Raw genomic sequence first — 110,560 nt, 5'->3', positions numbered from 1 at the left:
TGGGTTTTTTTTCTTCCCCTTACACTTCAGGAAAAAGGTAAGTTGACTTGAACAACCTTCTTTTGCACTGGGAAAATGAACAGATGTTTGAAATGCTTTTAAAATATTTTTTTTAATTAAAAAACACTCTGGAAAGTATTAAATATCTGTAACTTATAAACACCAACTTTTGATGTAATAAGTGTACCCTAGTCTTATGTATGTTTAACTGGATTACATAGATTCTTATCTTTTGTTAAAATATGTATACTCAGTGGACCAATATAATATTAAAGTATGTATATATTATATAAATATAAATATATATCTTTATCTCCATGCTCACTTGTATAGGATGAATGTCTTAGAGTGGTTTGTGATTATATTTTACGTTGTTGACTCTGGCTCCAGAGCCTATGCTTGAAAAGAACAGCTAAGTATTCCTGAGAACCAAGTGACACTACTTCAAAGTTTTAACAATCTTCTACATACTTGTTTCGGTTTCTCTCTTTATAGAATTTTCTCTTTTATGTTTCGAACTTCTAAATTGTAGCTTGTAACTATGAGAATAATAAACTTGAAGTAATAATAAAACATGCTATCCATACATCCTATTTCAAATGGAGTTTTGCACAGTTTTGGACAATCCATGCTGTGTCCAAGCAGGGGTAACTACATAGTCAGCACAGATTAATATGTATAAAGTGCTTGAGACAGTACCTGGGGTAGGATACTTAATAAACGTGAACTGTCATTTTAGTTGTCAAGTCCTGTTGTTGTGAAAGAAAGATAGGAAATGTGTATGCATAGAGACAGTGCCTCAAACATAGGTGGCTTTGTATGTATTTATTGAGTGAGGATTTATGACACAGATTCTAGGAGGGCACGGTGACATAAAATTCATAACAATCCTGGGATTGAATTCCTGGTCTGCCATTTTTAAGAAAGATGACTTTGAGAAAGTTATTCAGCCTCCCTGAGCCTCATTTTCCTCATCTGATGAACATCATAATAACTAACTCACAGGATTGTTCTAAAGGATTTGACTTCGACAGCTTTTTAATAATACAAGGGACCCTCGTAATTTGAACCCATGTTCAAGGGCCAACTGTATTTTCAATCCTCAGTTGGGGATTCGCGTCTGTAGAGGACCACGTTATATGTGGCTATAACCCACCCTCCCCACATCGTTCAAGAGTCAACTGTATTTAATTTTAAAAACTTAGTTATGTTATTGTTAATAGTGAAAATAGCTATCGGTTATTGAATGCACATTATGTGTGAAGTACTATACTAAGCACTGTATGTGTGTTTTCTTGTTTAATCTTCACACGAGCCCTAAATAGTACTGTTATTATTCTCTATTTTAGAAATGGGGGCACAGGCTCAACAAAAGTTAAAATAATGTGCTTCATATCATACAGCTAATAAGCAGATGAGCCAGGAATTGGATTCTGGTCTCTCTGATTCTAAAACCTGATACTCTTTCCAATTTAACATGCTTTATCTTATTTTGTGTGTAGAAAAAAATTGCTTATAAGAGATACTAGGAATAGGAGATGTTAAATAACAACAAGCAATGTATATTAAGCTCCAGGCCGGAGCCTTAGTGCTTTACATATATTAATTCATTTAAACCTCACAACAACAGTAACCCTGTAGTGTAAAGATACTGTTATTGTCTCCGTTTTGCAGAAGAGGTGCCCTAAGGAAGCCACAGTTGGGCAGCTAGTAAGTGGCAGAGCTGGACTATGAACCCAGGATACTGGATCCAGAGTTTTAACCACCACTCTCTATTTCTATTAAAGGTGAGAAGCCAAAGGAGAAATCATAAATAGAATAATCCATGTAATCTCTACTCTTGAGGATTAATGAAATAACCTATTACATAGCATGGCATCTTCTAAAACATTTTCCCATTCATTCTCTTTAATCCTTACCAGGATTTAGAATAGTTTCAGACATGGAAGCATTCAGCCATTGCTAGTTAGTAATATCACCGTAAGTGATAAATAAGTTTGTAGGGGAGATGGCCAACCTTGCTTTTATTAAAGACATACAAATTTTAAAGTCATGAAGCTAGCAAAAATGAAAAATAATTTATCAGTGCTGACAAGGCTCTGGAAAGAATGCATAAAAAGTTAGGCAAAGCGTAGGTTTTGAAGGTCCTCACAGATGACGGGACGGCATTCTAGGCAGAGGCTGGGGTCGTGTACAGAGACGGGTAGGACAGGGTGTCGTGCTAGCAAGCAGTAAGGATTGAAGTAGTTCAGTGTGACTAGAGTTCAAGTTTGTGGGCAAAAGAGTAAAGTGTTCGTGTTTGTGTGTGAGTGATCTCATTGGTAGGAATTTGGAGGATTGCTTTAGGAGGAAACCAGGTATGGCAGGGAGAGCAGATGAGGGCTGTTGGAGTCATTCAGGTGAGATGATAAGGACCTAAAATGTGGCTATGGCTGAGGCCTGAGAGAAGGGACGATTTAGGAGAAGTGACAGGTCTTAGAGTGATTAGATGTAGGTGGTGAGGGGAAGGAGTCGTTCGCAAACTTTAGCAAGAATCAGGATCACCTTGAGAGCTTGATAAAATCCAGACTGTATTCCCCCAAGTTTCTGACTTCAGTAGGTATAGGATGGGACTGAAGAATGAATTTCTAACAAGTTCTAGATGATGCTAAACTTGCTAGCCCAGGGATCTCACTTTGAGAACCCCTGTAGTAGAGGCCAACTTCCAAGTCTATTCTCCTGCAAGTTTCTACTCATTTAGTTTGCAATGCTGTTGCACCTTGTCATTGTATACTTGACGTATGGATGCTGCTTCATAGTATAGAGCACCTGTAACCTTTCTTGTGGGTAAAGTTCTAAAAAATAATAATTGCAAGCTAACAGCACTTACTATGCGCCAGTACTGTTTGAAGCACTTTTATATACTGATTCATTTTAATCTTTATAACCGTCTTTTAAGTTAGTTTAGGTACTGTTATTATCAGTTTACAGATGAGAAAGCTGAGGTACAAAAAGGTTAAATAACTTGCCCAAGATCACAGAGCTAAAAAGTGCCAAAGCTAGGATTCAAATCCAGGCAGCCTGGCTCCAGAATCCACGCTCAATCACTCTGTTGAACAAAAATGACATTTAAATAATTGTAATGCATGGATCTATAGTTTATCTCTTACTCTCAGAAAGCTCTGTACTGAGTTTTGAAAATGTACAATAAGAAAATTGTCGTTATTCCCATTCACCTTTGCTGAGGTGTGTTGTGTTCTGGGTGCTGCGCGGGGCCAGGGGCAAGAGAAGGCCCGGAAGAGGGCCTTGCCATCAGCGGTATAGTAGGGGAGATGCACGTCTGCTTTGGTAATTTCACAACGTTGCATACTGAGGATTATGATAGGAATGCTGGAACACTCAGAGGAAGGAGAGGATAGTTCTAGCTGAGAAGACTGGGGAAGGTTTCCCAGAGGAGATGTTTCCAGGACACAGTATTCTCCTAGCGTTAGTAAAAGCATAGATGGTGACTGTCAAATCATAAAGGAGAGCACAGCTCTCACAAGGCCACACCGTTCGAGGTCAGCTGTTCGCTTGGAAAGAAAGACCGTCTCCCAAGAGGCCTCACTTAAGTGGCATTCATTACTTTAGTGAATTCAGCCTAGTCCGAGGACTTACCTTCAACTTAGAAACCTGATTTTCATCAGTAAAACAGAAATAGAGTTCCCATTAAGCAAGTTCACAGGGACGGATGTAGAGAGACCAGAATGTCAGTTTCCAGTAAAAGTCACCACAGGGCTTGGAGTACCCACAGTTGGTTGTACGAGACACCTCCCTTGCCGGTGCCTGGATGCCTCCTGCCTCTGAGGCCACTCGCTCTCTGCACCCAGGACTGCCTGGGTCCCTCTGATGGACACGTTTTTTAGATTAATGTGTTTAATCAGGTTACAGTCTGGTGTGGCTCGTTGGGTAGGTATAATGTCCCTTTGGGGTACCTTTACATATCTGCTTTCATCCCTTTGGGGTACCTTTGCATTTCTTTGCTTTCAGCCTTGTGGAGTCTATAGTTTAACTCCTCCTAAGGCAGACTTTCCCCCGTTTCTAAGTTCTTAGCAAAGCATCCGAGCTGCAGGGCTCTGATTCCACCCCTTCACTGATCATATTATGTACCGAGTGTATATGTACCAGGCCTTCTCCCTGATTCATCCTCCTCCAAACCAACATATCTTAACAATTCTGCCTTTTAAAATATCTTTCAAATTTGTCATCCCATCTCCAGTGCCACTGCCCCATTATCTCTCTCTCAGGCTTTTGCCAAAGCTTCCTAATCTTGCCACCAGTCTCTTTTTATCTCTGCTTCCAAACCATCTTCCATGATGCAGTCAGATTCTCCTAGAGTCGAAATCTGCCTTTATCACTCCTGCAATAAAACATGTTACTGATTCCCATCACACTCAGGTTAACTCCTTCGAACCCCTTGGAAGGCTTTTCCTTCAGAACCTTCATTTCTGATTGGTATTTAATCAGTAATGGCTTGAACATGCAAGCTGGTTTTCTCCCTTGAAACAAATCTTGAAAAAAATGCCACTTAAAGGAAATAAAGATTCCCCTAATCTGATTGTAAAGTATAAAATCCTTTTAAAATGTGCAAAATTTTACTTTCTAGCTTGACGTTTTTAAAACAACAGGTTGTAATACATTACTTGGGTCGTGAAATCAGTTTAGTGAATCAAGAAGCATGGAAAAAATGTGAACAGAGTAGTATAGCAGCATGAACTATGTACCCAATAATAAGCTTCAATAATTACCAATCCATATTCAGTGTCATTTTATCTATATTCCTACCCACTTCCCTCTCATGTTATTTTGAAGCAAATCTTAACACTTCATTTGTAAATTTTTCAGTATGTTAATGAGTAGCATTTCTATTTCAAAATCATGAAATAGAATTTTTGTTGAATATGTACTGAATCACAAGATAAAGTGTTTGAAAGCTGCTGACTTTTAAACACACCTTTTCAAGTAAGAAATGTAGGGCCTAGGGGATAGCCGTTTAGCTCAGTTGGTTAGAGCGTGGTGCTAACAACAAGGTTGCCGGTTCAATCCCTGCATGGGCCACCGTGAGCTGCACCCTCCTTAAAAAAAGGAAAAAAATGTAGGGCCTAATGTTATATATCCAGGTTAATAATATAAAAGATGATCTCATGGAGGGGAAGGTGTGTCTTTGCAGGAAGATTCCCCCCCATCTTTCTTTCCCACCTCAATAAGTGTATAGAATGTGTTCAGCTGCCCAAGACTTAAGGGCTTAGTTTCAGCCTCTTCTCTCTTTTTCCTCTGGAGTCAGAACTTGAGAGGACTGAGTTACAGTCATGCACCACTTAACAACAGGGATACATTCTAAGAAAGTCATCATTAGGCGAGTTCGTCATTGTGTGAACATCACAGAGAGCACTTGCACACCTAGCTGGTACAGCCTACTGCACAGCTGGGCTGTACGGCACAGCCTGTTGCTCCGAGGCTACAAGCCTGTACAGCACGTCACTACTGAATACTGTAGGCAACTGTAACACAACGGTAAATATGTGTGTATCTAAACATACCTAAACAGGAAAAGGAAAAGGTACAGTAAAAATACAGTATAAAAGATAAACAGTAATGCACCTGTACAGGGCACTTCCCATGAATGGAGGCTGCAGGCCCGGAAGTTGCTCTGGGTGAGTCAGTGAGTGTGCAAGCCAAGGACAGGACTGTCCACTGCTGTCCCCTTTATAAACAGTGTCCCACAAGCCCTCCCCCTGCTTCCTTCTGACAGGCTCAGAAGCAGATCATTGAAGAGGTGCATGCAGCTCCATGAACTGGGAGTGGGCTGGATTGATTGGAAATATGGAGGAGAAAGCGGCTGGGTCCGGCCTAGATCACCGTAACAGTGACTGTCAGGAGGGATTGGAATGGTGACCTGAGGATCAGTAGGAATAAGAAACCAAGATGGAGAGAGAAAGGAACATAGGGGGTTGTCATGGCAGTGTGGTTTTGGCCCCTGCATGTTGGAGCAGTGGTCAGATTAAGGAACTTTGTGGTGTTCATTAAAAAAAGGTATCTAAACATACCTAAACAGGAAAAGGAAAAGGTGGACTACATATATGATAGTGGTCCCCTAAGATTATAAAGGAGCTGAACTTCCTGTTAAAAATGGAGGGATATGTGGTTCAGGAGGAATATTTTTTTATCTGACAGGAGCAGTATCTGTGGAGCTTGGCAATATTCCCTCCCACTCACAGCACCTGTTTTGACTGCACAGATGACGACATCCCAATCAGCCACTGACCTGTCTCAGCACAGAGGAGCCTGACCCCCCAGCACTACATACTCAGAGGGCGCTACAGCTTGACGGTCTTCGGAGTACATTATTGTAAATTCTTTGTTGAGGATTTACAGATCCTGTACAAGGACACAAGTCCACAGGAGCTACCTTAACAAGTATAAAGTGCCACTGTCACTTTAGTAAAAGCTTTCTGCGGTAGTGTGCAGCCGGCCTGGTCCTACACTGGAAATATTTTCAGGTTGTAATAATGTAAAGCACTGATATGTTTTATTTTTTCCTTCAATGCAATGCCAGAGAAAGCCCTTTGTGCCAGATATGGTCAATGGAAACAAAAACAAATTTCCAAAATCAAAACACTGAATCCTCAGTTCTACACACAGCAACCCTGGGCCCGAAGCAAGAACTGATGTTCTCCAAGAAAACCCTGATTCATTGCAGCTTCCGGAGGAGGTTGCTTCCCCTGTAGAAAGAACCCAGACCTTGGAGTCTTATAAACACGGGTCTAAATTCTGGTCTTACCATTTGCTAGCTGTGTGACTTTGGGTAAATCAACTTCTCTGGTCCTACATGGGTTTGACAGTTACTTCACAGGGTTGTTGTGAGGATTAAAGATGATGGATATAAAATCTTCACTCCTGTTACGTGGCAGATATGCACTATGATGTCACATCTGTGTTTAAGACAGAAAAGGTAAAATACATTTTAGGAAAATGTCTTTCTATGATTAAATTAAAAGGAATAAAACCAGTTATCTTGAAAGTTCACTGATACAGAACATATCATCCTTCACTGATTCAGGATAAAACTCATAGTAGGAGGTGCATATATCACACAGGGTGTCCAGCACTACTCTATTTTGTTTGCATTAACTCAGTCCTTATAACAACCCTTTTCAGAGGTACTGTTATTCCCATTTTACAGATGAGAAAACTGAAGCACAGAGAGGTTAAATAACCTGCCTGAAATCACACTCAGCTATCAAGTGGTGAGGCCAAGATTCCAACCCAGGCTGTCTGGCTCCAGAGCAAGAGAAAGAATAAAACCTGCTTTACCTTGAGGTTATGAGATTCAAAATAAGATAAGCTTTGGGAAAGTGATTCATGAATGCTGTGTGCACTCTAAAAGCCTGTGTGGCAAGCAGACAGGCTGGGGTTAAGATACAGACTCGAGTCTGGCTGTTTGGGTTGAGTCCTAGCTCTGCAACTTAACTAGCCTATGACCTTAAGCAAATTACTTAATGCTCTGCCTCACTTCTCAGCTATAGAAATTGGGGTTGTAAAAGGACATAACTGATAGGATTGTTTTGAGGATGAAACATGAAGGGTTTAGAATAATACCTAACATAGTAGGAGGGCACAGCTCACAGTGGCCCATGCGGGGATCAAACCGGCAACCTTGGTGTTATCAGCACCACACTCTAAACAACTGAGCTAACTGGTCACCCCCCTAACACAGTTTTAAATAAATGATGGTGATGATGAAGATGAAGGTAAAAAGGGGGAAAAGAACAGAAAACAAGCTTTGAAGTTTGAGAACCCTGGGACTGAATCCCAGCTCCTAATCTGATCTCAGGAACATTTCTAAACTTCTGACTCATTCTCAAAACAGAATTGTTATCCATATTAGAAGTAGTGTATATAAAGGCCCTCAGCGTAGTGCCCGCCACTGATAGAAACTTGATAAATTTTAGTTCCTTCATTTACTCAACCCTGAGCACCTACTCTGTGCAACAATGGTGCTAGGCTCTGGAAGACACATATGAGACATTCTCTATCTTCAGATAGAAATCTGAAGAGTGAGACTAATATGGTCATTGATAACTAAGGATTAAAAAATATGTAGTGTTAAATGCTGCGAGAGATAATTAACCTCCAAAGAAGGAGTGATTCCTCTATTGGGGAAATACTGGAGGAAGTGGTTTTGGCTGTGGGCTCAGCAGCTGGGTGGGATTTTTATCCCACCTGGGATTAGACTGGGCTCTGGGGCTATAGGACACCAGGCTTCTGAGGCTCTCTGGTAGTCATGCTTGTGAGCCCAGGAGGAAGGTAGCTATCTGCAGTGCAAAGCTGGACAGGCTCTGTGGGCTGAGGGGTTTGGACCCCTGGGTGCACTGGAACTGGAATTTTCAGATCTGCAAGCTCTAGCTTTGTGATCAGATAGGCAGCATTCTTGGGCCCTTATTGACCTGCTAAGACCATGCCTGAGCGCTCACAGAATGGAGGAAAGGTCGTATCTCTGCTGCCTACCAAGGAAAAGTGAGAGAAACTGCTCAGATGATTCTTGAGGCTTCTGCCCTCTGCTTTGCCCCAGCCTCCCACTCCATGCCTAGCCCACCTCTGGGCCCAGGCAGGGTGGGAGGAAGCACCAGATGGGGTAACAGATCAGGGTGTAAGACCTGGCTCCACAGCTTCGTCTCAGGGAAGGCAGTTAACCCCTCTGATCCTCAGTTACATCAATTAAAAACGAGGGTAAGTGAAAATTTAATAAGATGACATTAAATAAGAATTTGTGTAAAACATATTAGAGAATGTCTCAGGCTTGTCAGAATTAGTCATCATTTATTAGACACGATTTGTGTTGCACGAGTACCTAGGATACAGACACAGCCCAAAAAGAGGCAGAAACGGTCCCTTAGCCACGCTGCCCCTACTCTGTATTCAACCCCCATCCTGTCTCACTGAGAAGTCTCCAGGGGCCACTGAATCCAACCTTCATGCTGGGCTGGGGTGATACTTCTCAAATACCTCCTCAAGGTGCTCTCCTGCTCCTTGTCCTCAGTTGCACCTCCCGTGGAAGCCTGCTGGACGCACTGCCAGGGGCGCACCTTGCTCCAGAGATGATTCTTCTACTTGTTAGTAGTTACTTAAAATAAAAATGCACATGACCTAAGATAAAATATGGGGTTTCGAAGACAGTTCATGCTGGAGACGGTTGTGGCCCATTCTCTGACCATCACCTCCCACAGGGGTGCTGGGAATCAGAAGTCTGTGAACAGGGCCATCCCAGGGCCTTGCCTGGACAGCAGCCTCCACTCTCCGGCTCAGGCAGCTGCTTCCACTGCTCTGCCCCTTTGCCTGTCTGTCATGCGGGGTGTCACGTGGGGACTCAGCTCCCGCTCCCCACACAAGAATGCAGGATGTGGCTAGGCCAAAAAGGAACACCCACGGAGCCATAGGTAGGGGAGTCATATCACTATAGTCTCACTGGAGGCTGGATTCACACGTCGTGCGACCTGCTGTCCACTTTTCTGCCAACCAACCGACTCTCTAACTGCAATCTGCGCTTGCTAGCTCAGTCACCATCTTCTTGTTAACCCCCCGTTTTCTGCTAGCGTAGCTACATCAGTTATATTAGTGGACAATGGCTCACTGGTTGCAGCTGACAGCCAACTAGCTGATGGCCATCCAATCACAGTTGATGGCCATTTACTACCTGAGCCAGCACCTTTCTATGTGAGGCCGAGAGCCTGGAAACTGCTCTTTGGGGCTCTGTCCCCACACTCCACCCCTACAGGGTCTCGCCTCACAATCTATGTGACAAGCATCTTCCGTGAGGGGGCCCTGTGCGAGGAGCCTGGAGGTGAATGCAATATCCTGGACACAGCCAGGCTCTCTGGGTATACAGCCAGGGCTCTCAGGGCACTGCCACTCTCTCTGGGCACAGCCCGACTTCCTGGACTCAGCCAGGGTTCTCAGGGCACTGCCACTCTCTCTGGGCCTCTCAGGGTACAGTGCTGGATCAACAGCGGCTCACAGTCAAGGTGCTTACATATTCTCGATGGCGGCTGGTTGGGACGCAAAAGCAAACATCCGCCAGTTCCACTACATGGTGGTATGTTCCCAAACAGTCAAGTGGTCCATTAAATTAGGAATAGAAGGCAATTCCCCATAGTCCATAGTCATTCGCCAGGGCTGTGCGTTAGCCTCACAAAGTGTGCCCTTTCCGCAGGGCGAAGGCTCCAAGTCCTCCCCAGCCTGGGGGTGAGGGCCTCAGCAAGCACTTCCCAGCCCACAGGGCCGCAACGACCTTCGCTTTCTCTGGCCTATGCTGGTTGGGGAACCGTCCATGTCTTCCCAACCCTCCACGGGGTCCAGCTCTCCGGCAGCTGCTCCTCCTGGTCTTCCTGAGACTGAGTGTTCATATGCACAAACTGCTCCATTACCTTCTGGAGAGTTTTGGCCGACACCACACCCTGCTCACTGCGCCATTTGTTGTATGGGGCGGCCTGCGGGGTCTCTGCTCCCGCTCCCCACATAAGAACGCAGGATATGGTGAGGCCAAAAAGGAACACCCACGGAGCCATAGGTAAGGGAGTCATACCACTATGGTCTCACTGGAGGCTGGGTTCACACGACTTGTGACCTGCTGTCCGCTTTGCTGCCAACCGACCTACTCTCCTCGACTCCCCAACATAGCCGTGGCAGTTATATTAGTGGCCAATGGCTCAATGGTTACAGCTGACAGCCATCTACTACCCGAGCCAGCACCCCTCCACGTGAGGCTGAGAGCCTGGAAACTGCTCTCTGGGGCTGTGTCCCCACACTGCCCCTGCCACTCCTGCTCTGTGCCCCACACCTGTGGCAGTCCCAAGCCCCTGACTTCATTCAGGTGCAGCCCTGCCAGGGAAGATTTGTATTTAGGTAGAAGGGAAAGGCCTGGGGTAGATGCTGGGGCTTCCAATGACCCTCTGTGTGACCTTGAGCAAATCTCTGGCCGTCCTGGGCCTCAGTTTCTCCTTGTGACTAGTGATGGGTCTTGACAGCTCTGGAATGGAGTGGTCTTGCCCTGGGACCGCAGGTCTGCTGGGGGAGGGGACACCGACGCCCTTGCAGGGCAGGGAAGCGCCATGTGGGGCCGGGGCGGAGCCTGCGGTCCCGCCCCGCCTGCCCCATCCAGGTGCTGCCCGGGAGCCGCCACCCCAGCCACCACCGCCACGAGGGGCCGCGCGAGCCCCCCTCGGAGTCCTGCTGGCGTCCATGGCCTTTCTGACTGCCTGGAAGGGAGCGGCCTCTGGGGAAAGCGACCGCAGGTACCAGGCGGGGCGGGGACTCGGCGAGTGGCGCGGAGGGGGCCGAGGGGTGGCTGGGGAACAGCCGACGACTGAAGGGACAGCTGAGGGGGCACAGCTGGAGACAGCGATGTGCCGGCTGCTGGGCGCGGGGTAAAAGTCAGAGGCCCCGGGAGGGGCAGCCCAGCGCCTCTCGCACCGCCATTTGCCCCTGCTCGCATTCCCAGCGGGGCTGTGGCCTCCCCATCCCTGTCGCACTCAAACTCCGCTTCCTGCTGCAACATGTGGGCCACCTGTGAGAGCAACTCATGTGAGCTGGACATCGTCGGGCGGCTGGGAGTCAGGTTTGAGCAGCCAGTGTTTCTCCACAGCTGTGCCGGTCACGCACCTGGTGCTCCCCAGGGCTGCATGGTTTGCTCCAACAGGTGAGAACAGGCACACTATTCCCCTGAGGGGTTGTCCACGGCTAGGGGCAGCAGTTGGGGGTGAAATCCTGGATCCCAGTGCTGGTGCATGGTGGAATTAGGTGTACCACAGATCCTCCAAGGTAAACCCTTCAGGGATGTGTCATTGCCTCCTGTGTGTCACCTCTGCCTCCCAGCTGTCCCCACCTCTTGGATGAGTTGGTGTCTTTAGATGTGTTCCAATGAGAGAGAAGAGAGGAGACAGCCCTGAACTCTCTAAAGAGCTATCTTGAACCCCAATTCCTTTCCTTTACGTAAAGTTCGCCCTGTTATCCCCGTGGAGGACAATACAACTGCCCTCCCAATGCCTCCATCTGACTGTCCTACAAGCACCTCAAACTCAGCAAGCCCCAAGTCAGACTTCACATCTTCACCCCCAAACCTGTTCCTCCTCCTGTGTCCCCATCGCAGAGAATGGCCCAGTCATCCACCCAGTTGCCCAAGCCCAAAACCTGGGAGTCATTCCTCTCTCCTCCCTTCCTCACCTCCATCCCAGTCTCCCAAGTTCTGCTGATTTTATCTCCTGGATGTCTCTCAACGCTGTTCATTCCCCTTGGACTGTTGCAACAGCCCCTAACTTTCCCAGTTCCTCCAGCCTCCTCCTTTCCCTGCATCCTTTAGACTAATCTCTTCTAAAGCACAAACCTTTCTATGGCTCTCTATCACCTAGAGGTTTAAAGTTCAAGGATTTTGAGGAGGCTGTGGTCTGCCCAGGCCATTTCCCATCACTCCCTGACCCTCACTGTGGTCCAGCAACACCACCTGGCTTTGTAGTGCTCTCACAGCTGTGGTGGGGTACTCGGGGTTGCCTCTGCCTGGAACGCCATGCTCCACTCCTAATATGCATCCTTGTAAGATGCAACTTTCGGTAATCTCTTTTAGAGCCTCACGGGCTTTCAGGGTTCCAGCATCTTTGCTTCCCTCTCATGGCTCTCATTCAGTCTCTCAACAAACATTGTTCCAGGCATTGTGCTAAGCGTTGCAGATATGGTGTTACTTCAGACATATAAGTCCCTGCTCCCAGGAAACTGTGTTCTGGTGGGAAAGACACACTAAACAAGTAGGCAAGTAAGTCAACACCAGAAATCGATGCAGTGTAAGACTTACTATAGGATGATGTGAGGGACAGGAAAATCGACCCTGTCCAGAACATTCCTGGCAGAAAGGACAGCTCATGTCAAAGCCTGAGGTGTGTCTGAGGAGCAGAAAAGCGGGTGGGTCAGCGCATGATGCGATTCTGGAGGCAGGTTGCCCAAGAGGGCAAGGAGTTTGGATTTCATTGTGCATTGGAAAGCCACTAGAGGGCGTTAGGAGGGATTTACATAGTTGACAATAACCCTGCTACTCCATAGAGAAAGGAGTTTGGACAGACCATTTCAACACTGGGTCACAGTCCCCCTTTTCCGTCTCCCCACTACACATGAAGAGGGGACAGGGCTCATCTGCCCCATGTCTCCGGAGCCCAGCACAGAATGGGGCTTGGAGTGTGCTTCATTTTTGATGAGGACATGGGGGAATGATTTCTGAGGAGGGTGGGATCCCTTGGCTGGGGTGGTGAGGAGTGGCTGTGTCCAGAAGGATTTCTTGCCCAGCGCCTGCCCTGCCTGTGAGAACCCAGTTGTGCTCTATCCTTTAGGCACCAGGGAGCCTTCTGAGTTTCAAATGTGTATATATTGCTGATGTCACAGTGTGGAGGGCAGCAGGGAGACTGGAGGGGAGGCTGGTATGACGATCCAGGACAGATGCTGGGCTGTGGATTAGGAGATGGAGGGAATCAGAGGAAAGAAGCTAAGAAGGAAGAACTGACAAATGGTGAATGGACAGGCTGGGAGGCGAGTTCCAGAATCACTAAGGATGGGAGGGAGGTGAGAGACAGTGAGGAGGAGGGAGAGAAGGGACGCTCTGGCCAAGCAGAGGTCTCCACATCCCTCCATGGGCCTGTGTAAGGGAGTACATGCGAGGGCCCGAACACATGTGCCTTTATACTTCAGGGACCTTGCTGGACACAAATACCCAGAGAATTATTTGCTCCCAGTTGCCCCCATCAGGTCTCACACCTGAGGCACAAACCCAGGTCTCCATTCTCCCAGCTCAGGACCTGCGACTTCTCCACCCTCACCCATCACTCACCATGCTGCCTTTTCTCCCACGACCAAATGGTGAAGAGGTTGGAAGAGTGCTCAGCCCCTGCTTTGCCATTACTGGCTCTGTGACCTTAATTCAGTTACTTGATCTATGTGAGCCTCAGTTTACTCAGTTGCAAAATCATAGCTACTCACTGAGCAGTGGGAAGACCTAGTGAAGTCACATTGGTAAAGGACTTAATAGGTAGCCATTGGGACACATTCGGTCAGTGTAGAGTAAATGTGAGTTCACTTCCTTCTTGCACTGATATATGCTAACCTTCCTTCAGAGGTATTTGCGTTGAACAGAGGGGGTTCTGAGAGGTTTGGGAGCCAAGTGTGGGATTCCAGGCAGCAGGATTAGGTAGCCAAGAACTGTTACACGAGGGCAATGATGCCCATGCATCTTACACAGTGGAGACCACTACCAACTCGGCCTACTAATAGGGCCCCTTCCCAGCCATATCAGTAGCCCCTTCTCATGGCTGCTCCTGTAGGAGATGGCACCAGGAACAAAGGCCAAAGTACGGGCAGGCAGATTGTTTTTGAGAGAGTAATTAAGTGGCGGAGCTGCTATGGGTGAGAGGGGCCTCCCCGAGAATGGAGGAGCCCAGCCAAGAGGCTGAGGACGGCCGGGGCTGCTGTCAACAGAATTCCTGCTCTCGGTTTGAGCCTGAACTCAAGGAGCTCTCAGATGCCTCCAGGTAGGATGTTCTAGTTTGGTGACTGGAATCCTCGGGCAGCTTTGGGTCCCTTCCTTGCGACTGGATCTGGACTTGAGGGCAGTGCTGAATTTTCACCTCTGTGATTCTCACATCCTGCAAGTTGAGGCATCTGTGATGATCAGACTTGTGATTTTAAATGCCAAGTTTCTACGATGTTGAAGCACTGATCCCGGGATTCTGATCTACCCACTATGGCCGAGAACAGCTGCAGAGGGTAGGAGAGGGCTGTGGTGTGGGAGGCACTTTGTGGCCTCTCAGATCCTCAGTCTGGTGAGGATACCATGGAAAACCTCCAAGTAACCGTTGTCCCTCTTTATCAATTATGGAGTGATTCTGACTTGGGACATTTTTGGTCCTTTCTAGAGGTCAATGGGAAATAGGTGGTTTAGGTTGTAGTTTCAGTTCTGCCAACATGCCACATTTCCATATCTTCAAATCTGTGATGTTAGTTGCTTTGTCCTTCCCCTGAAAATGTCTGCCTCAGTTTCTCTTCCTAGGGCTCACCTACTTCTGTACTCATTGCAAGGCATGGCTACCAGCACCTCCCAAGCTCAAGTCCAGGGACAGGAAGACAAAGCTGTGAAAAGTACTCTGGAGCCACACCGGCTAATTTTGAATGCTGACTCTGGGACTTCCTAGCAGTGTGACTTTGGACAGAGTCTTTAACTTCTCCGTGCCTCAGTTTCCTCATTTGTGAAATGAGGCTAATGCTAGAACTTACCTCAGAGTTGTGATGATTACGTGAATTAGTTCATGGAAAGCACTGGGAACAGTGTCTGACACACAGTTGGTGCTGGGAACATACCAAGGAGTGTTACTGGTCATTATGATTAGTCTCCCAAGCCAGGAGAAGGGGCTTCTCCACCAGCTCCAGTTTGAAAAGCTCAGGGAAATATTCCGATCAGCCCTTCCTTCAATCAATCACTGTGTCCTGAGAGGTGGCATCAAGCAATAGGATGTGCCTCCCATTTATCCAACGGAGCTGGAGAGAAGGGAAGGAGAAACTATTCTCTAAAAGCAGGTGGGGGTGGGGGGTGCTGTAGCATAGAGGTGACCATTAAGCGCGCTTTAAAATACAGCCATAGTTTCATGAAGTACCCATATTATGATTTACTTGGCGCACCCCTGCCTATCTCTCTGAGAGTCTCCCAGCTGTTGTTGACACGCTGGGAGCTGGGAACTATCCCTCATGGCATCCTCTGGGGACTGTCGAACAAAGTCTTTTGCTAAAAACAAATGATAAAGATTTGCGTAAGGATCTTCAGCATTGCAAACCGGAAACACAACTAAGCAATACTCAGAGTATTCTGAAGAAGAAAGAAACGCTAAGAGTGATCTTCTGGATTGTCCTGAGATAGTAATCCTCTAGCTGACTGGAAGTACCCACCCACCCATGTACTTGGTGGTCTGGATAAGGGTTGTCAGGTGGTCAGGATACGTGAACATTCTTTCCTTAGTCCTTCAAGGGGGAGCCAGAAGGTTATCTGGAGGTTTGATGTATATCCAGGCATTGATACAGAACTGGAAATTTCGAAAGTTTAAGTTCCCAGGCTAGCTAAAACAAGAATAGAATTGTTTTCTCAAACTCCCTGATTTTAGTAGCTTGACTAGAGTGACTCCATTTTATTGTTTAGTCCTCAGGGCCTGTGCCACCCACCACCCTCCTGAGACTGTGGCTTTCCCAGCCTTGGCCCCACCACCACCACTCTGGACTGGAGGGCATATGGGGGAGTCGTCCTTGGGACTCTGATTTATCACCTGATCCCAAGAGTGAGATAGACCCTTCCTCTAATTCCTTACCAGCTCGACTAAGACAAGGCTATAACTTTTCAGAGTACCTTAGGAGGCAGGAAAAAGTAACAAGATTTTTATGATTCAATGGCCCTTCTCCAAGTCCCCCAGACATCCCAGAAGGAACCTTCTTGCAGAACTTCTGTTTCTGGGAGGGCCCAATATGTGTCTTCCAGCTCCTTCCTTCTCAGGAGAGAGGAGGAACTTTCTCTCAACCCAAGACGCCCAAGCCTTCCTTTTCTTTCCCAAGACCTGCCCTTCTCAGGTGAATAGCAACGCAGATATCCATTGCTGTGGACAATCCTTCCTCTACCCTACTAAGTAACTGGTTTTGACCCATGTCCCCCAACAGTACAATTACATTAGAACTTACGACACTGGGTGGGACATCCGGCGCCCTGTCCAGGTAGACCTGGGCCAGATACTCCATTCCTTTGACTCGCTTTTTCCCCATGGAAAAAAGGTTTGTCGCTGCTTGGTTCCTCTCATGGACTCATGTTCCTCCTACCCGCTCACAGAGTTGGCTCTGGCACACACCCACCTCCCGTAAGAATTCATGTCCATCTAAGAAACACCCTCCTTCAGATAGAGCATCTGAGTCTCAGATTGAATGTGACTGCTGTCTTTCCAAGAAAATGGGTGGGTGGGTACTTCCTTTACACTAGGTGACTGAAGGGCACATCCAAGCACTGGCCCTGAGCACAGGACAGGCCAGTCAGAAGGGGATGAGATACATCTCCACAGGCTCAGTGCACAGCACTGCACTCAAAGGGCCACATTCTCCTCCTTCACTTGCCACTGATCCCTCCAGCCCCAGCTTCTCTCCCCTGGACAGCCTCTGAACTAGACCCCTGCCTCTAGAACACCCTCCTACCCTGCTACCCTGCTGCTTTAGTGATCTGTAAGAACTGTGAGACCTGCACTCAACTGTGCCCTGACTTGACGTGCATCATTCCCTTCAATCCACTGTAGTTCTTCTCTCCAATTCTAATGGATGAGGAAATTGAGGCCTCCTCGTGTTTTCTCAAATGCACAGACACTGGTGTTTTTGTTTGTTTGTTTTTAGTACTAATTTTGTATTCTGCTTTGAAAAAAACATTTTCCCATCTTCTAGAAAACTCATTCATGCAGTAGACATTTACTAAGCATCTACTATGTGCTGGGCACTGTTCTGAGCGCTGGAAATACATTAAAGACCAAAACTGAAAAGAAAAATCCCTGCCTTTGTGGAGTATAGAATTTAATGGGGAGAGACAGAGAATAAATGAATAAGCAAAATATACAGGATGTCAGATATCAAGTGCTAAGGAAAAAATAATGCAGGGAAAAGGAATTCAAAGTATGAGGGCATAGGTTCCATCTTAAATAGAATGGTCAGGGAAGCCCTGAGGGAGAAGGTGAAATTTGAGCTGAGCTCTGAAGGATGTGAGGGGATAATCCTGTGAGTATCTGGGAAGAGCATTCCAGGCAGAAGGAATAGCAAGTGCAAAGGGCCTGAGGTAGGAGTGTGCTGGCATATTTGGTAAAGAGCCAGGAGGCCAGTGTGGCTGAAAGAGAAGAAAGGAAGGTGATGCCAGAGAGATATATGGGGATGCAGGTTATGCAGGAACTCGTGGCCATGTGAAGGCTTTAGCTTTTGTACTGAGCAACATGGGGAGCCAGTGTGGGGCTCTGAACAGAAGAGGACACAATCTGGTCAATGGGTCTGGTGCTGTGTGGAGGAAAGACAATGAGGAGACAGGGGAGGAGCAAAGAAACTAGTTAGAAGACAATGCAATCATCCAGGCAAATAAATTCTCCATTAACACAATTTAAATATCTGCAGCATAGTTCCCCCTACAAATTCACTATAATTCATTGAACTAACTCCTTATGGATGAGCATTTAGGTTATTTCCAGCTGTGTCTTTGTTATAGAGAACACACTGACAAACATCTTTGTACCATAAATATTCATGTCTGTGATTCTTTCTTAAGACAGATTTGCTGCCTGGGTCTTACTGGGTCATCTTTCTAAGGCTTTCAATCTATAATTCCAACTGACCTTCAGAAAGAGGGTGCCACTTTCTACTCCCACCAGCAGTGCGTGAGGTAGAACATCTGCCCTGAAGGTATGCAGTAGATGTCCAATGGATGTCGCACTGTCCTTGTGGTCCTGGCCAGGTCAGGGTGCACATCTTAGGGGAAATCTCTCTTTTCTAGACAGCCTTGCATAATTCCAAATCTCTTTTGGGTCCATTTGCTTATTTAATAGTCACAACAATCCTGTTGTCCTTGCTTTATAGGTAAAGAAACTAAAGCTCAAAGAATAACGAGAAGGCCCTATTCCAAGTGGTTTATGCATAATATCTCATTTAATCCTTGCAACAACCCAGTGAGGTTGGTGACATCAACATCCCCTGAAATTTCAGAAATGAAGTCACCGGTCCAGGTGTCAGGACTGGGGTGCAAGCCCTGACTTGCAGACCCGCTCTCTGAACCACTCCCTGCCCTGCCTCAAGCTATAGGCTGCACAGCTAGAATGTGGTGGGGCCAGGAGTCCAGCCAGATCTTCCTGGCTCTGCAGCCCAAGTTCTAATGCCAATCAATGCCAGAAGCCCCTCATTAGAGCTCTGCCTCTTCTTTCCAATCACAACTGTTCTTGGTCCCTTGTACCTGACTGGGGCTTCTTTCTTAGACCCACCCTTGGCAGCTCCTGGAGACCAGACTTTGGTAGAACTCAGATCCCAGAACTGAGAACAACCAGAGGAGGGAGGCCCTTGAGCTCCTGGTCCAACCTTTTCTCCTCTTGATCTTGGGTGGGAAGGGGGAAACTAAGGACCAGAGTGGGCGATAACTTTCCCAAGGTTACACAGCTAGTGGGGATCAGAGTCCATGGAGTGGGAGAAGGCCACCCCAAGGAGCAGGCGTAGGTTCTCCCTAAGGGCCCCTCTCCAGGGAATACTTAAGAACCATTAGTGGTACAGTCCTCTTCGAGGGCCCTTTGTTGATGGGCCTGCTTACTTGTCAATTATTAACCAGCCCAAGCCTGTAACCTGCTGGGTGGGGCTCACTCAGTCAATGACAACCTGCTTTAGAGTCACCAGCTGTGGGGGGGGGACACCTCTGGAGTCTGAGGGAAGGGGGAGTTCTGGGCTGGTAGAGACAAGGAGGGGGCAAGGGTGCTTCATGCCAGGGGAGGGGCTGGAGGAAGGGCCTGAGAAGGGAGACAGGGACGAGAGATAACCCGAGTAATGCTCTGTAGCCTCAGAGCATCCCTAAGAGGTTGGGACTTTTATCCTGGGTGTACAGATGGGAAGACTGAGGTTCAGAGAGGGAGAGGCAGCACTGACTTCACAGCATAAGCTCTTTCTACAGCAATGGCATCACTTTTCACATGCTCATCTCTCCATTTCTTTGACCCCTATATCCACACACTTCCGCTACAGGATAAAGATCCAAGACCTGGGTTGATGCTATGGCTACACCTGAGTCCAAGTCACACTTGGTCCAAAACTTAGTTTTCGCTCCTGTAGGATGGGAGATAAAGCTACTATGGAGCTTTCTGGAGCATTTTGAGGCAGTTTCACTAAACAGATGTTTATTGAGGGCCTTCTTAAGCTGAGAGATGGTACAAGAGAAGGCAGTCCATGGAGGTTCTCAGGGCCATTGAAAAGTTCGGTGAGCCCAGTGATTTATTCTTGCAGGTTGGGCAGAATGTGAGGGAGAAAAGCAGGCCTGATATTTCCCAGACACAAAGCACCAGGAAACAGATCCTCTGGCAGGGGAAGCAGGGATCCAGACTCAGGGTGCTCTCCTGGTCCCCAGGGCTTGGCAGGTGACCTGAGCAGGTTTACCTGGGTTGGGAGGTGGAAATAATGGTGACTCACAGGCTTCAGGGTTGGGACTGGGCCAGAGCTCCTGGGGGATGGGAACTGCCCAGGTGGAGCCCTCCTGCGAGGTGAGCCACTCGGATGCTCTGACTCACCATGTGAGTGGCTCCAGCATCACTGCCACTGTTGTGTGGGGACTCCCAGCTCTGAAGACAGTCTGGCTGCTTATCTTGCTGAGCCTCAGTTGTCATCTGTAAAAGGGGGAGAGTAATAGCATCTACCTCACCACTACCACCGCAATCGTCAGGGCACCTACACAGCACTGTGCTACATTCCAGGCACTATTCTGCACATCTGACATACATGAATCTTGATCCTCACAAAGACCCTTTGTAGTAGGCAGTATTATTATTATCCCCATTTTACTGATGAGAAAACTGAGGCTCAGAGAGGTGGTTAAAAGTGAGCATTAAATAAGATAATCTTTGTCATACACTTAACATGTGTGGCACATAATAAGCCTTTGATGAACATCAGTCATTATTATAATCATTACCTTGGAGGAAAATGGTAAAATGCTGGGCCCAGTGTTAGTGTTTAGCGATTCGTCAGGCATTGACATGGAGCTGTGTGGCCAGGCCCCTGCCTCCAGAAGCTGTCAGGCTGATGACAGAGATAGTCACATAGAAACTTCTCTCCAGCACCACCACACACACATGTGCCCAGTGTGTGCCCAGGAAGCCTCTGACACAGCCAGAAAGGGAGAGCTTCCTGGAAGAGGCAGCTTCTGAACTGAAACCTGTAGGGCAAGTAGGAGTTTTGGCATATGGCAGGTTCTTAATAAATGTTGGTCAAATATAATAAAGACTTACCTTGAAGTTAATGTAGCATAAAGCTTCAGATCCCCTCACTCACCTGGTCCCTCCCAAGGGCCTGGGAGGACCTTGGCAATTTTACTTTGGTAAATTTGTATTCTTTTGTTTGTTTTAAGAAGTATTTCTATTGTAATCTGAATTGACTCATGGTTAAATGAATAAATAATAAGTGACAAAGGAGGAAGGTGTGTTCCAGGCATAGGGAAGAGCATGTGTAAAAGCCTGGAAATTTGAAAGCGCATGGCGTGTGATAGGGCACCCCAGCCTCATCACCCAGGCTCCTCTTTACACCAGCTTTGTAAACTCCAGCTGTCATCAGTGTGCTTTTGCCCACCTGCATGCTTTCATTTCTCCTATATGGTGCATGCTTTCCACGACTTCATTGTGTATAAATAATATAAACTTTAAGGCTCAACTCTGTGCTCACCTTTTCCACGAAGCCCCCCAGACCTCTCCAGTCTATGTAGCACTCTTCCTTAGCTGGATTTCTATAGCTGATGGTAGATGTCTTTCTAGCCTGCTCCTTGTAGTTAATTATCTTTTCTGTGCCTGTGTCTGAGAATCCCAGAGGTGGTGTGGGGACAGAGCCAGGAGTGCAGTTTCCAGGCTCTCGCCCTCACATGGAAAGGTGCTTACTCGGGTAGTAAATGGCCATCAACTGTGATTGGATGGCCATCAGCTGTGGCTAGTTGGCTGTCAGCTGTAACCAGTGAGCCATTGGCCACTAATATAACTGCCGTGGCTACCTTAGCAGCAAATGGGGGCTAGCAAGAAGATGGTGGCTGAGCTAGCAAGTGCGGATTGCAGTTAGCACGGTGGCTTGCACCTAGCAAGTGAGGTTGGTTGGCAGACAGAGAAGCGGATGGCAGGTTGCGGATCGTGTGGCTCCTGCTTCCTGTGTCTCCAACCCAGCCGCCAGCAAGAATATAGTGGTATGACTCCCGTATCTGTGGCTCCGTGGGTGTTCCTTTTTGGCCTCACCATGTCCTGCGTTCCTATGTAGGGAGCGGGACCAGAGACCCTGCATGACACCTTGCATGACAGGTGGGATGAGCATCTGGCTCTGCTCACATATGGGCAGGATAAGAACTCACTACCTTTCCAGGTAGCCTGTTTAGATTTAAGCAGTAAGCCCCTAAACCTCTCCTCTCTGCCACCAGGTCCAATCTGCCTGGCTAACCCGGGACCTAGTCCAAGCCCTCTTCTCCCTGTGGCTGCTTCTGCAAGCTCCTCTTATTTCCTCTTCTCATATCCTGGAGCTCAGGGCTGATCCATGGGCACTGGAGTCCCCCCTCCTTCTGTCCCCTGCCTTTGTGAAGGGGCAGCTCTAATGGCTGCCATGTGCTCTGATGAGTCATGGTAAAGAGCATCTGGGGCCTGGGGGTGGTGCCTGGTTAACTCCTCATGGGCCAGTGGTTCTTTCTGCCAGGAGACCAGGTTGGTTTCAACCCTGGCTCTAGACATGAACCTCAGGACTGGGCACACAGTGGGCATCTGGGGAGTGGTATGGGTGATCTCCGATGTAATCACTGGGTATTCAGGGGAGAGCGTCCCAAGGGGGGCAGGAGGCAAGAGTGTGAGCTTTGTAGTCAGGAGGGCTGGGTTCCAATCACAACTTGGTGAGTGGCCTTAAGCAAGTCACATGCACTCCATGCCTCAGTTTCCCCATCTGTAAAATGACAGTTATGGGGATTATTTGAGAAGGTAACTGTGACCTGCTGGCCAGCAGTGAGTGTTAAACTGCTTTATTTTCTGCTTTCTTGTCTCCTTAAACACAGTCACGCAGTGGCAAGTGGGTGGGATTAAAATCCAAGCCTGACTCTGTAGGCCCGGACTTTCTCTGCCTGAATGCCCCCCACCAATGAATGCAGTAGGATGACGAAGGGCTCAGGTGGGGGCCGCTGTGAGGCTGGAGTGTGGAGCAGAGGAGAGTGACAGGGAGATGGATCTCAGGTCTAGGAGAACTTTCTGACCCCAAAGAGGTGGGGCTGTGTGAGGAAGGAGCAAGCGCTTGGTCCCCGGGACTGCGCACAGAGGGTACGCGGGCATGGGCCGGGCAGGCCGTGGGTGCCCGGCGCTCTCACCTGTCCGAACCGAGGGTGGGGGCGCAATCCTCAGGAGGGCGGCAGCCTTGGCCCCACTGCGCTGGTGGGCAGCCCGAGGCCTGGCCCAGCCCCGCCGCCATCCCCGCCCTCGGCGCGCTCCTCCCCGGCAGCCGCGTCCGCGGCTCCGCTGCATAGCGACGGGCTCGGGTTCTGGCGGCAGCACCTGGGCCGCAGCTGGCGTCCGGCGGGGGCACGCTGCCCGCCCCCTTCCGCGATGACCACGGCCGGCGCCCCGGGCGCCCTGCCTGCCGGGTAAGTGCGCGGCTGGGATGGCCCAGGGGACGCGGGCTGGGTCCGGGAGGGCCTCCCCGGCGGCCCGCACTGCGGCTTTTAGCCCCCTGTTGGGGCGGCATAGCATCCCCACCCCCACCCGGTCTGCTCGCCTGTGGCTCCAGGAGAGTGGAGGCGCTGGCGACCCTGGGTGGTCACTCCCCTCTGGGTCCCAACTTTCTCATGAATCTGTAGTTAACTGGTCATCACTAGCTTCAGAGCCGCCTTCCTCCCCTCGTGGCGTTTACTTGTGAGTGGACTCTGTTATTATCACCTCCATTACAGATGAGGAAACTGAGGCATAGCTCTTATGTGACTTGTTTTAGGTCACCCAGGAGGTGAGAGGTGGGCCTGGGATTTGAACCCAGCTCTTCTTATATCAGAGCCTCCACTCGCAGGTCACACTGCCTCATCGTCAGGGATATTTGGAGGAGTTAAAAGGCTTAGAAATGAACCGGCAGGGCCCGTTGGGCACAGCGGGAACCGGGTAATAAAGGTGGGTGTTGTCACTTTCAACGTGGCTTTCCTGTCCACTCCCACCCTAACCCCACAGAGGAACCCGGTAGGACCTCTACACTGCCCCTGTAGCAGTGACAGCTGCTGGGAGAGGTGGATTAACTTTTTGCCTTTCCTAGGCCCCAGTGGGGAAGGGGTGGCTGCTGGGAGCCTGGACTGCTGGGACGTTGCAGGGTGGAGATCCTGCCCAGGTGAGCTGGGATGGGTGCCAGCCCTTCCTGGAGCCTCACCACCAGGGACAATATTTGCCAAGGGCCTCAGGGCTACCATATGAACAGGGAGGTGACAAGGCTGGTGCCAGGTGTCAGCTGGAGACCTCCACAAGGTCTGTGTGCATTCCAGGCTGAAGGCTTGGAAGTTGGGTGGCTGGGGGACACCCTGGCCTGCAAAAGGTTTGTCTGGTGAGTCTTGTCTTGACTATTTTTGTTGTATGACTTTGGCTAAGTCCTTTATCCTTCCTAGACTTCTGGTCCCTCCTTTGGAAAATATAGGGAGGCTGGCTGACTGTTCCCTTCCTACTCTTGGCTCGTCTTTGTAAATCTGGAGCCTGCTTAAGTCTCTTCTGCCCAGTAATGATTGAGTACCACACCTTCGGGCCCAGAAAAGTGGTTTCCAGATCAGAAGGCAGGCAGAGCAAGGTACCTATCAAAGAATCCTGAACTCCCAGGCTGGAAGCTACATTCGTCCCTCTTCCTTGCACACTCACATCCTAGCCTGAGTCCTCTCTGTGACTCCAGGCTCCTCTGGCGCTTCCAGGGCAGTGAGCTCACTCTTCTAGCACTGGTGGGTTTTCCTCATACTAAACCATACCTGCCCCCCAGCATGCCCTCCAGGTCCCACTTTTCTTTGAGGCTGCACGGGTCCACCTGCCTCTGCCCCTGCCCCTGGTCAGTGCCATCCTGTTGGGGTCTGAGCAGAGCAGGGGCAATGCAGTACCATCTTTCCCATAGACACTCATTCAGTCACTCAACAAACACACCTGAGGCTTGCTCTGGGCCCTGCCCTGTGTATGAGGGTCAGTGGTGAACAAACCAAGGTTTAAATCTCGACCACTTTGAAAATCATTAGATATTTCAAACCTTCAGAAAAATATAGCAAACAATAAAATGAACTCTATGCCCTTGCCATCCAGCTTTTTCAGATATTAACATTATGGCCCCTTTTTTTTCCATATTATTCTTTTTAAGAGACAAACCATGGCAGAGACTGTTGAATGGAGCCTCGGTGGACCCTCTCTCCACTTCCCTCTACAGAGATAATCATCATCCTGAATTTTGATTTTATCATTTTTCTAATTGTTTTTATTTTGCTGAGTGTGTGTAAGTCTAAAAAAATATGTAGTTTGTTCATACTTTAAAATTTTGATGCACATGGAATCATACAGCATTATTCATTCTGCAGCTTGCTTTTTCTCATTCAGCTTCAGGTTTCTGAGATTCAGCCTTCTAGATCCTTGCAGCTCTGGTCCCCACTTGCCCTGATGTGTATACTATGCTAACCGATATAGAGACCCCCATTTATTTATTTGTTTATCAAGCCTCTTGATGGACATTGAGGTGGTTGCCAGTGTCTTGCTATTCAGATAATGAATATTCTCATATGATTGTCCTTTGCACATATGTGAGTGTTCTTCTAAGTTGATTCATAAGAGTAGAATCGCTGGGTCATATGATATGGACAATCAATATTTTAAGGTTACTTAGTTTCATTATAAAAGCAATGCTGCTTGATAAAAGAGATGATGGAACTACATAATGTTAGGGAAAAAAACACAATCACTAACATTTCCTGAGTACTTCTTATTGTGCTTTACATTGTCTCAGTTGTTCTTCACAGCAACCCTGGGAGGTAGGGCTGTTCCCTACCTCCCATTTCATTGTAAGTCCCATTTCATTGATGAAGAAACTGAGGCTCAAAGAGGTTAAAGAACCTTCCTAGGTTTCTCTAGCAAGTAATTGCTGACCTGCAGCTTGAGTCCAGGGATATCTACTTTCAAAACTCTTGAAGGCCATGCTGTACTAGGTCATGCCACCTCACTCCATGCCACAGCCAAGGTGAATTTTTTGGAAATAGAGTCACAATCATATTTGCAATTAAGAAAAGTCACTTTGGAAGTGACAGGTCCTCATATGTACATTGCCTCACTCTCTGAGCCAAAGTTCCCACTGAATGGTGGAACAGAGAGTGAAAGCCAGCTCTGACTCCAGTCGCACCCTAAGTGACGTCCTTGCCCTGCATCCACTGTCCCCCACGCACCTCACCTGTCCCCCACACACTTCACCCTGACTAGGGTCAGCACAGCCTGGTTTTCTGTCCCCAGCGGGGAATGAGGGTCCCCCAGCTCCTCTCAGCCCTGCCCATCAGGCAAAAGGGTAGCAGCTTCCAGGCAGATTAAAACAGGGAGGAGAATTAAAGCACCAGGCTGCCCGACATTCCCTCTCAGCCTCCAGTTTCCTTTTCTTTTCTTTTCTTTTCTTTTCTTTTCTTTTCTTTTCTTTTCTTTTCTTTTCTTTTCTTTTCTTTTCTTTTCCTTTCTTTTCCTTTCCTTTCTTTTTTTTATTTTTATTTTATTTTATTAAATTTATTGGGGTGACAATTGTTAGTAAAATTACATAGATTTCAGGTGTACAATTCTGTATTACATCATCTATAAATCCCATTGTGTGTTCATCACCCAGAGTCAGTTCTCCTTCCATCACCATATATTCGATCCCCCTTACCCTCATCTCCCACCCCCCACCCCCCGCCCCCCTTACCCTCTGGCAACCACCAAACCATTGTCTGTGTCTATGAGTTTCTGTTTCTCATTTGTTTGTCTTGTTCTTTTGTTGCTTTTGGTTTATATACCACATATCAGCGAAATCACATGGTTCTCTGCTTTTTCTGTCTGACTTGTTTCGCTCAGCATTACTCTCTCAAGATCCATCCATGTTGTCACAAATGTTCCTATATCATCTTTTCTTACCGCCGCCTTTCCTTTCTTTTTCTTTCCTTTCCTTTCCTTTCCTTTCTTTTCTTTTCTTTTCTTTTTTTTTTTTTAAACTTTTATTTACTTTAAGTGTGGTTTTCCAGGACCCATTAGCTCCAAGTCAAGTAGTTGTTTCAATCTAGTTGTGGAGGGCGCAGCTCACACTGGCCCATGTGGGGCTCGAGTATCATGCTCTAACCAATGGAGCTAACCCAGCCACCCCTCCAGTTCCCTTTTCACTTTGGCCTCAAGGCACCCTTCCCAACTATGCCAAAGCTCCTGGCATTGGTTACCAGCCCTGCTTCATGCTCCATCCAGCTTAGTGCCCCCCTCCAATCCTTTGTTTTCCCAAGGCACAGTGGAGAGGCTCCCATCACCACTTGGGAGCTCAGGGATATATTGGCCTGGGCCAGGCAGGGTGTCCTGGAGCAGAAAGACCTTGAAAGCATGGGGACAATCTGTGCAGAAGTGGGGACCTCAGCTGTAGCCAGGAGAGGAAGGTTTGATGAGGTTGCTTTTGCAGAAATCATTTCTGTCTTCTAGGCTCCTGGGAGGAGCAGACTAGGTTCCTATCTTCACTTCCTTGTCTGTCAAATGCAGATAAGAGTGGCTGCCTCTCACGTCTGGTGGGATGATTGAGTGAAATAATTAGTCATCAATTTAGATAACTTGAAGTGGTATTTTCATGGTGATGAGGGGTTGGTTGTTAAGTCAAATGGGGCCCATGTCCCCAGCCTTCCTGAGCTCCCCAGCCAGCCACCAACCCCTCAGGACCCCTCCACTGAGCAGGCCTTGCAGAGCCTCTGCCATCCTGCTGTGCCCAATGGCTGTGCCTCCTCCTCACTGTGGAATCATGTTTTCAGCCCTTCGCTCACACTCTTTCCCCTGCTTAGACTTCTTTCTCCATCTTGTCCTCAAGTCAGTGCCATCTTTTCCAGAAAATTTCCTTGATTGCCCCACCCTCACTTCCGGGCCTCCTTAGCCCCCAGTGATTCATTCCTACGATGGTAGCCCTGATGGCCCTGGCTGTCTCTGCCTCTGGCTGCATCTGTTCCTCCTGTAGAGCGTGAGCTCCTCAGGGGCAGGCCCAGGTCTGGATCTACTCTGTGTCCCCACGCCTGGCTGGAGCTGGAGATTAGTGGTTTTTTGGTAGGGGTAGGGGTGGGGGTGGGGCAGGAGAGAAATCAGCCCTAGGGCCTCCCCAAAGTAGCTCCCAGGCTGGAGAGGTAACCTCAGACCCACCTCACTACAATTAAGCAGAAGAGGTGCTGGGGCTGCCAAGGAGGTAATATGTCGTCTGTCCATCTGTCTGTGCCTCTTTCTCTCCAGATAGTTCAAACATGCAGAAGCTCTTCCTTGGGGGGGGGTGAAGGTGGTGTTGGTGGTAGGGTGTGTGCAAAAATGGGAGGCAGGCTCTTGGCTCTAGAACTGTTTAGAGATGGATGTAAGCCAGGACAATGGACTTGACTCCCTGGGGCTAAGCTGGTGGGCACTGGCTCAAGCAGAAACTTGGGGTAGAACCAATGCTTGGGCCTGTGACCTTGGCCAAGTCACCTCTCCTCTATGCCTCAGTCTCCTCATCTGTGGTGACGGTAATAATCCCACTTCACAGGCCTTAGCAAGGTCTTAAGGAGAGAATGCCAGTCTAACACCCAGGCCCATATGTGCTCACCGCCTGTTCACTGATTTCACCAACTGAGATAGGTGGACTGACCAGTCCCTAGGCGAAGGCCTGGGCCCCAAGGAAGATACTGGCTGTGCCCCATGAAGAGAGTGAGGGGCTGCTGCTAGTAGGGCCTTTTTGGCTATGGAAAGGCACTGGGTCTTTATCCTATGAGTAATGAGAAGGCAGTGAAGAATTTCAAGCCCAAAAGTGTGACCTGGTCACTTTGGGGTTTAAAAAAGTTAAATTTGTCTGTTATGAAAGGGACAGATTAGAGAAAATAACATTCCCAACATTAAAAAAACTACCTAGAGGCTGAATGGGTTACAACAGACATCCTTTAAAATATATTCCCGAGTTCCCACAGAAGTAACAGAAATCTTCTCAAGCCAAGAATAAAGAGGGAGCTGAAATCAGGCTGGTAAAGGACATAAAGCCATAGCAACCTGGGTGTATTTACAAATTCCAGAACCCCAGAACCTTGAGTTTTAACAGCTACTCAAAGAATGGGAAATAGGGTCCAGGGCCAACCCAACCACAGTGTGAGGAGTTGGAACTTAGCCTCCCAACCCCTACCATATGAATCTCGGACCTTCAAAGGGTATCCTCAGCAAATAGGGGCATTGACCAGAAAAAAGTATCCACCCATCCACAAAGGGAGACAACAGTTCTGGTGGGGACAAAAAGGCTCCCTAGAAAATTATAAATATTGTCCTCACACAAATTTTGAGTTTGAATACACACTACCTGTGTGGTCCTGGAAATACTAAACTAAAAACATTGTGTAAGTAGTCTCAGGGTGGTAGTTGCTCAGGAAACCTGGCCAAAGTGAATGAAAATTCTCCCTGGAGGAATGTGTACTCACCCCAAAGGGATCTGTCAAATAGGAGCTTATGATCAAATTACAAAACACACAAGGAAGCAAGTCACTGTGAGCAATAGACACCAAAGCAAGAAATAGCAGAATTAGCTTCTCTGAGAGTCTTCGATGCTGGAATTATGATATATAGAATAAAAATAATTGTGTTTAAAGTGTGGAAAGAAATCAAAGGTGGACTTGAAACAATAAGCAGGGAAGAAAATACTGCCCCAAATGGCCAAGCAGATTTGAAAAAGAACCAAGTGGAATTTCTGGAGATGAAAAATGTAATCATTGAAATGAAAAATTCAGTCGACAGGATAAGTAACAGATCAGACACTCCTAAAGAGAATTAGTGAAATGAAAGATCTAAAGAATTTACTCAGACTCTAACAGACAGAGTCAAAGAAGTGGCAAAGAGACATGAAATACAGCATGAAATGGTCTAACAGAGAGAGAGAAGGAGAACAGGTAGGAGGAAGCGGGAGTGAAAGGGGTGGTCTTCCATCAGACCTGGAGAAAGATGATAGTGGCTATTCTGGAGGCCATAGAAGGAGGTGGGTTAAGAGACATTCAGGATGTAGAATTGATAGGGCTTAGTGATAAAGTAGATGAGGGAGGCCAGGGAGGGATGTGTCAAGGATGACGATCAGATTTCTGGCTTGAGATTTATTTAAGGTGGCAAAGGCTGGGGAAGAACAGATTTGGGACTATGAACAAGAGTTCAGTTTTGAAGTAGACACATTTCAGTTTGCTTGGGAAGATCTGCTGATACATCACAGAAGAGGGAACATTAGACCTGCGCCTTAAATTATGTGTATGAGTTTACTTAGTGGAGAAGGGACTTTCTCTTAACTTTTAGGGAAAAGGATCTCCTTTCAGCGAGATCATCAAGGCCTGTTTTGAACCTTGTCTTACTCAAAAGAGACCTCTTAAAAACAAGCATTCTCGAGATCATCAGAAAGGACTTTTGGGATCTCCTAGTTTCATCTCTTATTTTCAGATGGGGTAGCTGAGGCCCAAAAAGTTCAGAGATTTGCTCTCCTAGCCTTAGATCATTCATTCATTCATTACTCACTTAACAGATATTTTTTAAAAACTCACTTTTTACCAGATACTAGATGCTGGGGATACAGCACTAAATAAACCAAAGATTCCTGCCCTCAGGAAGCTTCTATATTAGTGGTAGGAGACAGACAACAAACACAAAAATGAGTAAAACATATATGTCAGAAGGTGATAAGAGCTAGAGAGAAATGTAAGGACTGGAGTATACTAGTGATGCCATTGGGAAGGTGACCCTTGAGTATAAAAGGCCCTGGGCAGCTCTTACAGGCCTGCTGCCCGCTACAGCCCATTGTGACAGTGTTTCTGGGGTTCTAGAGTGCAGGCCCGAGGAGGGCAGGGGAAGGCCTAGAGAAGGAGGAAGAAAAGGACTGAAGTGGGATTTAGTGGGTGGAAAGCCCAATGGGTCAGAAGGGCCACAAACACTCCCTTTACCTTTGTGAGGGGTAAGACAAATTTATTCCTGAGGCTCCCTTGCCCCCCTGTCCTTGGCCCCACCCCAATCTCCTCTACCAGATCTCAGATGATACCCCATTCTGCTCTCTTCCCACCTTTAGGAACACTTAAAGGTGGGTCCAAATTGTCCTTGTGTCCCAGTACAGTGTGGGCAGCCTGGAGGAGCTCATGACAGGCATCCAAGGCCCACCCGGGACGTCAAGTGTGCCGTGTGAGGCTCTGTTCCAGCCGGGAGTGGGGTTGAGGGCTCCCGCATCACACCCCATGTCTCTCTCATCAGGACTCCTGTGAGCAGCCTCCATGAGGCCCTGGACCAGTGTATGACCGCTCTGGACCTCTTCCTCACCAACCAGTTCTCAGAAGCACTCAGCTACCTCAAACCCAGGTGAGGCTTAAGCCCAGGTTGGGTTTGGGGTGCGTGTGTGTGTACACGCATGCACATGTGATTGTAGGAATGTGGGTGTTGGGTCGTGGAGAGCCAGAGGTCTTATGTGAGAGGATCCCCATGTAACTGAATGCCTTCAGCCTTCTGGGTCGCTATGACCCTCGAGAGTCCCATAAAAGGGCCTCCACATTCCACATCTGAGAACAGCCATGTCCTCCCCAAGGTCACTGTGACTTCCTTTCCCATAGGCTCTTGTGGCCTCTTCCACTTTGATTTCTTGTTTCCACTGAATCCACTGGGAGTATCTCCCCCATAAGCTGTCACATAGCCCCTTTTCTTTACTTTTCCCCAAAGCACTAACCACTTGAGTTACCTTTACTCAAACTTTTTAGGGTAATAATGATGGACATTTAGCCATTTCTTCTAGTGTTTACCACCTTATTTCTAAATATTAATGCTTATACCCTTCTTTCTTCACTTATCACTTTTTTCAGTTTTTCAAAAACAAATTAAATTGAGATAAAATTCAGATACCATCAAATTCACTCTTTTTTTAAAACTTTTTACTTTTAAACATCATCTATTGGTAGACAAGAATTTAGCTTTCTTATACCCCTACCTCATCTCCCTTCCCTCATCCTATTCTTATCATCGTATCACAATATTTGGCTAAATCAATAATGTCTATATTATTATAACTATGTAATTAATGCTCCTTGCAGAGGCAAGTAATACATTGTAAGGTTACGTTTCCTTTCTGGACTTAATAATTGTCTTTTTTTTCATTTGCCTAATTTGCTATATATTTATCCTGAACTCTTTGTAACCACTCCATCAGATCATGCTATTATGAGTTTTTCCCTAAATGCTCAGAAATAGCAGGTGAACGCTCAGTTCCTCCTTTTCCTGGAAACCAGTCCCAGGAGGACAGATGTGTCTACAGCCATCTCTCAGCTGTCTCCTGGAATTCCCTTTCCTTCTCTCCTCTTTGCTTGATCCTGACTTTTTCTCTCTTGTATTCTCCCTCATTTTACTAGAGCATGTCCTCTAAAAATTTCCTAAGAGAGTTGCATAAATATAATTTTCTCCCCTCAGAATTTTGAAGGCATGGTATTCTGTTTGCTAGCATCTGCTGTGACCTTGAGACCCCTCATTCTGCTATCTTTCCATGTGATCTTTATTTCCCCTCCACAAATGTTTAAAATCTTCTCTTATTCCTGTAAGTCTGAAATTTCACTATGATGTGCTGGACTGTAGATCTTTTTTATTTGGTCCATTTTATTTGAGACTCTGTCTTTCAGTTGTAGGAAATTCTCTCATATGATCCCTCCACGTTCTGTTTCCCTTTCCCGATTGTCTTTAAGTCAGATATTTGATCTGCCCTTGCCCACAATTTGCAATTTTTAATCTTTTTTTCCTTTGATTTTTGGAAGATCTCCTCAATTTCATCATTAAGTCCTTCTATTGACTTTTCTTTATTTCTGTAATCAAATGATTAATTTCGTAGTGTTCCTCATTGTTCTCTGAATGTTCTTTTCCCCCTAAAACATCTTATTCTTGGTTTATGGGCGCACTCTGTCCTTTATATCTCTATTTGGAATATGAGAGGGCCTGACATGTAGCAAGCACTCTAATAAGTACCTACTGTTGTTATTATTATCACAGAATATTATCTCTTTTAAAAATGTTTTATTCTTTTCCTGCGTAATCTCAGCTTTCTCTAGGTTCCCTATTTCTATTTAATGAAGGGAATCCTCTTCTTGTGTGTGTGTGGGGGGCTTTCCTGAATGCCTGCTGGTCTCTGGCTATCTGTATGGTCATATTTAGGAGCGAGTTCACGCAAAGGCCGACTGGAAAGTCTGGGCAAGTTGTCTTGTAGTGGTGTCATCCGCTTTGGGATGTCCTGCCTGAGAGCTGGCCCCAGATGTCAGCTTCTCCAGAGAAGACTCCTCCATTCTTTGGCCTGGACAGAGATCCCGTGGCTGCCTCCTGCATTCTGGGATTGGGGTGGGGGTGAGGTGCCAGGGGTCTAATTACGTCTACTGCCTGCTTACCCTTAATCCCCTCTTTTCAGCTCTCAGTTGTCCTCCGCCTATGTTGTTCCCCCACCCCCACCCCCCACCCAGGAGAAGCAAATTTTGAGGCAGGGGACCTCTTTCTCCAAGTCTCCAAGCCTGACCTGTTCAATTTCTCTAGACTTGACTGACCCATTGTTCTCCTGCCTGGGGATCAGTGGCCCAGCTTCGGGTGGGGTGGGGGTCCCAGGGTGTGGTGATCATGATGAGTCTTACAACAGCCTCTCAGGAAGGTGGACTGGGGATATAAGCCCCTAGAAGGTACTTTGGCTGGAGAGGAAGGCAGTGAGGTGGGGTCTAAGAGGACCAGGAAGTGGGGTTGGGGGGCTTCCGTAAGGAAGAAGAGGCTTGGAGGCAGGGGGACTGCCTCTGCCTTCTAGCCTAGAGCAGACTCACCCAGAGAGGTCTTCAGAAGTGGGCTCTTAGGCTGGGATTGGGAGGGGGGGCGGATCCCCCAGGAAGGATCGGTGGGGGTTGGGTCAGAGTCAGGGGGCCCAGATGGTGGGGACAAGGATGGCTGACAAGTAGCTGACAAGGACCTGCGCCTTGGCTGCTGGTAGAGGGGGGTAGGGCTGGAGGCCCCTGGGCTTAGCTGACCTCCACGTGGCCAAGGAGTCCCTGGTCCCAATACCAGCTCTTCTGAGGGTTCTTCCAGTGTCCCTCATCCCCCATCTTGACAGCCGGTCTGGGCCCACAAAGTGAGATCCCCATGGGCATCATGTTCCAGAGCTGAGTCTAGCTCAGAAGTGAGGGGACTGGATGCTGTATGTGCACACAAGAACTTTGTAGAGTGCAAACTAATCTTGGAGTGTCTGAGCTCAAAGGGGTTGTCATACCTCTGAACCCCAAATCCCAGTCCATAAAGAGCTTCCAGGTGGTGGGCTGGGAGGGGCCAGGATTCTCAGCCCTCAGGAGCATGTCGTGGCCTTGGGACTCAGACTAGAAATTCCACTTTGCCTGCCAGCTGCCCTGCGGAGGCTGTTCCTCATTCCCGGCCCAGGAACAGGCTGAGGGGGTGGGGCTGAGTCCGGGACTCAGGCCTGGGAGGCAGGGATTAGGGGAGAGAAGAAGAAAAAGGCAAGGGCTTGAGAGTTAGAGAGGCCTGGTGGGAGGTGATTATGTGGGGAGGCATGGATTTCTGTGCTACCAGAGAAACCTGTCCCCAAGGACAAAGCTTTTCTTGAGGGCAATGACCCTTGACCCTGGCAGGACATGGAGGGACTCACATTTATTGAGCATCAGTGATATGGCCCTAGATTATTTAAGCCACCCAAAGTTTTAGGAGAGAATGGTTATGGTATGCATTTTACAGAGAAAATTGAGGCTCAGAGAGACTACAAGACTTACTAGGATCACACAGCTGGTAACTAGCAAAGCCAAGATTCCAGTCTGTGTCTGAGAGAATCTGAAGCCTGAGTTCTGCCCCCACTGCAGGCTGTGGCCTCCTTCCCACAAGCCACTGCTCTCAGATTAAGCAATTCTAGCAAAGACCTGGGAGGTGTCCTGACATCTACCGTGGCTGGTGAAAGATGAACCAACCATTATTTTCCTTCAAAAACCTTTGACGAGCAAGGATAATATCACCTGAGGGTCACCCAGAAGTTAAAAAGCAACTTAATTTATAGAGGTGTTTCATGAATGAGAAAGGCAGGAAAATGGGTAAAGTCATGTGATTATACAATAGAACAGTCTATAAAGCTTAGTCATCTTTCTTTGCCCTCAAGTTGTCAGCATAAGCCTGGCACTGAGAAGATTCATAAATAATTAACGAGGGGGTGTAGGGAAGGGAATGAAACCACTGCAGCACCTACTGTGTGTCAGGCAAAAGTACTGCCGAGCTAGCTCCACGCAGATGTGGTCAGGCCAGCATTATTGTTCCCATTTTGCAAAAGCAGAAATCAAGGCCTAGATATGCTATGACTTCCCCAAGCACAGAGAAGGACTGGCATTGTTCCCATCCCTCCTTGCCTGCTGCTCTCTCCCTGTGTTAGACTAAATGTCCCCCAGCCCCAAAACGCCCTTTAGTTGATAGGTCTGGGACTGTGGAGAAGCAGGGCGGCTGGAGAAGAGGCAGGCTTGCTTGGTCCCATCACATTGGTGCTGAGGGCAGAGGTGAGTCCCACACAAGCTCTGTCCCTGAGGTGCCCACAGTCTGGGGAGAAGGCAGAGCCTCTGCGGTTATACATTCATTGTGAGCAGTTATAGACCCAGGCTCCCTGGGGAGAGAGCCCTGGATCCTCAGTGGCCCTTGAGGCATTTGAAGACCTTGACAGATGAGTCAGAAGATGAGGCGGTAAGGGAAGGGTATTTCAAGCTGAGGGAACAGCATGGGCAAAGACCTGCAGGAGGGAATGTATGGGATTTTCTTGAGGAGAGCATGTGTGGTTCAGTCTTGAATGTGACCAGATCACAGGGCAGAAACAGAGGGCTGAGCTGGAGAGGTGGGCAGGGCCTGTGTTGTGTGGAGCCCTGGACCCAAGCCTTACCTCACAGGATGTGGAAGCTACGGGAGGGGTTAACCAGAGAGTTTTAACCCAAGAGCAACATGATCAGCTGATGGAATGGGGAGAGGCAAGAGGTGAGAGGCCAGTAAGGAGGTCCAGGGAACAAGGATGGGAGGAGCCCAGTGGTGGGGCCTGAGGACAGAAGAAATCCCACAGACAGGACTTGGGCTCCACCTGTAGGAGGTGAGGCAGAAGATGAGAGACAGGCCCTGGCCTCAGGCCAACATTGCTAACCCCGTTTTTGAGTCTTCACAGCAGCCTTGCTGCTGCTAACTCTACAGAACAGAAAAGAAACTGAGGCTCACATTTGGAAAATCACTTAGGGCCAGTCAGCTGGCATCTGAGGTCTTTAGACCTTGAGCAAGTTTCTTACCCTCCGTGGACTTCCATTTCCCCCCCATGCAGAATGGGAGAGGGGATGGTGGGTGATTGACACGGCCAGTTACCTCTGGAGTTTTAAGAGTTGGCACTCTTATGTCCTCTCTGGCAGAACCAAGGAGAGCATGTACCACTCGCTGACGTATGCCACCATCCTGGAGATGCAGGCCATGATGACCTTTGACCCTCAGGACATCCTGCTTGCTGGCAACATGATGAAGGAGGCGCAGTTGCTGTGTCAGAGGTCAGGGCCACAGGGTGGGCAGGGATGAGGGGTCGTGAGGCCCAACGTTCTGTCACCCTGGCCTGCTCCAATGCCTAAAAACGCCATTAAGAGTGCTGCTCCTTTTGGCTACGAGGACATGTCCCCAAGTGCTAAGAGCTGTCCCTGTCAGCACTGCCTCAGGAACCTTGTTGTCTGAGCCACTCAATGAAAGGCTCCCAGGTGTGAGGCCTGATTGGGAGGAGATGAATACTGGCTCTGTCATTTAATAACTCATTGACCTTGGGCAAGTCCCTCTTGGGACTTGACTTTTCACATCTATAAAATGGATGTGGTTTTTGATAGGGTTATTGTTGGGGCTGAATGAAGGCACCAGTTACAAGACCTAGTGTGTAATTGGTGTTCAGTACATGCTAACTGCTTGAATCAATGAACCAGTAGACCCCAACTATGTACAGGTGGCCATCATTCGTTGGGCACACACGTGCTTGGCCAAGGCTAGGCCCTATGCTGGATACTGGCCACCCAGGGGATCATCAGATCTGGCCCCTCTGATGCCTGCACTGCCTGGTTGGAGACACAGGCACAGATAGTGACATCCCAGCGTGATTCAGGGAAGCTCAAAGGGTCATGGGGGTCCAGCTGGAGGAGCTGGAAAGGCTTCCTGGAGGAAGTGATGCCAGAGCTGGGTCCTGAAGGATGACTAGGAGCAGAGGGAGGAGGGGAGAGGGCTCCAAGCAGAGGCAACAGCAGGGGCAAAGGTGTGAGAAAGCCCTGGATTTGGGGGAGTTGCCAGGAGCTCATTGTGTGTGGAGTCCTGTGGGAGGGGCAGAAGATGTCAGAGCCCACCTGGGCCCCTCACTCACCTTCATTGCATGATCCAAGGCCTCTTTGTCCTCTTTAGGCACCGGAAGAAGTCCTCTGTAACAGATTCCTTCAGTAATCTGGTGCACCGCCCCACGATGGACCAATTCACGGAAGGTGCGGCCCCCCAGGATGTCCTCTCAACTCTGCTGGCCCCAGGCAGCCCTGGTCCAGGCCCAGGGTGGGATGGGAAGGGCAAGTTGTCCTCCACCTCGTCGTCACCGAGGGGGCTGAGCCCTGGCCTGGATGCCAGGACACATGGGTCAAACCTGGGGCCTTTTGAGGAGTGGCTCTCACATGAAGGGGGAGACTCACTTACCGGATGGCTCTACCTGCTAAGAACCTGGAAGTCCAGGAAAGAAAATTCTGTCACAAGGTCTGTGTGCTTTGTTGCTCAGGCATTGTGCAGTTAAGTCTACTGGTTTAATTATCATAGAGATCTCGTGTGCCCCAGAGGGAATGTGGTTTTAGAAGCTGACACACTGGGATGAGACAGCTAAAAGCAGTGGAAGAGATGGTCTGGGCTGCCAGAGCCTATGTGGCATTTTTGTGCCATGACCACATGTGGTTGTCCTGGCGATAGCAGCAGCCAACCATGAGCAATTTCAGGCTCTTCAGTGCAGGGGCAAATGGCCTTCCCCACCTTGAGAGCCCTGGAAGTTTCCAGTAAGAAACAGTGCATATGAAGCTGTCACTCCCTTCTTCATACCCTCCATGACCCCCTGCTGCTCATAGGACCAAATCTGTAACCTCCCACCAGTGTTGAAGGCTCTCTGCCTCCCGTCATCGTTCCCTCCCCCCTCAATCTCTCCCCACCTTATTCTATTTTAACCACGTGTGGCTCAGGGGTCCCCAAACCTCTGAGTTGTTTGGTTTTCCTGGGCCTCTGCCTAGGAAGCTATTCCTGTCTCATCCTGTCATTCCTTTTTCAATTCAAATGTCCTTTCTTCTAGAAGTCTTCCCTGACTCCAGGCCGATTAGGTCCCCTTCCCTTACTCCCACAGCTTCCCGAGATCAGGATTTTCTTCACTCATCAGTTCGACCCAGTGCCTGCTCCTTGCTCGGCAATGTAGGGGCATTGGTGTGCAGCCACCAGAGTGGTGCTTGGGGAAAAAGAGAGCAGGCTGAGGGCCCTGTGCTGCCACTCTGAGTGGTGGGGTGGGCATGGGGGAACAAGCGGGAGAAACGTAGACTAATTTGGGACAGTGGTGAGTGCTATGAAAGAACCAGAGCTGGGTGATGGGGTGGATAGGGATGGGGAGGGTGCTGACTCAGGCTCCCTTGGCTTTTGGGAAAGTAGGGGTGGGAGGATTTGGCCCACGCCTCCTGCCCAGAGTCCCAGGAGGCCACAAGGTTTTGGTTTTCTCCCTGCAGAGGAAATCCATGCTGAGGTCTGCTATGCAGAATGCCTGCTGCAGAGAGCAGCCCTGACCTTCCTGCAGGTAGGGACCCTCTACTTACACAAGCAGCCTGGGGACTTCAGAAGATGGAGAACTACGTCCACGCCAGAGGGTCTATAGCAGCTGCCATCAGCCCCCTCGTGATTCAGGCGAGGACTCAGGCTCAGTCACCCCCACAATCCTGGCCCTGGCCAGGCTCAGTGGCAGAGGTGATGGGCACATGTGAGCACATGTGTTCCCATCCACAACCGGGATGCACTTCTACCTTGCGACTGCTGTTTTCCTGCTCATGGGATGACAGACATTGTCCTAAAGCCTGCTTTACACTTGATTTATTCAACAAATAAGTTTAACTGATTCATTCAAAAAGTTGATTTGTAGCACCTATGAATATGCATATATTATAGGTATGTAGTTTTTACATACCTTACACACAATGCATGCTTGTTTTTACATACATTTACATATATTACTTAATCTTCCCCTCACAGGCCTGCAAAGGGGAGGATTCAAGGGGAAGAGCCACTTTCCCAGGGTCACATTATTAGCAAATGGCAGAGCTGGGATTTGAATCCAAATCTGGCTGAGTAAGAGCCTATGCTTCTTACCACACAGTGGTAATTATGAAAATCATCCCCTCATGATTTTACCAAAATGCCTGGGTTATAATTATCTCATATAATCATCATGTAAATATGAGTATTGGGGTAGAGGAACATATATAAATTTTATTGTTGGGGTACTGTTTATTTTTGTTAGCTATTTTTCTATCTTTTCAGACCTCTGGTGATTAGAATTGGATTAATCCTAATCTTTCCTTAGGATTACTGTAATAATTGCACCATGACTGGCCTTTTATTTGTTTATTCTAGTATTACACATAATAAACAAATGCTCACGAACACCCCACCACCACCACCACCACCCAACTAGAGAACAGAACAATGCTAGCAAGTCTTCTCGCCCTCTGGGCCCCTCCCCAGCCTGTTCCCTGCCTCCCTCCACAGGGGAAACCACTAGTTAAAGTTTTATGTTTGTCGTCCCCCACCCTATTTTTTAAAAACAATTTTCTCATCTTCCTATTGATGTCTGAACACCATACAGTTATGGTTTAGTTGGCTTGAAGCTTCTTAAGGCCTCAAGCTGGGTGGGACTGGCTTCCTTCACCCGATCTTATATGGCTGTATAATATTCCCTTCTGTGAATATACCAGTTTGTTTATTCATTCTCCTGCTGAAGGGCATTTGGGTTGTTTCTGGTTCTCAGCAGCTATGAACTGTGGTGCCATGAACATTCTTCAAGGTGACTTCCGCAGCCCATGTTCGTCCATTGCTCTCAGGTGTACACCTGGGAGTGGAGCTGCTGGGCGGGCTGTAGGTACTGGTGCTTTAAATTACAAATGTGATCAATATCAGCTTGTTGTAAAAAGCACAAGCAATCTGAAAATGAGCGTCCCTCTTCCTTTCCCACGGTTCCTCCACCTAGAGGAGGCCCAGTGAACCACGGGGGCATCTCCTCCAGGCCTTTCTCCAGGCACATAGTATTCGTATCTGGAGGCTGGTAAAGGGGGTGTGGTCAAGCCCTGGGCATTTGGGAGGTTTTAGTAAGCAACTCCCAGGGGTAGGGAGGCCTGGTTTGACTGACCTCTGACCCCATCGCCCAGGGTCTCTGATAGAGCTGGACCCAGGAAGGGGAAGGCAGGGCCCAGAGACTTGTATGACCCTTCTGGAGCCTCTGGCTACCCACCCAGGCCCAGCTCTTTGCATCTCTCCTTCCTGCAGGATGAGAACATGGTGAGCTTTATCAAGGGCGGCATCAAAGTTCGAAACAGCTACCAGACCTACAAGTGAGTGGGGCTGGCCCGGGGAGCCTGGGGCACCGCACCTACTACCCTGTACCTGTAAGGCTGCTTTGTGGGAGGCAGAGAGCACGCTCTGGAGGCTAGAATGCCGTTTGACTTTGGGCAGATTTCTGTACCCTCAGAAGCTCAGTTTTCTGGAATATTATTCCTCTGGTTTTCTGGGTGTCTCTGTTGCTTCCCCTGAAGGCTTACACTGTGCCCGACTCTGAGCTAGGGGAACATAAGACACAGATTCTGCAAAAACAGCTTGGTCTGCTAGTGCCAGGTGGAAGGATATAGGAGCAATCATTTTAAGAGCAGCAGCAGCAGAATTATACATCCGTTAAAGCCCATTCCAAATGTCACTTTCCCCGTGAAGCCTTCCCTTACTTCTCCAGTAAGCAGGGATGGTACACAAACACACACACACACACACACCTCTCCCTATGATGGGAGCTCACCAAGGGCCAGATTATTTTGTGCCATGTCAGCACTGGACCAGGAATAGGCCATGTTTATGGATGAAAGAATGAAGACTCAGGCAGAGTACTTTTACCCACCATGGGATCACAAACATCTACATTTTCAAAATCAAAAAGCCCTGCAGGCCCAGTTCCCACCCACAAGTTTGGCATTAAATATCATTTTCCATTAAAAGTTGACCTGAATTAATTTGAGATTATTTGTCATCTTTATTTTCCTCATTTAATGTGACTATTTCCCTGCAGAGGTCTTGCGAGTCTGATTTCAAGGTATTGCTGGGGTGTAACACTCCATGCAGTATGTGGGCACCACATACTTTGTGGGCCCTTGCTGGAAACCAGACAAGTGTTCTGGCCTGTCCAGTCTCCCCACCAGCCAAACCTTGTCAACTCACCCCCCTGCCAACTCCCGAGGCTCCTCTGCTTCTTCGAATAAAGTCCCTGCCAAGTCATTCCTGAGAGTTCCCCCTGCCCTCCTTGCCACAGCTCCCACCCCACTCTGCTCCAGACATTTAGGCCTTCCCTCAGTTCTTCAAACATGCTAAGCTCATTCCTACCTCGGGCCCTTTGGACATGCTGTTCCCTCTGCCAGGAACACACTTTCTGTGCCAGGCTCATCCCTCTCATCTCTCTGTTTTCCACTCAAATGTCAGCTGCTCAGAGAAGCCTTCCCTGAACCCAGGGGAGGCTTAATCAGGCCCCAGAGTTCTTTTCCTTTGAGGCCCTCCTCTCCTTCACAGTGCCTTGATAGGGTCTGTTCACTAGAGTGGGAGAGTTATGAGGGCAGCGGCTTGGTGGCTTTGCTCCCTGCTGTCCTCCAAACGCTGGCACACAGAAGCCTCAGTTTGCTGAATGAAAGCCCTCAGGATGCTCATGGCCTGGGAAGAAGGTAGGCACATTTCTAAAGCCTCTGTTCTGCCCCAGGCAGGCTGGGTTATGAGCTCTGTACAGTTGGTGACCAGGAGAAAGAGGGTTGGATTCCAACTAGCAGATTCCAGGAAGACTTCCTGAAAGAGGGGGTGTTAGAATTAGCCCAGTGGTTCTCAACTAGGGGTAGTTTTGCCCCCCATGAGACATTTGGTAATCTCTGGACACGTTTTAGTTGTCACAATTTGGGGAAGGTTACTCCTGGCACCTAGTGAGTAGTGGCCAGGGCTGCTGCTAAACATCCTACGATGCACAGGACAGCCCCCACAACAAAGAATTATCCCGCCTAAAAGGTCAGTGGTGCTGAAGTTGAGAAACTGTTCTAGACAGAATGCAGAGCACGAGCAAATCCTAGATGTTGGACAACATAGATATGCCAGGGCTGATATAGCTAAAGTTTAGGAGTAACGAATGTACTCCCATTATTATAGTGGGAGGTCTAGTTAGAAATTCTTTAAATATCAGCTTTCTGGATTTCCAGTATTATAAATCCTCCACTAAGGAGTTCTGAGATCAGTTGGCAGTGGGGGGCAGCCTAGGCCCAGCTGGAATGGGACCCAGCCCCTAATTTGTAACTGAAACAGGACTTTGCGTCCCTCTGCAGGGAGCTGGACAGCCTCGTGCAGTCCTCACAATATTTCAAAGGAGAGAACCACAGTCACTTTGAAGGAGGGGTGAAGCTCGGTGTGGGAGCCTTCAATCTGGTGAGTGGGAGTGCCCCTCCCCATGTCCACAGTGTCTGGCTCAAGATTAATCACCCCTACACATTCCTGCCACACATATGGTCTCTGCTGGGCTACTGTGCTGGCCCTGTGCCAGCCCTGGGACCTAGCGATGAAGCAGACATGTTGCCTGCCTGGGGGGCTCACAGCTGGGGTGAGGGTGGGGGCTGGCGCTGGCTCCAGAGTCCTTTCTGTGCATTTCTTCCAAAGTCAAGTTGAAAGCTTGAAATCCACCATGGTGGCAGTGTTTATAGCATCAGAAATTGGCAAACAGTAAATCAGGACCCTCTCTGCCCTGAAGAAAGGTGGTTAAACGCTGTCCAGTGGCAGGGTAGGAGACAGGCCTTGGAACAGCTGATGACCCAAAGGGAACGGAGAGCCAAGCTCCTTCCTGGGAGGGTGGGGGTTGAGGGAAAGTTTCATGGTGGGGGCAGGGGCGGGGAGGAGGGGTATTTGCGCTGGATCTTGAAGGATGGGGTAAGTTTTCCAGGCAGGGAAGGTCATTCTAAACAGAGGGAACAGTGAGCCGAGGCTGGGAGGCTCAAAAGAGCTGTGCCTGCTCCTGGGAGGAGGAACTGCTCATGGACAATTTAGGCTCCTGGCCTTCATACCTTTCCTAAAGTGTGTGTGTGTGTGTGTGTCAGGTTCGGGGGTGCTCTCTCCCCTTCAAAGAGCAGGCCTTTAGTCAGGTCCCTGCCCCACTCTGGATTCCAGTTTCCTCATATGAAAAATGTGAGCAGTAATCCTGGGCCAAGTGCTGAGAAATATAAGCTGCAAAGTGCATCAGATGTTTGAGTAGGTTACAACCAGACTATCCTTGGTTCAAGAACTGACTTCACCGCTAAAGAGCTGTGAGACCTTGGACATGTCCTGTCACTTATCTGTGCCTCTGTTTCTCAATGTGTCAAAAGGGGCAGTAATCCCTCTGTGCAGCACTGTTCTGAGGACCAAATGTAATGACAGAGCCCCTGGTGCAAAGTAGGGACTCAGTGTAATAATAACAACAGCTAACTATCATGTACAGGCCCCCTTCTGTGTGCTTTGCGTATATTAATTTGATCCATCTGCACAGTGCACCTCTGAGGTAGGGGCTATTGTTATTACCATTTTACAGATGTGGAAACAGAGGCAAAGAGAGGATGTATAACTTTTTCAAGGTGACCCAGCTGGGATTTGGACACAGTCTGCTCCTGTCACACTGTAATGCTTTGCTATATGGGGAAGTTGGCTTTCTGGGAAACCCCGGCGACATTACAGGGACAGACCCTATACCCCTTGGGTTTACCCCCAGGACTCTGGGGTTTGGGGAATGGGGGTGGCAGCCCCCACCCATCCATGTGCCCACCTGCCTCTGTTCCTGCAGACGCTGTCCATGCTTCCTACTAGGATCCTGCGGCTGCTGGAGTTTGTGGGATTTTCAGGAAACAAGGTAACCAACCACTTGCTTTCAGAGGCCCTTGACCTGCTCAACCTCAGACTGTAGCTCAGCTGACAGGCTGCAGCGCCTGGGTGTGAGTCCTGACTCGGCCCCCTTGGTGTATGGTCCTGGACTAGGCCCAAACCTCTCTGGGCCTCAGTCTCCTCTCAGTCAAATGGGGCCACTGATCCCTGCCTGGTCCCTCACAGGATGGAGGCTCTGGGGTTAGGGTGGGTGTGAAGGGCAGCTCCATGCAGTGGCCTGGGGGCATGTTCGCTGAGCCTGACAGGTATCAGGAAACTGGTCCTTCTCCCCTCAGAAGACCTGGAGCAAGTCCCTTGCCCTGGGACTTTCCATCTTTTGGTCTGGGAGATGCCCAAGGGAAGCCCAACTGTGTACCAGGCCTTGAGGGCAGAAAGCAGAGGACTCACTTTACTGAAGATTTACTGAGGGCAGGAACCTGAATACCAGCTAGCAGATCAGGGAGGGCTCCCCGGTGAAGGAGGCCTGCTGTGGTGGAAGGAGCTTTGGCCTGGAAGGCCCCTTCTTCCTGTGACTCTGAGCAAGTCCCTGGGACTGTGAACCTCTTTTTGGTAAAATAAGGGGCTTTTTTTTTTTTCTTTTTTTCTCCAGGTCAGTGTTTCTCAAACTTGGACTTTCTCTGGCCCATCCTGATTTTTGCCATATCCATGGGCCTCTATGTTATTATTTCTACATTATTTTTCTGAAAAGTGGCTTATTTTTTACTTAAATTTATTTAAAGGAAACATAGTACACAGAAAACCTATATATTTGGCATGATAAGAGCATAATTGTAACTATAAATGTTATGAAGACCCCACAATCTTACGAAGCCCAGCTAGATTGTGTGGTCTGCCAAGGTTGTTTCGCTTTGTGAGAAAGGGAGCTTAGAGCGAGAGCGACACTGAACGCACTCCAGCACAGGCTTGGGGCATTCTCCTGGTCACCGTCAGAAGGACAGACAGAGAACTGAGAAGGAAGGACTCTCGCCTGGGGACTCGGCTTCCGCACGCCTGTCTGCGGACTTCTAAAACCTTGGTTGTGTCCTGTGGTTCATGGCCTGGGCCTGGAGAAACACTGACCGGACGCTCCGCAGGTCCCTCTCAGTTTTGTTTTCTTAAGAAGGTTCTTGAGTCACAAATAGGACTTCAGGGTGATGATGGAAGGGAAGAGTATGAGACTGGCTGAGATGGGGGACAGTGTGGCTGGTGAGACCCGAGTAGAGAGACTTCAGCAGCAGCTCCGGCTCCATCTTTCTCCTGAAAGCAGCAGAGCCATGGAGGGTTTGAGGCAGGAATGGGGCAGGTCCCATTTATATATTACAAAGAACAAGAAGGTCCCGGAAGATAGACCAAGAGGCAACCTGCAGGCAGGGACACAAGTGGGGTCTGGCCTCTCACTCCTCCCTATCCAGGTTCTGGAGACATCTCCTCCAGGAAGTCTTCCCAGACTGCAGTCCTCATGGCCCCTTTTGTGCCTGAGCCTGTGGTTAGGATTATCTGCCTCTTTGTGATTCCACTTTCCCCCACCAGACCTGGGGCTACTCGGGGCCTCATTCCCCCCACCCATGGGCCAAACAGGTGAATGAATGGAGGAATGGAGGAGGGGCAGTTGAGAAGTGGGGGGGACACCTGGGCCCAGACCTTTGCCTGAGCTTTGGCAACAGTGTTCCCTCCCCCAGGAAGGTGGTTGAGGCATGGACAGGGACAGCGTCTTGCCCAGGGGTGCCCAGCTTGGAGCAGCTGACTGGTCCCCGGGGCCCAGTGCTCTCCCAGCCCTGCACCAGCAGCACTGCCCTCACAACTGTCCAGTGACCTCTAGGCCCCTGCCCCTCCCTGGGTCTCAGGGTGGGTCCTGGGGAGCCCAGGCCCCGCTGGCCTCAGCCTGTCCTCTTTGTCCCCCAGGACTACGGGCTGCTGCAGCTGGAGGAGGGTGCCTCGGGACACAGCTTCCGAGCTGTGCTCTGCGTCATGCTGCTGCTGTGCTACCACACCTTCCTCACTTTTGTGCTTGGTAGGGGAGCCCCTGGGGCCTGTGTGGAGGGCTTCTGGGGTGGTTGGTTCTAAAGGCAGAGGGCAAGAGGATGAGGGGCTGCAGACCCTGTTTGGGCCCCTGAGACTGGGGATGGGGAACTGAAATCAGAAACAACAGAGCCACATCAACTGTCCTGGGCCCTGTCCGGCTGACCACAGTTTGATTGGGTTCCAGCCTCCGTTTTCTCATCTGTGAAATGGGGATGGTCATACCCATCTTGTAGGGTGTGAGGATGCTATCGGCAGCTCCTTGGGGTTCTGAGCACAGCATTGGTGGGCATGGTTCTTGGTTATTGAGCTCTGTGGTAGGCTTGGGGTGATACCTGCACTATCTTATTTAACCCTCACATCACCCTGGAGATAGCAGAATTATTATCCCCATTTCACAGAGGGGGAAACAAAGTCCCTGAGAAGCCCATGATAGGTGGCTGGGAGGACCACAGGAACCAGTGGTGTTGGTGACTTGTGTTGTTTCCCCACCTCCTTCAGGCACTGGGAACGTCAACATTGAGGAGGCAGAGAAACTCTTGAAGCCCTACCTGAAGCGTTATCCTAAGGTAAGCCCACCTCCTGCCAGACACCACCAGCCCACATGTGCCCCGTGTGTCCACACAGACCCACATGTGTGTCTTTGCAGGGCGCCATCTTCCTGTTCTTTGCAGGGCGGATTGAAGCCATTAAAGGCAACGTGGATGCAGTGAGTACTGGCGTCCAGGCGGGTGTTGAGGACCCTCGGGGTCTCCCAGGCCAGCATGAAGTCAGACACAAAGAGACTTACTCAGGGATAGGGCTTCATGGAGGGAGAGCCCCCACGAGAGAACCAGCGGAGAGCAGGCGTGGGAGCGGAACTGCCAGCTAAGGCAGTCTAGGAAGACGAGAGAGGAGGTGGCAATAGTGGAGGAGGATTTTGACAGGGAGATGTAGATGACAGCATCCCTGGAGAGGGAGGTGCTTGAGTGAGAGAGGCGGAAAGACCTGCTTGTTCAAGGCATGGTGATGGGCTGGAACCTGGTGAATGGAATGTTGGTGCCAGGGGGTGAAGCTGGCAGCTTGATGGCCTGGCTAAGGAGTGGGGACTCTGTAAGTTGGGAGGGAGCCACTGAAGGAGTTAGAGAGGGGAGGATCAGAGTCCTGGCAGTGACCTCAGCACTAAGCCAACGCCCAGGATGGACTTTGTGACGTGGAGTTCTAGGGTCTCTCACTGGCCCTGGTTGTGATTCCTCAGGTATCAGGACAGATGCCCCAGGTCCAGGTCACTTCGTAGGAGCTACTGAAACCTTTGGAGTTTGCTCTGAGGCATAGACATTATTATATTACTTTAATATTAACACTTTCCACTGCCGGTTATCCCTCCATTATAGCTCCATCCTGTCCTTTCAATTTGTGACTAAAAGACTAGTATCCCAGAGAGGGGCAGTAACGGCCCAAGGCCGTGGGAGACTTGGGGAAGAATCGGGACTGGGAGCCAGATCGCCCATCTCCCTAATCCTCCCCTCCCCCACCCCTGCAGCCTGGCACAGGCCTGGACCACTGCACTGGAGGAGGCTGGGCCTACTGTGCGGTTGGGGGTGCAGAGGGCACAGAGAGTGGGGCAGGCGTGGGCCAGGGGTGCACGTGCTGAGGCTGACCACTGGTGCCCACAGGCCATCCGGCGGTTCGAGGAGTGCTGTGAGGCGCAGCAGCACTGGAAGCAGTTCCACCATATGTGCTACTGGGAGCTGATGTGGTGCTTCACCTACAAGGGCCAGTGGAAGATGGCCTACTTCTACGCCGACCTGCTCAGCAAGGAGAACTCCTGGTCCAAGGTGGGCTGACACCATGGGCCGGGGGCCACTGGGGGGCCAGGCCAACCCAGATTGTAACACAGATGTCCCAGCTGGAATTTAAACAGAACCATAAATTCTAATGGGACTCAGGGTTGGAAGGAACTAAAGACCATGAGGGGCCGAGAAACTTTCAAACTACAATGTATTGGCCAAAATTTTTAGTCACAAAGGACAGACACAAGACTCACGCTGTTTCGGTTAGTCTGTCCAATCGAACCTTCCATTATGGTGGGAATGTTCTATTTCTGCATCTTCCAGTACGGGAGCCACAGCCACAGGTGCACACTGAGCACACTTCAAATGTTCCCAGTGCAACCGGGAAACTGGATGTTTTCAATTTCATTTCATTTTAATTAATTCAAATTTAAATTTAAAAAGTCACATGGGGCTAGTGGCCACTGTATTGGACTATGCAGATCTAAAACACAAAAGGCTCATGGGTTCATATGACTGAAAATTCTAGGCACAGCTGACTTCAGGTAGGGCTGGATCCAGGAATTCAAATTAGGTCATCTGGGCTTGGTTTTTCCATCTGTGGATGTACTCTTCTCTATGACATCTTTGGAGTGCAGGCAGGTTCTCTCCATGGGACAGGCAGGGTGGCCATGGGCTGCCTGCCCCTAACTCATGTCTTCCCTTTGATCTCATCTGAAGGCCCATAATAGAGCCTCACTGGTCTGACACAGATCGCATGTTGATGCCTGGAAAAACAGGGCTGGGACAACTCATGAATCAAGAGTAGAAGAGGGGTGGTTCCCTGGAAGAAAAGTGAAGTGATGTCCCTGAAAGAAGCTTTGGGGGAGTGGGGTGGGGGTTAAAGAGGTGCCATGTAGGCAAAAGCAAATAGAACAGGTGCCCACCATACGTGACAACTTGTAACATCAATGTTAAGTGGTAAAATAAGTATTGGCCATTATCATCATAGTAATGAGCACAGAATTCTGAACCAAGAATCTAAGAACCATCTAGATCATCAGAGAGCATCTAATCTGGTATTGGCAATGCGTAGCACATGTGTCTCAATGACCTTGAGTCCCTTTCTCATCCCTCCCTACCTCTTCATGGAAGTCCCTTTTCAGTATTCCTGCCTGGGGACCATGCTGAAAGGGAATTCTCTGGATCTGGGGCAGGTGGGGCTGGGGGAAGGAACAGGCTTTCCCTGAGCTCTTACTATGTGCCCAGTACTTGCCATTTCCTCCACACAACTGTCAGTGACAAGCACTGGATTTGAAGACAGCTCTGTGTGACTCAAAGGCCTCTGCTTACCTCTTGCTCCTCAAGTCCTCCAAGAGCGCCTTGAGCTCACCCTTCTGCTGAAGGCGCTTCCTCAGGCCCAGGCTCTGTGGGCCAGACACTCATTCCTCGTTGCCTCCCACTCTCAATAAGAGCACAGACTCTGGGAACCTTTTTGAACTAAAATGACCTAGAAGCCTTCTGTGGAGTGCTGCAGGCAGCTGGGTACATGAACACGGGGAAAGAGGCCTGGGGTGGTCACACCACTGCTGTGAGGAGCAGAGGGAGGGCCAGGCTTCCCAGGTGTCAGGATGCCTGGCAGTGAGTCACTTCAGTCTCCACCTCACTGTGTGACTTTAGGAGTGGCCAGCCCCTCTCTCTCTGCAATGCTTTCCTCAGAAGGGTTTCCTATGAAAGTGGGGGTTGTAACAACTCAAATGCCAGGGCCTCATTCATTGCTAATCTGCAGCACTTGGCTTCCACAGAGTTCTCCAACTTCTAGCTCGAGGGACTTGGCCTGTGGCCATTGCCTACACATTGCCTACCCCCTCCCCCGCAGCTCCCTTCCCCCCAGGATCTCTCTCTGCTGGACTGTGGGCGTTGCCCCTGTGGAGCCTTTGTGTTTCCCCCAGTGCTTGCAGCTTGAGATGGCCAGAAACTAGGTGGTAACAACTGTGTGCTCCGTGCTGTAATGGGGGAATCTGAGGGGAGCTCCGAGGGAGCCCTGGGCAGCGCAGCCAAGAAGACAAGGAAAGCTTCTGGAAGAGGAAACATCTGAACCCAGTTCTGAAGGAAGAAGAATCCTGGTGGCAGAGTGGAGGAAGTGAAAGGGCACCCCGAGCCAAGAGAACAGCAAGGGCAAACTCAGAAGCCAGGGTGCTGCCAAGAGGTTCCGTGTCGCCAAGGGAAGGGTTGTGGGTGGGTGTGCAGGGGCCTGTGGAGGGACCATCCCCTCGAAGCCACTGGCTATAAGCTTCTTGAGGACAGGGACTATCTGACGACACAAACCCTGGTAGAGAAATCCAGCAAAATCAATGTGTAGAATCAATGGGCAAACAGTCAGATAACCCTGTGGAGACAGGACACCCCTCAGGGACACCATTTTCCATCGTTGTGGCCCCATAACATCCCTTGATAAGTTGGATGTCCCTGGGTCTCACAACTGGAGGTCACCGCATCCACCCTGACTACCGGTGACTCAGTGGGGGTGAGCTGCCCAGGGGGAGTAGAAGTCTCCTAGAGGAAGCCAGCTGATAAGCCTGGCAGGGAAAAGGCAGTGGCATCCTAGGCAGCGGGAAGGCAGAGGCCTGGGGTGAGTTTAAGGAGCAATGGGGAAGAAATGGCCAAAGAGGAGCCAGAAAAGCAGGTCACGGAGGGCCTTGGGTGGCTGTTGGATGTTAATCTGACAGTGAAGGAGCCCTTGACACTTGTGGCTTAGATCTGTGCTTAATAAATCCCTCCTCCAGTTACTGGGCACCTGCACGCAGAAGCTGAGTGCCTTTGATGTGTTCTGGAAATAGCCCAGAGGCCAGTGAGGCTGAGTGATGAGAGGGAGGGAGAAACAGGAGACGAAGTTGGAGAAGAAACTGGGGGAGACTGGATAGGGTCTCCCAGGACATGACAGGGAGTTTGGGTTTTATCTTAAGTGTGATGGAGGATTTTATCCTTAGTGTAATGGAATATCATGAGATTTCAAGGATGGACTGATGTGATTTGACTTAAAAATATCAAAGTGGCGATGGTGTGGGAAATGGCTTGCAGGGGGCAGGAATGGGAGCAGGGAGATGGGTTAGGAGACCATATGAAATAGGACAGTAGGAAGACATCCCTGGTGGCATGGAGCCGGGGACAGTGTGGAGGCGGGTGCAGTAATTGAGGTGACTGATAGGACAGGGCCAGTGGGATTCAAGAGCTTGTTGAGAGGTAAAATCGTGGGGACTTGGTGACTCAGTGCCAGGGTGGGGAAGACAGAGAAGGCAAGGATGACACTGAGAAATTAAAGATGGAATGGGGAAGAGTTTCAATGAGGGGAGAGTCTTCCCACCACACTCCACAATAACCAGCTTTTCCTCATTTTTGAAGGGCAAACTGAGGTGCTGAGGGCAGAGTGGAACTGGGAGTAGCTCTGGGCTTCAGCGTGGGTGGGGCTGCCAGGTAGAGGCTGCTTTTTATCTTCTCCAGAGACTAGACTCCAGGATATCCTGCTCCCTTTCCTCCTCCACCCACTACACTTCTTTCTGGGCAACAGGCATGTAATGTAGTTCCTTGGCAGCAGCCCCAGCTGGCAGGCACTGTGGTTCAAGCCTTGGCCACTGGAGGCAGCATAGAGCCAGGCTCCGCTGGCATTGGACCTCTGGGGGAGGGATGGATCTCTGGGAGCAGGGAGGGAGGGTTTGTACCTCCTGAACTTCTCTCAAAGGGGCGGCTGCTGATCTAGCGGACAAGGCCCTTAAAGCCACACAAACCTGGAGTCACTCCCAGCTCTGCCCCCAGCAGCCCTGAGGTCCCAGGAAGCAGAGGTAGGGTAGGATTCCTTTCTGAGTAGCATTGTCTTTGGGATCAAATGAAGTGATGTCTGTAAAGTGCCTGGCACACAGTGAGAGAGATCCACCAAGGGACCCTGAGCTAAGCCCTGATCCAGGTCCCAGCTCACTCTTCTGGCCTCACACCTCTTCTTTTATGCGTCCCATACGTCATACTACCTATTTGTATGCTAGTTATACACAGGCTCTGCTCAGGCTGTTCCCCTTGCCTGGAAGGTCCATTCTCTGGTCTCTGTGTATCTTCCCACTGGCCTTCCAGGGCCCAGTCTGAAGTAACTGCTTCCCAGAAGTCCTTGCTGCCCTGTCTGTGTGTCTGTCCTAGCCTCCGTTCTGCCCTGTGCTTCTACTAGTTGCTTACGTCATTCTCTCCACTGATTCTGAGTGAAGAAGGCAGCTGCTTTGACTTGGTCTCGTCCTGGATTTAACTAGCAGCTCAAGACCTCAAGTTGCTTCAGCTGCCTCACCCTCAGTTTCTCTCCTGGGGCTTGGGGATAATGTTAGCTACTCTACTGGGCCAGGTGAGGTGTTTGTGCCAAATGAGGTCCAAATAAGGTATGTGTGCCAGTCTGGGGCTGCAGTTGGAGGGCGGCTTGCTCACACTTGACTGTTGCTCTGCCTCGCACAGGCCACCTACATCTACATGAAGGCCGCCTACCTCAGCATGTTTGGGAAGGAGGACTACAAGCCATTTGGGGATGACGAGGTGGAGTTGTTTAGGTGAGCCCTACTTGCACCCCATCCTAGTTCTCAGCCAGCCTCTGTCCACAGACACCCTGACCTGTGGGCTCCAGAGAGGGAGAGGGTGGGGGTGTCATCTCTCCTGGCGCTGAGCTCCCTGACCCTCCTCCAGGGTTGCCCCACGTGCCACGGTCATGCCTTTCCATCACCACCTCCTCCTATTACTGCTTGTTAGCGCCCTTTGAATCTGTTCAGAGGCTTTCTTTCACCAAAGTGGTTTTGTCAACATCCTTTCCACTGAGCTTCTTTCATCAGGTCAGTAGGACAGATTGGACACAGGTCTAGAGAGGTCCCTTCTGCTGAGTTAACCTGATACACTCAGAGAAACACAGTAGAGAGCCAAGGAATTGGAATCAAATAAACAGGATTAAATCCAGCCTCTGCCTTTTCTTAGCTGTGTCATTTTGCACAGTTTCAGCATCTATAAAATGGGAATAACAACCTTTGCCTGGCAGGGTTCTTTTGGGAATCAAATAGCGAGTGTATTTAAAGACTCTGGAGTAGGGCCTGGAGCCACTAAATGGTGGCTGTTTCTACTCCTACCTGTCCTGCTGTGTTTGCCTTCTGTGAGGGGCCTGGAGCAGGGCTCAGCCTTGGCTGGCTGAGAATGGAGCCTAGGGCCTTCCTCCAGCTGTGGTGAGGGTTGGCCCCAACTTACAGACCTGGAAGTGGAGGTAATCTGAGCTTCCTGGGCTACCAATGTCACAATCATAGGGCATTTGTCATTTACTGAGTGCTTCCGTTTCTCCATCTCACGTCACTGTCCAATTATCTGTGGGGAAGGAAGATAATTTTTCCTCTCTTCTTCTGGGTTTTTGGCTGAGATCCCCCATAATAAAAGATTAACAGAAGAAAAACAAACAGAAGTTTAATAACACGTATACCTCCTGTATACATGGGAGATATCTAGGAAAACTGAGGAACTCTCTGAAATGGCCCGAGCCATCACCTTAAATACCATCTCCAACTAAAGATGAAAGAAGATGTCGGGGTGGGAAGCCAGTTAAGGGAGGTTTCTAGGCAGAGCGCAGTAAAGGAGGGATGATTGTTGTACAGATTTAAGTGTCTGCCTTCTCTATGGCTAAGAGTTTCTAGAGATTCAATCATCCTCTTCTTCCTGGTACAGAGAGGGAGACACCCTTACAAATGCGGATTTCCCTTATAAATGTAACTTCTATAGAAGGTAACTTCTACTAGATTTTCAGTTTTTCTTGTGTCTGCTGTTTCTTAAAAATAACCATCCTAAAATAATCCTTATGCCAAATTTTGGGGTGGCAAGTTCTGTTTCCCTTCATATCATTATCTCCATTTTAGAGATGAGAAACCAGGCCCAGAGAGGTTCACAGTGAATAAGCTGGGAAAGTGTTTGGCAGGGGGACCTCACAACTAGTCCAGCTGTTTCCTGAACCTGGACGGCTCAGGCTTGAGGGTCACAGCCACACCCCATGACTGTGGCAGAAATCGGCGGGTGGGCTGGAGGTGGGTGGATGAGGCTCCAGAGGTGATGGCTTGCCTAGCTGCATACCACATTTTACTCTGCCTTTGGAAACAGCTGCGGAGGCCACAAGTCACGTGGCAAGAGTTAATTAAAGGTTCGAGCTGTGCGGTCTTGGACAGGTCCCTCCTTTTTCTGGGTGTTAGTCTCCCCTGTGAAATGGGGTCAGACTTCCACTGGGCCTTCCGGAAACGGGGCCTGGAAGTGGAGGAGAGACAACCAGGAGGCAGAGCAGGACTGGGCTGTTTGTGGACATTCTCACTTCTGCCGCTGGTGTGGAGGGGCCCCTCGCCTAGCCACAGGAGGTGGTGAAATAAGGCCACACCCAAAGGCTATGAGTCTAACACCATCCTCACATAGATGGGGAAACTGAGGCGCAGAGAGGTGTCAAGCAGAGGCTGGGCAGTCTGGGGACTCAGTTCCCTTCAGCTTGTTCTCCCCCTCACCCTACCTTCCTCGTCTCTTTTGTAGAGCTGTGCCAGGCCTGAAACTCAAGATTGCTGGGAAATCTCTACCTACAGAGAAGTTTGCCATCCGGAAGTCCAGACGCTACCTCTCCCCCAAACCTATCTCATTGCCAATCCCTGCTCTGGTGGGTAGGAGGGTCTTGGCTGGCCCTGCACTCCAGTTCAGAATCATAGGGATTCGCTGAGAGCCAGGGATACAACCATGGACTAGGGGACAGGATAAGGGAGAAAGACCTTCATGCTTCAGGGGCCTGGAGAGGATTTCACAATTTATCTGGGATTTGGGGGAGGAACACAGATGAGTCTGAGCCAGCCCCTGCCTCTGAGAGAGTGCTGGTCCCCTGGGAGGGGTTTGGGGAGACAAATACACAGGCTAAAAATACCTGGAGGCAGAAAGAGCAGCCCTCCTAGACTGTCCCACACCCCTGCCCCCAGGCAGAAGCGTCACTCAGCTGTTTGTGTTCCTACCCTGTCTGTTTCAGTCTTGTCACATGATGATAATTGTTGTTTACACTGTTCCCTTCACTTGGACAGAGCTTTTTTGAGGCCTGGGATTGTGTTATATTCAACTCTGAAATAACAATGACAACAGCTAACATGTTGTTGGGCACCTGCTGTGTTCAAGGCTCCTTACACCCATTGCCTGTGGCCTCATTTGATCCTCACAACAACACTCTGAGTAGGTGCTGATGGCACCCTCATTTTACATATGGGGATACTAAGGCCTAATAGATAAGTAATAAAAGTAGAAAGACAAACTATGTAGATAATAAGTGGGTAAGCAGTAAGTAGAAAGATAAAATAACTTGTACCGGTCGCACAGCTAGTGTGTTAGAGTCAGAATTTGAACCCAGATAGTCTGGTTCCAGAGCCCATGTTCTGAATCACTGTTACAGTGCTAATATCATGCATGATTTTAGCAGAGAAGTTTCCAGTTCGTTGAGAGTCCTTGTTATTCAAATAGTAAGGCAGCCAAGAAAAGTAGGAGGGGACTTTGGAGACCTTTTTCTGGTCCTGACTCTGCTATTCACCAACTGTGTGACCTTGGGTAAGGTCCCCCTTCCCTTAATGGCAAATGGGAATAATATGTACCTTGCTCGTTTCATAGAACAGTTATGAGAATCAGCTGATAAATGTGTCAAATACTTTATAAATCAAAAAGTTCAATATTTATAGAATTTATTTAGAGCTTGTATCCTGAATATCTCTAAACAAAGTTTGAAATATTTTATATTTAAAAATATACAGGAAAGCTGTCATCATCAAATGGGAGGGGGTGTTGTAAGGAAGGGCAGGGGAAGTAACTGTATCAAAAATTTAGAGGAGAATTTCCCAAACTATAATCTGTAAAACGCCATCTTTGCATAAAATGATTTCTGTGATTAAATACATTAGGGAGACTAGCCTAAAAAAAGTTTATACACTGTAGACCTTCTCAGAGCCTTTAAATGCTGATCTGCAGGGTTAAGTCTCCAAGAAGAAGCTTGAATACGATTTTTCCCTAATTTATTTGACTACAGAACTTTTTTTAATGGAACATTTGCTAACTTAGGACCATATGATGATTTTGAGAAATTCTAGCCTAAACTTAACTTTCTTCCCTAGAACATAATGACAAGAACCATAACAAAAATAATGTCTTCCTAGAACTTTATGTATACAAATTACTTTTACACCTATTACCGGGTTTGACAGTTCAGGAAATGCTAATCTAACAGAATTACTATAAATGAAAATTTAATATAGTATTCTGAGCATCCTAGAAGTCAAAGCAGAAAAAGGAATCAGGATATGTTTCATAGTTTTCATGATGGTAACTCAAGCCCAGTGCCTTGGGGGAATAGGAGAGAGGATGGCATGGTCTTAAGCCCTACTAGAAATCCTGAAGTGCTTAAGTAAATTATGGTTCCCCCACAATTTAGGAACTAGAGGGCCTTTAGTGATCTTCTGATCTGAGTTGCCCACTTTACAGATGGGGAAACTGAGGCCCCATTGAGGAGGAAACCTAGGACTGACTTGCTCCCCTGCCCTCAGGAAATGATGTACATTTGGAATGGCTACGCTGTGATTGGGAAGCAGCCAGAGCTCACAGACGGGATACTTGAGATTATCAACAAGGCTGAAGAGATGCTGGAAAAGGGCCCAGGTGACTACCCCTAGGTCCTTGAACCTGCCAGCTGTGTCAGACCGCAGGTCTTTACAGTTGAAGGCTCCCTCTGCCAAAAATGTCCTTTCTTCTCTACCTGGTAACTGACCTTTGCCTTTCTAGACTGAGCTTCAATGGCAGCTCCTCCAAGCTATCCGTTGTCCCCCATGTAGGGCCAAGGCCTCCTCTGGGCTCCCATAGCCTCTGGACTTCCTTCAGTCAGTCCTGATCTCAGTGTATTGTCATCGTCTCAGTATTTGTCTTTCCTTCCTGGATGTGAGCTCCCTGAGGACAGGACCCCACCTCTGTATTCCCAGGGCTCAGCAGAGTAGGGGCCCCATTTCTGTTGCAGAAATGAACAAACCTGTTTTCTCCTCTCCCCTTTCTCAGAGAATGAGTACTCAGTGGATGACGAGTGCTTGGTGAAGTTGCTGAAAGGCCTGTGTCTGAAATACCTGGGCCGTGTCCGGGAGGCCGAGGAGAATTTCAGGAGCATCTCTGCTAAGTAAGTATCTCTGGCTGCTCCTACTCCAGACTGCCTACTGCAGGGGGTGGGTCTCTGCGTAGTTTCAGGGCTTCTCCATCCGTACGCACACGCCAGTGCCTGGCCCCAGCCTTCTCCCATTCACTACACATGTACTAGTGCCTGCCTACTCTGTGCCAAGACCCTTGCTGGGCACACATCATTCAGACCTTGTCCCCAGGGCCATCAGTTTGACCGACTATAGAAGCCCATCCGCACTGAATTTCGTGTGAATGGTGCCCCCTAGAGTTTGTATTTCAGCAACTCTGCTGTTGCCCTGGGGGATTATGAATGTTACAGACAGCTGTAGGAAACTCAATCTGGTATGATCCGCGCTGTGCTAGGGGAGAGCAGAAAAGGGCTGGCTGCAGGTGCCTGAGAAGGGACCTAAATCTAAAGCGAGATACCAGGAAAGGCTGTCCAATGATGCTGTTTAAATCGTGGGGTTTATCAGGCGGAGAAAGCTAAGGAGGAGTTTTAAGTGGAGTAGGTACACAGCATGTGCAAACGTTTGGGCACAGAAAGACACCTGAGGTTGGCGGGGGACAGTGATTAGGTCGTTCCTTCCCTGGGTTAAGAAGTACAGAGGGAAAAAGTTGCAGATGAAATAAGGGGGTGGAGATAGACTAAGAAAGGGTCTGGCTATTTTGTTTACAAGGCAGAACTTTATCCTGTACACAGAAGACAACCAGGAAGGATACCATGCAGGGCAGATCTGAGTTTTAAAAGGATGTCTCCGGGGCAGCATGGTGGGTAGGTCAGAGGGGCCAGATTGGAGACATGAGACCTCCCAATTCAGTAAATCATTAACCTGGAGAAGGGGCGTTGGGGACTGAGGTGGGTGTGGGCTAAGGGTATGACATGAGCCATAGGTTGTTACGGAGTTGGGGTCCCAGGTGCAGAGGAAGCACCTCTGCACACGGAAGCACCATGTCTGGAAGGTTCTGCTGTGGACCCTAAGCCTTTCTAGGGCTAGGTATGGGAACCTTCCCAAATTGGAACTCAGATCAGAAAACCCTACTTGAGGGCATGGGTGGGATCCTCCCATTCGGGGAAGGTTTGGGAGGAGAAGCCTGAAGGACGTCTGAAGGGCGCAGCCTGTAAGCCATGTCCTCCTCTGTCCCACAGTGAAAAGAAGATTAAATATGACCACTACTTGATCCCAAATGCACTGCTGGAGCTGGCCCTGCTGTTCATGGAGCAAGGCAGAAACGAAGAGGCTGTCAAACTCTTGGAAACTGCCAAGTAAGGCTTAGTTAGCCTTGGTCAGTCCTTCGTTCCCCACGAGCTCAGGAGCTTCACCCTGGCTGGGGGCAGAGGAGCCAAAGGAGCAGTAAGGGAGGGTGCTGCCGGGGCAGTGAGTGGCCGTGCGGGCGCTGGGCCCCGTCCCTGGAGCCAGCTCTCGGCTGATGGAGGGAGGCTTCCTCCTCAACTTACCAATGAAAAATTGGAATCCCAGAAGCAGGGAGAATTACCCAGGGTCACAGACAAGCCAGCCACGGGGCTGTGTGAAGACCCAGGTCTCCTGCCTTCCCGCCCATGGATCTACCTCTTGAAATCACTTCCTCAAGCGTGGGGACCCAACAAGACCAAGAGTAGTTCCAGAGGGCATGCTACCTGGGTGAGACTACACACCCTTCTGCTGACCCGTAGCGGGCAGGGCCCAACTCTTTCTTTAAACAGAGAAGGATTTATGCCTCTACAAATCTTTCTTGCCTGGTGGGCTTCCACAGCTCAGACTAAAGGAAAAGCAGCCTCATGTGTCTGATTCTATGGTCTCTTCCAGGCAAAACTACAAGAATTACTCCATGGAGTCAAGGACACATTTTCGAATCCAGGCAGCCACACTCCAAGCCAAGTCTTCCCTAGAGAATGGCAACAGACCCGTGGTCTCATCGGTGTCCTTGTAGTTTTGTGCAGCGCTTGTGAGCTGGAAGACAGACAGCTGGACAGAGTTCTTGGAAATATTTCAAAATGCTCCCCTCCCCCCGCCCCGCCCTGCCCTGCCTTTGGGGTCCATCGGTGCTCCAGTGGAGTGGCACCACATGGGTATCCGTGTAGACGTGAAGCCGGCATTTCCACAAGTGAGGCCAAGGGCCTTTGCCAAGGACAGAGCAGGTGGAGCCATCTGCCTGCTCTGTCACACATACGGGTACTTGTTTTTCACTGTGATGTTTAAGAGAATGTATTTACAGTTTACATTTTGCTTAGAAATACAATGATGGGATCATAGCTGGCTTTTAAAAAACCCACCAACTGACCACCTGTAAATCTTTGCTTAAACCCATATTGATCGGGAGGTATATCTATGATGCCAAAGGCCAAACTACTTTTCAAATTTCAGCAAGTTCTCAGCTTCCAGGGCTGGAAGGACCATCAGGGGAGTCTGTACCTCAGGCGTCGAGGCTTCTGGGGGTTGTGCATAGAGGTTGCACACAGATACCTACTACCTTACTTCCTACACTTCATTTTAACTCCCTTTGTATCTTTCCAATTTAAAAAAATCAAACATGTCTTTTTAGTGAGATAATTTTGATTTGAGTCCATCTGTAGAAAAATATTAATTTCTACCAGTAAGGAATGGGGATGCTGCGGCCTGACGTAAGGGGAGGTGTGTGGCCCTTTCTGTGCCAACAAGTTTGGAGGTGGGGGGTTCTCAGACACCAGTCTGCATTCAGACTGAAACCACTGGGAATAATTTATGAAATCTTCTGTGCTTCACTCTGAGGTAGCATTTACCGACAGCAGTTTTCTTAGAATGGTTATTCTTGGCTTGTTGTATATGTTTTAAATTTTTCAGTTAAAACAAAATAGATATTTAAGTAGTAAAACTCATACACTTAAAAGAGATCATGCAACATCTATTTCAGTAAAATATGTACTACTTGAATTCTTAGGCAAGGCAGAAAGTTTGAATCAGAAGCCATATGGCCCAGGTATGTTTTATTTAGACAAAATGATAGAATAAGTTCCTAACATTTCAAAACGGGGGGATTTCTCAAATAAACCTGGTTTCTGGCCTATAAAAAAAAAAAAAAAAAAGATCTGGCAACACTGGGCCTCATTCCCATAAGGCAACAAGGCAACAATCAGTTGGAGTGAGAAGAGGCTACTTTAAACACTTGTATTACCTTTTTGGCCCCTAAAAGCATTTCCATTTGCAATTTCTGGGACTGTTAAAGTGAGAACTCAAGTTCAGTGACCAAAACCAAGTTTTCCAATTCATAGCATACTTCAATTTAACCATGTCCCCAGAGGAAAAATCATGTACATGGTAAATATATTCCATCTGTGAAAATGTGACTCCTCAAATACATGAATGCAATTCCTGTAAGAACCACAGACAGTATTTCCAATCTTCCCGCATTGCTGCATTTAGCAAACACTCCTGAGCATTTGCCAGTGCCTGGGTGGGTTAATCTATTAATATACAGTCAACCAGCCTCCCAAGCCTGATACTGAATGAAGCCATGGGTTTTAGGTAAGGCATATTCTCATTAGGGAAACAAAGCAAAGCAGAAAACCCTCCTCCAAGATCCTCTGTTGCACTTAGTACTGTCAGGGCAGAATGCTATGAAAAAAATTCTCATTTTGTTACGACAAAAGAATGCTCTCCATAGAGCAAGCCGTTTGCAAGCTCTATTTCCTCCAAAGTGTGGATGCTGGGATATCAGCCTGTTTCTGGGTTGTTGGGCAGGGCAGGGTGAGAGGGTGACTAGAGCCCGGCTACACAATGAGGGTGGACTTTTGTGGCTCCCCCATGTATTTGAGCCCTGCCTGCTGCTGTATGGAAGCAGTGCTGGTCATAGGATACCAAACATATAATTTACAAAATAGCAGGTTATAAAGAAACTTTATCTCAACATTCATTTTAGGTGCTTTTACTTATATTTCTAAAATTTATGCCAGGATGGTTTCCTTGTATTTGTTGATTTCCTGCTGAGTTTCATTAATTAGTCTACGTCACCTTTACTTCTGTCTGTTGCCCTGGCTGCAGTCTGGCTGATAAGAGAAAGCAGTGGGTTTTGTCTCCTTTATTCTCCCTGCAGCTTGAGGTAGTCATTGAAAAACATATATATGAAGGAGTGTGAATACACTGGGTGTCTAACACCACCATACCCTGTGCAGAGGCCTTTGATTGAAGGTGAAATTTCTGTCACGGGTTTCTCACTGTGTCTTCTTTGAGCCATTGCTGGTTGTTACTTCTTTAATAGTGCATGCAGACTTTCCCAGCACACCTGCCCTGGAGAGGCAGCTGATGAGGGGGAGAGTTTTGGCCTAGAAACAGGGAGACTTTAATTCTAGACCCTCCTTTGCTACTGATTTTCAGAGTAACCTTGGGAACGTCACAGACACTCTCAAAATTAGTCATTTGGACTAGATTAAGGCTTTGCTCCTTCAACAGTTCTAACTCTGGTCAAGTCTGTTGCTGGGTTTGCATCTCCAAAACAAGGCAACAGATATATACCTCCCTACCTTTTGCCAAAGACTTGTGTCCCCCATCTACTAAACCAGAAATGATAGGTTTCCTCCATCAGGGGCCTTGCCGGTAGCCCAGGATACCCAGAGAACAAATAGTCCTCATTTGGGGAAAGTCTAAATCCTGTGCCACACAGAGGAACTAGGTTGTTAGGAAGTAGCAACTGTGTAACATGATCTGAACAAGCCCTTGACAGTGGAAAGTCTACTTCTGGCTGTCACTGGTCGCAGGCCCATGGGCTGGCAGGGTGGCTTCCTGCAGTGTGCTGGTCCCTATCAGCTCTCCCATGTGTTGGCAGGATTCCCCATTCCTTATCTCAAGTCAGAATGGGAGTGTTTCCAAGACAGCTATCGTCATTCACAGAAAGAAGCCCTGACCTGACAGCAAAGCCAGCGCCCTATGAGTCCAATGCCAGCCCAAGGCTCAGCTGAGGTCCAGGGGGGAGATTTCCCGGCAACTGAATAATGGCACAAGAGGTTTTCAGGAAGCCCCAGCCTGCTGAGTGCTAGAAATCATTCAACAAAGGAATAAAATCCAAGGACACGTTTCTCTGGATTTACTCCCAAGTTTATTTCATCTAAGACGATGGGGAGTGGACAACAGTCTTTTCCTTGTTTGCTTCAAATTTAAAGCCTAACAGTGTGGCTTTTAAACAACTATTTCCTTACGTCTTTAGCACCATCACGCTAATTCAGTGATAAATGAGAGGTGCGCAGATTCCAAACACCAAGCAGCAAAAGGGAACTTCTCACCCCTCCCCACCCATGCAACTTTCAAAGGTTGGAAAGTACCTTTCTGCTTGGGTTAGCACAGCTCCTGTGAAACTTGGTGCAAAGTTCATTACTGCTCAACAGGGTAAGTCCACAAACAAGGAGCTTCATTTGAGGGCTTGAAAAGTTCATTTCTAAATTAGCCGTCTATGAATTGTTTCCACTGTATAAAGTCAACCATTAAGTGACAAAATGTAATAGAGCCCTTCCTTTGGGAAGGTCGCTATGGATTTCTAAAAGTTGACATTCAAGTTTAATCAGACACATCACAGCCAACACCTCATAAATGACTAGATTGAGTTGTTGGGTTGTTCTTCACATCATCACCAAACACTTCAGAACACCAGACACTATATGCTATAGGTGGAAGAAAATAGCTAATATCAAGTGCTCACTGTTTACCACTTGCTAGTCTAAGCACTTTGAATGTTTCTAATCCTCATAACCACCCTATGAAGTAGAGGCTATTATTGCTATTTTACAGATGAGAAAACTGAGGCACAAGTAACTTGCCTAAGATCACACAGCTATTATGGTGTTTCCCCAAAAATAAGACCGGGTCTTATATTAATTTTTGCTCCAAAAGACGCATTAGGGCTTATGTTCAGGGGATGTCATCCTGAAAAATCATGCTAGGGCTTATTTTCTGGTTAGGTCTTATTTTCGGGGAAACACGGTATGCAGCCGAAGGATTTGAAGCCAGGCAGTTGAACTCAAAAGTCCACACTTAGCTAAACTGCTGGTTGAGCTATAAAATTATCAGTTTAAAGCTGGACCTAACTTATATTGACTCTTGGCCCACTGTTAATGATGGAAAAGATACTGGCTACTAACTCAAACACTAGAAATCCTTGGCTTGGAACTCACAGAGCATATGTCTATGTGGCATAACTTCCCCAGGTAGAGATAGTGTCTGACTTGGACAAAACCAAAAGAAAAAAGGCCACACTTAGGCAACAATATATGCTCATAAAATTCTCGAGGAATGTTGGAGGAAAAGGCATGATCTAATCCCTGGTTGGATAGGTAGAGTTGCAGTCAGCTACTCCAGAGATGGGAAGCGAAGCCTGACCAGCTGCAGAGGATCAGGCTTGAGGGGTCTGGTATAAGACAATAATAAGAGGTAGGAATCTTGGAAAACTGGGAAGCATATGATGTTAAACGCATTCAAAGAATTTTAAGTTTGGCTGACTGGCCAAACACATCCCATCTATGGGTCAAAGCGGTCCATGGGCCAAAAATCTGTCACCCCTGGACTACAGCTTTGAGATAACTATCTATGGAAAAGAGGTTGTAAGCAAATGCATAGTAAGAGAAAAGCCTGATCTATTACGAATATAAACTTTAAGTTCTACTAATTACATGGGTGTGGGGACAGAGCCCCAGAAAGCAGTTTCCAGGCTCTCGGCCTCACATAGAAAGGTGCTGGCTCAGGTAGTAAATGGCCATCAACTGTGATTGGATGGCCATCAGCTGTGGCTAGTTGGCCGTCAGCTGTAACCAGTGAGCCATTGGCCACTAATATAACTGCTGTGGCTACGCTAGCAGAAAATGGGGGCTAGCAAGAAGATGGTGGCTGAGCCTGCAAGCGGCGCAGTAAGGTTTGAGAATTGTGTGGCTCCTGTTTCCTGTTTCTCCAACCCAGCCGCCAGCGAGAATATAGTGGTATGACTCCCCTACCTATAGCTCCGTGGGTGTTCCTTTTTGGCCTCACCATGTCCTGTGTTCTTATGTGGGGAGCGGGAGCAGAGACCCTGCAGGCTGCCCACGTGACACATGGCGCAGCGAGCAGGGTATGGTGCCGGCCAAAGCTCTCCGAAGGACGGTGGAGCAGTTTGTGCGTATGAACACCCAGTCTGAGGAACACCAGGAGGAGCAGCTGCTGGCGAGCTGGACCCCCGTGGAGGGATGGGAAGACGTGGACGGTTCCCCAACCAGCATAGGCCAGAGAAAGCGAAGGTCGTGGTGGCCCTGTGAGCTGGGAAGTGCTTGCTGAGGCAGCCCGGATTGTGGGACTTGTCCCAGGAGGAAAGGCTTGCTGAGTCCTTCGTGGGAGATGCGGGTGAGGTCAAGGTTGTCCCTCACCCCCAGGACAGCCCTGGCGAATGACTATGGACTATGGGGAATTGCCTTCCATCCCTAATTTAATGGACCACTTGACTGTTTGGGAACATACCACCATGTAGTGGAACTGGCGGATGTTTGCTTTTGTGTCTTGACTGGCTGCCATCGAGAATATGTAAGCACCTTGACTGTGAGTTGCTGTTGTTCCAGCATGGTACCCTGAGAGCCCTGGCTGTATCCAGGAAGTCTGGCTGTGCCCAGAGAGAGTGGCAGTGCCCTGAGAGCCCCGGCTGAGCCCGGGAAGTCTGGCTGTGTCCAGAGAGAGTGGCAGTGCCCTGAGAAACCCTGGCTGTGTCCAGAGCCTGGCTGTGTCCAGGATATTGCATTCACCTCCAGGCTCCTCGCACAGGGCCCCTCGCGGAAGACACTTGTCGTGTAGATTGTGAGGCGAGAGCCTATAGGTGTGGAGTGTGGGGACAGAACCCCAGAGAGCAGTTTCTAGGCTCTCGGCCTCATGCAGAAAGGTGCTGGTTCGCGTAGTAGAAGCCGTCAGCTGTGGCTGGTTGGCCGTCAGCTGTAACCATTGAGCCATTGGCCCCTAATATAACTGCTGTGGCTATGCTAGCAGAGAATGGGGGCTAGCAAGAAGATGGTGGCTGAGACTGCAAGCGGCACAGTGAGGGTTGAGAACTGTGTGGCTCCTGTTTCCTGTGTCTCCTGTTTGGCCTCACTATGTCCTGCGTTCTTATGTGGGGAGCGGGACCAGAGACCCCGCCTGACACCCTGCACGACAGACTCTTGCCCTTAGGGAGAATGCTAACGTGAATCGGCGCTCTGACCTTAGCTGGAGGGAATCCTGTGTCCATGCAGCTGAGTTAGCCTGGATGCGGGACTTGTTCCAGGAGGAAAGGCTTGCTGAGTCCTCTGTGGGAGATGCGGGTGAGGTCAAGTTCGTCCCTCACCCCCAGGACAGCCCTGGCGAATGACTATGGACTATGGGGAATTGCCTTCCATCCCTAATTTAATGGACCGCTTGAACATACCACCATGTAGTGGAACTGTTGGATGTTTGCTTTTGTGTCTTGACCAGCCGCCATCGACAGTATTAAGCACCTTGACTGTGAGCCGCTGTTGTTTCAGCACGGTACCCTGAGAGGCCCAGAGTGAGTGGCAGTGCCCTGAGAAACCCTAGCTGTGCCTGGGGAGACTGGTAGTGTGGCTGTGCCCAGAGAGAGTGGCAGTGCTCTGAGAGCCCTGGCTGAGTCCGGGAAATCTGGCTGTGTCCAGAGAGAATGGCAGTGCCCTGAGAGCCCTGGCTGTGTCCAGGAAATCTGGCTGTGCCCAGAGAGAGTGGCAGTGCCCTGAGAAACCCTGGCTGTGCCCAGGGAGACTAGTGGTACCCTAAGAAGCCCAGTAAGTCTGGCTGTGCCCAGAAGCACTGGTGGTGCCGAGAAAACCTGGCTGTGCCCGGGGAGACTGGTGGTACCCTAAGAAGCCCAGGAAGTCTGGCTGTGCTCAGAAGTACTGGTGGTGCCCTGAGAAACCCTGGCTGTGCCCAGAAAGCCTGGCTGTGTCCAGGATATTGCATTCAACTCCAGGCTCCTCGCACAGGGCCCCTCGCGGAAGACGCTTGTTGCGTAGATTGTGAGGCGAGAGAGCCTGTAGGGGTGGAGTATGGGGACAGAGCCCCAGAAAGCAGTTTCCAGGCTCTCGGCCTCACATAGAAAGGTGCTGGCTCAGGTAGTAAACGGCCATAATTGGATGGCCATCAGCTGTGGCTAGTTGGCCGTCAGCTGTAACCAGTGAGCCATTGACCACTAATATAACTGCTGTGGCTACACTAGCAGAAAATGGGGGCTAGCAAGAAGATGGTGGCTGAGCCTGCAAGCGGTGCAGTGAGGTTTGAGAATTGTGTGGCTCCTGTTTCCTGTTTCTCCAACCCAGCAGCCAGGGAGTATATAGTAGTATGACTCCCCTACCTATGGCTCTGTGGGTGTTCCTTTTTGGCCTCACCATATCCTGCGTTCTTATGTGGGGAGCGGGAGCAGAGACCCCGCAGGCCGCCCCGCACGACAATGGGGTAGTGGGGAAAAAGCACAGACTGGATTCAAAGTTAGTTGGAATTACTTCACTGCTTTGAGAATCAGTTTATACTTCCATAAAATGGGGTTAATGCCATCTGCCTCACATGGTCCTGAGGGTAAAATCATGTAAACAAATAGCCTAGCACAGCCCCTAGTATACCAAGGTAGTAAATTTACCGGCCTGCGTATACTGTGGGAAGGCAGTGGTCTGTTTGGCCTAGGGGAGGACTGAATCAAGGACTCTAGTGCTTCTTCATCTTTGGGCTTTGCTCCTGTGTTAGATTTCTCTCCAACTGGCTTCTCTGCACGACAGGGGTACATGGCAGTTCAAACCTCACATCCTTACAGCTTTGTGACCAGAAGAAAAGGGTTTCTTTTCCTATCTCCAGTATGAAAAATCCCATGTAAGGACTCTGATGAGTCTGGCTTGGCTCTAATGTCTATCCCTTAAACCAGTGGTTCCCCAGATCATTACATCAGGGAATTTGTTAGAAAAGCAAATTATCAGACACCACCCCACCACCACCACCACAGACTGTAGGGGTGAGGCCGAGTAATCTGAATCTTAAACCCTCCAGGTGGATCTGAGACACACTCAAGTTTGAGAACCACTGCCTTAGAAAGGGACTGAGGTTCTATAATTCGTCCGGCTGTGTCATATGCTCAGTTGGGGGTAATTACTAAAAAAAAGAACAGGTATCCACTGTGTGTCCTTTCCAAGTTGACATACAGAGCCATGGCCTGCCTCGTCCCAGGGGCGGGAAGGATGAGGGCAGTGAGTATAGTGCACTACTGGCTAGTGACAGGCTCATCAGAAAGGTGTCCACTCAGGAAGAGCTTTGCCTCCGCCCTTCTTCTTGCCACCCTCAAAAACCCTCTATAAGATCCCTATTTTCCAGTGGGACTTCCTTGATGGTGGCTCCCTCTCCATTAGAAATACTCAGATTTCCTAGGGCCTCCTTCCCCCTTTTCTTCACTTAATAAGTAACTGTTGAGCACCCAACTGTCCTGCTCTCATGGAGCTTAATCTGGTAAAAAAGAGCTATAAGTAAATAAAGAATTAGAGCCATGGAGTAAATAGACAGGGCATGTGTTTGGTCCAGAGGATAAGAAGCCAGCCATTTGAACAATCTGGGGAAGTGAACTACAGGCAGAAACTATAATTCTGAAAGACCTGAGGCAGGAAAAGAGCTTGGCATTTTAGAAGGCACAAAAAAGTCTACGGGGCTAGAAGTAGAGTACTATGAGAAAGAGGCAGAAAGCCTACTATCTCCATTAGGGAGTTTGGATTTTACTCTCAGCACAGTGGGAAGCTATACCAGTTCTAAGCAGGGGAATGACACCCAATTTACTAAAAATTATTTGAGCTGCCATGTGCAGAATGGATTATATAGGGTTAAACATGGAATTGAGGAGGCTGGTGCCACACCAAAGGCCTCCAGCACCCTTGGTTCTGCTTTGTGCAAAACTGCTGATAAAAATACATCTTCCCTTCACCAGCTACTAGGGGGGAAAAACTTTCAATATGCTAAGTGATAGGCTGTTAAGAGTCAATGTGAGTTGGCATTTCATGTTCTTTTGCTTGTCACAGGAAAACAGAAGCCCAGTTTATCAAATCCATACCCATAAAAATGATTTCTTACTTCAAAGAGATCTTCACAGCCATTCACTCAAAGTTTAATAGTCCTGAGAACAGTACTTGCAATAATGAACCATCTGAACATACCCTACTCGATAAGAACCTGTCTCATGACTGGAATGTTTATATTCTTCCTCATGTAAAGATAACATTATAGTGATTATCAGTGTAAGCAAGGGCCATAAGGACAGTTTGCAAAAAACAACTTCCCTTCCTCACATACTGCACTCTAGAATTGTAGCTATTAATTTATAATCTTCTAAGTTCAGCTACTCTCATAGAAGGTCATGATTCTACACTGTTTCAAAGCTCAAGGGTTGGTTCTGATTCTGGAATTGGCAGTATGTAGACTAGGTAGTCTCACACCTCTAGCACGGATAGTGCTGGAAGCCAATTTCAGGATCTTTCTGATAGCATAGTCCAGGTTTCCCAATTCACACAATGCCTAAGACTTGCTTTTGGATCCTAAAAGACTAAATTAATTGCTGTGTGGCACCCAGAGAAAAGCTGAGCTCATCACTTTTGCAAAGCCAACCAAATCTTCTCAAGCATTCAGAGCTCACGTCTATGACCAGACTCTTGAGGCAAACCCTCAGTTGTCCTTTCCACTTCATTTTCTCAGTGCCAAGAAATCTGGAGTCTGCAAGCACTGATGTTACAGAAGGGATTCAAAGCAAACGGGTGCTGTTTCTCCTTCGAACACCATCAGTCTTAGATGCCTAAAATGTGTACCTTATTAGTAATGCTGCTTCATTCTTTATTCATACACAGAGAAAAACAACCTTCCTTGGAAAGCATGCAAAGATGAGTAAATCGCCCAGTGGACAGTAACTTTTCTCAAACAAAAATCTAAAGGAAAGTTAGTATCTCTCTTAAAGTTTCCTTAAAAACTTTATGAAATGGTAAATGGTTTTAGTCTATCACTAACAGTGATCAGATGGGTCCAGTTACTGTCCCGAGCTAATAATGCCTACTACTCAGTTATAAAGCAAAAGAGAACAATGGGCAATTAAAATGTGCATATAAATATATCCAAACCCTTTTTGTAAAAGTTCACTGATGCCTCTAACAAAAATTTTATGGATCAGGTAATGGGTTGTGAAGAGACTCATCTGGATTTCCTGTTTCCATGCTAAAGAACAAGGAAATAGCCAAAGGACAAATGGAAAAGCAAAGTCTGGGTATTCGTATCTGGACAAACTTTGACTAACCCACAAGCACTCAGTACTGCTGTTACTTTTTAAACTACTCCTGTGTGGTTTAAAAAAGGACTGCTTAGAATTGTTGACTAATCAATTTTTTCTGGGATGTTTTTAGACGCAGAGGCTCTCAGAAAAGGAATTACAAAGTATATTTAAATTAATATTCCCCAAAATACATATGCCTTATCCATTTACTAACTTCTATATATTCTTTTAATATAAACCATGTGTTGTAACTCTTAGGAGTTCTAAAAAAATGTTGGAGGTTATTTTTCTCTAGTTAAAAATACTTTATGTGCAGAGCTAATATATAGTTCAGTAAACTCCTTAAATACATAAAATTAACTTACTGTACCTTTTAAACTACTTAGAAAAAGTACTATTTGAAAATGCTTATATAATGCAATTTATTCTATTAAACCCTTATATTTCACTTAAATTATCACAGACTAAAGCCCTGTCTAAATCTGAATTGTGAGCAAGAAATCATTGCCCGATCACAGGCAATGCATATTTTGAGAGATACAGTACCGAGAAAAAGTTCTTTCCGAGACCATTTTTGATACTCTCAGAAAAATCTCACCTAACAGTGGGCCAATCAGTAATTATATTCAGTGCAATGATAGCAATTTTGTAGTTGGATATTTTTATTCTGTACTTTTTTATTTAACAAGGATTTATTAAGCTAGGTTCTGAGTATCTCTTTCTAAGGAAAAAATGTATTTAAAGAGATGACTGGGTGGATCCAAACCTTTAAGAGGAAAGCTGGCCTATAATACTGATTCATTTCTGAAGGGGCACAAACTTGATGGAAAGAAGAGACCTCAATGGCAAAATACTTAGAAACAGACCAAGAAATAAGAAGAAATAAGAAACAAGAAGAAATAAGGAATTCAGCTAAGTCCCCAAAGGATCAATATAATGCAGTCAGGAGAAGACTGCACAGGCCTCCGATGGCTCTCGTGCCCATGCCTCCCACGAGGAGAACCTCCTGAACCAGGCCTGTGTCTTAAGGAAGTCTAGAGTGTACGATGGGAGCAGGGCAGAGCCACAGACAGGGTACAGAAAGAGGGCTATCTTCTTTGACTTGCTCCCTATCCAGTAAAAGAGTAGATGATCTTTAAATTCAGGTGAGTAAATCTAAGATTACTTCAGGAGATTCTAATCAAATTGAAAAATTAAAGGCTTAAAAAATGAGTTGAGGTTATTAACGTCAGCTATGATGCACTTATGTACAAGTGTAATCAGTTGACTGAGAAACTGCGCCAATGCCCTTGTAAGCAGAGGTAGCCACTAAACTGCATAAATTTCTGAATTATGCCAAAGAAACTTACCTTCTTTTCCTGTGTACCATTTTCAGGACCATAGGCAGCTCTATTATTGACTATTTTATTGTTATTCCCTGTTTTTACATGCGTGCTTCCTTACAAAGGAGCTCTGTATGCAGAGAATTTATTACCTCAATGCTCAGTGTATTCTGTAAAATCATACTGTTTTATATCACATAATTGACACCGATAGTAGGGAGAGAGTCTTATAATACCTGGCTTAAGAGAGTTTCAATAAAGAATATTCATAGAATTGAAAAAGTTTGTGTGAACCAAACTATAAATATCTTAACGTGTTGGGTTTACAGTAAAAAGAGTAAGATTCTTTTATTTTTTTACTGGTCAGGCTTCTCAGACATTATAAATCCTACAACCAAGCTTGAACATACCTTGCTGGAATCTAAATATGTTAAGCCTATTATTTGGCTTTAGAAAATTTGAAGCTATCAAGCTTCTGAATTTATTAGGTGGTATTAAATGCCAAGTCATAAAAAATGCTTCCCAAAAGGTATATATACCTAGATATTTAAAAGTAATTAAATCCATACATGTCTATTTTAAAGAAAGGATTAGATAACTTGGGGAACATTGTTAATTGTAACATTGTAATCAACTCTAACTTTAGCCCTTTACAACTGTATCATAACTTTATTTAACTTAGTAAAAGCCAAAATTGATGGTTCTTAACATGGTATATGGCGATCAAAATTAAAGAATAAAAGGTACCTAAAGAAAAAAAAGCATTCGGCTCCTTCAATATTACTGCCAAACTTCTGTGAAAGAAGCCTTGTAATAACGAAAGACTAACAGCAACACAGAAAATGATTTTTTTTTAAAGTTCATAGCAAAAAAGAAAGTCTGACTATAATACTTGACATAGCCATCATGTTTAAGTAGAAAACAAGGATAAAAAAAGTAATATCACTAAAAATATTGCACAACTTCAGGTGTTTCCTCCAAATTTGCTTTATGTAATTGGGTGGATATAAATTAATGAACAAAACTTAAGCAAGATACATGTAACAATTTAATAGAACCTGATAATCTAATTTCTTTCATTTTTTCTCAAATTTGTCTTTAAGTCTTCCCATCATGGGGCTCATAAGAAAATTATTCAACATATGGATACTACAGTCAAATGTCAAAACTTTAAGAAGTACTTATGACATATTAAATTCCTCTATAATGCAATTGTGAAGAACCTTCAAGATACTTATGTTTTGTATGTAGAAAAGTGTTAAGAGTCAAATATTCAACTCAATATAAAATAATAAACATTGCTGATTTGTTAGGTTGAAATTGCTTCTCCTTTTGCTAATGAATGATTTTTTTAGCTGTAATATCACTGAGCTGAAAGAATAAATCACCTCTGAGTACATAAGGCAAAATAAACACATGCTAAATGAATAAAATATTACAACTACATCTTTACTAGACCATCTCTACCCCTAACACTTCAGAAGCTTAGAGATTCAGTGTTCTTACATTAACTGCAAGAAAAAGGTAAAGGATAAATTCCTTCTTTTTTGAGATCACAACTATGAAGTCATGTGGTTATACAAATTCTGCATTTGTGTGCAAAACGAAATATATTTTTCTTAATTCTCCCTGCTTATTAGACTTGTCAGTCAGCTAGCAGGACTTTCCTTTCCAAGAAACACAGACTGAGATGTGTTTTATATAACTTCAATAACCTCAGCACTACAATAATAAGAGATGCAGTATCCTTTTGCTATGGTTCAAGACAATAGGGAAGGAGGTCACAGGAAAGAATAAATCAAAATTGTTACAACTGAGAAACTTCTCAGTTTTACCATGGTGCCACTTTCATTTTTACATAAGCATCGTGGCATAATTCAAGCTCAATAAATCAGAAATCTTAATATTTAAAATTTACTTTGACTTTTAATTATCACCATATTAACAACCAAAATAATTAGATAAAACACATAGGAAAGGGTAATATTAAACCCCACTTTACTAGAGTTGGTTTCTTGACACATTAACTCATTTCTTTTTATAGAAAAGGGATAGTGCATCTCAGTTTGCTTACAAGCTAGGAGATTACTTTGAATTCTGCATTTCCTAACTGCAAACAGATATAGCACTTATAACAGGTTATAAATAAACTGGTTTTCAAGCATAGAGCCAGCCCCAACGATAATAATACACTATTTAAAAAGACCTAAGGCAATGAATTCCATTTCCAATGGAAAAAAAGAACTGTGCAAACAAGCTTAAAACTACTTTTTTTTTTGTGCCAGTGTTATAAAATGTAGCTTTTAATAAAACCTTGACCCAAATGCCAGCAACTTCAGAAAAGAATTTGGGTGGGGGGAAGAAGAAAGTTATTTCGTTTAGGAAAAACAACCACTATCTTTTTCCTAATCTTCAACACACACAATTTAAACATATACAGCTGCTGTAACACTTTACACAATTCCTATGTACTGGAGCAATACAAGATCTAAATACAATTATATTTTTTAAACACTGGGTCAAGGCTTTACATAAAAATACCATCCTACTTTTCCCCCTAAGTTTCTAAAATATCACGTACTTTTCCCCAACATCTGCAGCCATTCAGGAATTTTTAGGAAACTTTTGTGCATGATCTTAATTCCTAATCCCTGGCTCTTTGGGCTCAGTGACAAAAGATCAAAACCACCAAAAATGATGGTTCACTTGAAGTCAGATGAGAGACCCTGGCTCAATTAGTCTCATAGGACGAAAGCAGTGCTGCATCAACTGGCTCCATGCAGGAGGGGCACGTGAAGGATCTCATCAACCAGTCATCTATGCAGTCCAGGTGATAGATGTGCATGCACGGCAGAAATCGAATTGGGTCCCCATAAACAAAGTCCATCATACAGATCACACACCTGTTGGGGGTAAGAGAGAAGAAATCGGAAAGCATTTTTAGAGAAGTGATCTATCTGTCTAGAATAGTTGTCAAAATTACATTACAAAGACAGTGTTAATCTGAACACATGAAAATGGCTCGCCTGTCAACCTACCACCAAAGCAAATTGAAATTATTTCCTAGTGTTAAATTAGCCACAATCTCTTTTTCAATCTCCTGGGATTTGCAGGGTTTGAGAGCAATCAACAGAGCGAAAGAGAAATGGACTACATGGGGATCAAGTGCATTGTTAGAACTGTGCTTGTAAAATAGCTCCATGTAAAAGACACCTGAAGGAGAATGTGATGCTTCAGGTAGGAAACCATCAGTGAGATAAACTTATGTTTATTTGAACTGAGTTTTTAGTGTAAGCCCAAGGGTAAGACACTTTTCATTTTAATAACTGTAGAAAAACAGAATCATTAATTTCAGCCTATTTACTGGGCTGCTACAGGTTAAAAGTGTCTTCACTACCCCCAGTTCAAGTTCAATGCACTTTTCTACAGGTTAAAGAAGCAGCCCAATTCTGCAGTGTTTCAAAAGTCAGTTGTCTAGGTAGGCTATGATCTTAAGTGCTAGCACTAAGTGGTGCTATGGCTCAGTCAAACATTAACGCAGTAAATTACATTATGTCTGTACTGGTAAGACCAGTCTCAACCTAAAAGGAGAATGGCTGTCCTCATTAGGAGACTGTCAGACAATAATGAGCTCTGGAGACAAAAACACCTCTGAAATAAAATTTTATATTCAACCCATCAGGCTTAATAAAATTATTCCACAAGTTAAGAAATGGATATAATATTTTCCTCACATCACTCAAAACCCTTAGTAAATAATTTTAATGGCTGCATAACCTAAAAGTATTCCTATATACCACTAATTTACTTAACTATACCTCTACTGTTGTTTTTCACTAAATAAAACTATGGTGAATATCTTTGCCTAGTGCACAAAGCTCTAGGAGTTGGAGTGAGGTGCACATTTTGGGATAGATTTCTAGAATTCTGACTCAAAGGATATACACCTGAAGGTCCTTGACACATTGAAAAATTGCTTTCCCAGCTGACAAGGCAATGTTGGTACTAGTTCACACTCACACAGGTGGCCTGTTTTTAACTGGCATCAACTGTCATCCAAATGGACATACACAACACATAAAATGGTCAGAATTCATACCTTTTCTTAGTTATTTTTATATGAAAATTTTTCTTAAATTTCTACATCTAAACATTCTCTTACATGAACTGATTATATATTACCTGACTTCCAAAATGCAAGACAATATTTTTCAAAAGAAAATCTCTGGAGATAGACCTTTGAAACATGTACAAATTTATTAAAACTTACTCCCGTATCTTTTTTTCTGATCCATCTCTTCCAGGGTCATAAACTCCTTTAGGCAGATGCTGTATAAGGCCTATTCTTTGAGCTATCCTAATTTGTTCCTCTTCAGTCAGCTGAGTTGCTAAGCGAGTCTGGCTAGGTGTTGGATGATAGACCGGAACTGGAACTTGTTCCTAAATTTGAAGAAATGGAGAAAAGGATTATTTTTTAAAAATGTTTTCTGGGGTAATGTTTTCTTTTGTTCTTTTTTTGGCTGGGGGTTGGGGAGGGGGGGCTTGGTGAAAGGTAGGCTGGGCTAGTGTACAGCAGTACAAAATTCTGTTGTACCCTGCCTTAACTTGGGCATATCTGACCTACTTTGAAGGATTTAAATATAAGATTCATTGAAAAACTGGCAGAATGTTATTTGAAGTATTTCTCCATGAAGGCCATATAACTGAGATATATTCATTTCTGATACACAAATAAATTAATTAATTAATCTAATGAACTGTACTCGACATTCTCTAGGCTACAATGGAATTTTGTGGCCTCAGTATACCACTGTTTACATTAGAACTGGCCATTATAGACTCTTATTTACAAACTCACTTTTCTTTCCATGTAGACAATAGTCTTAAAGTAATTTATTTATTTGGAAAGACTGCATATTGTTGCAATAAACTTTTGTAAAATTCCTTTTAGGCTTTTGGATACATATTTGTATATGATAATTGCCTGAGTCAAATGAGGCCCTTTTTTCTTCTAAGTGGAATACATAAGCTTTTAAGGGATATAAATCAAATAGCCAAATATGTATTTGTAACATTCATTTACTTACATATGTTATTATATGAAATATACTAATTTAGACATATTGCTTTTATTCTACTCACAGTTATGAAATAATTTATTCATACCCTTTATACATTATTTCAACAAATACTGAGTACCTATTGTGTCAGGGGGTGGGGAGTTGAGAGTAAACAAAATAAAGTTCCTAGAGTGATGGGGGGAGCTACCTTAGATAGGATGATCAGAGACAACCTCTCTGATAAGACATTTGAGAAGAGACCTCAATGAAGTACAAGGAAGATAGTACATCTTTGACCTAATAATTTAATTGTGGCTAGAACCAGTTTTGAGCCACCTAATATGGTTTTCCAGAGAACATCTCTACTGAATAAACTGAGACATAACACTTTGTATCCATGTATGAAACTTTCCTGGGAAATTTCAAGTCAAATCAGAACTACTTATATTAGAAAATGTTATTTCTATTCATCCTGTAAGATTACTCATGATCTCTACAATTTAAGCACTTGTTTACAATGACAAACCAACATTTGCAATTGTGAGATTATGTCCCCAGGAATAACTGATAAATTTGTGTTAAGCTTTTAAAAAAATTCTGTGAAATGGACCACCATAATCATCCAGAAATAGCATCAATTGGGGCTGTGTTGAGCTAATGGCTTCTGTGGTTCAAAATAAAATAGAGAAAGCACCCACCTTTGAAAATTTCCCTTTTCAAAGAGAAATTTTAGGGAGAAAAAAAAAAAAACTTTTACCACAACGTCTCCTAACGATACCATTATGTTCCTTTAAATTAGCCTAATTCTTATAAAACTCATTTTCTGACAGTAGTTTCCTGTCAAAGACAGTTCGACATATGATGTAAGACTTTAAATATTCCTTTCCTCTGAGATTCAGAACAAATGTATGATTAAAGATCGCAAAACCCAGTATATCCTTTATCAAATAATTAAGAGTATATTCTCTGGTACAAGTAAAATGCCAGTAGTTCCAAGTTTCATATTTTATAAATTTCCATATAAATTCATTAATAGTTACTTTAAGCACTTCCATACGTCTATCTCATCATTTAGGAAATAATAATTGAGCATGTGAATGTTTATCAAAACTATATTCCTCATCCAAATAATGATTTTAGTACATATTACATGCAAAGAAGATTATTAAATGTGGCTCTTGGATCCAGTTAACCATGGGCTTAAGTTATTATACTTCTCTGCCACTTAACAGAGTGACCATGTTTAAGCTATTTAACCCATCTGGATTAGATCCCACCTTACTTATAGGGTTGTTAGACAGCTTAAATGAGGAAGCTGGTGAACCCTGGAATGGCAGGAACTCAATAAGTAGTAGTTTTATTTAATTCAAAGAACTATTACCTATCTACTATTGCAGCAAAACTAGCTGTTTCCTGTATGTCCCATGCTTTTCCATCTTACTGCCTTTGCTCTTGCTATTCCCTCTACCTTTCCCTGCAGGTCTTTTGGTAAATTCTACCCTGTCAAGTAGGTTGTTGACATGAATGAAGTCTTCCCCAGCCCTCCTCCCTGACACCCAATATTGACAGAGTCTGTCCCTAGGCCTCATCTTAATTAATCAAAAAAGAAATGATTGGTAGAGGTAAGTAGAATTTTTCCAAATGGAATCTTAGAATTCATTAAGCCCAACTCTCCCATTTTATTGGCCCAAGCTTGCTTAACCTACAGTCACATAATTATTGACAATGTTAGAATTAGAATTCTGGTCTCCCTTTTAATCCAGTAATTTCCACTACATCATACTTGGTTGCTGGATAGCAAGAAGATTCTGTAAGTTAAATTGATTTCGATTTTGTTCATTTACATCACTTTGAAGAAGAGTACACTGAAATGGCATTTTAAGAAAGCCATCAAAATAAGGCATTTCTAACAAATGATTCTACAAAGGTTTTTCATCTGCAATAAAGGTTTTATAATTTCAATAACTTATAGAATTTAAGAATTTCAAAACACATCAAATCCATTTTTAAATTGCCCCTTTAGAAGAGTCTAGTACTGGTAGAAAAATAAACTCTATAGTCTAATCATACCTTCTCTGTCCTTCAATTGAACTCCTGTGGGCTACTTCAGGTAGTTCTTACTGTAGGGTTGGGAGAAAGTCAAACTCTGCTACTGCCTAGCTTGGAACATTATTTTAAAACACTGAGGACAGTTTCTCCTTGCACTGACTTTAGGATTTCTGTTCTCCAGTGCCACGTTTATAAACTACCTGGTCTAAAACAGGTAGCACAGACTGTTAATCCAATGGGTTTTTTAAGCAACAAAACTTATTTTGTTCAAAGGAATCTTATTTATAATCACAATATTTAAATCTGAGCTGCTATGGTGGAATGGGACTAGGATGGAATGTGACCCGGGAGGAATGAGCATCCCATCCCCATCGCCTAACAGCGGTACCTTGGCAGAATCTTAGGAATCAATGGAACATGGTTTTAAAAACACTTTTATCTAAGAATATGCGATTTTCAGTGAAAAATTCAAAGATCTGAGTCTTTGCTATTTACTGTGGTGACTTGAGCCAACTCTCTTTGTCTTTGAATAAAGGAGATAATAGCACCACTTTAGGGGGTGATGATACACTCATATAAGATAACATCAAAGAGCTTTGTAAATGTCAATATTTGTAAGTTACTCTAACCCTTTGTTTTCTCCCCATCATCAAATGACTCTGGTTTGCAGACTTGAAGCTAACAGCTCTTGTCCCTTGGCTTTGGTCCTGGCTTTCTGGCTTGTCCCTGAACACAAGAAACATTTTGGTCTGTTGTGACCTCTGTCGGCTCTGAGTTTTTCAATCCTTGGATTACTATTTCCGGTATAAACTACCTTCCTGACTCAGTCCCAGTCCAGCTGACTAGTCCTGATGAGCTGCCATCTACACTAAGATGACACATCTGAAGTCACACTGGAACAACTGGTATCCGCCTATGGGTAATAAGGGACTCTAAAATCCTTGAACACACCCACTACAAACAAAATGAACTAAATTGTTTACAAGTAATATCTCTCAGCATGTGCTTTTTAAGTGGCTAGATTTCTTATGACTTGTGGTTGGTTTACTTTGTGTATGTACAGAGAACACAGAAAGCAGAACAGAAAAGGAAAACTCTATGAAGAAACATACTAAATAGATATTAAAATTAAAATCCTATCTTAATTTGCATGATGAATGCATTTTCTTCTTTGGTATTTTTTGTTAAATCAAAGGAACCCTCTAAGTACTGTCTAGATATTTAAAATGATTCAACATTCTAATTTCAGTCTATATGCAACTTTTCAGAAAGCCATAGAGGGAAGGAAATGACTAAGAACTGAAATTTTACGATGGATGTGGTCTCACCCTTCTTACCACACACACCTAATTTTAATTACCACCATGTCTGTTAATAATGGCCTGATGTATGAGTTATCAACTATTTAGTAACTAGAGTGTTAATGGTATTTTCTAGGTGGCAAAATGGAATCTTTTTTTTCTAATTTTTATTGGAGAATATTGGGAAACAGTGTGTTTTTCCATGACCCATCATCTCCAAGTCAAGTCGTTGTTTTCAATCTAGTTGTGCAGGGCACAGCTCACTGGCTCATGTGCGAATCAAATCGGCGACGTTGGTATTATGAGCACTGCGCTCTAACCAACTGAGCCGCCCCAGAATCTTGTTTTCTAACGTAAGCTAGAAGCCATGGAATGGAAGATTAGGGATATAAAAACCGCAATTTTAAAAAGATTTGCAATCCGGGACACTTCTCACTATTACTTAACTGATGGTTCATTGTGCCTAATTTCTTTGTGTAAATATGATTTATGCTGAACACTTGCTTTCCTTCTGGAAGTCTAGAATTTTGGTATGTGACAGGCAGCATACTTATTCAGTACCCTGGGCTTCCCTGGTAGACAACCATTCACACATATTGGTACAATTCAATGCTGCAGGAATAGAGCGCATTCTGTTTGACACCTGCAGGACTCTTGGAAGCTTGTGCTTGTTTCCTAAAGACCCATGCACCTTTTCCCTTTGCTGATTTTGATTTATATTCTTTAGCCATAATAAATCACAGCTGTGATTACAATTATATGCTAATAAGTCCTGTGAGTTCTCCTATGGAATCGATGAACGTTCTAGATACTGTCCAGAGTGATGAATAGTACCTGCATTGATTCCTTTGTTTTCAAATAGTGTATTTGGCTATGTTCATTATAAATGCTCCTTTATGAAAAAGGTATGTTTTGACAAGAGCTGCTATGCAGTATTTGTGTTTTATTCCTTTTCTCAAAGTAAATTTAAAAAGACCCCTGAAGGAACTAATATTTTGAACATTATTTAAGCAGAGAAAAACACGAAATAGAGATGTTGTTATGGGCTAACTTGTCCCCCAAAATTCATATGTTGAAGCCCTAATCCCCAGTACCTCAGAATGTGACTGTATTTGGAGTCACAAATGTGACTGGTTTTGTCCCAGCCTCTTCTGCCATATACTCTTCACCTCGTAACTCTACCTGCATGTTAACAGCTAAAATTACCACCTAGATATAAATGATTTACAAATTTATATTCCAGTCTAGATCTCCCTTTTGAACTCCAGGCTCTACTTGACAGTTCCAATTCGATGTCCCAAAAGTACTGCAAATTCAACATGTCCAAAAATGAACTCCCTTCCTAAATCTGGTCCTCTTTAAGGCTTCGCTGTCCAGTAAATGACTCTTTCTAGTTCTGTAAGACACAGACATCTTTGGGACCTCCCTCTCAATTACCCTTCCATATTCAACACACCATCAAGTTCTAGTGAATTTATTTTCTGTTGAAATACTGGCAGAATCTGTTCATTTCTTTCCATGTCTAGTGACAATACTCCAGTCTAAGCTCCCAATTCTTCCCTGGTGTACAATATTAGCTAGCAAATCCAAATTTGTTCTCTACCTAGAAGTTAGAACAATCTATTCAAAACAAATCCAAACCTATGCCCTCCTCAAACACACCTTAAAATCCCTTTCTGCAGCTTCCCACTGCTCTTAGGATGGAGGTCAAAATCCTTAACAAGAACTCCAAAGCCCTGAATAATCTGGTAACCTACCTGCTGACCGACCTACCGACCTCCTTCTTCATCTAACAATGCTCTCAATGCTTTCTAGCCCTACTGGTCTTCTTTCAGATCTTTAAAGAACCATGGTCTCTCCTATACAAAGTCATAGCACCTACTGTACTCAGCATGAAACACTCTCCTGCATCGCCACTGCTTAAATACCTCCTTTTCTTCCTTCAGAGCTCAGCCGAACAACTTTTACTTTCTCAGAAACCTTCCCTAACCAACAATTGTCCTCTACTGTAGGTTCCTATCTTGCACATAGTAGGGACTCAACAAACATTACTGGATAACTGAATGATTTAAACCAAAGCACTCATGATCAAACCAAAGCACTTGTGTTCCTGTAATTCATGTCATATATTCATATCAGGATTTTGTAAACATGCTATGAAAAAATTGCTAATGATTTGAATTAAGCCACAATAAAACCAAAAAGGAAAATTTGTTATAAATTATAACCAAGATTCTTTCTCCAAGTGATAATATCTGTTTGTTGCCTCTTTCAAATTTCTACCTACATATCCTACAGGAACTTCAATATGCCTAAAACCAAACTAATTATCTTTTTACTTCCACATTCCTTCTCAAACTCAAAATATCTATGCCTACTATCTAGGTAACTAATAGAGAACTACAATGAAAAGACATTTTCACTGTACAGTGTAATGTCACTGTACAGTGACATTTCATAAAATTTCAGCTGTGGCACTTATCAGGTATGCAACAGCCATAGGAAAGTTACTTAATAACTCTAAGCCTAAGGTTCCTCATCAGAAAAATGAATACAATACCTATCTCGAAAGAGTGTTATAAACAATAACTAAGAAAATGTAAGTAAAGTACCTACCAAGATAAGGGCTCAATACCTGGGCCTTCCTCTAATGACATCACTAGTCATCCAAGGTAGACATCTCATCTTTCCTGTTTCCTTTCTTCCCCCCTTCCCTTTATCCCTATCCACTACTGACATGTCTTATAATCTTATCTACCATTTCCTCAATGTTGATAGAAGACACACATGTACTTGCCCTGTGAGTTTAAATTTTGAGAAAGGGGGAATTCACAACAAGAAGGAAATATATTTCAAATAAATTTATACATTTTTTTCCTTCTTAATGCTTTCTTTAATTCTCCACAGTCTTCATGCAAACAACAACAAAACAAGAGAATCCAAGGAAAAGTATGTCTTAAAGAAAATAATTTAAAATTAAAATGTGTGTTAGGAAAATAAATGCAGCATCATGAGAGGTGGTAGAAGAAAAAAGGAACAAAGGATTACAAAATAAGTTGAGGCAGAGCAAAGGAAAAAGATAAGGTCAGTCACACAAAACAGCAAAGTCTGACGTCATGAGAAAAAGCTCAGAAGCATTCCAGTTGCTTGTTAATATACAATGAAGCACCTATAAAATGATGAATGTTGTGAAAAATATATGGGCCCCAATTTTAGGGAGTTTACAAGCCAAGAAAGAAACAGATAAAAGTGTTAAACGTGTCTATCTGAAAGGTACTATAGTAAAAGTTGGACCACTTTAGGGAATATGATACAATTTCAAAAACTAAAACAATGCAGCGGGGGAAGTGCCTAAATAATGTGCTGAGGCTGTAAATAGTACAAGTCTGGTTTGTGGTGAAGGAAAAATAAAGTCACTGCTAAAGAATGCAGCTTGTCACCAAAAGCTGTATGCTTTCCTCCAGTAGGAAATAAGAGTCAGCTCTTCTGATTTTCTCCTTACAGCCTTACAAGCTGCTGCTGGCACCACCCCCTCCCCAGCTGCAGTCTCCTACTGGGAATGTTCTCTGAATTTTGCCAGACTGAAACTTACAGCCATAAAATGGAGGATTTGAAATAGATATGGTCTCAATGCATATTCTAACTGATGTTCAATGGATCTTGACCAAAAAACCCCCAAACCAACCAATCAACCAACCAACCAAAAAACCACAAGATTAGCATTAATGCTGTTCCTGGACCATAAATGATAATTTATACATGTATTATACAATTATACATATAGAGGAAGGAAAAAGCCAGCATCCCATCTAAGACACTAACAAACGATATATTATATTTAATGAGAAAATATACAAACCAGAGTGATCCGCACAGAAAAAAGCACCACTTCCAAGTGGTTTGGTGTTTGTTTGCTTGTTTTTAAAGAAATGAAAAGGTTAGCTTCTTTCACTCACTACATAAATATTCACTGACCACTTAGCACACAGGGTTATAGACAGTATCCTAACTAGAGGAGAGTTAGCAGGCATTATCACCATAGGCACTCAACATTAGCAAGTCATTAGATAAACTTATTCATCCATCTAAATCTCAAGATAACTGAAACCAAGGTCACATTTTGAGCCCAGGCACCAATTACAGTATTTCTTGAACACCCAACCAAATTTCAGATGCTGTGTTAGGCAAAAGAGGTATTTACAAAGATAATAAGGTATCTGTCCTCATGAAGCCTAAATCCCCTACAGTAGGGGGATTCAGAAATAGTAAACAAAAGAAGATAACTACCTCACCCACAGTTTCTACTATCCCTAAATTGCTCATTATCTGGCAACTTCTGGGACAGGCACACATTCTAGTGGACCCATAGGCTACCCAACATTTGATGACTTGCACCTCCTGCCTGATGAAGAGAGGATGACCAATCAGATTCTTTTCTTAGAATTAGAATTGGAAAACTGAATCAAGTGACCTGAGAGGTCATCGGGCAGCAAATTAGAAGCAAGTGTAAACTGAGCTTATGAGGAAACTGATAGTATTAGAAATGTTGAGTGAAGCAGAGTCCACAAATGAAAAACCCTGAAGCCCCTGGGTAAGAGATAGGAGAGAATGGCTGCCTTGGTTCTTTGAAAGCTTTCTGATTCTAATCCATGTGTATCATTAAAATAAAGCAACTTGGAGTTAATTTTGTCCAAGACACGAGTCTCCTAAGCACCACCACCATTTTCTTTCCTAAATTAAACTAGCTTTTCCTTCTCACCAAGCAAATTGGTTTTCTAGAAGGGAAATAGCACCCACTTTCTGAAAAAGAATTGCTTACCAGTGGGGCAGATCTCCAAGGTAGTTTTAGGTTAAGAGGTATTCCTCAGATTTAGTATGTGAATTATTGTTGGAAATACTACTTTGCTACAACCAAATATACTGGAATTTTTCTCATTTAAGCATCCTACCTTTGAATTTTACCAGGTCAAAGAGTATGTATTTTAATAATTTGTTTTTCATCCTTAAATGGAAGATTCCTATTTGAAAACTACGAATAATAAGCCCAAGAATTCTTTGCAAAACTAACTAGAGTCAGAATATACATAACAGCCTTTAAGAAGTTAAAAGATGCGCTTAAAAAACAAACAAACCAAAAAACGGTATTAATTCCAAAAGGAATGTGTCTGTAGCAGCCAAGGGTTGGCTTTGGAGCTCAGGAAGTCTGGTATTACATTTACTGTACTAAGTTTTCTAACAGATACCCTCCCCTGGTTTTTAAAATTATTTTTTGAAGGACGAGGGCCATCACCAATAAAAATTAATTTCTTCCAAAGACTGCTGAACTTGGTTGAAAGAATTTTGCAAAATAACTCTAGGAGGTATATTTCTTGGATTCGAACAGTTTTTGAGGCTAAATGGAAAACCAGCCCATTAAATGCACATACCAATTAAAATATAAACTCTGAATTTCAATATACCTTTATTGAGATATAATTCACACAATGTAATTAACCCATTTAAAGTTTATAATTCAATGATTTTTAGTATGTTCAGAGTTATGTAACCATCATCACAATTTTAGAACATTTTCATCATCCTCAAAAGAAACCCCATACCAACTAGTAGTCATTCCCCATTTCCCCACAAATTCCCCAGCCTTAGGCAACCACTAATCTGCTGTCTCTATAGATCGTCTATTCTGCACATTTCATATAAATGGAATCATGTTTTCAAAGTTTACCCATGTTGTAGCATGTATCAGAATCTCATTCTTTTGCTGAATAATATTTTGTTGTATGTATATGCCCCGTTTTGTTTACACATTCATCAATTGATGGACATTTGAGTTGTTTCCACTTTTTGGCTATTATGAATATACTGCTATGAGCACTCTTGTACAAGTTTTTGTGTGGACATATGTTTTCATTTCTCTTGGATATACAACTAGGAGAACTGCAGGGTCATATGATAACTCTATGTTCTGTCTTTTGAGGAACTGTCAAAACTGTTTTCCAAAGCACTTACACCATTTTACATTCCTACCAGCAGTGTGTGGAGTCCTTCCAATCTTTCCACATCATTGCCAAATCTTATTCTATCTTTTTTATTATAGCCACCCTAGTGGTTTTGATTTGCATTCCCCTGATAACAGATGATGTTAAGAATCTTTTCACTTGCTGATTGACCATTTATACCTTTTCTTAGCAGAAAAGTCTGTTCAGATCCTCTACCTTTCTAAAATTTGGGTTTTGCCTTTATTGAGTGGTAAAAGTTCTTTATAATATCCTGGACATCAGTCCCTTATCAGATAAGTGATTTGCAAATATTTTCTTGCATTCCATGGGGTTGTCTTTTCGAGTTCCTGATGGTGTCCTCTGAAGCAGTTTTTAAATCTGATTATGTCCACCTTATTTACTTTTTGGTCACCTGTGCTTTTGGTATCACATCTAAGAAGGCTTTGCTTAATCTAAGATCATAAAAACTTACTCCTGTATTTTCTAAGTTTTAGCTCTTACATTTAGGTATATGAACCACTGAGTTAATTTTTGTGTATGGTGTGAAAAAGGGGTCCAACTTCATTCTTTGTACTATGTGGATATGCAGGTGCCCCACCACCATTTGATGAAAATTGTTTCGCAAAATCCTACATTTTAACGAGATTTTTTTCCTAGAAGCCTAGTGAAATATTTTGGAGTGGAGGTGAAAGGAGTAGGGATCTTATAAGACTGCTTATCTGAAGCAACCAGGATCTGCTAAGGAGGACTAAAATTAGTGTGACCAAGTAGGTTTTCTACATCCTCTAGTCAGATCAGCTGTTGCACCTTCTACACAGGTGGTTCCTATTTCTTAATGCACTATTCATTCAATAACATATCCCTAATACTTGCCTTCTAATTGTTTATGTTGCTTCATGTAACATACCCTAACATAGGAAACAAGAAAAATTATACTTGTCTTATGATACTCCTCTTTAAGACACAGATACCAAGAATTTCCTGAATCTCAACATTAAGACTGTACTAAATAAATGATGAGAAGCTGATATTTGTCTACTAGACTAATTCAGATTGTGCTGTCAACACCTACAAGTCTGGAAATAGAAAATAAGGTCTTAGATTCTTCCTCAAGCTCAATTCCAGGGTCGGGTCATCAGGAAACTGTTTTAACTAATAAAATAAATGGAAACTAGCAGAACATGGAATATAGAGTGCTGAAGTCCTTTTGGTAATGCACAACAAAAACAAAAACAAAAAACCTTCCTTACTTGACCTCAGTAGTGCAAATGTGACGCAAAAGTTAAGATTACTAGAGAGTTACTAATCTTAGAACCAAATGTAAAGTTGTTCTAAACAAGGCTATCTACCTATCAGCCAGCTATTTACAAGCTTTTTATGTACTGATAGGAAAATAGCACACTATTTTTTCATAAAATGGTCCCTGGCACAATGTTTAGATGACAAACACATCTAACTACCATCATCAAGAAATTTTACCTTGGAAATCAAGAAATAGTCTAAACGCACAAGAGAATAATATAGACTTGATGGAATATTTATGGCTTTAAAAAATTAGAACTCTGTAACATGAGAAAATACGTATGACATTACGTAAAAATTAAAAGAATGCAAAATATTATAGAGTACTATTACACATATATTTAAAAATATTTGCATTTGGGAAAGAATCAAAGAAACATACATTGAAATGTTAACTACAGTTGCATTACAGCATTGAAAATTAGTTATTTTTATTTCTATGTAATTGTATTTAATTTGCAATTTATTATAAAAAGGAATACTTTGTAAAGTTGGTGTCACTAAGTAAATAGCTAATTTTAAGTTATCTTTAGAAAATTCAATTTATAAGCTGAACAGAAAATGAAAGCAAAATAGAGACAAGTCACAATGTATATTTAATTCTACTAAGAATACGACTTTTACAGCGGAATCTAACTTCATCCTTTTTAAATTGAGGTGAAATTCACATAACATAAAATTAACCAATTTAAAGAGAACAATTCAGTGGCCTTTAGTACATTCATAGTATTGTACAACCACTAATAATCTCTATTTTCAAAACACTTTCAACACTTCCAAATAAAACTGTATCCATTAACACCCATTTCCCCTTCTCCTCAGCTTCTGGCTACCACCTGTTCCTATTCTGGATATTTCATATAAATGAAATCATACAATATGTGACCTTTTGTGTCTGGCTTCCTTCACTTAGCATAAAGTATTTGAGGTTCATCGGCATTGTACCATGTATTAACTCTATTTTTAGGATTCTGTGATTCAGGCTAATACATAAATATTATACATATATTTTCAGTACAATATTCTTTTGAAAGTTCCTTGCATGTAAGGTACTATTTATTAGCTAAACAATATTTGGTTTCAACAATTCGACTTGGAATGCAAAGGTATACAAGTCAGTGCAAATTAACTTTGTTTTTTTACACTTAAAAAGTGTAAAACTACAAAAGAAAAAGGATTAACAAACTTCAAAATGTCTTTTTAAAGTACACAAACCACTCTTAGTTTAGAACTATGTAATGAAATTCAATGATGTGAACCATAAGTCAGGAAAATTTGGCTCAGTCTGGTGTTACAAAAGAGCTTGTCACATCCATTCAGTTAAATTTCCAAGAGTAGAAGACATCAAATGTGCTTAAATATTTGGCCTATGTATTAAGTAGCAGGCATTGAAGAAGAGTCTCTGAAGAGTTATAACAAAAAGGCTATATTTTAACAGGCTGTGGCAGTGGTAGACAGATATATTGAAGAAGGCAATGAAAGCAGGTATAACAGAAGTTTGAAATAATAGACCAGAGGTGGTTAAGCTGAGGGAAGTACATGAATTCCTTGAAACTGCATGCAAAAGTCCGTGCATCTTTCTAGAAGAGGACTTACGGTTTTCAGCTTCTCAAGAGTTATTAAACAAAGAAAGGATTAAGAAACTTAGATGGTTGTCATAGAAACAGAAAAATATTTGAAGGAATATACGGAAAAATCCAAAGAAGGAGAAAAGGGAAGTCGTGATTTTTGATATTTGAACACCCAGTCCCTTAAGAAGCCCTCTCAAACCACCCCCACCTCAAGCCTCCTCTAGTATCTATCACCCTATGACTCTGTACTGTTTCATGTTTTTATCTTACACTTGGCCCATGATATCTAACAGTGTGACAGTACAGACCCACTAAAGTTGTTGAAAAAATTATAGCCACTTGAAGGTGCCTTAAGTCACTCCGCAAACAAATTTATAACTTAGGCTTAATCAATTTTTCTATTTTAGATTAAAATTACAAGTTCTATAACTGAAAGAACAATAGTAGAAAGCTGAAATTCTTTGCAAATTAGGCAATAATGTCGCTTATAGATTTTTCTGAGCCCAAAATAGTCTTCACCCTAAAGATGACTCCTTGTCCTCCAGATGGGCTATTCCATTTAACCTAAATGAAGGGTCCCAATCTGAGGTGACCAAATATGTCCTAGTGCTTCTCTATTACAAGGTCTCTTCTGAAAGTGACTATGACTGACAAAACCTGCAGTTTCAGGAATTTACCTCGCTGTTGTCTCCAACTCTAGTCCAGTGACTCCTCTTCACCATCTGGTTTATGGACCTGGCCAGACTTCCCTAGGTGAGGTAGAATTCCTACTCATTTGATCATAGGACTCCACATCTAGCTCTTTAACCTAAATATTCAATTTCCATATGCTGGCCCCCAAATGAACCACCTAGCTCTCTGCACCCAGATCATTTGGGCCCCTTAACTTCTCTTAGAGTCAACCATACAGCCCCGCCCACACGTGTACCTATCTCGTTTGTTTTTCCACCTTGTTAAAATAGAGGCGCTATCAAAAGAATGGTAACAACCTAAATGTCTAACAAATAGGGAACTGGTTAAATAATGGTACATACAATACTATACAGCCCTAGAGAATAATTAAGCTTTTTATGTATTGATAGGAAAATAGCTTCAAGATATAGTAAATGGAGGGGAAAAAAGGCAAAGTGTAGAATTGTGTGTATAGTCGGCTACATTTTGTGTATTTGCTTGCATGTGAGTAAAATCTCTTGAGGGCTCCACAGAAATATTAACATTATTTGCCTATGGGACTTGGAACTGAGTGGCTGATGAAGATGTTTAATCTGTACTTTTGTAGATTTCACTGTATGAACGTACTATTACTTAATACTTAATTATTTTCTTTTATGTAGGCCGATCCTACTACCTCTGTTTGGATTCCATCTGTTTCCACCTTTTCAGAAATCTTACACTATAGAGTTTCGCTGCTGTTCCTGTTCAACCTCTTCTTTTCACTGGATCTTTCCTTAGTTTATAAATATGATCAAGTTTTTCTCATTAAAACTAATACACCTTCAATTCCACATCCCATTATTGCCCTTATTCCTATGCCCCTTCACAGCCAATCTCCGAAAACAAGTTGTTCTTAATATTTCTATATGCTAATCTCCTGGACACACTTTCCATTCATTCCATTACTAAATTCTGCTGTTTCTGTCTCTTAAATATCAATAGAATTCATACATAACTCTTCATCTCTATTGCCAACATCCTAGTTAACAATATCTGCTAATGCAGTGGCTTCCTAACTAGTCTTTCCATATCCACTATCTCCTTCCAATTTGTTCTCAGAGATCTCTTTTTAAAACGCAAATCTCATTTACATAATCACTCCACACCCCATCTCCACACACTTAAAATCCTTTAATGGCTAGCTTTCCACTGCTCTATGATAAAGTCCAAAATCCTTAAATAAAATAAATGTAAAGGACCTGGCACAAGCATCTTAATGACTATCCCCAGGGTACAAACATGTACTCACTTCTTTAAAATGCTCTTACCGTGAGGCAAGTTTGGATTCCTAAGAGACCTTGTTTGAGATGTGGGACATACAAAATATTTTAAATGTATTTCACAATCTTATCTTTTTGGCTCTGTATATCATGAAATGAACTGCAGGTCATGACCTACTGTGGGTTGTGAAATCAGTTTTAAAAGATCACAGCTAGCGAGTTTTAAAAAAATGAAATAGAATATATAGAATATATAATAAGGGCGAATACTGTTTTATGAAACTTGTTTCCGTTTTTATAAAATGAAGCATGGTGCAAAGGTATATTTTATTGTGAGTTGCCAAAAAATGTTCGAATGCCCAAAGTCTTAGCAATTTTTTTGAGATTATGTTGTTTTCCTTGTAATACAAAATTTTTTAATCTGTTAAGAAACTAAACTTCAAACTAATTTTTTCAATAGATTTAAGAATTTCAGCTGTTTTAAAATGGCCACATTTCATTCTACCTAATCTTAAATGAGGTCCAACAATTTACCTAATAGTGTTGCAACAGCAAAATTTAACTGAATTCCTGTACCACACACCTTTATCAGAACTCTGTGGCTCAAACCCCAAAGGCTTTGTGGTTTCTGGCAGCAGTGATACGAGCTCATGACCTGCAACTCAGAGACTGTCCCTCGTGGATTCTTACCCTTCTTTGTGGCACAGAAACCATTTGCAGTTTGATGAAAGTTATGGACCCCTCGAATAGTGTTTGTGAATGAATACACAAGATTACCAAGGAAATCGGTTATACTGAAATGCAGTTCTATCCCTGACCATATAGTGATCTGTGGACCTAAGGGGGTTAAGTATTCATCAATCTAAACATTACCCTGAGCTTAAGAATTTAGATCTTATAAGGAGTCCTAGCTAATTAAAGCATGTTTTAAGGAATAAATAAAAGGCATTTTGAGAAACAAAATCTAGGGACAAGGGAAAATTAAGATAATGAAACAGTGGGGAAATGGAAGGGTATGAAAAAAACAAAACATTGATAAGCTTACCTCATAAGAAGGCTCCTTTCCTTTCTCTTTTTCTACTCTCATATGTGTGTGAGTCAATTTTAACAGGAATTTAAAAATTTTAAGTTCCTGTTAAAATTGACTCTTTCCTTAAGCAAGTTTGTGCCAAAGAAACTTGAAAAATAATTTTTTTAACTAAAAAACCACCAACAACAAGGTGCCCATGTATCCAAATCTCAAACTAGTTTATTAATAAAATGCTTCTTATAGGCACTGTCTTTGGGATCTCCCTATTTCCTAGGAAATATTATGGCAAGCTTGATTATCTGGTTTTCTAATATGCAGAATTTTAGAAGAGGTACTGTAAGGGCAAACACGTTAATAGCAGATGAAGAACCATCTGAAAGAGGGAAAGACAATGAGAAAAAAATGATTAAAAGCAGGTACAAGAATTAAAAGCAGAATAAAGTTCACCCAATAATACAAATAGTCATACATAATTCAAGACTCTGGAGGCGCCATTCTATTACTTCCAGAATATAATAAACTTCTCTAATAATTTTGAATCAATAAAATAAGATGAAAACTTACTCAGAAGTCAATATTTCAGTGATTTATGGGGGAAGGAGAGAGAATAAAAAGTGAGTGTTGTGAAGTTTGAAAAAGGACCCAGTTGAGAATCAGTCTTAGTAAGACACGTTACCAAAGGTAGTATATTGGAACAAAAAATGTTGACAAAGGTGTTGTAAAAATTTGTAATATATTTTAGAAGATTTTCTATCCAAGACAAATCCTGTCACTGGAAATATTCATTTAAATCTAATTGCAGTTATACTTTCTATAATTGGATCCATTAGACTCTCCTGTGTGATTTTAATACCCTATCTGCTTGTTTCACCTTTATTTAAGAGTCCTATTTTTTTGGACTTTTTTGCTCCTCCATTACCCTGAATACACTATTTATCAGCATCTATGGCTTCAGGGCCCTCTTAGCTCTAAATATTCTTCTGTTATTTATACTTTTTAACAGATATCATAGTAAAAGAAAAGAAACTAGAATGAAAACAACTAGTGGAGATAATGCTAAATAAAACACACCCACACCATACAATAAATCCTCACTTAATGTTGCCAATAGGTTCTTGGAAGCTGCGACTTTAAATGAAATAATGTAGTACAATGCAACCAATTTTACCATAGACTAACTGATATAAACAAGAGTTAAGTCCTTACAGCATATTTTTGGTCAAAAAAAATCTCTAAACTTCCAAATAAAGACCCAAAACACTTCTAATATTAAACATTGAAATAAATGTGAGCTATCCATACATTTAAGAAAGATTAATGAAAACAAATAAGATAATTCTTTTCCAACCCACGGATTCCAGTTCAGGGTCAAGGGTGGCCAGAGTCTACCCCAGCAGCTTAGGGCACAAGGCAGCAACCCACAGTGGACAGGACGCCTTTCCATCACAGGGCACTCACTCAGACTAGGATAATTGCGACACACCAATTCACCCAAAGTGCACATCTTTGGGATGTGGAAGGAAACCAAAGTACCCAGAAAAAGCCATGCCAACATGGGGAGAATGTGCTAACTCCATACAGACAGCAGCCCCAGCCAGGAATCATTTTTTCCCCCCTCATTAACGTTATAATGAAACCATGTTGAAGGAAACACTATAACACTATTTGAGGACCTGCTGTACTGTAATTAACCTTAATTAACAGACAGGAATTGGTGCCTTAATATCAATTAATGATAAATGCATCATCTCTTATTTTGATTTGGGAGACAAAGGTTAGACAGGGAGCCCTGATCGCCTAAGGGAAAAAAGTAAAACATACACCAGGGCATTCTATTCTTCTTAACAAGGCCTACCCTCCAGAGCAACTATTTGCCAGAGCCAACCTCCTGGGGTTTTATCAGACCCCAGCCTATCTGAGGAAAGGGTAATTAATGCTCAAATACAGTTGGCTCTAGCCTTCCACGTGAGGGAAGGGAAATATCCAACCCCATCCACCTCTTGCCATCCTGTCTACCTAAGGGTGGGGGGCAGGTCATCACACTTTAGAAACACTGGGAATTACAAATTAAAACAAATAAAAAATACCACTGTACACTTATTAGAATGGTGAGAATCCAAAACACCGACAACATCAAATGCCATTAAGGATGTGGAACAACAGGAACTCACTCGCTGCTGGTGGGAATGCACAATGGCACAGCCATTGGGTAAGACAATTTGGCTGTTTCTTACAAAACTAAACATCTCTTACCATATATGATCTAGCAATTGTGTTCCTTGCTATTTACCCAAAGGAGTTAAAAACTCAAGTCCACACAAAAACCTGCACATGGACATTTTCAGCAGTTTCATTCAAAACTGCTAAAACATGGAAGCAACCAAGATGTCCTTTAATAGGTGAATGGATAAACTGTGGTACATCAAGATAATGAAATGTGATTCAGTGCTAAAAAGAAATAATAAGCTATCAAGCCATCAAAAGACATGGAGGAACCTCAAGTGCGTATTACTAAAGGCACCTTAAATGTATTAAACTAAGAGAAAGAAGCCAACTTGAAAAGGCTACGTACTGTTTGATTCCAACTATATGACATTCTGGTAAAGGCAACATTATAAAGACAGTAAAAGGGTCGCTGGTTGCCAAGGGTTAGAAGGAAAGAAGGATGAATAGGTGGAGCACAGGAGTTTAGGACAGAGAAACTATCGTGCAAGATGCTGTAATGGTGGAACCATGTCACTATATATTTGTCCAAACTCATAGAGAGTACAACACCAAGAATGAACCCTAATGTAAACTATGAACTTTGGATCATAATGATATTTCAATGTAGGTTCATTAAAAAAATTTTAAGTGTGGCCTTATTAAAAATCCTACCTGGCTTATTTGCATAAATAAATTGACAGCTGATCCTAAAATTCATATGGAATTATAAGAAACAGAATAGTGAAAACAATTTTGAATAATAAGAACAAAGTTGAAAGATTCACACTTTCTGATTTCAAAACTTAAGCTAGTTTAGCACTAACATTAAGGATTTTAAGGATAGACATGCAGATCAATGGTACCTAAGGAGGAGTCCAGAAACAAACCCTTACACTTATGGACAATTGATTTTGGGCAGGAATGCCAAGACAATGGGGAAAGAATACTCTTTTTAATGAATGGTAACAACAGGATAGTCACACACAAAAGAATAAATTTGGAGCTTCCTTATACTATACACAAAAATTGACTCCAAATAGGTCATATACCTAAATGTGGTGAGCTAAAAATATAACTCTTAGAAGAAACCATAGGAATAAATCTTTGTAACCTCACGTAAAACTTAGATAACACCAAAAGCTCAAGCGACAAAAGAAAAAAAAATTGGATTTCATAATTAATAACTTTTTTGTGCTTCAAATAACACCATCAAGAAAGTGAAGATAACCTACAAAAATGGGAGAAAACTTTTACAAATCATGTATCTGACAAGGCACTAGAATATATAAAGAACTCTTATAACTCAATAATAAAAAGACAACTCAACTAAATATTGGGCAAAGGATCTGAACAGACATTTCTCCAAAGATACACCAATGGCTAACACCCACACGAAAAGATGCTCAACATTCCCCTCCAGAGAAATGCAATCAAAACCACAATGAGATAACCACTTTACAGCCATTAGGATGGTTTTAATAGAAAAGACAGATAATAACAAGTTTTGACAACCATGTACAGAAACTGAAACCCTTGAACACTGCTGGTGGGAAATGTTTTCCAAGTGCTTTGGAAAACAGTTTGGCAGTTTTTCAAAAGGTTACAAATGGAATTATATGATACAGCAATTCCACTGGCAGGTGTATAGCCAAGAGAAATAAAAATACATCTGTATAAAAACTTGTACACAAATGTTCATAGTAGCATTCATAAGAGCCAAAAAAGATAACTCAAATGTTCATCAACTGATGAATGGCTAAACAAAATAGGTAGATCCATACAATGGAATATTTAACAATAAAAAGGAATGAAGTCCTGATATATGCTACAACATAGATGAATCTTGAAAACATTATGCTAAGTGAAAGAGGCCAGTCACAAAACAAAAATAAACAAAAAGAACACATATTAATACACATTAGTATGCATATTGGTATGCATTTCTCATTGGCGAAATGCAAATTAAAACCACAATGAAATACTTCTACACACTTATCGGAATGTTTCAAAAAAGACTAACAACACTAGGTGCTGGTAAGGCTGTAGCGCAAACAGAATTCTCATATATTGCTGATAGGAGTATAAACTGGTATACCCACTTTGGAAAACTATTTGGCAAAACTTATTTTGAAACTCATCAAAAAACAGTATGGACTGACAGAGGGATGGATATGTCAGTTAAAGCAAATATAGCAAAATGTTAACTGCAGAATCTAAGTGGTGGGAATATGGGTGTCAACAATTCTGTCAACTTCTCTTTATTTTCGAAAACTTCTGTAATTAAATGTGGGAAAAACTAAATATATACCTCCTCCATAACCTAGCAATTGCACTCCTGGGTATATACTCAAAATAACAGGTGCTTATGTATATTATGTAAATAAAAAGAATGTTCACAGCAGATTTATACAACCAAAAACTAACACAACCCAAATATGCCATGTATAATGCACTCCCGTGTATAATGCACACCCACGTTTTAGGCTCAAACTTCCAGGGGAAAAAATTGTTTGTTTTTAATTCAAATTTTTATTTCTTTACATATAGGTACTTGTTTTTTGTATTATAAATACATTTTAGCATTTATTTTTTAACATATTATGGTACAAGAAATTTTATGTATGGTAACAAATTTACAATATTTACCCATCATAGAAGGCCAAGAACTCTTGGTTGTTGCAAGTTAGTCCTAAATTCAGCAAAACTGATTACCATATTCCAGGATATTATTTTGCATACAGATATCATTATTGATTTCTAGAGTTACACTTTTAACTCATAAGCACAAATAAAAGAATTAAAAACATTTATATAGATAGGAATTAGTACTACCCATGTATAATGCGCATCCTTATTTTCCCCTCACAAATTTGGGCAAAAAGGTGCACATTATACACAGCAAAATACAGTATATCAATAGTAGAATGGATTAAAAAAATGTGTATTTATACAATTGAATATGGTACAGCAATGAAAAGTAACATGAACTTACTGTCACATACATATAAGAACACAAATGAATTTCACAAACAATGCTGAACAAATTATTCTATTTAACTTCCCAAACTAGGCAAAACATATATATGGTTATAAGAGGTCAAAATAGTGGTTACCTTTGGGGGAAGGGTATTGGTATTGGATAGGAAAAATATGAGGGAGTCTTTTGGGGGGAAATAGGCTCTATCTTGATAGTGGTTATATTAATATGTAAATGTTTATTGGGCAATATATAAAGTTAAAATACTGTTAGAAGGTTTACACACATATATATTATACTTTAACTGTATAAGGTTATACAACTCTCTCTAAATTCATACTCACCACCCACTCATTATTCTTTTGATTCCCAGCTCCCCCACTTACAGTTTGATAAGGGCAGCTCTTTCGCTTTTATTCATTATTTACACTGATGTTCACATAAGACTTCATTTGAAGTCTTCTGAAGCTACAAAGTAAATCTGTGATTCACTGCCTTATCACAAATTGATCCCCCAACTTCAAAGTCTACATCAAACAATGTAATACTTGATTATATGCTATTTCACACTAAACTAATGTTTCATGTATATACATTAATCTTGTCCCCTTAACTAAAATGATAGCTCCTCAAGGGTAAAGGACTCATTTCTCCTTTCCCCTTAGTGCCTAACACATACTTACTGACTGATAGAAGAAAATAGGTATCAAGTGTCCTGGTTTTTATCCTTAATGCCCTGCTACTCAGTTTATGGCAAACTGCTTCCTTTTTACACAAATGTAAGAATTGTGATACAAAATTGTATGTAATATTAACTAGTTGGATCATTTATAAAAGTCTCACTCTTTTTAAAGCCACATACAAACTTCAGAAATTTTTAATAAATTTAGAAACAAGTATGTCTGGAAGATTGCTGTCTTCATTCCTACACTTTCAGATCGCTTAGTTACCTTACTGTATGCTCTCTGGATTAAGTAACAAGATAATTACTCAACTGGCCCCTGGGAGCACACTCCAGGTTGGCTATTTAATTAAAAGATAGGTATATGTGCATTCCCATTAAATTGAACTCAAAGTATTCTTAATCAGTTAAAAGAAAGGAACTCTTCAAAGACTTCAAAAGCAACATACCATAAAGCCAAATTGAATGTCAAAATCAAAAGGTCAGGTTCCCCAAGAGCAGAAAATATATTTAGTTCTCCCTTATCACTTTACTTCTCAACTGCATGTAGCAATCTCTTCTGCCATTAAAAACACACACGTTGGCTGTCTATAAGCCAGTGTTTCCTCATATCTTTCACTCACATTTCCACTCTCTCTGAGTCTTTAGTACCTTTACCACCTCACTCATAATTTCCTTTATATCAGAATTGCAAAAATCCTGAATTCTGAGCATGTTAGCAATATCGTGTTTGTTAAATTCATTATTAAAAGTTACTGGTAAGGAATCAACTTCTGGAAATGTGTTAAAGTCTATTTTTTTAATAACCTATTTGAATACAGGATAGAAATACACCATCCCTAACTCTTTGATTGAAGGAAGGTAATACATAGAAGATAATTATATTCAAAAACGGCTTGAGACAAGATGACAAAGAAATATAATATTTAATTCCAATTGTATTTCCAATCATCCTCTTTTCACTCTCATTTCCAGATTTTAACTTGGCTGAGACACAGTAAAGGCAGAAAGAAGGGGCACAAGTTGAATAAGGTCAGGGAGAACCTATAGTAGGCATTCTGTGACAATTTTTCTATTTAGAAGAAACCAAATAAAATTAAGACCTTTAAAAAAAGAATCTCATTCTACCTCAAGTTTTATGTTAAGATTTTAAAAGATCTGAATTTTACAAAATGTGGAGGTTTCTAGAAAGTATTAACTAAAAAAAATATTTTAAGAAAGTCAAGTTCTCAGATCTCTGATACCAAGTAACTCATTACCCCATCTTCTCAAGTTACCCTATAATTAGCTCCAGAATTAAAGTGACACACAGACTGTCCTACTCTTAAAGGTGCATACATTCTTAATGCAAAGAATCAGCCTTAATTAAAGGACATACAAAGTAGATCAGGTATAAACAAATAAAACCCCTGCAACAAAGGTTACAAGTAAATAAGCCAACAAATAACCTTTATTTATTTAAAAAAAGACCAAGGCAAGCTGAATTACACAGAACACAAACCAAACGCAAATGAAAACAATGTAGAGATTAACGTTCCCAAAGCTCATGCACTTTATAAATTACAAGTGATAGGACAAAACTGAATACAGTCAGATAAAAACAGTCAATGTTGGAGAGAAAAATAGCAGAAATGTTGAAAGTACAAAGGCCAAACGCTGAAGCACAGGATTCTGGGAACAATTTATATAGAAGCAAACAACCATAAAACTCCACACGCTTACAAAAAAACCCACAGTAATTAATTTTCACATTTACTCAAATATTTGAGTACCTGCTAGTTCTAGCAATCCAAAGATGAATCATCAGACTTGGGAGTCTAGCAGAGATGTGACATTGCTATAAATAAAATCAAACAGAAAGGGTAAAGAAAGTGTCGAAGAATGGTAAACGAAGAATGGTAAAGGAGTTCAGATTAAGAAGTTATTCATGCGCTCAACTTCACTACCTATTAGGAAATGCAAATCAAAACCACAATGAGATATCACCTCACACCTGTTAGAATGGCTATCATCAACAAGACAAGTAATAACAAGTGTTGGAGAGGTTTTGGAGAAAAAGAACACTCATACACTGCTGGTGGGAATGTAAATTGGTACAGCCACTATGGAAAATAGTACAGAGGTTCCTCAAAGAATTAAGAACAGAATTACTATACAACCCAGCAATCCCTCTTCTGGGTCTCTACCCCAAAAATTTGAAAACATTTATCCGTAAAGATATATGTGCCCCTATGTTCATTGGAGCATTATTCAAGGTGGCCAAGACACGACCAAAGTGACCTTCAATAGATGACTGGATAAAGAAGATGCGGTACATATATACAATGGAATATTAATCTGCCATAAGAAAGGATGAAATACTGCCATTTGCAACATGGATGGATCTTGAGATTATCATGCTAAGCGAAATAAATCAGACAGAAAAAGTCAAGAACCATATTACTTCACCCATATGTGGGATATAAAACTGAAAGCAACAAAGGAACAAGACAAACAAACAACTCATAGAAACAAAAACTCTTAGACACAGATAACAGTTTAGTGGTTACCAGAATGTAAGGGGGGAGAAGGGGTGGTAGATGAGGGTAAACGGGATCAAATATATGGTGATGGAAGGAGAACTGAGTCTGGGTGGAGAACACACAATGCAATATATAGATGATGTATTACAGAATTGTACACTTGAAACCTATATAATTTTACTAACCAATGTCACCCCAATAAGTGTAATAAAACTTTAAATAAAAGAAATTATTCATGTTGGAGATCAGAAAAGGATTGAGCTGGACCTTGAAAGCTAGAATTTACATTGGGAATTAGGGGAAGAGCATTCTGGGCAATGGGAATAGAATGAGCAAAGCAGAGGCTTGAAAGCACAAGACATATAGATATAGATTACTGCAAACTGTTCAGTCTGACTAGAGTATTGGTTATATACAAAACTACAAAAAGCTGCAAGAGTATATAAGGAGCCAGATCATGATTTTCAGTGCTAATATAGAGATATTCAGTGATGAGTCATAAAAAATCATTAAGGGTAAAGAGACCAGGGATCTGATCTGGGTAGAATTTATCTAACAAGGAATGAAATGAATGGGGAGAGATGTCAATTAGGTTATCGTAAGAGGTAATGAGGACCTCAATTATGAGGTAACAGTGTAAGACATAGCACAGTTCTAAGTCACTAAGTATCTACAACATGTAAGGTGCCATTCTACTCCACCAAAATTTTTTTTTAAATCTTTACACATCATTCTAATTTTTAAGGAAACTGTAATCTGGAATAATAATAATTGTTAAAGCACCTGAGCTAATTAATAAAGTAATATATCATTTGAGGGGGAAAAAATGGTCAGGGAAGGCTTTATTAAAGAGGGTGGAGTTGATATGCACCTCAATGAAAAGGTAGAACTTCAGGGGAAGGATCAAATTTCACACAAAGGGAATTTTTTTTTAAGTTAAATAATTTAGTAAGACCAAGATATGTGAAATACATTTTGAAGTAATTTCCACCAAAATGGTAAACAAAATGCTAATACATTAAAAAAGTCAATTACTTGCATTTAACTTCATAAGATATTAAAAAAACAAGGTATTATTACAGCTTGTAATGCTTAAAAATAAATATTTTATATTCTAGATTTTTAAAGAAGAGGGGTTACTTTTAATGAGTTCTATAGGAGAGACCAAGCCTGTTTTAAAAATATCTTGAAGAAAGCTTTATTCACTCACAATTTGAAATATCCAAAATGTTATGTTTTGTTATTTGTGAGAGAAGGTCCTCAAAACACACCACATAATCTGATAATCTCTCTTCATACTTTACAGGTTAAGTAACAAACAGAATTTAAACTCAGATTCATCTGACTCCAAAACCAGAACTACATTTGCATTCACTGCTGTATTAACAATAACTTAAACTACATAACTATTGCAAAACTGAGAGATACCAATATTTATATATATATATATATATATATATATATATATATATATATATATATATTCAGATAGAACTGTTAATTGGCTTTTGTTGTTGTTCAATGAATATTAAGCTCTTTTAACAGAGTGCTACTCTTGAATTAGCATAAAACAAACAGAGGGACTTAGACACTGACTGATACCTCAACCTGTTGCATATACCTTTCTTCCTTGGGCTACTTACCTAGTCCTTTCTTAAGGACCTTCATTCTCCAACCTTTCACGACTTACCCACCCTCTCACAACATTTCTAAGACTGCCCTTGATGGGCAGATTTCCTTTGTATTCTTTTTATATTAGACATTCAGGAAGGAGAGAGTAGAGGAGTGCCAAATTTCTTTGTTTTTAACCTTCTAATTGAAGAAAAGCTTTAACCTCTTCCCTTCCATTTCTTTAAGGATAAGGATTCAAGTACTTTCTCATAAAATAAACAACTTGTTATAGAATACATCACATACAAGATGAAAGAAACCTAAATTATTTTATTAATAATTATTTTAAACCAATTGCCATATTTAATATTCCTGGGATTTAATTTTCAGGGCTGATTCCTTAAAAATTATCCATAATTAAGGATTAAAGGCACTAGGAATATACACAGTTTGTTTTTTTTAAGGAGGGAGCAGCTCACTGTGGCCCATGCGGGGATGGAACCGGCAACTTTGGTGTTATTAGCACGACACTCTAACCAACTGAGCTAACCAGCCACCCCTACACAGTTCTTATAACACATTCAACTGCCCTTGCCCCCAAATAAATGCACTAATATAAAAAGAAACCTATTCATTCAACACATAATTGAATACATAATGTGTGCCAGGCACTGTGCTAGGTACTTGTAGAACAACAATTTAAAAAAAAAAAATCCCCTTTCCTCAGGGAGCTTACCACTTAGTGGGAAGAGACAGATAAACTATAAGCACAATAAGATAGAGGATTAAAAAGTGATGAAAGCTATGGAAAAAATAGAGTAAGGAAAAATTCCAGGATGTTGAGGCAGGTTGCAATTTTAAATAGGGTGGTCAGAGAGGGTTTACAAAGGTGTTGTTTGAGTAAAGACTTGAAGGAGATGAGGGAGTCAGCCATGGTGATACCTAGGATAAGAGTACTCTAGGCACAGAAACCAGGGCAAAGGTCCTGGAGTATCTTAGAAACAAAGAGACCAGAGAGGCTAAAGGGAAGCCATGGTGTGGGGGGAGTAGGAGGAGAGCTATCAAGAGAGATATGTGTGGGGGCAAAAGGTATAAATTATATAGGGTTTATGGGACATTGTAAGGAATTTGGCTTTTACTTTGAATGAAATGGGGATCTACAGAAGGTTGAGCAAGGTGTCATGATCTGTTTCACCAGAATCACTCAGGTTTCTGAGTTAAGAACAGACTATTGGGAACACAAGGGAGCCAGGGAGCCATTAGGAGGCTACTAAAGAAACCCAGGAAATACGCACTTCCTATGAACTTTGACCTTAATGGTACAGGGCTTACTTTTAAGCACAAATAAATAAGTAAAACCTGTCAGATCCTACTATTAGGAAATATCTGAAACTTATAAAAAAGTTTACTATATAGAGCTCTTGGCATATATATTTACATTGTGCAACACAAACACAAAAAATATCTTTTAACTACTCATTACTCATTACAGAAAAATACCAGTGTGTTCCTTTGCAATCAGCTAGTCCCTTTACGAGAAAAATTTTTAATCCTGCTGCAGCTGAGACTATTCTTTAAAGAATTAAGCCAGTTTTCCTGTAGTTCTGCTAATTATATACTATTTAAAGAAAAATGTTATTTCTGTCCACTGAAAATATAAATCATTTACCTTGGATTGGTGTTTCTCGGGTCATCTAAATTAACTATTCCTAAAAATCTTATTTCCTTTGGAGGAACAAAATTTTTTTCTACTAAAGTTTCTTTTTTCTTTTTTAACTTTTAAATTTTTCTTTTAAGTGTGTTTTCCCAGGACCCATCAGCGCCAACTCAAGTAGTTGTTTCAACTTAGTTGTGGAGGGCACAGCTCACAGTGGCCCATGTGGGGATCGAATCGGCAACCTTGTTAAGAGCACTGTGTTCTAACCAACTGAGCTAACAGAGTGCCCCGTAAGTTTCTTTTTTTTTTTTTTCATGCTCCCATTTTTTAAAAGAAATTATTTTCTTTCAATTGATTCCAAATTTGCATACCCACATCTGGGTCATTCACTTCAGGAAAGGGCAACCACAAAAAAACTCCCACTGTCACAAATAACATGTTTCAAAAAATGTTCCTTCATGATACCAAAACTCATTATCATTTAGTCCTGGAAAAGGCAAATACGATTCTTAACACTATGTTAGCATAAGGATAAGAGAAAGAGGGCAATAAGTCAAAGAAATCCAATTTGCCTGGAAGGGGGTTAGGGAACATGGAAGGAAATTTTGAAATAAAAATTCACAACAAACCTCTAAAAAAATTTGCTCATGAAACTGAAATAAGTACATAGTCTTATAGAATTTTTGAGGGAAACGAAGAGTAAAATACAAACAATTTATTTTCTTCAAAGATTCAGAAAGACATCCAGATTTAGCTTGGATTTTTCAAGAGACTTACCCTGTACAATTCTTTGGAAGATATGGGTGTGTTAACTTACAAAACATAATACTGAATTCCAATTCATTAATTCATTCAACATTTAAGTGCTTTTCTGTGCGAGAAACTGCACAAAGCATTGGGGACATAAGGTCTGCTCTCGAGGGTTTACAGTCTTCATTAATCCCACAGTTACTATCTACTATGAGCCAGACGCTGGGGATACAGAGCAAACAGGAGACACAGGGTCCCTACCTGCATGCAGTTTACACTGTGGTATGAGGGAAATGCCTCACAGATGAGACATACATCTAAATAAACAAGGATATTAACTAAGACTCAAGTTTATAAGTGCTGTTTATGGGAGTGTAGAGAGTTCAGGGGGACACAAAGGAGTAATGGATGGATTCAGGGCAGGAGGGAGGGGAAGGCAGAGACTCCAGATGAGGTGACAGGAGAGCTGAGTCCTCAAAGAGGATTAGATGTTCACCTGGCCGACCTTGGGGGAAGGGCTCCAAGTAGAGGGAACAATTGGAGCAATGGCAGAGAGGTGTGAACAGGCTGGTGTATGCAGTAGGTGTGGAACACAGAGACGTGAGATAAGTCATGGAGGCTTCCTTACGCCACAAGATGACTGGACTTTACTAGCATATATGAAAGGTCCTTGAAGGGTTTTATTTAGAAAACTAGCATATGTGATCAGGTTTTTCTGGTGTGATGAGACACCGGTCTACACAGGAATGAGAAAAGAATAACACTAAATAATGATGTCACCATGAAACAACAAAGGAGACTGCCCAGTTAGAAAACTAAACTCCCTCAGGAAAAAATATTAAGGCACTTAACCATCTGAGTCCTTCTGGAAAAAACTTTTTAATCAACATCATTTAAAATTGAAAAAGTAGAGGAAACGTTTGTATATATTATAAATTATAACATCCACATATCTATCCTGAGTTTTCTGAATAGGTCTTAGCTTTTATTAATTGTGTAAACACATCTGGGGCTGCTGATAGCTGTACAGAAAGCAATGAAACTATTTAGGAAAGAGTCGTTGATACAAAAGGAGAACCACAAGTAACAGAAGGTTATTTCTCAAGTCAGGTTTAAAGGTTTCCAAAGTTCAAGGTAATCAAGTTTTATTAAGTCTGCGTTTAAAAGGTGTGTCATGGGCTGGAGCAAAAGGAGGAGGGGTTTACAAATTGACATATACATAAATAAACAAGTAACTACCGGTATTGATGTTGCTGGGACTAAAACCACCACTTGAAGATCTTCTCCCAAGTAGGAGAAATGAACACCTACCAGATCCAATGAACACGAACAGATAGGGGAGGGAAAGAGGATAATCACACAGGAAAACATAAACGTGGTGGGGGCAACCAGCCATCCACAACCCATAATCCAGCTGGCGGTGCGATGAGCAAATCATCTCCAAACCTCACAGGTCAGACTCCGCGATTCAGACATAAAGGCAGGCACCTAATGTCACTCTCAACTCCACAAGCAAACCACCAGCCTCTGGTCAAGGGGATATGATCACATACTCAAGGACAGAGTACCATCCCCACACCAAGACTGAGGGGATGTGAAGGATCCCCCCTACTCTGGGAGTAGGGAGCAATCACCCTTAGACTCTGCTCTACGGGGGTCAACGCCCCCTAGGCCAGGCCTTCCCGAGGCCGGGAGCAGTGACAGCCTCGAAGACCCCTCAATCTCGGCGGGAGCTGCCTCTACTCCTCGCACCCCCTCCTCCCCAACACACACCCTCCCCTACCTGATATGGCGGCGGCGGCTCCTGATCCGGCTCTGTCCCCTCGCCAAAACTAGCCCGGTCGGACTGAGACTCGTGAAGCAGGGAGATGTCATCCGAAGTGGGGGATTTGAGGCAGTTCCCCATCTTCTGGGGCTGGGGTGTGTGATCTGGGGGAGGAAGAAAGCAGTGGCGGGGTCGTTCTTAGGCTCCGCGGTCAGCCTCGGTCAGCGAGGTGGGGTCCGGCAGCAGGCCGGGGCTCAGGCGGCAGCGGCTTCCCCGCCCCCCGGAGCCGCCGAAGGGCCGCTCATGCCAACCCCCGGGGTTGGGGGCTCAAGGCTGGCCGCGGGCTCCGCTGGGGTCGCGGCGGTAGCCTCTGCGAGGTGGCGATGGGGGGGGGGGCGGGCGGGGAGACGAGACACTTCCCCCACCCCGCCCCCCCGCGGGGCGGCGGCGGCCACGGAGCTGCTGGGCCTAATCCAGGTCAGGAGGTGGGGGCGCGGCCGTCGTGGCTGCCTCAGCTGCTGCCTCAGCTGCTGCTGCCCCTGCCGACGCCGGAGCCGCGGCCGCGGGCCTCATCCTACTCCGCCTCAAAGCGGCGGCGGCGGCCAGAACGAGGCCAGCTGCGGCCCTGCGTCACGCCGCCGTGCGTGCCCTGGTCCCGCCCCTGGCGCCGGGAGGCGTGGGCGGTGCTGGCTGCGCCCGCCCTCCACCCCACCTCCGCAGCCTTTCTAAGGCTGCGTGAGTTTTTGCTTGTCAGACTGTTGGTTCTATACCTGATTCTGAAACCTCTATGTCGTCTCCCGTCCTCCCCACATCTACTTCCCCCTCCCCTCTTTGTCTCAGCTCTTTACCTGTGCCCTGTTCTGACAGTCTTCTCACCACATTTGGCCAAGTAATCTATTTATAAACCCTGTCTGTATCACTCGTATGGTTAAAAGGTTAGGTGGTTTCCCCTTTATTCCTTCGAGATAAAGTTCGAGCTCATTAATGAACCTTCTCTATCCAATCACTCCCTTGTTCTTCTGCATCACAGCTAGAGTCCTTTTCCAGCTGTATATCTCAGATTTTTCTATTTCTTTCCATTCCACCACCATAGTCCAAGCCACCATCATTTCTCGCCCACCGTACTGCAACGCTCTCAGCTGTTCTCTGCATTAATGGTTGTCCCATCCAATCCATTACCTGCACAGTTGAATTACCTTTTTAAAATGTAAATTGGATTATGTTATTCTGCTGTTTAAAACCTTCAGTGGCTTTCCCATACTGTTATGACTAAGTATTAATTCTTAAATGGTTTACAAATCTGTCTACCTCCCTAATCTCATCAGCAGCATTGTCCCCTCACATATTCCAAACTCTAGGCTGTGTAAACAAAGTACTTTCGGTTATCTAGAAGACTTCCCTCTGGCTGAGGCCTTTACACATATTGTTTCTCTGACAGAAACTGACCTCTCCATTCCTAACCTTCTACCTCCCTCAACTTCATTTCCCCTAGGAAGACTCTCCTAACCAACCCTCCAGTCTGGGTTAGTCACCTCCTTTGTGTTCTCAGTCTCTGATCTTTTCTGTGTTACAGTCTGATCAAGCTGAATCATCTGTCCCTTCTCTGTGCAGAGTCTGGCACACAGCCTAAGGCAGAGTAGTAGGCTCTTGGGTGAATGAAGGGGCAACTCAAAAGGCAATGTATGCAAAGGAAGGCAACAAGAAAGATGATGCTCCTAATATTCGACAAGAAGACAAGAAGTGGGTCTTGACTCTCTTTCTTTTGTCCACCATTTACTGCTTTTATTTATTTTTAAATATGTATTTATTTATTTAGACTCCAGACCCTATGCTAGGGACTGATTTACCAAACCTGGCTTGTTCCTGATGGAGCTCAGAGTCCAGCTAGGAAGACAAGTAAACAGCTGAGTCCTCTGACTCCCCCACCAAAGGTTTTTAGAGGGCCCAGAGGAGAGTGATTAGACATTTAGGTGAGGATCTGAAAGGATTCTTGGAGTCCCTATTCTACAAAATTACTGTCTTGTTTAAATGCATTCATATCTCATAGTAAATATAACCTTTTTGCTGCATGTCCTCTTCTCCAAGACTTGCCTTCCTTCCCATTAATGGCTCCCATCTAAATAGGTATGTAACTTATGCCACATTTGTATCACAATCTTTTACACACACTCCAAAATGATTGCTTAATTCACTAGCTTGGAAAAGTGAAATTATTAGATCCTTTAGGAGGAAAACTTCAGGCACATGCCTCTTCTCCCCCATTGTCATTTTCCTTGTCCGTTATAAACTTTTGCAACAGCTCAATGAAGATTTTGCCTCTGAATCATCTATCTATTCTCCACACTACTGCCATGAAAACTGTGATCAGAGAGCATTCATAGACTCATGGTTCAGAAAGTTCGCATTAGCCTTGCATCATTTGGTCCCATCCTTATCTTCAATTCCAACTAGGCATCCTTATAATCCAGCTGCATCACACTACTTGCCATGTTCTCAATTTTCAGTTTGCTTTTCCACATCTGACCTTTTGTCTCGCTGTTTCCTTTTGTTGAAATTCAGCCATCTTTAAGATGCTCCTTAAATACCTCTTTCTTCATGTAGCTGTCCTTGATTTCACTTAGTTGGGATATATGTAACAATATAAAATAAATGGGATTTATTATTGTATTATACTGTCTATATCTACATAGCATATATGAATATTTTAATGCAATTTTAATATGTAATCATAACTGCCATTTATTAACCTGAGCTAGATACATAACAACCTTAAAAGGTATATATTGATATTCTTGTTTTGTAGGAATAGAAACATGGCTTCACATGGCTATTCAGAGGTAAAGCCAGGATTTGAATCATATACCCGTTGCCTTTATTAGGTTGTGGGAAAGGACTACATCTTTTTTCATCCTGGTCTTCCTCCCTCAGTGTGTAAAAACAAGAGAATGGGGGAAGACTTATCTTGAATGCCTTTGTAAGGAAGTAGCTATTCAATGATCTTTCTTCCTAACCCAGCTTTAGAAAGGAGCCTTTGGGAAGTGCCCTGTAGACCAGAGTGTGACCTAATCACAAAACATAATTTAAAATCGAAAATAGTAACCGGGACTTTTACAGTGACAAAGGCTCTCCTGACCTAACTCTGCCAGGCTCCTCTAAGCCCTCAGGGCCCTAACCTTGGGCTCTGTGCTTGGCCCACTTATTCCAGTTTTAGCAAGAATCTAGCCGAGTCAGTTTAGCCAGAATCCCCGACCCTCGGTATCTGACCACCTTGGCTTGCCTTCAGCAAAAATCCTATCAAGTAGGTTTAACCAGAATTCCCCTTATTCCTGATGTTTCCTCTTAGTAATTTTCCATTCACTGACTCCCACCCTGCTCCTTGCCCAGAAATCCCCACTTGCCCTTTTTGTATTAATGGAGTCCAGTTTTATCTATACTGAGCTTTCTTTTCCCCTATTGCAATAGTAGTTCTTGAATAAAATTTGCACCGCTTTACTTCTGTCTGGCTCTGGTTTTCTCTGACAGAAGGAGATCTAATGCAGAAGCAGATATGAGAGACAGATTTTTTTTTTCAATAGACCTTATTTTTCAGATCAGTTTTATGTTCACATCAATATTAAGCAAAAAGTACAGAGATTTACTATATGCAGCCTGCCGCCACACATACATAGCCTCCCCATTATCAACATTCTGCACCAGAATGGTACATTTGTTGCTACTGATGAACCTATAATGACACATCACTGTCACACAAAATCTTTGCTTATGTTAGGGTCACTCTTGGGGTTGTACATTCTATGGGTTTGGACAAATGTATAGTGACATGTAGCCACCATTATAGCATCAAATAACATAGTTTCACTGCCCTAAAAATCTCCTGTGCTTCGCCTATTTATCTCTCCCTAACCACTAACCCCTGGCAAACTCTGATTTCTTTAATGTGTTCATAATTTTACCGTTTCCAGAATGTCATATAGTTGGAATCATACAGCATGTAGCCTTTCATATTGTTTTCTTTCACTTATAATATGCAATTAAGGTTTCTCCATGTTTTTTCATGGCTGGTAGCTCATTTTTTTTTTTTTTTTTAGCACAATAGTATTCCTCTCTCTGGAGGTCCCACAATTTATTTATGCATTCACCTACTGAAGGACATCCTAATTGCTTTCAAAATTTGGCAATTATGAACAAAACTGCTATAAATCAGAGTACAGGCTTTCTTTCCATTTTTATTTCATTGAGATAAAAATATGCTTAACATAAAATTTACTGTTAGCCGTTTTTAAGTGTACAGTTCAGTGATGTTAAATACACTCATAATATTGTGCAACCATCACCACCATCCATCTGTAGAACTCTTTTCATCTTGTAAAACCAAAACTATTCATTAAACAATAACTTCCCATTCTCCCTTCCCTCCAGCCCTTGGCAACCACCATTCTACTTTTTGTCTCTATGACAGATATAGGTGTAATCATACAGTTTTATCCTTTTATGACGGGCTTATTTCACTTAGTATAATGTCTTCAAGGTTCATCCATGTGGCAACATATTGCAAAATTTTCTTCCTTTTTAAGGTTGAATAATATTCCATTGTATGTATATATCACAATTTGCTTATCCATTCATCCACTGATGGACACTTGGGTTGCTTCCATGTTTTAGCTATAAATAATGCTGTTAAGAATATGGGTGTACAAATATCTCTTCAAGACCCTGATTTCAATTACTTGGTTTTATACCCAGAAGTGGAATTGCTGTATTATATGGTAACTCTACGTTTAATTTTTTGAGAAACCACCATACTGTTTTCTACAACAGCTGTACCATTTTACATTCCCACGGTCTGTTTGCAGGTTTTTGTGTGAACATGTTTTCAGCTAATTTGGGTAAATATCAAGGAGCACAATTGTTGGGTTTTATGATAAGAGTATTTTTAGTTTTGTAAGAAACTACCATAACTGTCTTCCAAAGTGGTTGTACCATTTTGCATTCCATGTGCAAGGAATGAGAGTTCCTTTTGCTCCATATCCTCACCAGTATTTGGTCTTGTCAGTGTTCTGGGTTTTGGCCATTCTAATAGGTGTGTAGTGGTATTTCATTGTTGTTTATTTTCTATTTCCCTAAAATTTTCCTTTCACGTACTTATTTTCCATCTACATATTTTAATTGATAGTGTGTCTGTTAAAGTGTTTGGCCAATTTTTAAAAGAGGGTTGTTTATTTTCTTACTGTTGAGTTTTAAGAGCTCTTTATATTTTTTAGAGAACAGTCCTTTATTAGATATGTCTTTTGCAAATGTTTCCGCCCAGTCTGTGACTTGTCTTTTCATTCTCTTGAATCTTTTACATAGCAAAAATTCTTAATTTTAATGAAGTCCAGCTT

General features: G+C 44.0%; 2 protein-coding genes across 5 annotated transcripts; one reads left to right on the top strand and one right to left on the bottom strand.

Annotated features, from left to right (window-relative positions):
• The first annotated feature begins 11,160 nt into the window (after positions 1-11,160).
• On the top strand, positions 11,161-59,481 carry TTC39A (tetratricopeptide repeat domain 39A). Of its 4 annotated transcripts, none has more exons than XM_074334709.1 (18): positions 11,161-11,309; positions 31,260-31,364; positions 36,434-36,565; positions 37,449-37,525; positions 38,783-38,850; positions 40,590-40,654; positions 42,662-42,761; positions 44,143-44,208; positions 46,122-46,230; positions 46,740-46,807; positions 46,888-46,947; positions 47,894-48,055; positions 52,478-52,569; positions 54,557-54,677; positions 56,587-56,698; positions 57,089-57,203; positions 58,350-58,466; positions 59,008-59,257. In XM_074334709.1, exons 1-18 carry the CDS (start codon positions 11,257-11,259, stop codon positions 59,129-59,131), a joined length of 1,746 nt encoding a protein of 581 aa, XP_074190810.1. In that variant the 5' UTR covers positions 11,161-11,256; the 3' UTR covers positions 59,132-59,257. The 4 variants fall into 4 exon arrangements, with proteins under 4 accessions (XP_074190810.1, XP_074190808.1, XP_019598441.1 ...); XM_074334707.1 differs by lacking the exon at positions 11,161-11,309 and adding an exon at positions 23,025-23,114; XM_019742882.2 differs by lacking the exon at positions 11,161-11,309 and adding an exon at positions 23,121-23,434 and having other exon boundaries at positions 59,008-59,481.
• Positions 59,482-71,416: 11,935 nt separating this feature from the next.
• RNF11 (ring finger protein 11) lies at positions 71,417-105,806 on the bottom strand. Its single transcript, XM_019742867.2, has 3 exons — positions 105,198-105,806; positions 75,038-75,207; positions 71,417-73,670 (listed from the first exon to the last, which is right to left on the bottom strand). The coding sequence occupies exons 1-3, from the start codon at positions 105,318-105,320 to the stop codon at positions 73,499-73,501; spliced, it is 465 nt and encodes a 154-aa protein (XP_019598426.1). The 5' UTR covers positions 105,321-105,806; the 3' UTR covers positions 71,417-73,498.
• Positions 105,807-110,560: the final 4,754 nt, after the last annotated feature.

The sequence above is a fragment of the Rhinolophus sinicus genome, linkage group LG06 (genome assembly GCF_036562045.2).
Source record: "Rhinolophus sinicus isolate RSC01 linkage group LG06, ASM3656204v1, whole genome shotgun sequence".
Classification (NCBI taxonomy): domain Eukaryota; kingdom Metazoa; phylum Chordata; class Mammalia; order Chiroptera; family Rhinolophidae; genus Rhinolophus; species Rhinolophus sinicus.
Note: the sequence above shows the minus strand (reverse complement) of the source record. Positions and strands in the feature narration are given on the sequence as shown.

Coding starts and splice junctions, on each gene's coding strand:
- RNF11 (XM_019742867.2), bottom strand. CDS start 105,320: ATGGGGAACTGCCTCAAATCCCCCACTTCGGATGACATCTCCCTGCTT. Junction 75,208..105,197: donor AGCCGCCGCCGCCATATCAG/GTAGGGGAGGGT, acceptor CTTCAAATTTAG/GAACAAGTTCCAGTTCCGGT. Junction 73,671..75,037: donor TCAGAAAAAAAGATACGGGA/GTAAGTTTTAAT, acceptor TACCCCCAACAG/GTGTGTGATCTGTATGATGG.
- TTC39A (XM_074334709.1), top strand. CDS start 11,257: ATGGCCTTTCTGACTGCCTGGAAGGGAGCGGCCTCTGGGGAAAGCGAC. Junction 52,570..54,556: donor GACGAGGTGGAGTTGTTTAG/GTGAGCCCTACT, acceptor TCTCTTTTGTAG/AGCTGTGCCAGGCCTGAAAC. Junction 54,678..56,586: donor CATTGCCAATCCCTGCTCTG/GTGGGTAGGAGG, acceptor CCCTGCCCTCAG/GAAATGATGTACATTTGGAA.